Source organism: Gracilinanus agilis, chromosome 1, assembly GCF_016433145.1.
Source record: "Gracilinanus agilis isolate LMUSP501 chromosome 1, AgileGrace, whole genome shotgun sequence".
Lineage (NCBI taxonomy): Eukaryota > Metazoa > Chordata > Mammalia > Didelphimorphia > Didelphidae > Gracilinanus > Gracilinanus agilis.
In genome coordinates, this window is record NC_058130.1 from 150,053,589 (window position 1) to 150,186,089 (window position 132,501).

The 132,501-nt window shown below is 36.7% G+C and overlaps 2 protein-coding genes across 2 annotated transcripts; both read left to right on the forward strand.

Annotated features, from left to right (window-relative positions):
• The first annotated feature begins 28,279 nt into the window (after positions 1–28,279).
• LOC123231011 (olfactory receptor 13C7) lies at positions 28,280–29,239 on the forward strand. The gene has a single exon (XM_044657214.1). It carries the CDS (start codon positions 28,280–28,282, stop codon positions 29,237–29,239), a length of 960 nt encoding a protein of 319 aa, XP_044513149.1.
• Positions 29,240–44,466: 15,227 nt separating this feature from the next.
• TBC1D2 (TBC1 domain family member 2) lies at positions 44,467–110,133 on the forward strand. Its single transcript, XM_044657215.1, has 13 exons — positions 44,467–44,995; positions 46,977–47,124; positions 55,732–55,879; positions 68,328–68,461; positions 70,247–70,434; positions 78,702–79,088; positions 87,003–87,113; positions 88,932–89,119; positions 90,339–90,815; positions 101,179–101,299; positions 103,484–103,669; positions 105,471–105,592; positions 109,714–110,133. Exons 1-13 carry the CDS (start codon positions 44,516–44,518, stop codon positions 109,913–109,915), a joined length of 2,892 nt encoding a protein of 963 aa, XP_044513150.1. The 5' UTR covers positions 44,467–44,515; the 3' UTR covers positions 109,916–110,133.
• The last annotated feature ends 22,368 nt before the right edge of the window (positions 110,134–132,501 follow it).

Here is a 132,501-nt window from a genome sequence, read left to right on the forward strand (position 1 = left end):
ATGGTTCACAGTATCCTTTATATCCAAACTACAACTTTCCAGCAGCTTCCAGTCTACCTCAACCATGTTCAGAAGTTCTCGTGCCATACACCACCCCATATACCTCAACCCCACCCAGCTGAATTTGTTCCAGTTACTTCTTGTTTTGGTTTTAATAAGGACTGCTTATCACTCAGGCTATTTAATTCATGGAAAATCATTATTTTTTGACTCTGATGTATCTACAAATAAGGACAACATGTACAAAGGAAAATAACAAGAGCATAATGAAGAAGGAAGACCAAAGGACTTGAATTCAAGAGATCTGAGTTTAAACTAAGGCTCTCTCACTCTTTTGCTATGTGATCATGGGACAATAGGAGTCATAATATGGAGATAATTTAGGCAGTAACTATCATGGGGCTACTGTGATAGATCAGATGAGAAATTGATATGAAATCACTTTGAAACTATATTAATACATGTAAGTGGTTATTACTTTATTGAAATAAGCCCTAGTGGCCTCTTCTCTTGAATTCCTATAGCATATGATCTAGGCTTTAGGCTAAACTACCTTCATTTCAACTCTCTGGACCTCAATTGTTTCATTTACAATCTTGTTATACATAAATCACAAGATTATAGAAAAGAATGCCTTAATGTCCTCATGAATGTGTTAGCACAATGATTGTTATTATCTATACTATCTATACTATATGTTATATTTATTATATATAAAATACTTTCTATAAGTATTCATTGCTTGGGGCAGCTGGGTAGCTCAGTGGATTGAGTCAGACCTAGAGACAGGAAGGTCCTAGGTTCAAATCCAGCCTCAGACACTTCCCAGCTGTGTGACCCTGGGCAAGTCACTTGACCCCCATTGCCCACCCTTACCACTCTTCCACCAAGGAGCCAATACACAGAAGTTAAGGGTTAAAAAAAAAGAATGCACACATAAGTATTCATTGCTTGTCTCTTGAATTAGACAATAAAGTTGAGGGCAAGAACCATTTTTCTACCTTATTTATATCCCCAGCATTCAGCACATTGTTACATATATAATAGATTTGCTATACATGTGTTGATGATGCCCATATAAAAAATTCACATAGAAGAAAATTTTTATTTCATGACAATAATATTCCTAGTGTATTAGTGGTAAGCCTAATGCTAACACTCTTTTAGGTTAAGTTCAATGTTGGAACAAAATTGTTCTTGAGCATGTTCTTGAGCAATTAACAAAAAGACGACTTCTTTGCCCCAATATAAGGATGGAAACAAGCAATTATTAAGCATTTACTATGTGCCAATAACTACACTAAATGTTTTACAAAAACTATCTCATCTGAACCCCACAACAATCCTGTTAGGCAGAGGATATTTTTATTCCATTTTGACATTTAAAAAAACAGAAGAAGATAGAGGTAAAGGGATTTCCTAGGATCATACATCTAGTATTTGAAGCAAGATTTGAACTGAGGGCTTCCTGTCCTCAGGTCCAGAACTCTATCTACCAGGTCACCTACTCACATAGGGAACAAAGATATGAAACCAGGATACAATGGCACTTATTTTTTCTAGACATGGACCCTCTTTGTCTCTATATGGGGGCTTGTTTGGTTAGTAAGTCAGGGTAGGGTAAGTCCCATCGTCTTCAGAAATCTACCAAGTCAGAGGAGTCCCAACTCTATATGGATAGGTGTTTTATGCCTTTGGGTGACAAGGAAGCTACATCAAGGGTGGCAAGGACCAATCAAGTCCCAGAGGACTTTTCCTATTAGGGAAAACTCAGAAGCAAATGGAGAACCCCTGGTCCTATCAGAAAGTGAAAGTGTAGGTGATGTGTAAATTATCCATACTGGCCATCAACATTGTTTCACTTGATGTTTGCATTATGTTAAAGATAAAACTGTTTTGGGGTTGTGTGAAAGTCATGGTTTCACTTGTAAACAAGTTCACACAGATTCAGTGTATTTAGGTACATAAACAAAGTAGTAAGTCTACTTTGCATCAGTAACTGATTGATTTTCACTCCATAGAACATCATGCCAAACACCTAGTATCTTCTGCTATTCCTAGCCTTTTTAAGGTCTTTTTCTGTGTTTTTTCCCATTTATGGTTATAATCTTTTCAAGAGCAGGGGCTGTATTTTTTCCTTATTTGTATCCTCAGAGATTAGCAAAATACCTGGCATGTGGTACAAATTGAATTAAAATTGAGCATTAAAATTGTTGTCTGACTCAAATAATAAAATGCATATAAAATATTTTGCAAAAACCGAAGTTAGTAGTAGTAGTAGTAGTAGTAGTAGTAGTAGTAGTAGTAGTAGTAGTAGTAGTAGTAGTAGTAGTAGCAGCCTAGACTACTAGGCTTCCCATGAGGGGATAGTTTCATTTCTTGAGCCAACTACTACATTTCTGCTCAGCAGAAAATCTGTTTGTAAAGCCATACACAGATGTGATTTAGAGATGCTTAACAACCAGGCTCTCCAGGGAAAAAAAGTATGCATACACGTTTAAGTTTAAACTGCATTATTAATACTTTATTAAGTCTAGACTATCAACAAAATAATGAATTGAGCCCTGAGTTATAACATTTGTTGGTTTCAAAAGTATAAATTCTTACCCTGAAAATTTAACAAACAGCTCATATTTGGAGAGCTGGTTCCAGCATACCACTGGTGCACTTCCACCACAGAGCCAGAAGCAGGTATTACTTATCAAACCCAGACACCAAGCCTAGCTCGTATGACCTAACACAAAGAGGCAAGAGGAAGATTTAGAAGACTTGAACCCCACTCTCCTTACTCCTCTGTGGCACTCTCAGATCATCCATTCCTCGTCATCACTCATCAATCTATTCTCCAGAGTCCTTTAAGGTTCTATCTTTTCCAGATTCTTTTGGATGTCATCTCTATGATTCCATGTCATTCTGCCTTATTCCCAGTAAGTACAATACATGATTTACAATATTTTTCTATTCCAATTGTGCCTTCTGGCTCCTCAGTGTCCCCAACTCCCAGGACCCTTTTCTCCAATCTATCTCACTCATAACCAAGAGTTTTCATATTCCAAATTAAAATGGATCTCTGAGCCATGTTTTCTTAGAAAACTACAACTAATATTAACCGTATTATATTACCTTTATTTTTTTTAAAAAAGACATTTCTAATTAATCCTAATCTGTTTTGGCCACTCTCAGGAGTTTAGTTGTGGTGATCAAATGAGAAAATGGATGTGAAGGCACTTTGTAACTATCCTATATAAATGTGAGCTATTATTGTTTAATGCAATGAACTTCAATGATCCTTCTTCTTTTGAACTCCTACACCACTTATGTGGCCCTTACCCTACACTAACTTTACTTGGACTATATACTTATATATAAGTATATATATATATATATATATTCATAAAAGCTGATTATTATACTTTTAAAATGTAATGCAGGGTTCTAGGGATACGTATCTTATTGGACTACATAAACTGCTATTATCATGACTATTATAAGCATCATTACCATTGTCATTATTGGGTTAGTTCTTTTTCTAGGTGTGTTTGTTGTCTCTTAAACTAGACAATAAACTTCTTGAGGACAAGGACTATTTTGTCTACCTATTTACATCCCAATATGTCTTACATTTATTATATAGGCAAGAGATTCTCAATATATGATTGGTATAAAAGAAAACATATTTCATAAGAATATTACAATGTAATGGGGAAATGCCTAACACCAACACCCTATTAAGACAAGTTAGTCATATGAGTAGAGAAAAAAATCACATGTAACAGATGTTATGAAGGTTGAAAAAGTAAAATTGGGTAACTGATTGGATATGTTGAGTGGGAGAAAGAGAGGATTCAAGGTTAATATCAAGGCTATGAACCTGGGGGACCAGAAGAAAACAGAAATAGAGGAGTTTGAAAGATAAGTGGGTTTATGGAGGGAGATATTGAATTCTGTTTTGGATATGTTGAGTTTGAGATACATCTAGGACACACACTTTGAAATGTCTATTAAATAATTAACAGTGAAAGATTTAAGTTCAGAGAAAAGCCTGGGCCTGCCTGGATATGTAGATCTGGAAACCATCAGCATAGAGATGATAATTAAAGCTATTGAAGATCAGGAACTATTTGTTCATAAGGAACAGGCTAAGTAGGGCTTTAGGCATGGACTAAAGGGTGACAAGATTAAATGACCATTAGGTGTCTGGGACCATAAGCTCACTAAAAGAGTCTCATATGCTTGTCTGTTTGGGGAGTCCAGTCACAACTGAGTAGGTGATGCAAGGCCATTAGTCTGGATTATGTTCTGAGTGATTCAAGATGGTTTCTTAAATAATATGGGTAGGCGATAGTAGACTTCAACTTGTGGTCTTCTAGAACTCTCAAGTAGACTTCCAGGTTAAGATGACTACAGTGTAGAGGCAGGACTCTTCCTCTCCTCACCACTGACCAATTTAGAGTCCCTCAAAAGGACAAAAAACTAAGTTCAGATGAATGAAGAAGCTCCACAGTAGGGTGCAATATTAAAGGTAGGTGGGATTTGGGCATTGCCACACTATAAGGAAGTTAAATAGCTCCTACCAAAATGCAAGCTGATCATTCCCCACCCCCTCTACTCCTACAGCACCAGAGTCAGAGCCAGCACACCAGAATCAGAGTGAAAGTGGAGCAATCCAGAGGTTCTTTGGAGCTGGGGAAGAAAACCACAGACTTACCCCTGAGAGCAGCTAAACTAGGGACCCCAAGAGGCTAAGGAAGGTGGACTTTGGACAAAGAGATAAGAGCAGAGAGAGGCAGTCTTCAAGAGAGGCTTGAAAAATAGCCTCAGGAAAAAACTGCTCCATAGCTCTATGCAAAGAGAGCTTACCCTCTTCACTCATACCTGGCTAGGAAGGGAAGAAAAAACCAACATAGCAATGGCCAGCATCACACAAGAAATACAATCTTCAACCACCAAAAAGAACAAGAGAAAGACATTGACCCTGGATAATTTTTATGGAGAAAAAAAATCCAGACTACAAAGGAGACACCAGAGGACAACAAACAAGGAAACACATCAAAACCTTCCCAAAAAATGGAAATTGGTCACAAGCCCTTGAAGAGCTTAAAATTGAGATGATGAATCAAATGAGGAAGATAGAAGAATCTTGGCAAGAAAAGTCAGAAATAGTTCAAAAAGAAAATAACAGTTTAAAAGACTCCCACTTGGAAAAAGAAGTCCAGAAATCAAATGAAATGATAAGCAAATTGGAGATCAGAATTAAACAGCTGGAAGCCATGAAAAGCAGGATAGACCAAACTGAAAAGGAAAATCAAAAGATCATAGTGGAAACCAGTCTTTAAAGACCAGAATTGGGCAAGTAGAAGCTAAAGATCTCACAAGACAGCAAGAATTAATAAAGCAGAACTCTCAAGTATAAATGCCCTTCCCTTCATGAAAAGAAACTTCAGTTAAAAGCCTAAATCTCTAACCCTTCCATTATTTCATTATGCCACACTAGCTCTAGTTTACCAATGGTTCTGCTTGTCATGAAAAAGTCCAGGTAATTCAACTTTTGCAGCTTTAAATTTGCTTCATAGAACCTTGTGAAAACATCCTGAAGTCTTGGGGATCAGGGGTTAGGGCAGAGGTCCTAGAAAGTTTTCCTATTGAACTGAACTACAAACTAACATATAAACTGCACATGAGAGACCCTTGAGGGAGATGAAAAACAAAAAAAATATGATTTATATTCATCCTGGGCTGTAGATATGGGTTTTTCTGAGTGGTCTGGGATCTAAAAAGGACAGAATTAGATAATTAGGGATTCTCTATTTTGAAATCAGAACCCACAGAGGAATTGTATTAATGATATCTATCACCTGTAGTTAGTTGTGGGACTCATTAAGGCCCAGCAAAGGATTCATTCACCCTCTGCAGAATGTAATATAATTTTAATGGTCTCTGGAACAGTAGAGACTCAGGATTATCTATCATCATTCTGAAGATGGGGAATGTGATGCTATGACGTTGTGGAAGAAGAACCATATGATTCCCTTACAGGCCCTTCTATCAAAAATGTTCCTGGTATCAATCAATATATCTCCCCTTAAAGGATGTGTATGTTATGATACTATTTAGTTCTCAGACTACATCTGCTCAGCAAATTTATTATAATGACCCTTTTCCTCCAACACAGGGCAAGTGGTTTGCACTTATAGCAGTTTATATGTCTTCAGTATATGGGACTGAAATGAGCTAAGTCTGCTACTACAGTAGCCACCATCAAGACCTTTAAAGAGTGAATGAATGAGTGAGTGAATGAGTAAGTGAGTGATCAAGGTGTGGTTGAATGAGTGAAAAAGCATTTATTAGATCTTACTAACCTTTGACTAACTTCAAAATTTTGAGTGCCTGGCTGCCAAAGAAAATAGCAGTCCCTTAATAGATCTTTCTAAATGTCCTAGAATATGGTACCATCTTGCTAATGGAATTTTTAAGGAGGGAGATTTTGGTGAACTTAGAACAAAGAAATGTATAATGGTATGAGTCCCAATATCTTCTCAAGGACTGAGACAGATTGCTTCCAAAAGACCTATGATCTCTTAGCTATTTTAATTAATTTTCTTAAAATAATATTATATTATGTCAATATTGACTGATAATCAAAGTAAAATTTTCATCATTTTCACTTAAGCAAGGTTTCTTTTGTTTAGGTACTGTTTATCATGATTTACAATCATAATTACTAGAAAAAGGTTTGCTGGCTAAGTAGTTCTCCATGGTTCTGAAGTTCCACTAGGGTGAATAAACCATGTGCCTATAACATGGAGACTTAGAGAAACACAGGAACCAAGGAAGAACTCACAGTCGGAAATAGATAAGCCCAATAATCTTAATAAATATAGCATCTTCAAGTATTTAAATGAAATGTAGATTTTTCATATAAAGTCCTTCCTCTTCCCTTAATTCATTATAAAAGAGAGATAATTTTGGAAAAGTACAGACTAGAAAACAGAGGCCTGAGAAGTCTTACCAGCCTAGGTAAGTTAGAGGTTCAATACCAGAAAGTTGTCTGGGAGGAGAACATATAATGTTGATGTCCATATAAAGAATAAAAGGAGTGATCTGTGACTGCAGAAGAAATACCCACATTGATGAAATAATGGATATTTTAAATTTTTTTAAACACTTACTTTCCATCTTAGAATCAATATTGGGTATTGGTTCCAAGGCAGAAGAGTGTTAAGGTCTAGGCAATGGGAGTTAAGTGACTTTCCCAGGGTCACACAGCTAGGAAGTGTCTGAAGCCAGAGTTGAACCTAGAACCTCCCATCTCTAGACCTGACTCTCAATCCACTGAGCCACCCAGCTGCCCCCTTAAATATTTTTTAAAAAGCAGATTGTTTAAGCCATTTTTAACATCTTTTAACATTGGCTTAATTTGACCAAGAATGTTTTTAATCCCCCTAAAATAGTAATAACATCTTTATTTCTAAAATGCTTAATAGTTTCCAAGACCTTTATTCATTCAATATTTCATTTGACCCTCACCACAATCCTGTAAAGTAGAACAAGTAAATATCATTATTCTCACTTTAGAAATAAGGTACCAGAGTCAAAAAGATTGTGACTTGCCCAAGGTCATCCAGTTTGGTAATAGAGTTAGGATTAGAATTTTGGATTTCTGACTCCCAACTTAATGCCTTTTCCACTATACCAAACTGCCTAATGGAAAATGTTCCTACATAGGTCACTGACAAAAGATATGAAACAAGCCATTGATTATATCTTGAAGTATAGTTAAAGATTTTTCAAAATAAAGTGATTCGTCAAAAAAAAGTTATCTAAGAAAGTACAGTAGGTATAATGTGGGTAGAGCAAGAGAAGAAGTATGCATAAATAACCTGAGATCAAAGCAAAAGCATTGGTACAGGATATGACTGTTCCAGGAAATATCATGAGGTAATGTTCCTTGCAAAAGTTTAGTGTATTCTGAACATAGTCCAAAGCTTTTATTTAAAAAGAAAATCTGAAAGAAGTTCCTTAAAAGGCAGATCCGGCAAGCCTCTGTAAACTCATGCTTCATTACTTTCTTTGGAGTTCCGTACCCCGCAGGATCAGGCATAATTCATATATTTGTTACAATATTTAGAATTCCTGCATTACGTATTGTCCCATTACCTCATGATTTTCACATGACTTTGTACTCTGACTCTTCCGTAAATATGCACTGCCCTCTTTGCTGTGCAGCAGAGGAAGAAGCAGATAGAGAAGCAGTTGCTCTGAATATCACCGTGCTCCAGTCTCCCTCTCCTTTCAGTGCCCAGCACATGCTGAGCTGTTCCTCTTCAGCCACCCTGTTTTAAGCACTCCATGCCTATGCCAGCCATTGCATATAATATGAAAAACATAATGGAGAGATTATAATTAGAGAAGAAATAGAGGAAATCCAAAGTGAATAAAATGGTATTTTAATGATGCAGTAGGAATTAAATTTAAAAAGCATTCATTGATTGGTAACTTTGTATGAGGCATATTCTAGGCACTAAGGATACAAGGATGAAAAAGCCACTGATTTTTACATTTTTTATATTTATAGAGTTTACATTCCATTGGATATATGCATTCTTGAAGAATAGGTTCAAGAATTATGATGGTAGATGACACAGAAGGAAAGAAATTAGTTTTATTTAAATATCCTTAAGGAAGATTATCAGTGTCTGTGATTATAAATATTAAGGAGCTTAAGAAGTGTGAAGTAATGAACTTTTCACATTTAGTCTAGATAAGAGAAAACTAGAGATATATTGTCTTCAAGTATTTGAAGGGCTATTGTAGAAAAGAGGATTTGGTTTTTTTCTGCTTGGCCCAAATGGATAGATTAGAATAATGGTTAGAAACTACAGAGAAGTCAGTTTCAGGTCAGCATAATGAAAAATTTCCTAAAATTAGAGTTACTTTAAAATGAAATGGTCCACCTTGGGAAAGAAAATGAAGGCCAAAATGAGAAAGGAGCATTTTCAATACTAATCCAAAAATACCTCAATATTCCAAAAAGTTGGCAAAAAGTTAATGGAATTTGAATATGATAAATGCAAAATCTTACACTTAAGTTTTAAAGCTTCAAAAACCAAAGAGAGAGAGAGAGAGTATGACTACCTAGAAATTTATCTAAAAACAATTTGGAATTATAGTAGAATTCAAGCTTTATATTGGTCCACATTGGAATATGGAAACCAAAAAAGTTAATGCTACTTTCAGTTTATTTAAGAGAGCCATCACATCCAAGACTAGGAAAATAATAGTGCCAATATTGCCTTGCCTTGATCAGACAACATTAAGAGTAGAGTGTTCAGTCTAGGTGCTATATTTTAAGAAGATGTTAACAAACTGGAGGATGCTCAAATGAGGATGACAAAGATGATGAAACCCCCTAGGACATTTTTTAAATTTTCTTTTTTTTTGCAGTGATTTTATTTTTATTTAATTAATTAATTTAGAACATTTTTCCATGGTTACAAAATTCAGGTTCTTTCCCTCCCCTCCTCCAACTCCCCCCCCCCCTTAGCCAACATACAATTCCACTGGGTTTTACATGTATCATTGATCAAGATCCTTAGGTCATTTTGTATGAAAACTTGTTGAAGGAAGCTAAAGGTGTTTAGCTTAGAGAAATAAAGAATTGTGAGGGGAAAGGATAGTGGGAATAATAGCTATCAACATGCATTTGAGAACTATTATTACATGCAGGAAGATTAAATTTGTTATGTTTGTTAAAAAAGGGTAGAACTAGGAACAATATGTAAAAAATGAAGGAAAAGTGGGTTTTGATTGGCTGACAGAAAAAACTTCCTAATCAGTACTCCATCCAAAAATAAAATGGGTTATCTTGAGAGTCTGAGGAGATAGCCCTCATTGAAAGTCTTTTTAAAGGTATTTTATTGTAAATTTAATCAATACAAATATTCCAATTTTAAAAAAATTATAACTCTTACCTTCCGCCATAGAATTATATACATAGTATCGATTCTAAGACAGAAGAGTGGTAAGGGCTAAGCAAGACGGGTTAAGTAACTTTCCCAGGATCACACAGCTAGGAAGTGTCTTGAGTCCAGATTTGAACCTAGGACCTAAAAATTTCTAAAGTACAAGAAGTTCTTTATAAGTAACAGAATTTTTCATATATATTTTTTAAGATGGGCATATATCTCTACAATGTATAACATATATAAATATGTAACACATACTACATTTAATGTAACATAATTACAACACAATATAATAAAATAACAACATGAAAATTTATTTTATAAAAATATTGTGTGATATATTACACACATATATAATAAGGTAATAAAAAAAATCTATCTGTAATTTTTTGTTTCCTTCTATACCTCTTGAAAAATTTTATTGGACCATAACAACCTACATTTTGATAAACCTCAAGCTGGAAAAAACTGGAAAACAGTATGGCAAAAACTAGGTATAGACCAATATCTCACACCCTATACCAGGATTAGGTCAAAGTGGGTATATGATTTAAATATAAAAAGTGATATCATACATAAATTAGGGGAACACAGAATAGTGTTCCTATTCTGTGGAGAAGGGAAGAATTTCTGACCAAACAAGAGACAGAGAACATTAAAAGTTGTAAAATGAATAATTTTTATTACATTAACTTAAAAGACTTTTGTATTTTGTATTTTGAAGGAGAATATTGTACCCAGTAAAAGCAATCGTGTACAATAATCAACTGTGAAAACTTGACTCCTCTCAGCAATGCAATGATGACAGACAATTCTGAAAGACTTGTGATGGGGAATGCTATCCACCTCCAGAGAAAGAACTGTTAGAGTTGGATGGATGCAGTTTGAAGCATGCTATCTTTCACATCAGTGTATTTATGGTTTTATTTTGGGGTGTTCATTATGTATGAGTGTCCTCTTACAACAATGACTAATATGGAAGCATGTTTTGCATAATAATAAAATTAAAATTAAAAAATTTATTGGAGCTTTTATCTTTCATATCTGTCACTACTCACCAACCTAGAACTCCCATCACAATCTCCCCTAATTTGGAGGTTTTGATTCTGTATGAGTTTGCTCTTACAACAACGACCAATATGAAAGTGTTTTGCATGACAATAAAAATTAACAATTTAATTTTTAAAAATAAATAAAGATAAGAAAATGTCAGAAAGAGCTTGATAATAAAGAGAGTAAGAACTGTGTCATATTTATCTTTCTGTCTCCAGCACCTATCAATATGTATTACATGTAATATGTTCAACAATATTAAAAATGAATTAAGGATCATGAAAAGGGTATCAAGGAGTATGGGGGGATGGGAAACAGATAAAAATGGGCTTTCAGATTTGGTCATAAGTACACTTGGAGGTCTTATCAGAAATACTTAATCTAAGTAGAAGCTGAGCCTCTAATAATCAAAGATGAAGTTGATAATAAAGAAATGGATAGCTATCATGATTAGAATCAACAAACTCTAGAATTGCAAAGGACCTTAGTGTCCATCCAATCTAACTTAAAAGTTTTTTTAAGTACAAACTCACCAGAGCATATTCAATAAGTGGGACCTAATCTCTGTTCAAAAATTTGTAATAAGATAGAACTCACTACTTTCATGGCACTATTCCACTTTTGGATAGCTCTAATCATTAGGAAGCCTTTTCTTCCTTATTTCTAAGTTTGCCTCTTGGTTACTTCCATATATTGTTCCTGAGTCTTCTCTCTGGGGACAGATTCTATTGGAAAATAAATTTAATTCTTCTTCCATATGACAAACTTTCAAATACATGAATTTAAGATTGTGAGTTATCTCTTATCCAGGATAAACATCCCCAGTTCCTTCAATTGATCCTCATATGACATATTCTAAAAACACATAATATCCAAAATGGTGGAAAAGAAGTATATTTGTTTTCAGTAGGTAAAAAGCAAGAGGGACAAGCTGTCATGGTATCTTCATATATTATAAATCTGAGAGAGGAAAATACCCTGTCATGAGTGAGTACAAAATAAAATCATGAAATATCAATAAAAATCATGAAGTAAATCATAACTTTTTTTATTTTTTTAGCTTTTTGTTCCTAATTAGTATTCCTAATTACTCAATATCTAAACTTTACATTCCTTCTGGCCCCAGGTCTAAAACTCTTCTATATTCAAAATTATAGAATATACTTCAGTACTTAATACTTACTGAATGTTAATCTGAACAATTCTATGCATTGGCCAGCAACTGGCCAAAGGAGTGAAAGTTAACCTAGTCCAACTTTTATACCAAAATATTTTAAAGAGATTACTTAAAGAGCCATGTTTTAACATAAGTAAAATTTCAATGTCTTGACTTTAGTCAGGACATTTGATTGTTTATGAGGTGTTTTGATTATTCTGCAAAGTCATCTTTTCAATTATCTTTTTGCCTTGTTATTCAAAAAGGAAGGGGAATCCTATCTCTGTACAGTAAATATACATAGTTATTTAAAACATAATTAAACAAAATGATACTAAAAGAGCTGTTTATTACCTTTATTACTTTATATTCTTATAGGCGAAAGATAAGAATAAGTGGAAGGAATTTAATATAAATAAATGGAAGAAATGAATCAGACCATCTACTTATCTAGACATTCTCCTTGGACTTTCTGTCAATTAAAGGCTTGAGAAAATTGTCTGTACTAATTCTAGTATTACATTTGATAATGGGCAATAGTGTCTTTATCAAAGCCACTCCAACCTGCATATGCCCATTAACTTCCTTACTAATCTCTTCTTCCTAGAAATTTGTCATACAATCTCTTCTGTCCCTCTAATACAAAACAGCATCCTCACCCCAAAGAAAATTATTAATTTGATGTCTAGTACAAATGTCTTTCCTTTGTCATGAGAACAATTAAATGTGACCTATTGACTATCATAACATTTGACCACTATGTGTCCATATACAACCCGTTAAGATATCCCATCATAAACAAACCTACCTATTTGCCAATGGCAATGGGATCTTGGACAGTTGGTGTTGCACAGATATCTCTTACAAGGCAATTATATTTCTGTGGGGACAATGTAGCCAGTTGGGAAATCCAGTCCAATGTGATTAGCATAATGGTTGGAATTCTGACTTTTCTAGTCATTATAGGTCTGTTTATGTTTGTTTCCTATATTTTAATCATTTCTGTCACCTTGAGTATCCCTCCTGTGGAAGGAAAATGAAAAGCTCACTCCACTTTTTCTGCCCATCCGATTGTGGTTATTATAGTCTATGGAATTATGTTCTTTATGTATACAAGATCCAAGTCTAACGAATCTCTTGGAGGTGATAAATAAGAAGTAGCATATAAGCTCACCTCCTTGTTCTATATCATGGTGATTCCTATGTTTGATCTCTTGATCTGAGAAATCAGAATGTGAAGTCAATTGTAAAGAATATGTTAAATCAAAAACTATTTACTGAAGGAATATCATATGATCCTTATTTTGCCATAAAATGACCATTTAATTTTGCTGCACTTACATGATATGGAAATATAGTCATGGATTCATGAGTCTGCTTCTTAAAAAGTACCTCTATGGTTAGAAATAAAGTCATCCTATTTAATTAAATGTCCTTAGGAAATAAGCTTGTGCCTACAAATGTTGGCAACAAAGATTAAAAGAGTAATTTTTAAATCATTTTATATTCAGTATCTTTATAGTAAAGGGTTGATATTTCTTCAATTGTTGTTTGTGGTTTAAACTTTGATTTTTCTTCTCATGGCATAAAAAAGGATGATAGAAGGCAATCAATGAAAAAACAAAAAATGACTAATTCTTTACTAAGTCCAATGTAATTTAATTCAATTTCCCTGGAAATATAATGTATACCACCACTAAATAATTAGGCATGTAACATGAAGTTAAATTTTATAATCCTGAAATAAAAGAAATCTTATATTCTACCCCAAGATTTCCCTGCCTAGGATATAGATATATTTGATGATAGTAAGAACAAGAGCAGAGACCAACCTGCTTTTCACAAAATTATTTGCACATCATAAGTACTTAATAAATATATTTCCATTTCATTTCTTCATTTTCTTCATTTTAATCATAATAGGGAATATTTGAGAAATAACTATATTTTGCTATTGAAATTAATTTTATTTATTATGGACATATTCATGGTATTCCCCAGCATTATTTTCCATTCAGTATTGAATAGGGGAGTTGGGAAGATTTTTCTTATGTGCAAATGCATAGTATACTTTAGAATTTATTTCCTTCCATAATGAATTGGGAGTACAGAAAGGTTATGCTGAAAGTCAACAAGTTTCAAGACCAGTGGTTAATAATTCCTGTTCTTCACACCAGGGTCATCATACCATGCAAAAGCTTATCTTTAACTTTGATCATTCTGAGATGGCGCAAAATATTATGGGTTTTTTTAGAAAGGAATTGAGTGTATTTTCCATTATCTCTATATCAGGTTCCTTCAGTTTCTCTTTCCTTCGATCCCTCTTTCCTCACCAGAGGGTCAACTGTCATGTTCTGTTTATATGTACATATTTGTATGTAATATGTACATATATAGCACTTTGAAAACTAAAGTACTATACAAATGTTAGCTATTATTATTACTCTCTATGGTGCTTATATTAATACATACTCATAAGTGGTTTTTTTCTCTTCACCTTCCTTTTTAGTTTAAAACATATAGATTGTAAAACTCCAGTACATATATATTTTACCAATCCCTATTTCACATATTTCTTCATTGGCCAAAAGCCCAGGATTCCATTGTATAAAGGGAAAAAAGGAACCACAGTTATTTTGGGAAGTGTTTGGGAATGTAATGTGGAAATCCCCCAACCACCTAATGTTCTAATATTAGATAATTCCTAACATCTAAGCAAAGACACTATAAAGCAGATGGTCTCAATAACTTGTAGAGTATCTACTTGCTGAACTTCAATAAGAAACTTTAGTTTTTTTTCTTAAAAAATTAAAAGATTACTTTCCTAATTGTAAAATCCTCTTCCTTTTGTCTTCTGCCCTTGAACAGAGAACATTTTCTTGTGAAAATACAGTTCTACTTCTGTTCCAAATAACACCCTTTCTTCATTAACCAATTCCTTCCTTTCTCTATCTTTTCTTCCTCAATGAAATGATTTACTTTTCTAACCTGAGATGCTGATTGTCTATTCTCAGTGGGCCTAAAAGATTACAAAAATCTGATCTCTGCATCAATCATCTGATTTGCTATGAATGAATAGCATGCTAATATAATAAATCCCTTTAATTTTTCACCTAAGGTCATGGGATAGATGCCAGTTGACAATTCCCTGGCACCATGTTTTGCAAATACAGTCTTCTTAACAGACTTAATCACTTCCTAAATCTGTAGTTTTGGGTAGAAAATTGCCTAAGATTTAATGTAAGATTTGTTAATAGACCCAAAAAACAATAAATTAAATGGAATTGAGAATACAGAAATAGAGAAAAATGTATATGAGAGCAGTATTTGATAAACTTTAAATTATAAAACTTTGAAGAAAATAGATACCATTCAATAAAAAACCTTTTATACAATTTGGATATCATTTGACTCAAATAAATTTATACATACTTTACTGCATATACTGTAATAAATTCCAACTGGATCAATAATCTAAAGTATTTTTGTTGATCGTTTTGGCTGAAAGGGCATAATGTATTTTTCTTAATTATGAAAAAAAAAGAAAAGACTGTTGAAAGGAAAGAAATTATTAGAGAAACCTAAATCTGATTATATAAAAAAAATTTTACCCAAATGTAAATTAAATTAAAAAAGAGAAAAAAGATTAGAAAAATTTTTGAGGTAATTCCATCCTGATGCATACATTCTTTAAGGAAATGATATAAATTCATATGACTAAGACCTTTTCCTTCAGTGGATAAGTGATCAATAGTTCTGAATAGATAATTTTCAAAACAGATAACACAGATTACAGAGAAATGCTTTACTTATTAAGAGGGATGGGGGAGGGGAGAGAGAAACAGACAGATAGAGACACAGAGACAGAGAGAGAGATGGAGAGACAGACAGAGGGAGAGAGAGAGTGGGAGAAAGGGAGATAGAGAGACAGAGACAGAGAGAGACACAGAGAGATAGAGGCAGGGAGAGGGAGAGAGAGGGAAACAGAGATACAGAGAGCCAGAGAGAAGGGGGTGGGAAGGAGGAAGGAGAGGGAGAGAAGGAAAGCAGCAATGCCTTTTTAGCACCACTGGGATAGCAGCCTATGTTGGAAATAGATTCAAAGGAGCAAAATACATCACAAAAAGATGTAAGTAGCCCTGGCAACACAATACACATCTACTTCTCCCTCGGATAATGTTTGCATCTATGGGAAAGTGATATCCAGCCTGGGGTAGTGGGGGAAGGCAGTGAATAGTCTATTGCTACTTTTCTTACTACACTATTTTATTAAATTTTGCTTTTAGAAAAAGGTTTCCTCTAGTTCACTAGTAAAAGTAAAAAACTTTAGTGGAGGGTTATGACCTTGGATTTTGAGTGGATACAAAATTGATAAGGCATCAAGATTATGAAGTGGATAAAGCACTGGGCCTGGAGACAGGAAGCTCTAAGTTCAAATCAAACCTCAGACATTTCCTTGTGTGACACTGGGCAAGTAAATTAACTTCCCTGGGCCTTAGTTTCCTCCTTTGTAAAACGGTGATAATGATAGCATCTATTTCCCAAAGTCCATGTGAGGGTACGATGAGCTAATTTTTGTAAAGTGCTTTGCCATCTTGGAAGTACTGTATAAATGCTAGCAAACTGTTATTCTCATTACTCCTAAGGTTTAGAATTAGCTTGAATAAATTCTAAAAAGAAAGGAGAAAGAATCCTCTGGAGCTTCAGGTTTTTATACAATGACAGAGAGTCACAGAAACATGATCCATCCAACCTTAAATTCTCCCTCCATCATCTGAATTTAAAGTGTGGTATGGGAAATGGATAGTAAGATGCAGAGCTTGACTTTGTACAATTTATAGAGCAATTATTCATGTATTGTCTCATTATGGATTTTTTGTGTTCTGCTTAAACTATTTTCAGGGAACTTCATTGTTTGTAATTTTATGATTGTTATGTTAAAATGAAATATATCTATTAAAAATATGATCTCCATTTGTCAGATAGAAAAATGATAACTTATTGATAATCTGCTAGTAGAATTTCGAGGATTCTATGTATTTCCTAATATCATGTCCAACACACTTTGTACCAGCCTGTTCTCACTTGAGAGAACTCAACAAGTCATGTAATTCACTCCCTTTTCTTTCATGCCACAAGTTTGTCATACCTGAATTTGATTAAAGAGATACCAAGCCTTTCAAAAAATTCCTGCATAACTTTTTTTCCCACTTGTCAGATTGTTGCCAGGTCAACCACCATAAGAAGCCAGAGGTTCCTTGGCTAGAAAAAAAGGCATCTCCTTTTTATTTCCTTGTAGTAATCACTAAATCAACAAAACATCAAGATTTCTATCCTGATCAGAACACTGTGACAGTGCCTAGAGGAGGGGAGAAGATATAGAGTCTAGATAAAACATAATCCCCACTCTTTAAACATTTATTGTCTAGAACAAGATAATTAAAAGAATACAATGCAAAGCATAGCAGGAGCACCAAATAAGCAGAGGCAAGTGTCTCATCATAGATGGCAACTTGATTTTTGGCTGGATCCTCTAAGTCATGGTATTCTTTTCCCTTGTCTGTGATACTGACTGGTGTCTGATCCTTTATCTCATTCCATCTACAGCTCTGATTAACCACTTGATCTTCACATGTGATTTTGACATTCAGAACATCCTTTTCTGCTTCAATATATCCGGATCCCTGGCATTAGGTAAGAGCTATATCTTGGGCTCCCAGAATTACAATTTCCTCCCTGTTCCTGACTATCTGTCAACCATTACAGACAAATGCAAAGCCCACCTCAATATCTGACCCAAGTCTCTGGCATCACTGATTAACACTTTGTGGAATCCCACACCTTTGACTTACCACCCCCATCATCATGACAAATAAACCTCATTGCTATTTCTTCAACACCTATTTTTTTTTTATAAAACAAGACTGAATGCTTAGTAAGGTGTTTGGTACATAATAAATGCATGTGGACTTTTATGTATGTCTTAAAATATGTACAGTAAGATTCAGGTGTTATCTAAATTATACTTATACACAGAGACGGATACACTGTGGGATAATCCAATGTAATGGACTTCTCTACTAGCAGCAATGCGATAATACAGGACAATTCTGAGGGACTTGTGAGAAAGAACACTATCCACATCCAGAGAAAGAACTTTGGGAGTAGAAACAGAGAAGAAAAACAATTGCTTGATCACATGGATCGATGGGGATATGATTGGGGATGTAGAATCTAAACAATCACCCTAGTGCAAATATCAATAATATGGAATTAGGTCTTGATCAATGACACATGTAAAACCCAGTGGAATTACTCATTGGCTACAGGAGCTTGGAGGAAGGAGGGAAGGAAAGGAATATAAATTATGGAAACATGGAAAAATTATCTTGATTAATCAATTGAATAAAATTTTAAAAAATTATAGAATATTCCAAAATGAATATACCTCTATTCATTTCCAGTAATGTAAGTAAACAACTAGTAGATAACCGAGGGTTGCCAAGTAGGCCTAAATCTCAGACTTTTCAAATTAATAAATAAGGATTATTTGCTTTTACAATTAAATGAATACCATTAAACTGGTAGGAAAACACACTCTGTTAAATATGTTAATTACTTCTTTCCTCACCCCCAGGTTACACACACGCACAAAAAAAAAAAGATTCTTTCTTTCATAGACTACAAATAAATGTTACTGTTTTGGAATTCGTGATAAGAAATTTCCTGACATGCTCTTAACCTGTATATCAGAGTAAGCCTTAAACAAATTTAGCTACACTAACATAATCCTAATTGGATCTTTGGGACATCATCCCAGAAGCATAAAAAGTTTATAAACTTTCTACGATTCAATCTTGAAACTATAAATGACTTCAGGGACCAAAAATAGTCCCAAAAAGAAATGAAAGATATAAATTGGCTCTTGGATTCAGTGATCAATCCTTTGATGATTGCATCTAAAATACTCAATGAAATTAGTCATTGTGAAAAACTTCATCTGAAGCCTTAATAATTACATAGGATGATTCCTTATTAGAGCATTTGTAGATTCAATATTATTATTTCAGCCATGTAGCAGATTAACAAACATTAACCTCCCTCAAATTATCACTGATAAAGGTAAGTGGGGACTAAAAAACAATAGGAAATAGAAATTCCAAGTGTTGCACTCACATTTCTAGCATTCAATTCAGTATCTTATTGGCACAAATAACCCATGAAAAATATAAACAAGAAAAAGCCAATGAAATAGTAAGTCATGTCTGAAAGTCTGGTGGATGTACCCAGACATCCAGAGTGATGTGAAGGCATATTCTTGATTACAAAGAGAGAAATATATAATTCTTTGATCTATCCTCAGAAACAGGTTCCTTCTTTTTTCATCTATGATAGCCATCTAAAGTGTTGGGTATGATGTTTAAAATGCTTTGTTAAATCTATTAGAATGTACTGCACGACCAATTGTAGGTTCAGGTGATAGATAAGAGCTTAGGATGCTACATAAATGATAGTATTATCATTACTATAGTTATTTATTATATTACCCCTATAGAACTGTTCTTGGAGGACCAGTTCCATGCAGTCTCAGGCAGCGATGCAAACATGGAGAATCAAGAAAATTATAGCAGTCTTGGGTGCTCTAAACTGTTTTATCTCCATCAGTATATATATATATATATATATATATATATATATATATATATATAATTTTCTTTTTCTATGTTTTAAGGATCTAGGTTTTCATTAGTATGCATGTGACCTCCATCAGTGCAAATTACAAAGTCTCTGCAACTTAATAGAGTTTTTAGAATTGCTGAGCTAAATTCATCACTTGGCATTCGTTCTGAGGTTGAGTCCTCCACTACCCCAATACTTAATTAAGCAAGTTTACAAACAACAGTTTGTGACTTCACCTATGCTAAGAGCCTCTTAAGATGCTAAAGTTGGCCATATCTTGCCTTTACTCTACATAGACTTAAAGAACTAGGTCCCCCATGCCATAATGAAGTATATTAACAGAATTTTGGTGAGGAATTTCATTTAATAAAAATTAAAGCATAATAAATAATAAGAAAATTATTTCTTCCTAAAAGACTAATTCCATGATAATATACAAAAAAAAGAATTAAAGAATGATCCATATGGCTTCCTATGCTCCTCCATCTCTACTCCAAATCCTCTTCCACACAGCCACAAAAGTGATTTTCCTAAAGTGTGGGTCTAACTATATCACTGCCTTACTCAGTAAATTCCAGTAATTCCCTATTATCTCTGAGATGAAATATGAAATCCTCTATTTGGCATTTAAGTGTAAGAAATAAAATGAATATAAAAGGATAGCTAAGCCTGGAGTTAGGAAGACCTAAGTTCAAATATGACCACAGATACTTATTGGCTTTTTGATACTGAGCAAACCATTTAATTTGTTTATACCAATATATGTCTATCTTGTCACTACCATCAGAACTTAAGTTCCTTGAAGAAAGGAACTGTTTTATTTTTGTATTTCTATGCCCTGTGACTAATATAATGCCTGGAATGTATTAAGTGCTTCCCAAATGCATGATGATTTCTTGATATGGAATTTTAGCTATACTTAAAATAGTAGTGAATCTACCAAAGAATGTGAAACACACTGCCCAGAACAGCTGCTGGGCCAGATTAAAATGTAATTATGAAATATTTAACAAAATAAATACAAATACAATAAAACATTGACATTACATTTTAAAATTGTCATCATGCAGCCCCTAAGGATTCTTAGGTATAGATTAGTGACCCATGTTTCTATTTGAACTTGATAACACTGCTTTACTACACAACTGGTTTATTTTTATAAGAATATCAATCATTGCAAGAATATTTTTGTCTAAGCAAGGTGCCACAGACAAAATAATTTTAGCTAGTTAGGTGTGTGATCCTTCTTATTGGGGAAACTGAAGCTGGTGCTGATGAATCCTCAGCACCAGCTTCAGTTTTCTACTGTAAGAAGCATCATCAGAACCAGCTACAGTTTCCCAGGTAAAAAGGATCATAGGATTCAGGAGCTCTTAGTTGCAGTAAGCTATAACCATTCAGGTGACCACAATAATTCTGGCACCATTATGGAGTAAGGGACCAACTAAGAAGGCTACATGAGCAGAAATGAGCTAATCCAGGCCAGAAATGGAACATGCTGAAACTTTTATGCTAATCAGCAATGTGAATGTTGAGTGGCTGCTGCACTTCCAGCCTACATGACATAAGGAGACTAGGTCTCAAAAAATAAAAATAAATGTTAAAAAGAAAAATTTTCATCTAAAATATTTCAAATGAGTTTTCTTATGATTATATTACATTAAAATAAGTGACTGTCAAACTAAATTTTTTAATTTGTGGGGATAGATGTTTGTTTCTATTTTTTTTTTAGTTACAATGTACTTTTATCACATGTGAAAAATGGGTTTTCTTGTCAGGTACCTCTCCATGGTGCTAGAGTTGTGCTCTGATGGATAATAGTGTCTTCAAAAAGACATTATCAAGAAAGAAATTGAAAGCAAAAATAAGCACTCCTGATAATACTAATAAAAAAAAGCTACTTCTGAGAATTTTTAATGCCATATTGATTTATTCCTCTACTTATAGCTCCATATAGTCCTACCAACCTGGAACAGCTAAAGTTTATAACTATAGAAATGGGCTATTTGTCTCTTATCAATAGACCACCCTAGCTAAGGAAAATAATGGTTCAGCACCATAAAGCCTGTCACCTGGTAATAATACAAATATAATATATGTGGCATATATGGTATATGTTAGAGAAATAGACAGATTATCTTTTTGGCCCTTGCTACTTGCAAAGAGCATCTATTAAGGCATAGAAGGGTTATAATTTATTCCTAGGGAGGAATCCATGATGATAAAACCCTGGATAAAATCATGGATAAATATTCCATATTAATTAAGTGACAGCCTTGTAACTATATTTTGTTCAATATAATCAAGATGAAAATCTTGGAAATTTCCCACCTAGATTAATATCTATTCAGTGCTTTTAATTTCCCAAAGAACTTTACATACTCGTTACCCCACTTATTCTTTATAATAGTCCCCCAAGTTAGTTGAAGCATAAATTATTATCCTTACATTTCAACTATTGACACAGTTCTTTATGGACATGACCTAAGCAATAAAGAAGTTTTCTATCTTTCTAATACAAATGTCTAAGACATAATGGATAACATTCTACAATTTGTTTCATCTCATTACACACTTCTGCTGAATCACAAAAGCACAGTATCTCCAAAAGGAAATAAGAAAGCACCTATAAGGATTATAGAATGTATGACCCAGATCTCTCATCCCTAAACCCTCCAAAATTCTCTCTGTCCAAGCCCCCAGATAATCCATAGCATGTCCAGTATATTAAAATTTTTTCAGGGAAACATATAACACAGGAACAAAGACAACAGAGAAAGCCATTTAGGAACAATATATCTAGGGTTAAAAGGAAAGCATTAAGAAATTAATAAGCACTGAAGAAACAAGTACTTAGGGAACTGTAATATTTTAACTATTGATTGAAGGCAACATGTTCAAAGAAAGCAGCATACATATAAAGTGAACAATTTGCCAAAGGGATAATTCCAAGAACCAGTTTCAGATTTATGAGCCATAGTTGCAAATTCAGGAATGATGGGTTCTTGGTCAGGAATGGATTAACTTAACAATATCTACTCAAATTTTAAAGGGAAAATGAATGGGCAAGGAGAAAATTACCTGTATAAATCTACCAAAATAAAAATTAAATACAAGATTAGGAGAAGGAATTGTAATAAAAAAACAAAGAAATCCTTTATAGAAAAAAATGAGGAAAAGAATCTAATAAGGAAACCCATATCTATATGTATATGAAATAATGAGTTAACAAGATAGATGAATTAGGCATGCTAGTAGAAGAAAATAAATTCAAACCTTTGAGGATTTTTGTAACTTGGTAGGCCAGGACCCATGAACAGGAAAAGAATGATAGAAAAAGAAGGGAGAAACAAAAAGTAGCATTACATTTTTTAACAGTACATTTTAAGAGGGCGTACTCAAATGAGAAAATTCAGGAACCAGAGCAAGGTGGAATATGATAGTAAGAATTTGAATGAATATCAATAGAATAAAAACCAAAAGTGTTATTGTTATTATAGTATATTGCAGAATAACTGATTAGACAGAGAGAGGAAAGAGGTGGATTCAGAAAATAGATCACAAGCCTGATATAGAGACAGTAGTGCTGGAGAAGTTCAGTTATCAAGCATCTTTTGAAGCTCTCTTTTGCCTAAAGCAAAGAAACTCATAGTTTTGTGGCTTCCTTCAATGACAATTTCCTACTTCTAAAAGCAAAGGAAATAACTTAGAAACTTGTATTTTAGACCTATTTCTCATTAACAAAGAGAAGCAGTTTGCTAGAATAGAAATGGTCATTAAAGGACTTCTTAGAATTTCTGAAAGAGGAGAGAAAATCCTGGAATACTATGGAATGCATCCTTTATTCTTTTTTGTTGTTCAGTCATTTCATTTGTGTCTGACTCTTTGTGATCCCATTTGAGGTTTTCTTGGCAAAGATACTGGAGTGGTTTGCCATTTCTTCCTCCAGATCATTTTACAGATGAAGAATTAAGGCAATATGAGCCAAGGGACTTACACAGGGTCACACAGCTAGTAAGTGTCTGATGCCAGATTTGAAGATGATAAAGTAATGGCATCTATCCACTGTAGCACCTAGCCACCCACCCAACATTTGGGGAAGACTCAATTATTAGGGTTCAAAGAAAGTATACATAAGAACTCATGGTCTAAAATTTACTGGGAAGTCCATGCAGAAAGGAAAGAAGCTTTCAAGAATCATATTCTGTAGATGAAAAGACTCAATTTTGATTATAAGGAAAAAAAGAACAAGAAATGGAAGCTGTCAAAGAGGTAGGTTTCAAGTTTAAGTTAGGAAAAAGTCCAAATAATTAGAACTATTTAGGAGAGAAGAGATATCTGGAAAGCTAATGGGTTTCCCTCCATTGTAAATCTTCAAGAAAAGGCTATAAAGTATAATTTGTAGGGTATTCTGTAGCATGGAAGCTTGTTTGAGTTATACAAGATTCCTGTCCCAACTTCTGCTGTTTGGATCTTGCCACCCTACCTTAGATGCCTTCTCATCATGGAACTTTCCTTAACTCCTGTGTCATTCTCACCCTAAACCACATCCTTACCCCATAATACCTTATGCCACTGATGAGTTTCTCTCAGAACCTTGTTTACATAAGGACCTCAAGCCAACCATCCTTCATTCTTTTCACATTCTATTTCTGAATTTTAAGACTGTGTAGTGGAGGTGGTCTCTACAAGACTGGGTCACCACATCCCAAGTGAATGTGATACTTCCCTGGTTTTTAACATCCTTTTGTATGCAGTCATCCTCCATTATAATATAACCTTCTTGAGGACAGACACTATTTTTTAAATACTTACCTTCTGTCTTAGAATTAATACTCTGTATTGGTACCAAGGCAGAAGAGCAGTAAGGGTTCAGTAATGGGGGTTAGGTGATTTGCCCAGAGTCACACAGCTAGGGCATGTCTGAGGTCAGATTTGAACGCTGGAGATTCCATCTCTATGCCTGGTTCCTAATCACTAAGCCACCTAGCTTCTTTTAACTTGTATTTATAGCCTCACTGCTAAGAAAAGGGTAAATACTTGGCATATGATAAGTGCTTAAAATGTTTATTGTTGATAAGCAAATAACCTCTGGAGTTCCTTCCAAGTCTGAGATTCTGCGATTCTTAAATTAAAGGTAAAAATATTGTTGCTAGTAACTTACCTTAGTAGTCTTTGTCTCTCTGCATTATGTGTTGTTGAGGAAATTTTATGGCTTAGATAGGCTATGAATTATTTGAGATCTTGGATAGAAGGGACACCAGAGGATTTGGAGATAAAGAATTTGTGTCACAAGTTGATGACTATATGCTGCGTTGGCAACAGTATCAGATTTACTCCTTTTCTCTCAGGCATCCCAGTGTCAAGAGATCATAGGATTCTAGAAAGTAGATGTGACTCTCTGAAAGATTGTCTAATAATTTTGGTAGCTGTCATCAGAATAGACATGGGCAGATGTCATCAGTCCCTTTGCAACCAACACAATGAGACAGAGAAGAAACACATGTAAACATGCTTAGGAACCACTATAAAAGGACACTTCACAGCAAGAAAGAAAAATGGAGGTAAGACTTTTTTATCACTTTCTTTTGTTTGAACATGATAATTATTCCAGGTTATTTCTTCTGAAGACAGACCAGTATTTATTCTTTACCCAGAATAACTTTCCCATTTTCATTGCAGTTAATCTACCCAATCTATTCCTATCACATACAAGTATATATGCTTGGGAGTAGGAAAGAATGAGATGACTCTCCACTATACACTACTTTATTGTACAGTTGATAAAAAAAAGAAGAGCTTTCTTTCTGAAAATCATATTTGGAGTCACAGAATTTGCCAGCATAGCTACACCTATTAACTAACTTGTTCAGTTTTACTTGGTGAGTCAAGAATAGTTATGTCCTTGAGACCTAGTTACATGTAACTTAATGAGCATTTATCAGTCAGTTAACAACATTCAGTGAGTACCTATGGTGTAAAGAACCTGTGTCTAGCCACTAGGAGGAAAGCAAAATAAGCAGTAGATGTCACCCTTGCCTTCAAGGTGTTAATAATCACCTGCAATTATACAGTACAAACTCCAAAGATAACACCACCATAATATATATAACATATTTCTAAATATCTGTCATCTAATTTGATTTGGAGAAAATGACAAGGGACTTTTAGAATAGTTGAATGTAGGTGTAGTTAGACTGAGTCAGAGATAGGAAGGATAGGATAGAGGAATTAGTGAAGGACTTTTTAATGTGTACAATTAGAAATTGAGATATGATTCACATTAACGGAAGCTATTAAACCGAAGTAACAGAATCATTAATTAATACAAGGTGAACAGGCTTTGCCCTATCATGCTAGCATATGTAAGCCCAGGAAGAAAGGTTGCACATCTTCAATCCAGTTCAGCTGTCTCCTAATTTTCTTACCTAGTCCTGAGCCACTATCCCTCCCAAGAGATCTGTCACTTGCATGCACCTATCTAGGATTTTTTCTACTGGTATGCCACAATGACTCTACCCTAATAGCAAGGATGGTTTTTATTAGGCCACTAGGATGAAGAACCCATGCAAAATGGTTTATCCATAATCAACAGCATTATACACATATACTAACCTCCTCAGTAACAGCCTCAGAGTCTCTGTCTCTTCCTTTCCACCAAATAATTTTGCCCCAGAATTTCTAGTCATTGCTCTGACAACAGGAAACATCATGATAAAATCAATATTAGATAAAAAATATATTTGTGGCTACAAGACTGTTTTGGAATGGACAAAATTGAGATTGACTAGAAGACTGTTGTATCAGGGTAGGCATGAAGTAGTTAGAGGCTAAATTAGATGAAGAATTGAAAAAATTGTGGCTTGAAAGAATGAGAAGGTTATGTATGCTAATGAGAAGGTTTGAAGCAGTGAATGTCTAGTGGGGGGAGAGAAAAACATGCTTACCAACTCCACTTTAGGCATTCTTAATTTTAGATATTAGGAGCATGTTTAAGAAATATGGTACTTAAGGGAATGTCAGGGTCAGGTTTGGATAAGTAGACTTTTGGAATCATTAATAACAAGGAATAGTTTAATACTTCAGAAATAATGAGGTTCCCAAAGAATCAAAACTAGAGAGAAGAGGGGAGAGATTCCTGCCACAGTAAAGGTTATTAGATGAAAAAGAGTCAGAGAGAAACAAAAGTGGATAGTGTTACAGGAATCTCTCACATCTGACACTGTCGACCACTGTCTTCTTGATACTCTTTTCCCTTTGACTCTAACTCTTCTCTCTCCTGATCCTTCTCCTTCCTGACAACCTCTCCATTCCCATGACTGATTGGTTAATTTTCTTCTTTCTATATCAGGAATATAATTTCCCCTAAGGCCTTGTCCTAGGATTTATCTTCTCTCCATATATTCTTATCAACTCCCATAACTTCAATTACTATCTCTATACAGATGATTTCCAAATCTCTATACCTAACCCTGATCTCTCCTTAAGTTCCAAACATGTGATTCCAAGTGCCTTTTGAACTCCTGAATATCCTTCTAGTGCTTCAAAATCAAATGTCCAAAATTGGACTCTTCATCTTTCCCAAAAAATGTCTACCTTCCCATCTTCTCTATTTATAATGATTCATGCCACTCTTTGCTACCTAGACTCAAAACCTCAGAAATCTCCATAACTCTTCCACATCACTCATGCCCACAACCAGTCACCAAATCCAGTCAATTCTCCCTCCATAATATCTCTCACAACTGCTCCTTCTTCCCCACTTACCTTACCACCACCCTATTTTAATAGCCTCTTCATTTATCCTTCTGTACCCAGCATCTTCCATCTCTAATGTATTTGTCATATCTCCCCTGTTAGCCTTTTGTGGAAAAGGACTAGGTCATGAATTTCACGTCTAGAATTCATTTACTCATCATTTCTGTCTGATCAAATATCTTCCTACAAAGCTTCCCTCAAGTGCCACCATCCTACCCTGTTCCTCACATTGTTAGTGGCATCCCACCTCCCCAAAAAAAACATTGAATTAACTATATATATATGCATATATATATATGTAGTGAATATGTAGTGAATATGTGTCAATGTATATAGATGTGTATAAAATCTACTTTATCTGGGATTATGCTGTTTCCTTCCAATAGGATATATGCTCATTGATTGCAAGTAATGTTTAATCTTTGTTTTTGTATCCCTAGTACCTAGCACAGTGCATGGAATAAAGTAAGCACTTAATTAGTCCTAGTTGAATGAATGAATTGATTTTTCTCTTATTTGTTGGCTTCATACTTAAAAGGATTGAAGAAAACAATAAAACAGATTCAGAAATTTCAAACTTCATCCAATTATAAAGCAGTAGTGATCCTATAATACTTTTTTATATGATTGGTCCTCTGAACTCTTGCAGGTAACATACAGGAAATAAATGGAAGAAGTGAATCAGACCACCTCTGTTACCAGATTTGTTCTCCTGGGACTTTCTGCTCATCCAAAGCTTGAGAAAATTTTCTTCGTGCTAATCCTAGTGATGTACTTGGTAATTCTTCTGGGCAATGGAGTCCTCATCATCATAACTATCTATGATTCCCACCTGCATACACCCATGTACTTCTTCCTTGGTAACCTCTCCTTCCTGGATATTTGCTACACAACTTCTTCTGTTCCTCTAATTCTAGACAGCTTCCTCACCCCAAGGAAAACCATTTCCTTCTCTGGCTGTGCAGTACAAATGTTTCTGTCTTTTGCTATGGGAGCAACTGAGTGTGTCCTCCTGAGCATGATGGCATTTGACCGCTATGTGGCCATCTGCAACCCCCTAAGATATCCCATTATCATGAGCAAGTCTGCCTATGTGCCAATGGCAATGGGATCCTGGATAGCAGGAGCTGTCAACTCAGTTGTGCAGACATCTCTTGCAATGCAATTACCTTTTTGCGGAGACAATGTCATCAATCATTTCACTTGTGAAATTCTAGCTGTCCTCAAACTAGCCTGTGCAGATATCATAACCAATGTGATTAGCATGGTAGTAGCTAATATGATTTTTCTAGTCATGCCAGTGCTGTTCATTTTTATTTCCTATGTTTTCATCATTTCCACCATTCTCAGGATCCCTTCTGCAGAAGGAAAACGCAAAGCTTTCTCCACTTGCTCTGCTCATCTGACTGTGGTGATTATATTCTATGGGACTATCCTCTTCATGTATGCAAAACCTAAATCAAAAGACTCTCTTGGAGCAGATAAACAACAAATAGCAGACAAGTTAATCTCCTTGTTCTATGGTGTGGTGACTCCCATGCTCAATCCTTTGATCTATAGTCTGAGGAACAAGGATGTAAAAACAGCTGTGAAGAATATGTTAACTCAAAAACTCTTCACTCAGTAAATGTAATCAAATCACAGAACAAAAGAACTGGAAAGATTATTACAGGTCAGATAATCCAACACAGCCCCTCCACCACTTATTATTTTTTTCTATTGAAGAAATGAACCTGGTCTAGGGGTTTAGGACAAAGGCTTAAGCATCTTGCTCTGAATAACATAATTAATTTATAGAAGATTCTGAACTAGAATCTTAAAGATTTTTTAAGTGCCTTGCAAGTAGGAGTTGTTTCATTCATTGTATTTGTAATCTCAACACCTAGTAAGTACGGTTCTTGGCACACAGTAGATACTTAATAAATACATGCTAATTGATTGATTTATATCTGAGATTTCTAAAAGAAAGATTTTGATATGTTATATATTTATCAAAAAGGTTTCATTTTGCAGAACTTGAATGCAAAATAATACCATCCCTTCAGCATATTTGACCTTGCTCACAAGAATTGTAGTTATAGCTCATAGCAAGTAGTATTTGTATAAAATATTTAGCAGTATCTAAAGAGTCACATGCCATCTGAGTGCAAGTGTTTATTTTATTACTTTTAACTCCTATTTAAAGAATATCATTTTAAAAGATATTTCTCTAGACATTCTCTTATTGGTCACTGCCTTTTTCTAGAAATATTTGGGAAACTCTCACTAGTTTTTTCACTTACTACCTATTGATGTTTAACTACAAAATTTTTATCTCCTCTCACTCATTTACCCAACCTGCATCCCTAGATATGTTCAAAGGACTTTGGGAAATGAAAAAGCAAGGAGTAAAAAAAAAGAGAAAGAAACAAAAGTAAGAGTGAATGAAATACCTTTTGTATCTACTGATCTACCTCTCTAAACTGGACAGAGAAGCTCTGATGTAAAAACTAGAAAATAGGCAAGGGGGAAATGAAGACTAATCAACACAAAGTGTGCTCTTTCTTTTTAAAAAAAATGTATTTATATGTTTTGTATTGGTATTACAAACACTTGAAGATTATCTCTACTCCATGAGTAGAGAGTCTCTTGTAACAAACTAAAACAATTTAGCAAAATTAATTATAGTAAGTATGTGCAGGGGCAGCTGGGTAGCTCAGTGGAGTGAGAGTCAGGCCTAGAGACAGGAGGTCCTAGGTTCAAACCCAGCCTCAGCCACTTCCCAGCTGTGTGACCCTGGGCAAGTCACTTGACCCCCATTGCCCACCCTTACCACTCTTCCACCTATGAGACAATACACCGAAATACAAGGGTTTAAAAAAAAAAAGCAAAAAAAAAAAAGTATGTGCAAACTTACACATATGTTGTATCACAAGCACACTCACATCTTTATTTGAAAAACACTTATTTTGATTAATAAAATCTATTTTCTTTCCATCCCAGCCCTTTCTCACCCTATAGAAGAAAAAAGACTAGAAAAATAAATTCGTATAACAAATATGCAAAACCGAACAAAATAAATTCCTTCATCTCCTGTATACATGGAGAGTGGGAGGGAGAAGAGATTAGACTGCATACCAAACTGAAGATCTATAGAGCAGTTGCACTGATTTCATTGCTATATGCATACTTGTAAAACTTGGAGAGTTTATCAGTACCGTGCCAGAAACCTAAATATTTCCACTTGAATTGTCATGGGAAGATTTTGAAGATTATTTGGCAAATAAGGTACTGGACAGTGAGGTCCTCTCTCAAGCTGAAATGCCAAACATTCAAATTCTACTGTACAGAAAGTAAATCAAAAAGGTTGGCCACATTGCACAACTACCAAATAGATATTTATCCAAAAGATCATTTTGTGGAGAACTCAAAAGGAGTGGTACAAGGACATTCTTACAGCTTCTTTGAAAAACTTTGACATCAACTGTGAGACATGGGAGATGCTGGCATAGGATTGCCCATAATGCTGTGCCTCAAAGAGGGTACTGAACTCTATGAGCAAAGTAGAAAATCCTAGGAGCACAAGGGAAAAATTAATTGCACAAATCCAGAGCCTTCAACCCAAATGTTCAGACTACTTAGACCCAAACTGTAGTAGGGTCTTCTAAACTCATATGAGTGTTCAGTCATAACTAAACACACCTTGACCTTAATATTGTCATGTCATTGGTCTTCTTTGAAAAAAAGTACAGGCAACAACATATGTGTATGTTTATATGCATGTCTTTAGATTTATCTATCTCATCCTCCATCCTAAAACTATTACCTCATTGCCAAGGGGTAAAGTTTCCTCATCAAGCCCCTTTAATCATGAATAGTCATTGTATTAGCCACAGTTCTTACAACTTTCAAAAGTTTATTTGTTTTTACAGTGCTATCATTATTGTATAGTTTTCCTGGTTCCTCTGTTTCAATTCATACAAGTCTCTTTGAAATTATCTTTCTTTCTAAATTTCTAACAGCACAATAGTACTCCTTTCATATTCCTTTCACAATGTTGCATATTTGTATACCAGAACTTATTGAACCATTCCTAAGTTGATGGTCGCCCAATTTTAGTTTCCAATTTTTTTGCTACAAAAAGAGGCATGATAGATATTTCTATATGTCATGGCTGACATTTAACAAGAAGGTAAACTGAGGCAATTCTCCATGCAAGATAACATTAATAGTGGCATATTGCCTATCAACAAATGGGCCAAGACTTGCTTCTATTTATGCAACAGCCCCAAAGCAGATGGACAGTTCTCCTTTCACAGGTTTCAGGTAGTACAGAATAAAGAACAGAACAGGGACTGGGGACAACATTACTAGTTTCAAAGCTGAGGCACAGCGAAGAAAGAGCATGATTGGTTAGATGTCTGGTAATGGGTAACAATGACCACTGCCCTTCTATATAACTAAGACTTTCTCATTGTTCCTCTGAGTCCACCTGTGAGGTTACTGATAAAGATCCAGACTTTTGGAGAGTAAACCAGATAACCTTGAAGGAAATCTTGGTGGTGTAAAGATATTAGGCTTAACTCTCTTCTGTTCACCCACATTTCTCCAAGTTCAATTAAATTTCTTGAGGCAAGAATAGATAACAAGCGACCTGGATCTTTAAAATCAGGCCATCATCAACCAGCTGAACCTCTGAATTAAATTAAGAGACAAAGAACCATGCCTTAAGCAGTAACAGAACAAAATCAATTACTTGTAAATAGGATCAATAAGAAAATAATATAGGATAGATTTAATCTTCTCAGTATATTTAGGACCTCTTCCTATTTCTTTGTTTTCTTTTGAATATATGCTTAGTGGTGGGATAGTTGAATTAAAGGACGTGCACTATTTAGAAACTTCCTTATTATAATTCCAAATTGATTTCCAGAATTGTTCCACCCATTCATAGGCATCAGTGTCTTTTTCCACAGTCCCTGAAACATTTATTATTTTCTGTTTTTGTCACTTTTACCAAGCTGATAGTTGTAAGATAGACTCTCAGAATTGCTTTAATTTGCATTTCTCTAATTAATATTTATTTGGAGCACTTTTTCATAGGACTATAGATAGCCTGGGTTTCTTTCCTTGAGACCTGTCTGTTCATATTCTTAGATCATATATCAAGTAGAGATTCTTATTTTTATAGATTTGAATCAATTCTTTATGTTGGAATAAAACTTAATTAAAGAAACTGCAGGAATTCCGGGAGGCAAGATGATGGCTTAGAAGCAAAAGCTGAGTTCTCTACGAAAACCCTTCTACACCAATCAAAAACAAAGTGCTTCAAGGGGGACCCAAAAACAAATTCAATAACAGGACAAAGGCAGGGATCATCTTGCTCAACTCAACTTAAGAAGAATTCAGAGAAGTTTGAATTCATGGGTTTAAGGAAAAGAAGGAGGGTCCTAGTACCCCTCCCCAACCGTGTTCAGACTCTGGAGGTTGCTGGGGTCTCCCAGGTGAGGGCTCCAGCCTAAAGGGAGTGCTTTGCTGCTATGACCAGATGGGACTTAGTGGCTCAGTGCTCTGACAACAGTTGGAAGGGAGGCAGCTGGAGGAGAAGGGGAGAGGGGAGAGCAGCTTGGTTGCACAGGATTTAGCCACTGCTCCTCCATCTTGGACTTCTGCCTCTGGAGGCTTTGGCCTCAGGGCACATTCACCTCCTGTAGACCAGACTTAATCCAATCTAATAATAATGCAGATAAGAAGCTTTTAGAGGACAGGGAAAGCCAATATCCCACACCCCCATCTATTGCACTCAATCCAGCTGACTAGGATCCCAGGGTGAAGCCTGTAACTGAGACAGAGTATCTTAGTACCAGGTTCAGAAACTCAGGTCTCTGGCCAGGCAGCTGGCAGGGAGGTGGCTGGCAAAAAGGAAGAGAGGAGCACAAAAGTTCTTTTGGCCTCCACACCTTCACCTTCACCTTCAGCTTCTTTTGGCAGCTGGGGAAGCTCTGGCCTCAGGGCTCCTTAATAAAACAAGCGAGCTATATCAGCCTAATTCAGTTAGTCAGCTAAGCAGAGAAGAAGCCCCTTCAGAACAGAATAGCCCAAACCCACAGATCCAGCAAATAAACAGAGGAGCAAGAATACAGCCAATGATGGGGAGCAGGGGTGGGAAGGAGAAGGAAAAAATATGAGTAAACAACAGAAAAAGAAAAAAGAAATTACAATCAACATCTTCTATCCAGGTAATGAACAAATAGCAAATGGAACAGAGGAGGAACAAGGAACACTAAGCAAAAACACAGAAACTCAAGTGAATTGGACACAGACTTGGAAGGACTCAAAGCACAATTCAAAAAACAATTAAGAGAGGCTGAAGACAATTGGGAAAAGAACTTAAAAAGCAAAATAAGGCATCTGGAAACAAAGGCACATGAAACTAAAACAAGAAAGTAGTGTCTTGAAAGCCAGAATTAACCAGCTTGAAAATGTGGCAAAGAAAGTGAAAGATGACCTACAAAGAAAAACAGTCCAGAAGGAGAAGAATGATCAAAAAGCCAGGGGTGAAATTCAGTCTTTAAAAGTTAGAAATGAACAATTAGAAGCAAATGACTTCACAAGGCAGCAAGAGTCTATAAAACAAAATCAAAAGAATGAAAAAATTGATGAAAATATGAAACACATCATTGATAAAACAACAGACCTAGAAAATAAACCCAGGAGAAGCAAAAGAAAAAGCCTGGATATCATTCTACAGGAAATTATCTACAAAAACTGCTCTGATATTCTTGAACAAGAGGGTAAAGTAGAGATTGAAAGAATTTACAGATCACCTCCTATATTAAATCCCCAATTGACCATATCCAGGAATGTTATAGCCAAGTTCAAGAACTTCCAGATCAGTTGTCAAATTGTGAATCTTTATCCAGTAGCTGGGGTCATTGGGTTAATTTAAAAAACTGGTTTATTAGATATACATTCTGTATGTTGTATAGCTAATGAAATGATGATTTATGTGGATTATTCTATATCTTATGTTTGCTGAAATTATTGTTCCCATTAATTTTTAGTTAACTTTTTTATTTTGACTCATCCAAATTTGTTAGCTCTTTGAGAGCAAGGACTGTGTGCTTCTTTTCATATCCCCAACACAGCAGAGTATATGGCACATAGTAGGCACTTACTAATGTTTATTAATTCACTGGTTATGTATCAAGACCATAAATGTGTCATAGAAAGAATTTAGTAAGATCTTTTCTCTTACTATTTTTCTAATTTATGTAAAAGTGAAATGAATTGTTGTTTGATGGAATTCTTCTTGTCCTGAAGTTTTCTTCAAAGGAAATTCATTTTTAGCTTCTTCAATTTCTTCTTCTAAAATTGGGTAGTTTTAATGCTTGATTTATTTTTCTTTTTATTTGAGTATTTTGTATTTTGTAAATATTCATTATTTCATGTAAGTCATTGGGTTGCTTGGCATGTAATTAAGCAAAAATAGTTTCTAATAATATCCTTTATTTTTTTATCTGTTGTAAATTCTGTTTTTTAAAATAGTCATTTGATTTTCCTTTCTCCTTTTTAATCAAATTCACTAAATGGTTTATCAAAACTGAACTTTATTAATGCAACCATTTTTTGTTTTGAAGTTTGTTAATGCTGTTGACATTTCTAATTTAGTGTTCAACTGGAGTTTTTAAAATGTCTTTGCTTTCTAGTATGTTTAGTTACTTTCTCAATTCATTGATCTGTCCTTTCTTTTTTTCATTAATCAAAGCATTTAGAGAAATAAATTTTCTCCTAAGAATTATTTTGGCTGCATCCCAAAAATTCTGATATATAGCCTTAGTATTTTCATTATCTTTACAAAAATTATGTATAATTTCCATAATTTGTTCTTTGGTGCTCTGATTCTTCAGGATTGAATTATTTAGCCTCCAGGTGTTTTTAATACTTTTTTCCAGAGGCCTCTTATTTAATATGATTTTTGCTGAATTGTAGTTAGTAAAGGATATATATAATACTTCATGAGATTTTTATGTCCTAAGACATGATTAATTTTAGGTACCACGTACAGTGAAGAAAAATGTGCCTCCTTTCTCTTTTTATCCAGTAATCACCAGAGGTCTATCATATCTAATTTTTATAAAACTTCAATTCAGGTATTTAGTTTCCTTAATTTCCTACCTCATCATTTGGTGAATATGTGTTAAGTATTTAAATAAATTCATTGTCAATATTACCTTTCAGCAAAATATATTTCCTCTTTAATCTCTTTTAATTAAATCTATTTTGTTCCCTTGTCTAAAATCATAATTGTCATTTGTGTTAAACTGAGGCTTATATATTAAGTATTTTTGAAATCAATATGTTATTGGATTTTACTTTCTAACCTATTTGCTAGTCTCTCTGTTTTATGTGAGTTAATCTCGTTCATATTCACAGTTATGAAAGATAATTGTTTATTTCCCTCCATTGTACTCATATTTTTCTTCTCTATACTCCTGGCTCTGTTTATCACAAGTTGTTACCTTTTGATTTGTTTTTTTGTTTTTTTCACCTTCTCCTCACTATCTCCTCTCCAAGCTTATAGTTGTTGTGTTTTAAATTTGTGGCTAATTCTTCCTTGAATCTACCCAATTTCTTATTCTCCTTTTCCTTTCTTTTTGTCCTATCTATTGCCTTGTTTTGTTGAATGTAGTCATATACAAAACTGTGTAAGTATTCTGCCATCTTTTGAACAGTTTAGACAAAAGTGAAGTTCAAGCCTTGCCCATGCCCCCACTCTTTTCATATTTGGATATAGTTCAACTTGTACATCCTAATTAAGTATGTTAACAATTCCACCATTTTTCTTCCCATTTTCTTCTAATGTCTCCTCTTAGCAGTCTTCCTTTTCTTTCATTCTTCCATCTTCAAAACATAATAAACTTATTTGTGTAAGAGGGAATTTAGATATTTAATTAAGGTATGGTTGCCAGGAATCAATCAAATTAGCTTGATTCCATAATTAAAAATAGACCCAAGTCAGGATGGCTTTTATAGAAGTTTATTTACAATTAGCAAGGTTGAAGGTAGAGAATTAGAGAGAGAGAAACTCTGGCCTGGATTAGGGGTCCCACCGGATGAGGATTTAGAGGTTAATTAAACTAGACTACAAGCCACGAGGCCTTTGACAATTAGAGAGGCAAAGAAGCCTCCTTGAGGGTAGAATCTCTAGAAATGCCAAGGTAGGTGAAAGGGAGTCAGCCTAACTTACCCACGTGACAATTCAGAGGGAAGCTGTCTGAGGGCCCAGCAGAGGTCCTTCAATACCAAATTCAAAGCGTGAACTGCCTCCACAGGAAGTTACCATCATATTTAAAAGATAGCATCTTTCATCACTTCCTGGGGGTCCACCTCTAATTCAAGTGGACAAATGGCAGCCTCAACACTGTTTTGGACTGCCCAAAGGGCAGTCCCTTGTTCTTGATTCCTTACTTATTGTCACTAACTAATCTCCCCTCCCCACTCAGGGAAGTGGGATGACATTATCTCTGATGGCTAGAGTTTAACAATGAATGAGGATGAGCTAATTCCATTTACACATTTATAGGTCTTCTTTCTCAATTGACTATTTCTATGACTTCTGCCATTAGGATTCTGATAGTCTTTCCCCTTATTGGTGGAATTTATCCTTATGAGTCCCTTCTGATTCTCCATCAGTATTTACCTTTTAATTTCTCTCTTCACTAATATATTTTTATTCAAAAGTTCTTTTTAAGATCCAATTTCTTCATAAGGAATAATTGAAAATCCTCTATTTCACTTAAAATCCATTTTTTCCCTTATACTATTATATTCAATTTTGATAGGGAGGTTATTCTTATTGTAGGTTTTCAATATTTAACCTTTTAAAATATTTCATTTCATGTACTCCTCTCTTTTATAGTGACAGCTCCTAAAGTAGAAGCAGGAGATAGTGCATCTATATAGGCATGTGGTTACATCAACATAATATTGGGCTATTATACTGCAACCATTTTTGCTGAGATTAAATGCTCCTGCCAAAGAATTGTGGATTTAGAGTGAGATTGGGAAAAGAAAATGTTTTTACACAAAGAATGAGGTCCCTTCAGGATCCCAATAAGATATATTCTAAGATATTTATTTAAAAAATATTATGAAATAAAATTTTATTTAAATATATATATGCATATATATTAAGTAGAATGAATTTTATTAGAATGGAAGCTCGTTGAAAGAAGAAACCATTTAATTTTTTGTCTTTATATTTCCAGACCTTACAGGACAACCTGCCTTCATTCCCCTATCATGCCTTTTTCTGACCTTTTGGACCTCCAAATCAAGCCTCTACTGCTTTCCTATATTGGAACTTTTCTCAGTGCCTTGATTCTCCTCCCCCCTGGATCATCCTACCACCCCTGTTGCCTGCTCACCATAGAATATCCTTTGGTAAGGCGTGTTCCCCTTCTCCCACTCATGAGTTCTTCCTGAAGCTTCCATTTTGTGAAGAGATCCAAGCTGGTCTCTCTTCATTCATTTATTGCCCCTGTCCCCTTCTGGGTTGCAAAATAATGTTACTATACAGAGTGTCTCTCATTAAATATAAGCTCTTTGAGGGTAGAAAACTATCTTTCTTTTTACTTGTATCCCCAGTACTTTGTACAGACACTGACATATAAGTGCTTAATAAATGTTTGTTTCACCAAATTACCCTCCAAACAACTATGATCTAAAACCTCAAAATGAATTCTAAAGCAGCTTATTCCATAAAAAAGATGGGATAAAATAATTTTTCATTACAAAACAACTTATAATACTAGCACAAAAATCTATTGTACCAAGATGGAAGTGAAGCATAAAGCAGCACACCAAAGCAGACACCAGAATGGCAACAGGCTGTAGAGGTACCTGAATCAGCAGCAAAGGCTTCCAGAGCTCTCAGTCACAGATGATAAAGATTCTTTGGACAATTGCTCAGAAGGAAAATACAGGGGGATCCCTTCAATGGCTCTAGGTGAAAAATTCTTATCCCATTACGCATACCGAGATCCAGGTCACAGTCCTGAGTCCCAGTCTCAGGGTAAGGAGGACTAGTATACATCAGAGCTTGCAGCAAAAAGGGGGACTAAAAAGTAGTAGTGGGAGAACTCAAAAAATATATTTAAAATTAAATGAGAGAAAAAATGAGGAAAGAAATAAAAGATACAAAAAAATATTGAAAGAGTCAACATTTTGGTAAAAGAAGCACAAAAAATAGTAAAGAAAATAATACTTTAAAAAAGCAAAGTAGGCTAATTGGTAAAAGAAGCACAAAAATCCACTGAAGATAACTTTTTAAAAAATAGAACTGGCCAAATGGAAAAGGATGTACAAAAATGTACTGAAGAGAAGAACTTCCTAAAAAATAGAATTAACCATCTGGAAAAAGAGAAATAAAATTTACTGAGGAAAAGAACACTTCAAAAAGTAGAACTGGCCAATTAGAAAAAGAAGAACAAAAGTTGACTCAAGAAAATAAATTTAAGTTAATGAAAGTTAAAGACTGCATGAGAATTCAAGAAACAATCAAACAAAGTCAAAATAATGAAAAAAGTAGAAAAATGTGAAATATCTCATAGAAAAACAACTGACCTGGAAAATAAAAATAGGAAAGATAATCTAAAATGTGTTATACTACCTCCAAGTCATGATAAAAAAAAAAAGGGATAAGACATCATATTTCAAGAAATTGTCAAGGAAAACTGCCCTGATATTATAGAACCAGAGAATAAAATAGAAATTGTGTGAATCCACCAATCACCTCCTGAAAGAGACACCAAAAGCATAACTCCCAATAATATTATAGCCAATTCCATAACTCCCATTTCAAGGAGAAAATATTGCAAGCATCCAAAAATAATTCAAATATCACAGTCAGAATAACCCAAGATTTAGCAGCTTCTACATTAAAGATTGGAGGGCCTGAAATACGATCATTCAGAAGGCAAAGGAGCTAGGATGCAACTAAGAATAACTTACCCAGCAAAACTCATCATAATCCTTTAGGGGAAAAATAGCTACTCAATGAAATAAAGGACTCAACAATTCCTGAGGTAAAGACCAGAGCTAAATGAAAAATTTGACCCTCCAATACAAAACTCAAGCAAAGGATAAAAAAGTAAGCAGGAAAGAGAAATCAATAGACATTCAATAAGAATAAATTATTTATATAACTACATGGGAAGATGATTCTTATTTCTAAGAACTTTATCATTATTAGGTCAGTTAGACAAAGCATACATAGTCAGAGGGGAAAGATGTACATTGAATATGATAGGAAGATATCTAAAAAAAAATAAGAAAGAGGAATGCTTTGGGAGAAGGGGAAAGGAAGAAATGGAATGGGGTAAATTATTTCATATAAAAGAACCTTGAAAGAACTTTTACAGTAGAGGGAATTATGGGGGATATAGGGAGAGGAACATTTACACCTTACTCTTGTTAAAATTAGCTCAAAGTGGGAAGGACATACACATTCAATTGGATATAGAAATTTTATCTTACCCTATAGGAAAGTAGGATAGAAAAGGGATAAGAGAAGTGGAGAACAGGGTTGCTGACAGAAAATAGGGAAAATTGGGGGACATTATGGACAGAATTAAAGGAGAGAAAAAAGGATAAATGAGGGGGGGAGTAGGATGGAATGTAATAATAATGGTGAAAAAAATTTTTACAAGTCTAATAAAAGTCTCATTTCTCTAATTCACAAAGAAATGAATCAAATGTATAAGAATATGTCCATGTCATTCCCCAATTGATAAATGGCCAAAGAATATAAACAGGTAATTCTCAAAGTAATTAAAGCTCTCTATAGTCATGAGGAGAAATGCTCTAAACCACTATTAATTAGAGAAATGCAAATTAAAACAACTCTGAAGTACCACTCCACAACTATTAAATTGGCTATTATGACAGAAAAGGAAAATGACAAAATTTGGAGGAGATGTGGGAAAACTGAGATCCAAATGCAATGCTGGGGTAGTTGTGAAGTGATTCAACCATTCTGGAGGGAAATTTGGACCTCTGTCCAAAAGGCTATTAAACAGTACATGCCCTTTGACCCAGAAATACCATTACTAGGTTTGTACCCCAAAGAGATTTTTTTAAAAGAAGAGGATGGACTTATATGTACAATATTTAAAGCAGCTCTTATATTTGCAGGTACAAATAGTTGGAAAGTAAAGAGATACCCATAAAATAGGGAATGGCTGAGTAAGTTAAAATGTGATTATAATGGAATACTATTATGCCATAAGAAATGAGGACAAGAGAAGCTTAGAAAAACCTGAACAGACTTAGACAAACTGGAACAGAGTAAAGTAAGCAGAACCAGGAGAACATTGTACAAGCAATATTGTACAATGAACAATTTTTAATTACATAGCTATTCTCAGCAAAATAATCATCTAAAACAATCCCAAATGACTCATGATTAAAAAAAAATGTCATCTGCTTCCAGAAAAAGAACTGATGGAGTCTGAATCCAGACCAAAGCAAACTTTATTTTTTGTTTGAGTTCCCTTCCACAAAAGGATTAATATGAAAAATGTTTTCTATAATGCACATATAAAATCTATATCAGATTGCTTACCATCTCAGTGAAGGGATAAGGGAGGATTAGGGAGAGGCAGGAGAGAATTCAAGATTCAAAATTTCTTTTAAAATGTTGTAAATGGTTTTTACATGTAATTGCGAGGGGGAGAGGTAAAATAAAATGTAAAAAATAAGTGTTTGCTTCCTTCCTTTATTCTAAATGCCTGGCACACAGTAGAAGCTTAAGAAAGCTTGATTGATTGGATGAACAACCAATACACTTCTGGCTGTGTCCACAAGGTGACAACAAAAGATACTATAAAAATGCTTGTTTCAACTAAGTCATTGATTCAGTTATTCAAAAAAAATTTGTTTTGTTGTTAAACTATTATGCCTGACATTGGGGGATAAAGAAATATGAAACTGTATTTCTCTCCTTGAAGAAATTACAATTTGATTTCACAAAAAAGAAAAACTTAAAATATGTAAATGACTAATCTATCTATTTCTGTAATGATCAAATCAAGCATTTTTTTAATTTGGCCTTGTATCGGGTGCAAAATATTGTTCTGAGTGTCGTGGGGATACAAAGTATAAAAGAAATACTTACATTCAAGGAACATACTATCAAGTTGCAGGGTTAAGATACAGAAAAGAAGTTTTGGGAATTTAAATATAATTTTTAGAGCTAGAAGGAACCTTAAAGAGTAGAGCTTCCCCCACCCCCCAGCAGAAACAAAATCTGAAAAGGAAAATGACTAATCCTGTATCACACATAGTTAGTGGAAGAACAAGTACTAGACTCCAGGTCTGAGCATGTTCTGGAACTAAGGAAATAGTAACTATGCAACTTCGCTGGATTCTAGGGTAGGTAAAAAGTAGTACTGTGAAATATTATATGTTAATATTATTATAGGTCTAATCTTTCTATTAAATAGTAAATCCCCTAGAAAGCAGGGAACATGTCATTTTTCTTCTTTTTCATCTCTAAAACCTAGTATAGGACCCTACAGATAATCTATATCCCTGGTGGGTGCTGCAGCAATCCAGGAGGGTGGTGATGGCCACAGGTGCATTTATCTTTCCTATTAATTGCTATTAAAATTTTAAAAAATTAATTTCCAGGGGGCTAAGTAACATTTTTTTTTCTGGAAAGGGGGCAGCAGGCCAAAAAAGTTTGGGAACCATTGATCTATACTTTGAGTTGAAATGAAATGGGATAAAACTGGAAACATAGGTTGAAATCAGATTAATAAAGGCCTTGGAATTCCAGACTAAGAAGTTTAAACTTTATCCCTTAAGTACTGAGGAATCATTGAAAAATACTGAGCAGGGCAATGAGTGACATGGTCAGATCTATTAGGAAAATTAGTCTAAAAGCCGTGTGAATGATTTGGGATAGAAAGAGTCTGCTTGTAAATAGGAAGTTATTAAAGTCATCTAGAAAGGTAATGGTCACACAAAATGTTTGTGTAGGGGGTTAATGGACTGCAAAGACAATAAGAAAACTGTGACATTTCAATATTTGAAGATTCCTCCAACTAAAAGAACATTGCAAGAGTTGCTGTTATCAAAAAATTTAACACCAACAGTCAACTTGAATCTCAGGGGATATGAATATGAATCCAGGGAGATAATAATAGCAGCTATCATTTACAAAGTGCTTTAGCATATAAAGTACATGTTATTTTGTTTGAGTATCCTAAAAATCCATTGTTGAAATGTCACTCTCCATTAGGTAGGTGGGGACTCATTTTACAGAAAAGGAACCTAAGGTGGAGAGGGTAGGTGAACTGCATATAGTTAAATACACCACTAATGTCAGAAAAAGGATTTGAACCTAGATTTTCTTGATTCCAAAAGTTAAAAACTTTCTACTACTATAATCTTGAGAAAAAGCCTTCCAAATCTAAGTAGGCTGGTCCTCACACAAGATATAAGCCCTGTGGTTTTGTAAACAAAATGCCTTGACTGCTTTAAGAAGCAATGTCCAGAAGATGGGAGGTGATTGGCTATATCAAACTACATTTAGAGCACTGTTGTCAATTCTAGGGAGGTCCACATTTTAGCAAGAACATTGACAAGATAGAGCAAACACATCCTAAAGGGACAGAACTAGGATAATGAGGGGCTGGAAACTGTATCAGACAAAGAACCAAGAACCATTAACCCTGGGGAAAAGGTTGAATTAGCTTGAGAGCTTCCTTCAAATCATCGGGGAGAGGATTGTTTACCTATGCCACAGGGGGAAGAATTTGGAGCCAAGCCACTAAATTGCGAAGAAACAGATTTCAGGCTGATTTCATTTTTCTGCTCCCTATGATGTACTGTCTCCAAGCCAAAGCAAACTCCTTGAAGGCAAGGACTTTTTTTTTTTCATTCCTAACTTTAGCATTGTGCCAGATAGAGCAAAATGTTAAATGTTTTATCTGTGCAAAGAAAAACTTCATATCAGATCCATCCAAAAGCGAGAGGAGATCTTCTGGAAGGGGTGAATAGTCCACCCCTCGATGAGTTTTCAGAACCTGAATAACCCCTTGTCAGGGATGTTTTCTAGGTGATCCGTGGATGCAGGCTGAATTAATCCCTCTCCCCTTTTTCTGAAACCGCAAAATTTGGGAAATGGAACAGTGGTTTCTCAAAATCTGGGACTATGGCCAAGATTACGACACTTCCCTGACCAGGCAGGGCTCTCCTCTTCGAGAACCTGCCGCACCCGACCGGATTGAAAGTATCTCATTCCCCAGGTCAATCACAAGGGTAAGAGCCACAGGTGACCACGTGGGCTCCGGAATGTTCCCCACCCAGGAAGCTTTGGCCTTGGAGACGGGGCGGGGTATGGGACAATCTTCCTAATCTACATTTTACTCTCCGGTCAGCAAGATCTGGAGAATTTAATCCAGAGTGGGAGGGGAAATAGCATTGGTAATTACTGCCCCTAGAGGTGCTTGGAAGCTTTAATCTCATATCTCTATTTTGAGTCCGTTCCTGGTGAACCACTTGCCAGCTGCAAAGATGGCGTGTTGGCCGGGCGGAAGAAGGCGTGGCCAGGCGCACTTCAGGACTGGGAGGGGTGGGGCGGGGCTAGGCAGGTTAAAGGCGGAGCCTGCAGGGGGGAGGGTCGGTCGGTGAAGCACCTAGTGCCAGTGAGCTTCTGGTTATGATTGAGGTAGCTATTGGTCTTCTTGTTGGACCAGCGTGTCCGAGACGTCTCTCGCTTGCCCCGCTCCGCTCTGGGCCCAGTCGACTTCAGCTACAGCCCAGAACGGTGGGGTACACTCGGAGCACTTTGACCGCCCAGTATCGGAGGAAGCCCCGCGTGCACACCGCCACGCACCCCGGCGGCCGGCAGTGAATGAAGCCTGGCTCTCCCGGCGGCCCTCGGCTTCCCCCTGCCCCGGGAGCGGAGGCCGCGCCCCCTCCTGCATTAACTCTTGAGATGGAAACTCCAAGGGAGTCTGGGTGGCCAACCCCAGATGAGGCTCCCCTCGAGCCTGTGAGCGAGTATGACCCCTGTTCCGCGGCCGAGAAAGGTGCGGGGACTCTGGAGGACCCGGAGGCTGCGCTGTCTAAGTCTGGCAAAGAAGCCAAGGATGGGGCTACCAAGCTTTGCGGATATTTGCTTAAATTCGGAGGCAAGGGGCCCATCAAAGGCTGGAAATCACGCTGGTTTTTCTATGATGAGAGAAAGTGCCACTTGCATTACTCCAGGACAGCTCAGGATGTTAATCCCCTGGGGAGTATAGACCTTTCCTGTGTTACCTTTGATTGCAAAGTGGAAGCAGAGGAGGGGACTTTTGAGATCAAAACTCCTAGTCGAGTTATTACCCTAAAGGTAAATGTAATTACTATTGTTTGCCTTCAAGTCTAAAGTAAAATACCATCCCTACTTACTGAAAGCCCATCCTAAACTCCCTTAATTTTAGTGCCTTCCGCCTATTCTTTACTTATAGTATATCCTGTATATTGCTTGTTTGTACCTCAATCAGTAAACATGTATTAAGCACCTGCTGTGTACATGGTTGTTGCATGTTGTCTTCTTCTATTAGACTGAGCTCCTTGGGAACTGAGGCTATCTTTTACAATTTCCTTTGTATACCCAGCCTATATAGATTTGCTTTGGCCCTTAGTAGGCAATTAATAACCGTTTATTTACTGGTGACAAAAATCTTGCGTGTGGGTAAATCTTTACATTTTTAGAAGGTCTGTTCATTAGAGAGTGGGAAGTTCATTTCTCTTTCCTAATTAAAAATGAGACCTTGTGGAGTTAAGAGACAGAGGTTTTATCATCTTGCCAGTCTGAGATTGGTTCTTTTCTGTCTTCTTGCATTTTGTCTCATATAGAATAGGTACTTTCCTGCTAAAAAGCCTATGGGGCAAAGCAAAGCACAATTTAGTACATCCCAAAGCTGGAGCTCCATTGGCTTAACCTCTAGAATGCTGGTTGAAGTTTGCTGCTAATGTTTTTCTTATATTATCATCAACCTTCCCTATATATTTCTTGTTTGTGCATACTTTTTTTCATGATATATCCCAATTTAGACAGAGATCTCCTGTCTAGAACAGGGAATATCTTTTGTCATTTTTTTGTATCTCAAAAACCTTTAGTGATTTTCCATTGCCTATAGGATAAAATACAAAATCTTTAGCCTGGCATTTAAGGCCCTCCCCATTATGACTTATTTTCTTTTCCAGCCTTGTTTCATGCTATTTCCCTTCATAAATTCTTGTATTCCATTCAAACTGGCATAGTGGAAAGAGTACTATAACTAAAAATAGAGAACATGAGCTCAAGTCTTATCTCAGAAGTTTTCTCCTTGTATGACCTTGGACTCTTAATTTCTCTCAGCCTCAGTTTCTTCCTCTGTAAAATTTGCCCCCAAACTCCCAGCTCTAGACCAATGATCCTATCCTTCACCTCATTTGTTCACTAACATAAACCAGCCCCCATGCCCTCCGTCCTCATCTCTGCCTCTGAGGAGCATTATCTTCTTTCTAGGTTAAAGTTAGGTGCCATCTCTTCCGTGAAACCTTCACTAATTCCTCCCCATTCCCAACCTCCTCCCAAAGAAAATTATTAATGCTTTCTTCAGTTTTCATTATATGATAATTGTTTATGAAAATGTTGTCTCCTTCCAGTAGAATGTCATTTTCATTTTGTTCTTTCTACTACCAACAGTGTGTCTACCCTGCAGCGTGACTTATAATTGATCAGGATATAGGGGAGGGAATAAGCATTTATTATACTACCATTACATTGCTGGGATTTTGTCCCCTCCTTGTAACTCCTTCAGAGTATGTAACATTTCAGAACTACATATCTTAAACCAATAAAATAAAGCATCACTTAGCCACTAGATTTTATAAGAATTACCTGCCAAAAAAGATATGATATCAAAGTCATGTTTATGTCTGATTCTTAAATTGTGTCAAAGAGAAACTTTTCCATTCCTGCATATTCTGTGTATCTCCCTACCCTTTTAAAACATAAAATAATTAGTTTTGGAAATTCCTAAATCGACTGGAACCAAACTAAGCAGAAAGAAACACACCATTTCATACTTGTGTGATTTTGGACAAGTCACAACTTTCTGGGCCTCAGTTTCCTGTCTTTAAAAGAAAGGGATTGGATTAGCTGATCTTTGAGATCCCTTCCAATTCCAACAATGATTTTCTGTTGGAATTCAATTTATTCTAAGAAGAGGTAGTTACTATGTCTTCCTTTCTTACTCTCTCTTTTAAAGAATGTAGAAGTAACAAGAACTAACTTGCTCTACAGGAATCAAATGTTTAATCTAATTTTTGTGACTTCTTAGGCTGTCAACAAACAAACCATGATGTACTGGTTGCAGCAGCTTCAGTTGAAGCGTTGGGAGTTTTACAACAGTCAGCCTGGAATCCTGGTCTCAGGAGTCACCACCGAAACTTCACCTGGAAATGCCTCTCCCCTGCACATCACACTCGGTATCAAAAGATAATTTTCTTTCTCTTATGAGATATCTTCTACTACATTCTACAGTTAAGGCTGTACTCTTTATGTTGTCATTACCAAAATACTGGAAATTAAGAAAACTCTTAGCAACAGAAAATGCATCTACACTTTAAATTAAGTCAAGTCAACAAACATTCTTTAGATTCCTACTATATAAGCCAGGCTTTGTGCTAAGCACTGGGATTACAAAGAAAGGCAAAAAAAAGCCTCTGTCCTCAAGAAGCTTACTTTCTAATGGGAAAGGCAAATGCAAATAACTGTATAAATAAGATATATATAGGATAAATTGGAGATAATCTAAGAGGGAAGGCACTAGCTTTATGAGGGACCTTCTTGCAGAAGGTAGGATTTTTAGAAACGAGGCAGCAGAGATGAGGAAGGAAAGTGTATGATGTCCATAGCCCAATCAGAGGACTGAGAGGTGGTATTAATCAAGCCTTGAGTTAGCAGCATAGTGATAAGATTAGAAAAGATGAGCTTAATATGGAAAGGGCATCTTGAAACCTGGCAGGATAGCTGATACAGAGTAGAATTACTCATAATGTGTGAAAAAGTGTGTAAATTATAAGAAGACTAGAAAGATAGGCAGGGGGGTTAGGAAGGGTTTTAAAAGTCAAATAGGATTTATATTTGATCCTGGAGGTAATAGAGAGCCACTAAAATTTATTGAAATAAACGGGAGTGGCAGAGTCAGACCTACACTTCATAATCAGATGAAGTAGAGTGGGAGGAGGCTTGAGGCAGAGAACAGTCTAAAAGTTATTGCAATAGTCCAGCTGTGAGAGAATGGCCACTCATGTAGGTGGTCACAGTAGCATCAAAGGAGAGAAGAGACCTTATGTGAGAGATGCTACAAAAGGTAGAATCAGTGTGACTTACTACTGAAGACATCTTCTAGGCTTGTGAGAAGACATCACCCCAACTTGTAACCAGTTTATTAGATAGGGCAGGATCTTAACATACTCTTTGAGGAGTGTAGCATTGCAACAGAGCAAAGCCAACTTTTTTCACTCAAAAGTTTTGGATTAGAAAAAGGGGAAAAGAAAGAACAGTTATTAGCCATCATAAGTGACAAAATTGGAATTCCCTATGTCTACTGTCAGCTTCTAATGTCCTTGAGCTGCATACAGATTTTTATTTGTGTGCTTTTAATTGACTCAAGAATCTTCTTACATACATGCAATTTAACAGCATTTCACATTGTGCATCTCCTCTTTTCCTCAGTTAGATCACTTAGTTGTTATCCCTCAACCCCAAACTAGTGTGTGCTTCAGGCTACTTCTGACACTAATGGAAAGATGCCAAGATCCAGAAAGGACCAGTGAAGGCAGCTGGCTTTTGGCAGGACAGCGTGCTGGCCTACAAATTAAAATACTTGACAACTTTTCTGTTTTTAATAAATACTAAACACTAGTTGAGGCCTCCTGATTTCAAGTAGAAAGATAAAAGAAATCTACAAGAAAAGCATATCATCCTTTGTCTGAAACTAGTTTGAAACAGGTTAAAACCACATTCATAACTTTTATACAGCTACTGGAGCCATTTCCTTTTATGACTATGTCCAAAGTGAGAAAGAAAACTTTGAAGCTATGTAGTTGTTAGATTGGTATTTAGAACAAAAATTCATCTAATTTTTATGTTAAGAATCTCTTTTTTAAGGCCTTTATTAATAAAGATTCTTTTTACTAAGACATCTCCCTTTCCTCATTTACTTAACTGCCTCATTTCCTATATTTCCAATTCTGTTTTCATAGATGATTGCATAATGTGTTTGAGCAATTCCAGATGATTAGAATCAGACTGGTGACAAATAGAAAGCCTTGAGAAAACTGAATTCCTGTGTGACTTGTGCTAAAAACTGACTAACCAGAAGAATCTTTGTTTTCACACCCATTTTCTGACTTTTAATTTGTCCTCTTAGTTTTATGTGGCATTTTATTTAAAACACCCTCATATAGTGGATATTCTATTATACAGTATCTACACAGTATAAAGAGGGTGTATCCTCTGTGTTGCTTTGTCTCCTTAAGCCTTTTCTTCGTCACAAAAAAATATACTTAAGGCTTTAGGACATGTGTGCATCCCTTTTAATCTTACTATGCATATGATATCAAGGCATATTCTTTCCTTTGTCTCTGACTCCAAGTCATATTCTAATGTTTCACCCTAGTGGGGAAGTGAAACAAGGCTCTTGTCAACTATGCCAGCAGATCACAAATTTCTGTCAGATCCTAAAATTATACCAGCTTTGGATATAGATCTGGAGACAAATTAAGACAGCACATCTCACAATTAATATTTGAACCTGGTCTACCTACCTTTAAAATCTAATCTATTATCTAGGCTTCAATGCCCGGGTTCTCATTTGCTTCTTGAGGTTGCCTATTTCATTGTTGGAGAGTTCTGATTTTCCTTATTTCAAGTAAAAATCTTCATCTCTAACTGTGTACTAATTGTTCTAGTTCTGATCTCTGGAGCCAAACAAAATAATTCTAATCCCTTTTCCATATGACTGCCCTTCATATATTTAAAGGCCACTACTATGACTTACAAAAGTCTACTTAGGAATGGTCAGAATGTGATAAGTAGAAGAAACAAGGACCTAGAGGAGAGGAAAGTTTGTAACTTAGGTGATCTGGAAAGGCTTATGAAGAAAGTGGAATTTGAGTGGTTATGCAATTAAGGTGAATTAGTGAAAAGGTCAGCTCTTATAGATGTGATTCTATGAATCTCTTACACACACACACACCTTGTATACTTTTTTTTAAATTATTATTATAAAACCCTTATCTTCCATCTTGGAATCCATACTTTGTATTGGTTCCAAGGCAGAAAGAGTAGTAAGGGCTAGGCAATGGGGGTCAACTGACTTGCCCAGGGTCACACAGCTAGGAAGGGTCTGAGGCCAGATTTTAATCTAGGACTTCCCATCTCTAGGCCTGGCTTTCAATCCACTGAGCCTCCTAGCTACCCCCTATACCTTGGGTTCTTGTACTCAGTTCATATGCTTTCAAAAAACACTATTTCTTCCTATGTTATATCATCTTGAATACTTTCTTCTTGCTGTTATTTATTCCCCTTTGGATGGATCCTCAATCACTTACACTTAAATTGTGTGTACATAGTTCTGATCTAGAACTAGAAATTTATACTACTTACTCACTCTTCTACTTACCTGTCTCTGGGTAGAAAAGTCATTTCTTTATTTTTCTCCCCTCCTCTGTGTCTTGGTATACCTCTAAGATTTATGTTGAATTTCAAGTACCTCTATGTTGTGCATGCACAAGTATCCCACAGATAGCTGGAAATAAAGAGCTAGATCTTGAGAGTGAATTCACAGTTTAAAATAAAGTATGTGAATCATCTACATGAGTTGAATAATAATAATAATAGCTGAAGCCAATGGAATGGATGAGATTACTGAAAGAAAGTGTATAGAGAGACAAAAGAAAGTTAAGAATAAAACCTTGAGAGAAAATTTAGATAAGCTCCTTGAAGTCAGAAACACTAGACTTATTTATTTTTATGTCCCCTTCAGTATCTCACACAGTGACATAAGATATTAGGCATCTACTAATAGTTTTTTGAGTAAATGACTATTGAATATAGAATGTGCAAGAAGGAAAAACAGCCAGATGAACAGAAAGATCAATTATCAAAAATGTAAGGGGTTAAGGAGAGTGAGAGGAGAGAAACAAAAGGCCTGGAGGTGTTCCAGATTCTGGTAGTAGGTTTTTACTAGAATCAGGTTTTGAAGCCCATCTAGATGGTACTCTTAAATATTAAGTGTATTTTTAACAACAAAGAGTTCCTTTTCACTGACTATCATTTCATACCACAGGTTTCGGATTCCTAGAGTAGACAATTGGGGGGAGCATGAATGTAGATCCAAGCTAGATGCATCTACTGCACTGATTCAGTGTCAGTTAGAGAAGGCCAGATGGGAGCAAAGGTAAACCAGCCCCCATATGGTAAAATATTACATAGTTGTAAGGAAGCACTCCAATTTTTGAAAATACCATGATGAAAGTCAAGATGGTAAAGGGAGAAAGTATGAGATAAATTCCTCAGTTCTTGACAGCCTATAATGAGCCTCAAGAACTTTCCAGCTTTGCAGATGGTAGACAGTGCTAGAGATGAGCTAGCACAGTTCACATGGGCTATTTGGGGAGACTGTGGAAGAAAATGGATTTTATGTGATTAATGGGAGTGGGACCATGAGGTTAGCTTTCAAGGCACTAGAAACTTGAATGATCAGTGAAGACTCCATGGTAGATCATAGGATCATAGATCTATAGCTGGAAAGAACCTTAGAGATCTTCTAGTCTAGCCTCCTCATTTATAGATGAGGAAGCTGTGACCCAGAGAATTCAAGTGGCTTGCCCATGGTCACACACTTTTTGAGGAACAGAATCACGTTTTGAGCCAGGCCTTGAAGGATGGATAGTATTTCAAAAATCTTAAGTAGGTAAAGGACATCTCAAGCAAAGGATACAGGAGGAGCACAGAGAATATAGGTAGCGTCTGGATGTATATAAAATGGACAGCAAATATTACAGTTTTTCTGTAAGTCAGTGCATGTAGAGGACAGTCATAAGACTGGAAATGTAGAAAGACAGCCAAATGTTAAGAACTTTGATTGACAGCCTAAAGATTTTAGATTTTATTAGTATGAGAAACCATTGATGAGATTATTAGCTTGGTGTGATAGAATGGTCAAGGAAGGGTGTGGGTGTGGAGGGTGTTTTTAATTTGGGGAGGACTGAACATGTTTGTAATAAGATGAAAAGGAATCAGTAGAAAGGGAGAGATTCAAGATACACAAGAAAGAAAGAACAATTGATTGATAGTGTTAATTGAAATTTGGGAGATGCCATTTATAAGTATACGTATATTTTCTATGGACACATGGGAACCTTAAAACTACATTTCCCGTGGTCCAACAGGTTTCCTGTTTTGGATTATGTATTCAAGGTGAGGGACAGCTTTAAATAGGGGGAAGTGACTTTGAACTGGTCTCTTAGCTAGCAGACTCTCTGGTGATGGCTAAGGCAGAAGTTTTGAATTCTTAAAGGCGCATGGTCTAATGATTTTATCTCTATCAGCATGGCTTTAATTAAAATACTAATTTCTATATTTATACCAGTCTTTATTATTTTTAATCGTAACAATAGAGAACCAGAGGAAGCAGAAGAGGATAAACCCAGATGCATAAGTGAAGGAGTTGCCTTGGCAAGATGTAGGGCCATTTCTTTCTCTAAAACTAGAGAGAGGAAAGAGGAAAAAATGAAAGTACTAAGGAGTTTTAAAGTGTGAGAAATCAAAGGATATCACAAAAGATGACCTCGATCTCAGTAAGGAGAAATGATCTCAGTGTTAAAGCATAGAGAGAAATTGTAGGCTTGAAAAGAGGCTGAAAAAGATTTAGACCAATTGTGAGAATTTAGATTGTGAAATGATAAGAACAAAATAAAAGGATTTCTGAGTAGCACTGAGTTCCACTTAAGATCAAGGTGTCCAAAACAGAATTCAGTATCTTTTCCAAAAAATCCTTCCCCCCTTCCAGACTTCCCTATTTTTATCAAGAGCACCACTATCTTCCCACTCTCAGAACTAGGCTTCATCCTAGGCTTCTCACTCAGACTTATCAGATACATCCAGTCTATTAACAAGCCTTATTGTTTCTCCCATCAGAATAAATCATATACATTCCCTTCTTTCTCCTCACAGAGCCATCATCCTGGTACATATAGGTCTTCATCACCCCACACCCATGCCTGGACCACTGCAATAGCTGCTGCTTGGTCTCCCTACATCAAGTCTCTTCCCATTCCAGTCCAGCCCTTCTCAACTGCCAAGTGATCTTCCTAAAGCATATCTGACCACATTCCCCAATTACTTAATAAAATCCAGTGGCTCCCTATTATTTCTAGCATCAAATATGAAATCGTCCTTTTGGCTATTAAAACTTTTAACAAATTGATCCCTTAGGGGACAAGCTAGGTAGTTCAGTGGATAGAGAACCAGGCCTAGAGCAAGAGGTCTTAAGTTCAAATCTGGTTTCATATACTTCCTAGATGTGTGACCCTGGACAACTCACTTAACCTCAGCTGCCTAGTCTTTACAAGGCTCTTCTGCCTTGGAACTAATACTTGTATCAGTTCTAAGACAGAAGATAAGAGTTTTTTTAAAAGCTAGTCTCTTTTCCAGTCTTCTTATAGTTTACCCTACCCCCACCCCCACTACCCCTCACTTATTCTACCATCCAATTATATTGTCCTTGCTCTTCCTTGATTATGACACTCCTCCCAACTCAGCACCTTTTTCTGGTTGTCTCTCATGCTTGGAATGCTCTCCCCACTTGTCTCCACTTCCCCCAGCTTCCCTAGCTTCTCAAGATTGCTAAATCCCAACTTCTACAAAAGGCCTTTCTTGTTCCCCTTCATCTCTCATGCCCCCTTTCACAGGTCAGTCATGCCTTCTCTCTGAGATTACCTCCCATTTAGGCTGTATGTATTTGGTGGGTAAATAGTGTGTTTATATGTTTCTCACCCAGGATAATGTGAGCATCTTGTATTTGTCCCTTTTTTGTTGTTGAATCCCCTGTTCTTAATACAGTCCTTGGCCCCCAAAGTAAGTATTTAACAAATAGTTGTTGACTGACTTTTGTAATAAATTTATTTTATGTTATATATTATTTTATAATAAATTTATAACAAATGAAGTTGGATCAATTTTGAGATGCTATCTATTGACACTCAGCAGCAAGATCCAAGGAATCTAATGAAAAGAGTAAACCAGAGTTGAGGATTAGCCAAATGGGAACCAAAGAAGATCAAAGGGACAGTGTAGTCTAAATTTGTGGCTAGAGAATTTTCAGAGTAGCTGGTCATTAGGTTAAGACTAAGGGAGGGAATAAGTGAAGCCAGAGTTAGGTGAAGGGAGGGAATTGAAAGGAGAGGATAGTCTGGAAGAAGTTGAAGGAATAGAGGTAATAAGGAGGGCAAGAAGAGGGTGTAGTGTAACGGAGTTGGAATGGTAGAAAGATAAGAAGATATTTTTGTCCTGAGAGGGAGAGAAGGGAAGGTAGATAGGAGGAAGGATGGATGGGAGAAAGGAGAGAGGAAGGTAGAGGAAGGGAAAGGAAGGTAGTGGTCCCCAGCCCTGGCAGGGGAAAATTGACTAGAGCCCTTTGGGGCTCAAAGAAAAGATCAAATAGCAACTTAGGGTTTAGAATAGCTAGGTTTTATTTAAATTAGAAAGGGGAAAAGGTTAGGTAGGGGAAAAGGGTCTCCAGGGTAAAGAGAGTCCAGGATCAGAGAGAGTCAGCCAGCCTACAGGCTCGAGAGAGCAGAGCCCAAAAAGGTGCCAAACTTTATCTTTTATACTTTCTCTGACACCTCCCTCAAAGGAAGTGGGAGGTGTCGGGGGAAGTTGTAGCCAAGAGTCCTGGGAGATGTAGTCTCCCAGGGCTTACAATAATTTTAAATGCCACATTCCCCCCTGTGATCCTTTGGGAGACCAGTCTCCCCAATGGATTATAACAAACATAAATAAATTTACAATTACAATAAAATAAAGGGTATATACATCAATATAAGGGGAGAATGGTGACAGAATTTTTAGCAAGACAAATGAATTAAAAACCCCCCAATGTTCAAAATTTTGCACATCTGGTTGTTCTCTTAGGCTCCTGGATCAGCATGCATTCTCTATGTGGTCTTCACAGGCATCTCCATTTGGATTCTACGAGGCAGTAAATTTCTTTTCCTAAAATAATTTAAACTCTCCATATGAAATAAAAACATTCCCCCCCTGAGGAGGATAGAAAGAAACATTGAAATCACAGAGGGATATATGGCTGAGGCAGGAGGCATATGAATCACTGCCAATCAAATTCATCAGAAAAAGATAGCACAAAAAAACCAAATGACTATTGGATGAAAAATTCTAAACATCCACTTCTAAATTTTATATGAAAAAAATTCTAAATAATAAAAATATAGAAAATCACACTAGGTCTTTGAATAATGTCCAATTAAAGTAATCCATGTCCAATATCATATACTTACCCACTTAGCAGCCAGAACCACAGTCCTTAAGATTTTTGAATTTAGGACTTTGGAGCTCATAGTACCTCATAACAGTCAGGTATAAATAGTGGCCCTGCTGGTGTAGAATGGAGATAGAGCTCTTCAAAAGAAGTCAGCTACTTAGAAGTGTAATTCCCATGAATATTGAAGTATGAGAAAATGATAGCCAGGCTAGAGAGAAGAGGAGAACTGTGAACCAGGTGCTAAAGTCATTGAGAAAAGTCAGGAAAGAAGCTGCAACTTTAAGGATTCAGGGGATGTGATCTGATTACATAAACTCTGAAGAGGGATGTATTGACATTTGGAGTATTACCAGGGAGCAGATACCTACTTCTGGCCTTTTGAATCAGGAGAAGTAGGTGGAAGGACAGCTTCTCAAAGGAAAGCCAGACAAATAAAAATAATATTCAACATTAATCTAAACACGAATTTTTTAAAGCACTATAACATTAGATCCATTTGTTTCACTTTTCTTTTGTTCCCTAAATCTAGACAATGCAGAAACTGATGAATTTTTCTGCCCTGTGAAAACTCCAACTGGACTAGTAGGCATAGCAGCTGCTTCTCAACCTATTCCAGAGATGCCCTCTACCCTCCAGAATATTTCCCTCAAACATCTAGGAACTGAAATACAGTAAGTGTTTTCACCTTCTGATACTGCTAAAAACGGTATTATATGTATACATTAAATGTTGCAACACCCAGTTGCAGTGAGGTGGTGCAGTGAATAAGGCACCAGTCTTGGAATCAAGAAGATCTGAATTCAGATCTTACTAGCTGTGTGAAATTGGACAAGTTACCTCTGTTTGCCTCAGTTTCCTCATCCATAAAAAATGGGAAAAATAATAGCAGCTACCACACAGAGTTGTTACAATTAAATGAGATAATAGTTGTAAAGTACTTAGTAAAGTGCCTAGCACATAGTACATGCCATATAATTATGACTTTCATTTGCTATAATCATAGCTTTTATAATTATTAGTAGAAAAACTATCAAGACTGCTAAGCAGCAAAATCAAGCATTAGAAAATTTAAAATCAACACAATTTAAGACTTGGAGGGAGAAGGCAAAATAATGTAATGGATAATGCACTGGGCTTAGAATTAGAAGATTTGAGTTCAAATTTTCCTTCACACCAGCTATGTGACCATGAAGAAATCACTTAACCTAAATATTCTTAACCTTTTTTTGTCATTATTCTGAGAATAATATTTTTACTTACATGAAATAAAATACATATAAAGGACACTGATTACTGAAATACAGTTATCAAAATATCAAAAAACAAGTTCATGGACTCCAGGTTAAGAACCCCTGACTCGATTCCTATTTCGTCTTTAAAGTGGGGATGATAATTCTTTTGCTACCTAACTTAGAGAGTAATTATGAGAACACTTTGAAAATCTTGTAACTGTATAAATTAAGAGTTATTATTTTTCTCTGAATAATTACTATTCTTTCAATACTTCCATTTGTACCTCTGGAATATTTCAGTATTAATCCCTTTTTTTCCCATTTCTACTGCCACCAGCTCAGTTTGGGGCTTCATCATCTTTTTCTTAATTCTTACCCTAACATTCTAAGTGTCTTCTTGCTTTCAGTCATTTTCTCTGCCACTTCATCCAGGCTATCCACAGTAATCTTCCTAATGCACCTCTCTTATCATTTGAAATACTCCTCCTACATCTCTCTCCTCCAATAATACCCTCTTGCCTACTGAATGAAACATAAACTCCTTAATCAGACATTTTTGTTCTACCACAATTTGGCTCTAACCTGTTCTTTTAGCCTTATATCACACTAATTCCCTTTTACTCATCCAGCAGTACTAACTACCATAGTAACTAGCTCATGATTCTTTAATAAATGGTTGTTGACTGCCATTCTTTAAACATATCATTCAGTCTCCCACTTCCTTGTCTTTGCTCCCAAGATTCCCTTCTCTTGGAACTATTGTTTCCCAAATCCCAGTTCTCTTATAAGGATCTTATTCAATACCATTCTCACCACAATGCTTTCACTTAGCCTCTTCTAACCAGAAGTAACTTCTGCTAAAATACCAGAATACTTTCTGTCTCTGTTACTTCATTCGAACATTCTACCTAATTATTTGTATTTATTTTTACTTGTTTTACCTCTGTTGCTAGATTAGAATGTCTTTTTTTGTATCTCCCATAGCACCAAGCATGTGATAAATACTTAATAAATGTTTATTTGAATGAACAAATTTATATCTTCTTAGTGTAATGAAAAGGCTTCTAGACTTGGAATCTGGAAGATCTGGTTTAACTATAACAACAGAACTGACTAGCAAAAGGAACATGTACAAAACATTTAATCTCTTGAGATTTCTCAGTTTCTTCATCTGTAGAATGGAAATAATAACCAAAAGTACCCACTTTGCAGGGTGTAAAATTTAAATTAATGTTCAAAACTCCAAGTATTATTTTTTAAGTTTACTAATAATCACTTGAAGTCAAAGGAATAAAAACCTAATTATCTAACAAAAATAAGACCACATGAGTAAATTCTCCTGCCACATCCCTCATACCACCTCCACAAAACACAATTGGGGGAAGAGAGAGACAGAGGCAGGGCTACATAAAACTTATATCCTCCCTATGACAGCATGTAACATGAGGAGGAAAATGGAATGCTGGGAATTGAAGTCCAAAGGAGCAGGTTCTAATTACACAGTCCTTCCTATGATTCTCATGGGAAACGAGCATGTAGAAATCTCCCAGATTTACATGCCTAGTTTCCCCATGGAATCAGTACACATAACCAACTTATATGTCTAAAGATCTTTAACTAGAGGTACATACAATATTGCACTTTCTAAGGGAAAATTACAATAATTTGGGGTTAAGAGGGAAATAAAAAAGAAAACAGAACCAATGGGTTGCTAGGTGCATTGACAAAAAAACATTTAGGGAGCAGTCCCCTTTTGGCATAAGAGTATACATTCAAATAAATGTGTTCAACCCTCCACAGTTCAATTTCACTACATCCCAAAGTTCATTCTGGATCCTTTGGTGCAGTGTGAGGTTTCTGCAGGCATCTTCATGGCACCTTCTCCAAACAGTTCCCTTTCATGATTCGTGGAAGTATCAAGCTTCTTGTCCTAGACTTACTCTCAAACAAGAAAAATTTTTGTAAATATAGAATTTTATGACAATTATACAATCCCCCCTAAGGAAGGTGTCGACACACACATGGGTCACCCTGAGATACATGGTCAAGTTATGAGGTATGTGAATCAGTTGTTAAAAGGAAGTCAAAAGGGTGGCAGCTGGGTAGCTCAGTGGATTGAGAGCCATGCCTAGAGACGGGAGGTCCTAGGTTCAAATCTGGCCTCAGACACTTCCCAGCTGTGTGACCCTGGGCAAGTCACTTGATCCCCATTGCCCACCCTTACCACTCTTCCACCTATAAGTCAATACACAGAAGTTAAGGTTTGAAATAAAAAAAAAGGAAGTCAAAAACATAAAAAAATATATAGAAGAAAAGAAAAAGTCAAAATTAAATAGTATATAAAAATTCTGAGTAAGCAAGAATAAGCCCATAACAGGTCCTAGAATCAGGGCCCAATAAAGTGATTTATGTCCCACAAGCCTGTAGGACCATTGTAGCAATATGCACTTACCCAATCAACAGCCAGGACTACAGAAAATTGCTATGAAAGACAGAAAAGGGACTAGATTTTAGCAGCAAATGGAAAATATCATTCCCTGGTCTGATTTTACCTTTGCTCTCAGGTATAGGGGAACCAAGATGGCAGCTAGACTGAGGTACTTTGTCTGAATCTGGCACAGGGAAATCCTCTGTGTCTGACATTGTCAAACAGCCACTTCCTCAAAGCCCAAAACAAGTCCTCTGCCTCTGATGATTCTCATCAATCCCGCTGGGATCGGTTGGTCTCCTTGACTGTGTGCTCCTTGGCACTGTACAATGGCTCTTTTGTGATCCCTTCTCCTGTAATCAGACACAATTATTAATCAAAGTCCCATAATATTTAATAATCAATGGCATTAATATTAGGGCTAATGGATATTGTAAACTTACGTTAGTGCAAAATCAAAACAAAAACCATTAATACTGGTAACATGTACTACAAGTACAAAAAATGAAAAAAAAGAGAAAACTCAGATACTCTATTAAACATACAAAAAATAATAATAGATTTTTTTAATCTAAATAGTTCACAATCAGTGACACACTGTGTTATCTAAGGAGATGCAGAATACAAATGTTTCTCACCCAAAAATGAGATCCATTTCCTTTTTAACTTGGCCATGATCTGCAGTGTAAGTACAAATGATTTTCACCAGTAATAGCTTTATAAACAGTAGTATAACAGGTAATGCATATTCAAAGAAGTATCAAAATCCCCCAAATCACAAGAACCCAGTTAATGACAATAGCAAACAAGCCTGCTATCATTAGGATTCACATGAGTTGCTTTGTGACATTTAATTTTGAGGATCAAATAAGATGGTTGCCTAAAGCATATGACAAAACTTAAAACATCATGTGATAGCTAGGAATATTTTATAAAATTGAAAAATAATTATAGCATACTGTATAGTGTTGGTGAGTCAAAAGGCCTATGTTCTAATCCTAGCCCTGCTACTAACTAACTGCGCATACAAAACTATGCCAATTATGCACACTACACAATTATGCTGCATGCACTTTTGTAATCAGTTTGCTGTCCCAACTCTCCACAATGGCTATTTCATTCTTGTCTCTCCTCAAGCTTCCCACAGTATAATATCTCTCCCCATACCCCCCATCCATCTTAAGGACCTTGGCTCATATTTCACCATAAACATCAAGTCCATTTACTGAGAGCTTCCTCTTCTCTTCTCCTTGTCTCACATTATGCAGACATATTCCCCCACAATTTCCTCTTTAACCCATCTCATATGAAGAGGTCAGCCTTTTTTGCCAAAACAGACCTCTCTATGTACATCCATTTGTCATCTTCTCCAGCAGATTATACTGTCATCTCCACTCTTTCTCTGGTCTTCAAACTTTTCCCTATGTACCAGCTCCTTTCCTGCTACCTACAAATACACCCCTATCTTTTCCATCCTTACTTGAGCCTAGTGTCCCAGCTAGCTATAGCTCTCCTCCTCTGCAAAATTCCTTGAAAAAGCCACTATACAAGGTGCCTCCATTTCCTCTCATTCTCTTAGCAGTCTGTCTTCTAACTTCATCATTCAAATGAAACTGCTCTTTCAAAAGTTACTGATGATCTTACTGCCAAATCTAATGGCCTTTTTTTTTTTAAACTCTTAACTTCTGTGTATTGTCTCCTAGATGGAAGAGTGGTAAGGGTGGGCAATGGGGGTCAAGTGACTTGCCCAGGGTCACACAGCTAGGAAGTGTCTGAGGCCAGATTTGAACCTAGGACCTCCCGTCTCTAGGCCTGACTCTCAATCCACTGAGCTACCCAGCTGCCCCCTCTAATGGCCTGTTCTTGATCCTTAGTACTTAGTAAGTATTCTAGATCCTTAGTAAGACAAAACTTACAAGGTATCTCTCATCTGCTTATCATTCTTAAATGTAACAACAGAATTAATTATCAGTGACCCTCTGACAATAAACATCAAGCAGGACAAAGAACAAGGAAATCCATGGTCACCAAAATTATTCACTGTGATGGAAGAGATCCAGGTCAAAGAGGAATTCCCTGTGAAAAATGAGGTCTTCCTGATGCTTCTGTTTGTAAATGGCATTATATTGTTTGCATTGAGCCCAGAGTCACTATAAAAGCTCCAAGAGGAGATCTGTAATTATTCAAAGGAGTCTGGCTTCCCCATGCAAACTGGAAAGACTGAAAAACATCTCCCAAATTTCAACATGCATGTGAATGGACACCCTACAGAGCTTGTCCAACAGTATCTATATCTGAAAATATAAATGAACAATGAATTGGGCTTAGAGTTGGACTATTTGTGGAAGAGTGAAAAGTATTTTTACTGACTAAGCTTCCCAAAAAAACAATGATCTTTCCAATATAAACATTTTACTGGTGCTGCTATATGGCACTGCTTCCAAAGAACTGAACAATGATGAAGAAGGAAAGGGCAAAGAAAGAGGATGACACACAGTGAATTTGGACTAGTCACATGGTGAGAGAGAGTGGCCAGAGTACTCCTGGTATCTTCTTCATGTTTGAGAGAAATCAAAGAACAACTTGAACATATTGGATGGATTCCGATAATGAACATTTGAGAGGATTCACATAGTGAGAGTTGTGATTTGTGTCATTAAAGAGAACTCTCAAATGAAAGATATTGCAGATTGGTTTGAATCTGAGATTAATTCCACTATAATACTTTGCACAGTACTATACAGTACATTAATTATAGTTTACAAGAATTTGTAATTTGGGTTAATGTTTTACTGTGGCTAGAAATTCCATTAGTCTTGTGTTTATATTTTTCATAAAATCAGCTTAATAATTCTTCTTTCCAATAAAACGATTATATTAATCCTCTAGTAAAATGCTTCATTGTGGTATGAAAGTGAGCTTGTATTCTCAAAATCTGCAGACCAGCAGAATTCCTACCAAGATGGCAAGGCTTTTAGTAGAGGCCTATCAATGAAATAATAGCTAATGATGATGGTGATGATGATGATGATAGCATTTATATAGCACTTTAAAGTTTGTAGAGTACTTTACAAATATTATCTCATTTAATCATCACTGGAAGGTAAATGCTGTTATTGTCCCCATTTTTGAGATGAGGAAACAGAAATAAACAGGTTAAGTGACTTGTCCAGAATCATACTGCTTCTAAACTGAACCTGTATTTGAACTCTCATCTTCCTGACTCCTAGTCTAGAGAGTTCTTTCTACTGTGCAACTGGCCTAACTAACTTGATCACTAAAGTGTTGGATACCACATGATTTTTTTTGGCCACATCATTAATTAAACCACCTACTAAGTTGTGATGAGATTGTGAGCTTCATCAGTAGAAGGACTGTCTACAAAGATGAAATGGTGAATTGCCAAAGTAGTAAAATGTACATACTTCTTGCTTCCCTTTTCCCCTTGGTGCTGTCCTTTGAGGAGTCTACCATCTCTTGGCTGGCAACAAGCCTGCACTCAGATCACTTGCAAAGCCCAAAATTAATCAAATAAGCAAAAGTCCTTTGGACACCAGCCAGATCCATATGTCGAGATCAACAGGAACATCAGTAAACCAAGAGTCAGGGAGTGTGAAATTAATTAAAGGATCGCATCTCAATGTTAATAAGAGAACAAAACATATGCCACCCAGCTATTTGGGAAACTGTCTTTTGATCAAAGGAATACTGAAGAGCTAAAAATACTTCTAATGTGCATTAAATCTTACTGTGAGATTGTTCAGTGTTTGTTCTAAAGTCATTATGGAGAGAACACCTAAGTGAACCATCAAAATCAGCAATCCCACAATAAAGAAAAGGAATGATCTGTTTAATATATTTTGTTTGTGTTTAAAAAAGCTTCAAAAATAACAATATCTTCCATTTTAAATTAGACAGTATTTTCAGTAAACATCCCTTTTTTAATTATATAGCTGTCATCAAAGCAGCTCTGTTTTGAACTTGTGGACCTCCAGAGGGAGCTATCCAGGAAGTAGTTGGCTATTTAAGAACAGAGCTCAAAAGAGCCTCTCATCATGCTATGGTCATATGGGTTATAGCAGAGACAAAACTGGAACCTTTATAAATCCTTATCTTGTTCTTTATTACATCATTCTAAAATTTTGTCTTATTTTTCATTTAAATTGATAACTTTTTATAATGTTGATGTTTCTATGAATTGTTAATTAGCCTGACCTTTTCTGTGGCGTAATGATTTATTTATGTTTTCTTAGCTACATGTGAAATGATGTCTCATTTAATGCTAACAAGTCTTGTTAAAGAAAATCCAACTAGTGTCAGTAAGACAATTTAAAAGTGGAACTGGCCAAAGAAAAATGTAGATCAGGAAAAGGAAGGAAATCTTTGGAGATAAGATAGTCACTTCCTCTTAAGTCATTTATAATTAGCCACAGGAAATTTGGGGCAAGAATGCAAAGGCTAAAGTGCTCAGGCTTGCCCAGAAACAATAGCATTTGTGCCCTTGCCCATTTCTCCAGAGTGTGTAACTTAAGCAAGAACCTATTCATTGATAAGTTTCAGCAATCTTACTATACACATATACACAGAGACACTTCCAGGCAGATATTCATTTATTTATGAATTCACTACTTATATACACAGTGTTCATAGGTACCAAAGACTATGATGTTCCAGAAGCTATAAAACAAAAAGAAAACAATGGAATTGTTCCAAATAAACTAGGAAATAGTAAGAGATCACCTAGGTCAGTGATGGTGAACCTTTTAGAGACTGAGTTCCCAGACCACAACCCTCTCCCCACATGTGAGCCCCCTGCCTTACTCCAGACAGGGAAGGAGGAAGCACTCCTATTGGCTGCTGGGCAGAGGGGTGGGTGATGAGAGAAATGTCCCCAGGGGTGTGTGGAGAGGGGGAAGGGAGCAGCCCCCTCCAGCACGTGTGGCATAGGTTCTCCAACATAGACCTAGGTACTCTCAATGTGTCACATCACCAGACCTTAGATCAGTGGTGGGCAACCTTTTGAGCTTGGTGTGTCAAAATTCACCAAAAAAAAAAACAAGCATAGCTCAGGTGGTGTGTTACTTCAAGAAAAAAAAACATAATTTTGCAATATTTGTAGTTTAAATAACAAAAATGTATAATTGTAATATATAATTGTATTTAATAAACCAAAATAGGTAAATTAATATAGGTAGAATTGTCATCTATAGTGCAGAGTATCTACACTCTACTACAGCAAATGTTACATCCTCGGCATGCAGCCCCATGCTTCTCCACTATGTGTCATTGAAAATGGCTACGCATGTCAGTGCTGACACATGTGTCATAGGTTATCACTGCCTTAGATAAACTATCTCAGGATGCTGAAAGAACTTGAAAATGTGATTTCTGACTCATTGTTGATGAAAGGGGAGGGGGAAAAGTTAATAAGCATTTTTATAGCTCCAACTCAGTTCTAGCCATTGTGCTAAGCACTTTACAAATATTATCTCCTTTGATCTTCACAACAACCCTACAGTGTAGGTGCTATCATTATCCCCATTTTACAGTCAAGGAAATTGGAGCAAACACGTAAAATAACTTGCTCAGAGTTACAGACCTAGGAAGTGAAGCTGGATTTGAACTCAGGTCTCCCTGACTCCAGGCCTAGTATTCTATTTCCTCTAACACCTGGCTTCCATATAGCATACATTCTTATAGGAAGATGTGATAAGGTCATAGATTTCAAACTGGCAGAGATATCAAAAGCCACAATGTAGTCCAACCCCTCATTCTGCAGATCAGGAAACAGCACCAGAGAGATAGATTGCAACTTGTTCAGGTTCACAGAGGTAGGATTTGAATAGAAAAGGAAATAGCAACACAACTACAATCCAGTACAGTTTCATGAAGAACCAGTTCATCAAGGAAAGACATTGATAAGCTGGACAGAGCCCAGGAGAAAGCAGATTAGGGAAGGTCTCAACTTCATACCATACGAGGATCAAGTGCAAGCTATGGTTGTTTAGCTTGAAGTAGCGGGGTCAGGGGAGGTAGTAGGAAGAAAATATAATGATATCATGTGCAAGAGGGATTTAATTTACTTTGCTGTGCTTTAGCGGTCTGAACTAGAGACTTGAAACTAGATATTTCTTATTCCAAGGCTGGTTCTCTAGGTCTTGCACTTAGCTACTTTAAAATTAGAACTGTCCAAAAGTAAAATGACCTACCTAGAAGTAGCCAGTTTTCATCAGGTCTTTAGGCATAGGCAGGCTTATGGTTTGTCAGGAATGTTTTTTTAATGTTTAATCTTTATTTTATTTTAATAACAAAGTTCCACATAAGTTTTCCAAAGTTATATGATTCGTGTTGTCTTCCTCCCTTTTTCCCTCCCCCCCTCCCAGAGTTGTCAGGAGATGTTTTAAAGGATATTATCTTCAGTTATAGGTTGAGCTAGGTAACTGCTAAAGACTCTTCCAACTCAGAAATGCTATGATTACACCAGAGATGTGCTCACATAGATTGCCAAACCCTGATGATATCATGATGAAGTGAATAAATTGCAGAATATTCAACAGTTTCTGTTATATATTGGAATTTTCCAAAATCAACATGTTAGCCATGTCTGAAAACATATGCCTCTTTCCATACCTGTAGTCCACTGCCTCTCTGATAAGATATCACCATCAGTCCTTTGATTGGTCCCTGCAAATTGTTCTCCTAGTTCTTTAAGCCTTAAGTTTTCTTCATAGTGTTCATTTCTTCTGGTGCAATAATATCCATTATACTTTTTTACTACACTTGGTTCAGTCATGCCCCAGTTAATGAGCACCCATTTCCTTATACTTTTCACCTACGACAAAAAGTGCTGCTATAAATATTCTTTTAACATGTGGGCCTTTCTTTAGCCTTTGACCTCCTTGATCTTATAATGATATCAGTAGAGAAAGGATATACATAGTTTAGTGACTTTCTTAAGTCTAATTGGAGTTTTTCAAACAAATTTCATGCCAGCTAACAAATATTAGTACAGCCATGCTTGTCCTACATTTCTTCTTACTTCAGTGGGATTGGACCGCAATTTGCTCCTAAATTACTTATTGCATCAACATAAATTTGGATAACTGAAATGGTTTATTTATGTTGAAATATTCTTTTAACATGGAATGATAATGGCAGGCATTTATATAGTGCTTTATCTCACAATAACACCACAAGATGTTATTACCCCAATGTTACTCAAGAAGAAACTACAGCTCACAGAAGTTAAATGACCTGCCTTGGATCATGTAACTAATGAGCATTAGAAATAAAATTCAAATGCAGTCTCATCTAATTCAAAATCCATTACTTATTGATTCATTAATGTATTGTTGCTTTCATTTTTACTGTTCCATTATTACTAAAATGATTAAGCTGTTTCTCAATAAGTCATTAATAGAAAAGTACAGAAAACAACTTTTTTAATGAGAATTCAGGTCTGTGGTTGCATCAATATACAGAAAAATCTTTCCACCAATGATGCAGTTTGGCCTTTCATCTCTAACTTAAAGTATTAGTTGCCTCAGACACTAAGAGGTTAAGTGATTTGGCCATGTTCAGGCAGAAGCAGGATTTGGGACTTCTTTACTCCAAGACTAGTTCTCTATCCAGCTATATCAGGTTGCTACTCAACAACCCTTGTGCCTTTGTTTATATCTTTTTTTCTGGTACTTATATTTTACTTATGTCATAGCTACGTCTGTACATCTTTCTAACTGGCACAGTGCCTCATACATAATAGGCATTTAGTAAATGTTTTTGGATTAATAGATTGCAAGCTTCTTGAAAATAGAGACGCTGATCTATTTATATTTTTATTTCTCATTGAATCTTCCACATAGCAAAATCTCATTAGATATCATTGATTGAATGGAAGTAAACTGTCAGCATAGCCTACAAAATTCTAGAAATACAATTCAGTGACTAAAGGATTAGATCCAAGTCAGGAAATTTGAATTCTGTATTTTTATCATTTAAAAGATACAAATATTTTGTTACTACAAGGACTAAGCACTTGTCAAAGATAAGTTAAGTAAGCTAGTCTTTATGAGAAAAATCATAGACATTCCAATTACCAGCTTATAAAATTAGGAACAGCAAATATAAAGCGGTGTTACAATAAGCATAGAAAAAATATTTGCAATTTAAGGGAGTGGAGAACATGCAGAGGATAGGAGTTGAGAGAAGAGCAGGATAGGAGTGAGAGACTCAGAAATAGAAAATTAAAATGTTTGCTGAATTGAATAGAGAGAAATAGTGACACAGAAGTAAAGATGTGCATAGTAGAAGACAAAAATAATATTAAAGATTAGGTATTGAAAACAGGGAAATGTGGAGAAAAAGCAATTTTAGTTTATATGGTAGCATATAATATGCAATATGTCCAAAACCATTTTCCTTCCAAATCCTCTTCTCTACTGAATGAAATTTCCTTTTACTATCATGGATATTAGCATCTTTCCCAGTCACCCGGGTTTATAACCTCAGGGACATCCTTGACTCTTCACTATCATTCATCCTTATTTATCTGATCTGTTGCCAGATCTCATTTCTGCTTGTTAAAGCATCTCTTTTATTTGTCCCCTTTTCTCCACTTCCCCAGCCAGTGTCCTAGTACAAACTCTCATCACCTTTCTCCTGGATTATTGTAGTAGCCTCCACCTCAGATCTTTCCCATTCCAGTCCACTCTCCATTCATCTACTATCCTGAAATATTTGTCAGACCTGACTTGATTTTTCAACCCTTATTTGATGAGTTCCAGTGAATTCCTCTTCTTTCAAGGATCAAATATAAAGTCCTGTTTGGCATTTAAAGCTTTTCGTATCTTGACCCCTTCTTACCTTTACCTTTCAGTCATTTACCCTTTCCTTTAAATCACCATTAGTCACTTTACTCTGTGTACTCTGTGATCCACCTATGTGGCCTCCTTGTTGTACCTTTATTTTAGCTGCACCTGATGCTTAGAATGCTCTTACTCCTTATCTCCACCTCATACATTCCTTGACTTCAAGACTTAGTTCAAATGTCACCTTCTACAAAGGAGGCCTTTTCCAGGACCCTCAGCTACAATATCTTTTCCTTCTGAAAATATCTTTTATCTATTCTGCATATATCCCAAATATACCTATTTATGTACATGCTGTCTCCCCCACTCGAATATAAGCTCTTTGAAAGCAAAGGACTATTTTTTGCCTTTTTTGTATCCCTAGTGCTTAACTCAGTCCTTTGTACTTAGTAAATGCTTATTGACTGACTAAATGTGATGTTTTCCCTAGGCCATTGGCCTTTGATAGGGGAGGGGGAAAAAAGTCTGCCATTTACTTCATACTGCCTTTTTCATTCATATATTTTTTAATATCTATGTGTTGCTGTGCTCAAGGATCTTGGTTAAATTTGAGTCTCATTTCACTTCCCTTTTGTTATTGTTTTGTTTTCAGGAATACAATGCATATCATCTGTAGCAACAGGCAGTCCAGAGGAAATGGCCATGTTTCCCAAGGGGATGAATCCCAGAAATTGGAGGAGAATCAGAATGAGGAACATCACCTACAAGCAGATCCAGGACTCACTGGTGTTCATCTCTATGGCTTTGTTTTACATGTCTATTTCTTACCTATTTTGGTTGCAAACAATACAACTCCTTTTATTTGATAGTGGGTCCAAGGGAACTCTCAATCAATCCATCAACAAGCAATTATGAAGTTGTCACTATATACTAGGCACTATACTAAGTGCTAGGAACACAAAAACATGAGCTGTCATGCACTTTTCAACGAACTCCCAATTTTCTTTGGTGGTTATGAGTGAAGAAACAGCTCTGGGATTTTTCTATCATAGTCTCCCAGGTTACTTTTAACCCTGTCCAAAAGTTTTTGGTGGTTTTAGTGATTATGAAGATTAATTAAATTCCTTTTTTTTTTGGATATTGTTAAGAAAAGGGTCAGTAGTACTCTCATGGGTGGGGTGGGGGGAAGGGGATATCTTTTTTAAAGATAAAGAGATGGACTAAATGGTTTTATGTATCTATTCCAGTCCAAGTATTTAATGACATATTAGTAAGAATGTGGATTCCTGAGACTCTTTAGTAGAGGTATGAGGGTTTGTTTTATTTTATTCATTCATTATTTATTTCTCATGAGGTTAGGTCTACCTATTTCTCCCAGACTGGAAGTGCAGCAGTCACTTTTGGTCCCCAACATTCTACTGAGGTGAGAAGCTTTGCCTCTGTTTCTGCCTTGAGTTTATTTACCCCTCTACATAGGGGTAAATATTGGTGTTCAGACTTAATGTGGACACCTGACTGGCTTTAGCCCTACTATAGCTCAAAACACCTAAGCACAAGCAATCCACCAGTCTCAGACTCACTGGTAGCAGGGATTAGAGGTGCGCACCACTGTGCCCAACAGGTTAGCTTCCTCGTATAACAAATTTAAGCCTCAAGTAAAGCTGAATCATCAGGGTAGGAGGGTGGGGTAGAAGGGAAATAAGGACTATGGAGGTTATTTAAGACCCTAGACCTCACAGAAAAAAACTCTGGATTCATTGCCTACATTATGGAAAAATCTCAACTCTTCCAGGATCTTAACAGTGTCTTTATAAAGCATTGATTCATTCGTTATCCTACTATCCAAGAGGAATTAGATTCATTTCTTTCTCAATCAAATCACTAGTATCCTTTTAGATATGTTCTCCCCAAATTGTGATGATTATGATTAGATAAATAACATTCATAATTATTATTAAAAGGAAGTCATTCATCATATACAGCTTTCTTACTCACTTGGCCTGAAAAGAGTTCTTCAGAGTGGTTGGCACATATAGTAGATTCTTAATAAATACTTGTGGATTGATCACCTAATTGATCATATACTTTTCCATTCCAAGAGATGTCAACAGCTGAAGTAGTGAAAGAACAGGAAGAATTCCTGCCAACTTACATGAAAGTGCTTGTCCTTGTGGCCAGAGAGCAGTTTAGGACTATGTTCTATTAAGATTGTGAAAGGAAGAAAGAATTTTCTAAGCAGTGTGTTCCCAGAATATCACTTTCTAGAAGAGAAAGAAGATTTCTTGGGCAATGCTATTTTGGGGAATAGCCTCAACAAGGAGCTTCCCTTTTAAGAAAAAAAGTTAAGCAAAACCAACCGAAAAATGATACTGTTTGACAAAGAATTCAACACTCTACATCCATAGTCTCTTAGTTGTCTAAGAAAGGAGGGAAGTACTTGTCCTCAGTTTCTTCTAAGTCCAAGATGGCCCCAATATTCTGTTGCCTTTTTGTTACCCCATAAAGTATTTTCTGCTTTGTAGTGTTACACTAAATAATATTACTAACTTCTAAATTTTCCCTCTTCAACAGGGAAAGAGACAGAGGAGTATTCAAAACAGAAGTCAGGTCTGACAGCAAATTTTATTCAAAAAGCCAAAAAGCAGAACAGTACCTTCCCTATCTTTGCTGAAGGTCTACGTGAAAAAAGTTTTCAGGATAAAATTGGGGTCCTTGAGCAACAGGTTCTGACACTTACAGAGGAATTAAAGTCTCAGAAGGTAAGTTGGCTCCATAAATGTCTTGGTATATTTGTAACCTTTTAGCTTTGTTACCAACAAACAGGTCCATTTCAACTATTTGGGGAGAAAAATCAATTCTTTTCCCTTGTATCTTTCTCCTTATAAAATTCTGTCCCTTCTCCTTATGTTGTTTAGACTTTTTCAGTTATGTCCAACTCTTTGTGACCCCACTAAAGATACTAGAGTAATTTATGATTTCCTTCTCCAAGGGAAGCAGGGTTAAGTGATTTGTCTGAGGTCAGATTTGAATTCAGATCTTCCTCACTCCAGGCCCAGCACACTATCCATAATAGCACCACCTAGCTGTCCCTATGCCTATTGAATTTCTACCCAACCTTTAAAACCTAACTCCAATGCAATCACTTCCATTAAGACATCCTTTTTTTCCCCCAGTTTATTCTGACCTTACTACTTGGACCCCACACAACTTTATTTTGTACCTTTATAATGTACTCATCTCTTGGAATGTTATAATAGTGCCATGTAGAATATTGTATAATAATGGTATCTCTGTTTTATGCCTGGAGGCTAGACATTAAGTTCCCAAAGGATAGTTACTGTTTTACTTCTGCTGCAAGATATCTTCTTTATCACATAGCAGAATGCTCTGTACAATGGGGACACTTAACAATGTGTGAATTAGTGAATGAAGGGGTATGTCATTCTAAATAAATTTCAAAATCTGAATTCTTGGATATTTGAAAAATAATGTATCATTAAAAATCTCAGGAATGTGTAATTAATCACTCAACAAGTGTTTATTAAGCACCAACTCTGGGCCAGGAACCGAGAGAAATGCTGAAAATACAAATGCATTGAACAAAACAATCCCTACTTGAAAAGAGATTAAATTCTAATGAAGGAGAACTTAATTTGAACAAGATTTAAAAATGCGTTGTCAAGGAGAGGTTCTTTTCAGGAACTGCTTTAATTAATAGCTTTATAACCTTATAGAAACCCTTGGTGCACCAGTATTTGGGATATTGCTTACAGCTCTGATCACCAAACTAAAAGAAAAGCATAACAGATCCAGGAAAGTTAAATTAAAATGGTCAGAGGAATCCTTATTATATTGGGATATTTTCATTATGAAAAAAGGGAAAGTAGAGTTATAATTGAAGCACATAAAATCACAAAGGTACAGGGAAGGATTTCTTCTACAAATCTTGGCATTTGAGAACTGAGGGCAGCTCCTTGAAAACTGAAAGAAGTAAATTTAAGACCAAAGAAATTTCTAAAAGGGGGATCAACAAATGATGTTTTTTTTCTAATTTTTGTAAATTTTACTTCTTAATGTTCCCATTACTACATATTCTCATTGTTAAATTTGAATATGTAATACTCATAGTGTCTACAAAATAATGGCGACCTCAGTTTACCTCAGATTTCTTCTTCCTGTCAGAGCCTTTCCTTAGAGCCTCAGTGTAGACTGAAGGTTCTCACAGCATCTGACAGTGGAACAATACTGATCTTTTCATTATAAAGCTAGCCTCAGTTGATTTTATATGTATCTGAAACAAAATATTTTGAACATGTGTTTATATTCAGTTTTTTTCTCACTACTTTTCACCTGCTACAGAGCAGGTAATAGATATATGGAAATTGTCTTCGAGAGAATGTATGGACTGAAGATAAAAATAGATCCACAGAGATCTTAGGTAAATTAATGGTGATTGTTTTATAGCATGTTAGGAAAGGAAAATTATATTCCCAACTTTGGGAATCTGACATTGTGGAAAACAACACAAATTTCATGCATATGCTAGACCAAATTCTGAGTAGTCAATGAGGCCCAACTCAACTTCACATTTGTGCTTGTATGTAAAAATTATTTGTAATTAGCATAGCATCCTTTTAGCGTAAATAGGTGCTTGTAAAATCCCTGAAATTTTTTCTCTTAACTAGGTAATAAGCATTCTCTCTGAAATCTCACTTCTATTATTTTTCTTAAATTCCTTTTTCATAGTTTATTCAAAAATTCGCCTCAATGCTAGCCCTGTCCAAATTGTCATTGTAGATTCCAACAATAATAGGGGCTCCAGCTTCGCCTGAGGGAAATCTGTCTGTCCCTCCAAAAGTATTCAGAGAGATCACTAATATAATAAGGAGTCACCTGCTTTCTATCCTGTACATAAGCAAGTAAATGCAAAGTGATTGGAGGGAGAATGGAATCACTAGCAATTGGGAAGAATGAGAAAAGCTGCTTTTAGGAGATGCCTGGCCCTTGTGAGCCTTGTGTAAGCAGGAATTCCAAAGGAGGAGAGGACTCCAAGAATAGGGAATGAGGGACAAAGACCCAGAGGCAAGAGATAAAATACTGAATAAGAAGAACAACAAGTAGACCATTTGGGTAGAACATAGAATACATGAGGGACAGTTAAATAAGACAAAAGACATGGTGCAAATCATAACCCCTTCTATATGTTTCTCTTTAAAAAATACTATTTGTTATATGAGATGACTCTGAGAAAAGGAGAGGGAGGCATACCAGGCAAAACTGGTGATTTAAAAAACAAAAAACTTATTTTTAAAGGTCCTATTTGTCAGGTGAGAATTAAGACTGAAGTGAAGAAAGCAGATGGGTGAAACAATGGATAGAGCACTGGGCCTAGAGTCAGTAAAGATCTGAGTTCTGATTCTACTTTAAACACTACTACTAGTTCTGTGAACCTGAGCAAGTCACAGCCCCTGCCTCAGTTTCCTTATATGTAAAATGAGGATATTATACCTACCTCCCAAGGTTGTTGTGAGGATAAAATGAGTTATTTGTAAAGTGCTTTGCAAACCTTTAGCATTATTGTTGCTATTATTATTATTGCTAGCATTGTCATCACCATGAAACTCTTTTTCTACCATTTCATGGGAAAGGAATACATAAATTAAGACCATTCTCTTAATGGTTTTTTTGTTTATGAAATATAAAATGGCTATGGTATCCAAACTAGTTTGGGAAGGAATTTGTAGTTTAGGAAACCAGTTAGTAGTGCTAGCAATAATTAGGTCAGAGGTAACAAAGACCTAACAGTCCTTGCCTGATTAAAATCTATCCCAAATTCAAATCTGCCAGACTTAGTACTTAATGTTGAATTAATCAGACAATTCACTAATCCATTAGTTACTATAGATATTTTTACTGGTAATGATGAAGAGGAACAGACTCATCTGCAGTCCATTGGGTACAAAGTTATTTTTTAATATGAATACTCAAGCCATCAAGAGAATAGAAATCATACCTGTTCCTGCCTTCCATCTGTCTAGGCATATGGAGAGCTATTGTGCCTTTGTTGGACATATGTTGATGGAAGGAAATAATTAAACCTCCCATGTACCCTGCCTAGAGAAAAACATGAATTAACATAAGGTTCAGGATATGGATCATTCAATAATAATGTAGCATCTGTTTAGGAAATATGATACAGTCTATCTTTTTCTTAGTTCCTTAGAACATTGACATAGTACTTTCAAAATCATGATTCAATTGCATACTCCTTCCACATATAGACAAATGAATCTCAGAATTTCTGGGAATGTATGTTACAGGAACTCTTTATATAGTATTTGCATCAGAAATGTTTGTTAGTGAATTTGTCATTTAATGTGGCGCTGGATATCCTGAATTCTATTATACAACTAATCTTTGTTCCTTTTTCCTTTTAATTTTAGTCTTTCTAATCAAGTAACTTGAAATGGTGTCAGTTGTTATCATACATAGAGATCTACATATCTGTATGATTTTATTTATATGATATTAGTTGGAGACAGCTAGGTGGTGTAGTGTATAGAACACAAGGGCTGGAGTCAGAATTTATCAGCAACATAGGCTATTTCTCCCAAGAGAAGATTCCTTCTGTGGCATCAGATATTACCTGCTTATTGTGTTTAGAGCAGGGGCTGTAAAAGTAATCAATTTCTGCCCATTCTTGCCACCAGGAACCCACAGATTTGCCTCTGCTAGTCTTATCCCATTTCTAGACATTACTAAAGGATCAAATATCTCTTCTGAAGAACTTCTTTTCCTCCCATATGATCTGGTTAGCAGTACTATTTTAGGATCTGCTGGAATTTTAATCACTGTCAGCATGCCAATGAAAAGAGTAATCCAGACAAACAGGTCCTTACAAAGCGTAATACCAGACATTCTTGGCCTGATTTTTTTGAGTTCAGAAGATTTTGAAGCTCTAGGGAAACTGTAGCTTAATCAGATTGCTTCAGTAACTAGGAAACTGTTTTCAGAATCAACACGTTACTGAGCCATACAAGATTAGAAAGCTGCCCTTCCCAGTTCCTGAATAATAATAGGTTCTCCAGAATTATACTTAAAGTATGAAACTTGACATTTTTGTTTGGTATAATTACTCTGATGTTAAGAAAAGAATGATGCTCCTAACTCTTAGAACCCTATATTCTTTTAGTCAAAGCTGTGTGGAAAATAATAACAATAAGTAAATTTATTTTTGCAGACTTGAGTTTTTAAAATACCTTCCAGGAATTATTTCATTTATTCCTCATATAACCATGGTAAGCAGTGCTACAAATAGCATTATCTTCATTACTCTTTGAAGACACTTGAGGCTCTTGAAGTGATGTTTTCTTCTCCCCTTTTAGAATGTTAACACTATAATAAGGACATAGTATGCAAAGTATTATAATTAAAAAATAAACTGGCAGAAATATACTTCCTTAGAGATTTTTATGATCAAAGAATCTTTAAGGTTGATTTGAGTCTTACACATTACCATGTTGGGACTGGAATGTTTCTGTGTTAATGTTAAGTAAAGGAGAGAATGCTGGAGTGTAAATCAAGAAAGACCACAGTTCAAATTCTGCCTGTGAAGCTAAATGTGTCACTGGGCTAGTCAATTAATCTTTCTGAGCCTTAGTTTCTTTGCTTTGAAAATGAGGATAATGCTATTTGTAGTATCTTCTTCCCGTGGTTACGAGAGGAATAAATGAAATAATGCCTGGAAAGGATTTTGAAAACTTAAGCTGAAGGAATTAAAAGGGTGCTTTTTTTTCTTTGTCATGGTTTTGAATGGGGAATAGGGGTGAGAAGGCTACAGTAATGATACCCAGAAAAAGAGCAGCATTGAAACATTTTTTAATGCCTAAGAAGAGAACAGAATGAAGTTCATAAGGAAGCACAAGCAAGAACAGTTTTGAAAGTAATTTGTTAATTATTCAGTCATTTTTCAGTTGTGTCTGACACTTCATGACTCTTTTGGGGATTTTCTTTGAAAAGAATGATTTGCCATTTTCTTCTCCATTTGAAAAGAATACATAGAACTTACATACTTTTTTTTTTAACCTTCATCTTCTGTCTTAGAACCAATACCGTGTAAGGGCTGGGCAGTGGGAGTTGAGTGGCTTGCCTAGGGTCACACAGCTAGAAAGTATCTAGGGCCAGATTTGAACCTAGGGACCTCCCATCTATAGACTTGACACTCAATCCACTGAGCCATTGACCTTTATATACTTCTTTTATAAAGCAATCATGAAGTGAAAATTCACAGTACCATATAGAAACTTGTAATTATGGCCATATGAAAATTCTCCTTTTTTGATAAGTTCAGGATTTTAAAGTTTTTAAAAGATATAACCTATTTTTAAATTAATATGGTAAAATTTAAATTAAATTAAGTAACTGGTTAGAAATTCTTCCAGGACTATACAGTTTTAGAGATTTAATGGCCTAGACCTAGAAAAGTTTATTTGGTATATTCAATGGTTAGGCTTCATAGTGAGAGCTGGGGGGAAATTACCTTTACCTGAACAAACTAGAAATCCTACCTGGCTAGAAAATAAAAGGAAGGAAGCAGATATATCTAACCTGACAATTTTTAATGAAACTTTGATTAGATTGGTTAACTTTCATTTAAACTAAATTAATTTAACTTTACAAGATGTTTAAAGATATGTACACTATCTTCAGGAACTTATATTCTAATTGGAGAAATAAGGATAGGGACAAGTTAGAGTAGACCAATGACTTCATTCATAAAGGGAACTCTCAGATGAGGAAACTCCCACACCTTTTCTTCACTTTGTTTTTAGTCTAAGAAAGTTGCCTATAACACCAAGAGATAGGCCTTAAAACCCTTAAAGACAATATGTGTCAAAGTTGGCCCTTAAATCCTTATATACACTTGTCTTAATCCAGCTCTCTCCACTCTACCACAGCCAAAAAAAATAATAAAAAGTAGCATATGCTAAATGCCAAATAAATAGTACAGAAATTCATGCTTTAGAAATTCAGAAGAAGTTACTATTACTGTGGACTGGGGTACTTAAGAGAGGGCTTCATGCAGGAGGTAAAGCTTAATCTGGAACCTAAAGATGAATGAGTTTTGGACAGCATGACAGTGGGCATTCCAATCAAGAGAAACATGAGAAAAAACATGAATTTTTATGTTTGGGAATGGAAAGAGGCATGAATAACCCTTCTGAACCCTTTGTTGTTCACTGAGACACTCAAGAATTTGGTACTCTTTTTAATGTAAATTTGTATATTTTTACTTATGAATGTTCATATATAGGGGCATCTAGGTGGCACAGTGGATATAGAGTGCTGAGCCTGGAATCAGAAAGATTCATGTTCCTGAGCTCAAATCTGGTCTCAGATACTTACCAACTATGTGACTCTGGGAAGTCATTTAACCTTGTTTGCCTCTGTTTCCTCATCTGTCAAATGATCTGGAGAAGGAAATAGCAAACAACTCCAGTATCCTTGCCAAGAAAACCCCAAATAGGGTCACAAAGAGTCCAGCAAGACTAAAACAACTGAACAACAACAAATATTTTGTTTGTATTGTGTGTGTAGTCAATAATACTATCTCTATTTTTCCTGCCATTTCATCATTGTTAACTAGTTCAGTTAGTTATTTCTCTTTCACTAACTAACTACCTATTCAGTCCTGAGTGAGCCACATTATTTTCGATGGACTGTTTAATTTGTAAAATGCAGGGGTCGAACTAAGTGATCTCTGTAGTCCCATCTAGCTCTGAAATCCTACGACTATGACTTGAGTAGTCATCTAGCTCATTTCCTTCACTAGATATGGATTCAAACTAACTGCAAATGATATTAAAGAAACAGGAGAAATATTCACTGATCAGAAAGTACTAGCAAGAAAGTGGAGGGAAAGTGGAACTTTAGTAGGAAAAACTGAATCCTCCAATTACACTGTAAAGTCCTTGAGAACAGAGACTGTTTTTCTTTTTCCATGTACCCAGCACTCATTGTAAGGTACTTAATATAGGATTGTTGACTTATTTTTTAAAAACATATTAGCTGCTGGCTAGATATCTCTATTTTTTATTTTTAATTATGAGTGAGATTCCTCATGAAATGACTAACTGCTGATTGAAATTAGACATTTCAGAAATGGACTTGAGCAAAGGGGAGAAAAAATAAGGACTTGGTTAAGTAGGATTGCAGAACAAGGTGGGAACTGGATTAACAAGACAAGACAAGAGTCTGGTTACTATATGAGGTTCAGATTCTGAGCAAAACTAGAATTAAGACAGACTAGATACCGATCTCCTGAGCAACTGGTTTAGAACACCTTATGGTCCCTGTGCAGCTCCAATTTAAAAAAAAAATTATTTGTTACATTAAAATATCCAGTTAATTTGATTCTTCCTCTCCTCCCATTAGAAAAAGCATCACATGACCAAAAGATATATGAATACATAAATCTATTTCTTACTTAATTCTGTTTATCAGTTCTTTCTCTGGAGGAGGACATACTCAAGTCATTCTTCAAACTATATTTCTGTTGCTGTATATAATGTTCTCTTTGTTCTGCTCATTTCACTCTTTGTAAATTCATGTAGATCTTTCCAGATTTTTCCAAAATTAACCTGTTCATTATTTCTTACCATGTAGTGCAATTCCTTCACAATCATATGCCACAACTTGTGTGGCCATTCCCCAATTGTTAGGCATCCCTTCATTTTCTAGGTCTTTGAATCATAAAGAGAGTTGTTATAAACATTTTAGAATATATAGGTTCTTTTCCTTTTCCTCAGGTCACCTTAAGAAATAAACCTAATAGTGGCATTGCTGGATCAAAAAGTCTATACAGTTTTGTAACTCTGAGAATAATTCTAGGATTTCTCTAATTTTGTTTTGATACTCCCCACCAGGCAAGCATACCATGTCTGGATTTTGTGTATATAGTTATAATGGGAGGGGATTGATAAGATAAGATTTGATTTGGTTTGTTTTCTTTTACCTCCCCCCCCAGGAACTTGTGAAGATTCTCCATAAAGCCCTTGAAGCAGCCCAACAGGAAAAGCGGACATGTAGCACCTACCTCACAGCCACTGAAGATAAAGATCGCCTAGAGCTAATTCGACACAAGGTGAGACAAATTGCTGAACTTGGAAAGCGTATAGAAAGCCTCCAACAAGACAAAAAGACCCTTGAGCAGACTCTGGGCCTGAGAGAGGAGCACATTAAGGAACTAGAACAGCATGTGCAACTGTTAATGGACAAGAACCACGCCAAGCAGCAGGTCATCTTCAAGCTCACAGAGAAAGTTACCAAGGATTTCATAGACCCACCAAAGGCAGCAGATGAACTTGACTCTGGCACCTTTCTGAATCCCTATGAAAAGATTGAGCATTTGAAGGTATGTAGAACTCTATTGCCTTATATAACCCAGCTATAAGTGTCTGCAGTGTCTCCCAACCTGAAATTTCTATTTACCTCATTTGTTTGTTCACTGACCAAAGACACAATATTTTTGGATTTTCTTGGACTATAAATTAAATACAATAAAACCTCAACTATTTCTATTTCTTAGAGATTGAGTTATTCTAAATATCTGGGCTTTTCAAGTGGTTAAGGACCTTTTCTTTAAATGTAGAAACTTTCTTATTAACTTTTTAAAAACTCTTTCTCAATCTACTATTTCCCTGCCTTCTTAGCATATACATGGAACTTATAGAATATACTGTACAGATTTTAAATATTTTTCCTTAACGATATGACAATTGTGAACCTCAATTATCATAACATGTGATAAAGATGGCCTTAATATTATCTTTTCCTTGTGTATAGGGTGTCCCAAAAGTTCTAGGGCAGTTTTAAAAGACTTAATAACTCAGAACTGCCTTAGGACTTTATGGATACCCCTTTATAATGAATGTTTTCCCAGGCTGCTAAATTCTCTTGGGTGGTAATAGTCATGTTGAATTGATGCACTTTGGGGCTCACTTTTTACCCTTGAATGGAAAGAGTTTGAGAGAAGGAAGGTTAATATGAAAGGAAGTTTATTAATATTAGAAATGGATCCCACAAGACAAAATGACAAGAGAAGACAGAGCAGCATTGGAGGGGAAGAGCTGAGGTGGATGATGATGAGAAAGCAGAAAGTGGTAACAGCTAGGAAAGGGGAGTTTTTGCCTAGGAAGATGATGATTGAATCACATGGATAAGGTAGAAGGAAGTGTGGGTTACTAGCAGAGTATCATTTGACTGGAACTCCCACCCTTCAGGGTCTCATGATACTAGTGTGTAGCATCATTCTCTCAAACTCTTAAGGAAGAAGGGAAATTAGATTAGATTTCTAAATTGGCAAATACTGGGTGATTGGGTGTATAGGGACCTGAGTACACTCAGCATCAGTTCCTCAGTCACTGCAGTAACACCCTCCCAGAGTCTGCACAAGATCCAAGAACTTTCTACCTCCTGAATTCAGTGAAGAGCCTAGGGAGTAGATGCTAGGTCAAGAGACTTACTTTCCGAAGATACCCCTGCCTGCTTGGATGCTTGCTGGTAATAGAGGATGTTGTAAGAATGAATGAGGTCCAGTAGGTATAGTTTCTAGACCCATGACAGTATATTCCATGAGGAAGAAGACTTCATACTAATCCCCAACCAAGCAAAAACAACATAATAGTTCCCAGAACTTGGGAAAAGAACAGCGTGATGTGGGGGAAGGTACAACTGACCTCGGAATTATGGGACCTGAATTCAAATTTTACCTCTATATCCCTGCCACAAGATTACCCATATGCAGGGTTGTTGTTGTTTAGTCATTTTGAATCATGTCTGACTTTATGGCCCCATTTGGAGTTTTGTTGGCAAAGATATTAGAGTAGTTTGCCATTTCCGTCTCTAGCTCATTTCACAAATGAGGAAACTAACTTGCCCAGGGTCACACAGCTGAATCCAGGTTTGAACTTGGACCCTCCTGGCTCTAGTGCTGGTACTCTATCCATTGTACTACCTAGCTACCCCATCCCCAACTCCACTCTGCCCCACCATATGTAGGAATGTACTTGTAGATGTTTACAACTGACCTAGGGAGGAGAAGAGGACTATACACAACACACTTTAAATTTAATCTGGATTTTTAACATTTTCTCCATCACTTTCAAGTCTAAGCTATGAACCAAACAATAAACAAGTGCTGGTTTGTAGTGAGGAATTTATTTCCAAGGCATAAATGCGCACACTGAAAGTTTAGCAATTGACTCTTGTAAGCTGTTCCTAGCTTATTCCAGCACACTCCTACCTTAACGGCCTTAGGAAAGTCACCCAGCCTTCCTGGCCTTACTTTCCTAGTCTATAAAATGAGGAAGTTGAATGAGATGAACCTGGAGCTTTGATCTTTTCAGCTTTCAAGCAATGGCTACTTGTTGGGCTTGTTCAAGAGTGAGGTTAGATTATTGTCTGATTATCCCTTTCTACTCAGATTCTATAAGCTGTGGTTTCTGGTTCCCACCTGTGGTTATGCTAGTTACCATTATATATGATTATCATCATGTTATCACTCCAGTGCTGATCTCTTCCCTCTGTTTTTCTTCTTTCTTATCCTTTCTGTTTCCTGTCACTTCTCCTGTGCTTCTCAGCTGTCATGTAAGAAGTCTGGCTTTTTATAGACATCAGCAGCCAATCAGAATACTCCTTTCCTTCTGCACAGAAAACCAGCCAGTCACAAATGCATCAGGTATAATAATTTAGGTCTTCAAGTCTCTGTTAAGTTTTCTTCAAAATTCTCTAGAATTGCCTCTTAGCTACTTAACAAGATTTTTTCTTTGGTGGGGAGGGTTGTTAGGGAAAGGAGGGAGGGAGGGGAAACTAGTATAGAAAGCCAAGAATTCCAAGGATGTTGATCTTTAATTATTCAAAATTTTGCTACTCTGAATAAAACAATGCAGGTAAAGAAGAATCCAATAGCTGCTATTGTGGGAAATGAGGTGAGACAGTATAAAGCTTTTTCTTTTTTCTTTTTTTTTAATTTTAAACCCTTAACTTCTGTGTATTGACTTATAGGTGGAAGAGTGGTAAGGGTGGGCAATGGGGTCAAGTGACTTGCCCAGGGTCACACAGCTGGGAAGTGTCTGAGGCCGGATTTGAACCTAGGACCTCCCGTCTCTAAGCCTGGCTCTCAATCCACTGAGCTACCCAGCTGCCCCCAGTATAAAGCTTTTTAAAAAACAGAGACCTCAGGAAGAGAGAGGAAAACATCTGGGGAAGCACATGGGATGGGGTAGAAGAGAGAAAGGCATGAAGATGATCCTAGGAGACTTCTAGGGAGCCTAACCTGATTATGAAGTAGACCGTTTAATAATTAGGTAAGGCATTGCAAATTAGGGCTTAAAGTTAGGGTTAGAAAATATGCCATTTTTCAGACTTTTAATCCTTTATTGTAGCATATAGCCATGAAAGGGCTCCAGATGTCTGAACTTAGTTAAGTATCCACCTCTGCTTTGAGTGAGGACACCTAGTTTGGCAAAATCCTCTCTTCCTTTGGCTGTTGGAGTTGGCATTTTGAAAGTAACCAACTAACCTGCTCAAGCTCCACCTCCGGGATCTGTGGAAAATAATTGAAGGAAATTTGTATAGGAAGGCTTTGTATAGGATCTAGAATACTTCTCTCTCTCTGCACCCCCTCCCATTTATTCATTTATTCATCCACTAAACAAACATTTGTTAAACACTTAGTATATGCAGAATAATGTGGGCATCTCAGTTTTCTGTCCTGCTGGGCCTTGCTTGTAGCTTTGTCTGATTCCTAGGTCTGTCTCTTCCCTCCCCACGTTTCTCACCATGAAGAATACTAATGGTAGGGGGGAGTAGTCAAAGTGGCAAGTTTCTCATGAGCCTCACCTTCACTCTAATCCCTTCACTATCTTACATCCTTATTTCCCCAAAATTATGTTTCTACTCCTTCAGGTTGTATAGTCTACTAGAGCAAGAAAAACATTATTATTTATGCTGCATATAATGAAAACAGTTAGCAAACTAGTTCTGGTTAATGAGATACCAACACCATGACACTTCAGTTCATGGCTACTAGTGCTGATTGTTGTTATTGTGTCTTGAATTGCCATTTAAAGACCTAGAATCAAAGATCCTATACAAATATTATCCAAGCTCCAGGCTTACTTAGCCTTGTAAAAACCTGACACGATCATAGTGTGTTGTACTTGTATAGTAAATGTACTTTATTGTAGTTTGGTGCCTCAAACAAATCTGTTGGTTAGCATCAGGATGGAGTTTCAGTAGACATCAGCATTTGGAGAGCTCAGTATTTTTTAGCCATTTCAGATTCTTAAACTCTTTGAAATTATACTCATCAGAAAATTTGAAGTGAAACCTTTTTCCAGTAGTGAAACTTGTGGTAGAACCTTTCTAACAACATAGGTTTTCATAACTTAAAGTGACTTAAAATAGATTTTAAGTTCAGAAGTAAAGCCTGATATATTAGAATATATTAGAAGTAAATAGAAGTAAAACATAAAATATATTATAGAGTATGAAAAATTTCTCTTAGTCTTCCATATACTTGAAGCTAAAATACAGTATCTATTTTATTTCATTATCATTTTTATCTATCCTGTTACATTATTTACTAAGCATATGTTTCATTTTATTCCAGCAACCTCAAATTTTATGTTAAGAATAGGCTGAACTGTCTCCTTGCCCAGGGTCACAAAGCTAAGAAGTGTCTAAGGCCAGATTTGAACCCAGGACCTCTGGCTCAATCCACTGAGCCACTCAGCTGCCCCCGTCCCACTATTTTCAAAAGTCTTAGTATGGGTATTCTCTTACTTCTAGAGACATTCTCTTTGACAGTAGGCAATAACCATATGTCACTGCTTCTCCTGAGATACTATATAGGTAAAGACATCCTTATAGGAAAGTGAGGACTACATTGTGATCTGATTTCAGGATACTGAGAAAACCTCCCAAAAAAATTATCCCCCACCTACAATTGATGGCTGAAATCTCACTGCTCAGAGCTTCATTTTTTACATTAAGCTTTTGATTCCTTTTAAAAAGCAAATAACTTCTGATAGGTGTAATATTTGCCATCATTTGATTATGTAAGTCTAACTTCTCAGACTCTTTTTTTCCTCTTAAGCACCATACCTACAGCCTTAATATGATAAAAAAGAGAACATTTTAAAAGAATTACCCTGGGTCCTGTCCTTGGCCCTGGACAGTTGAACATATCAGTGGCTTGGGTGACAGAGATGGCAAGCTTATCAGTTTTACAATTAACACAAAGGTGGTAAAGAGAGCTAACAGGTTGGATGGTAGTCAAGATCTAGAAGGATCACAACAGCCTACAAGTATGAAATCCTACAGTTAAAAAAAAACATTGCCTGAGTACAGGTTGTATCTCTCAATAATAATTCAGGTGAAAAAGATCTAGAGCAGTGATTCCCAAAGTGGGCGCTACCACCCCCTGGTGGGTGCTGCAGCAATCGAGGGTAGCAGTGATGGCCACACTTTTTTTGTATTACATTCTATTCTGAGTTCAATAAATAGTTTCACAATTTCTAGGGGGCTCTAAGTAATATTTTTTCTGGAAAGGGGGCGGTAGGCCAAAAAAGTGTGGGATCCATGATCTACATGCTACATTCCTCCACTACCCTGGTCAGAACTTATCTGAAATACTGTGTTTTGGGAAATATGGTTAATTTGTGAAAAGGACAAACTAGGGTATACTTAGAAATCAGTGATCAAACTGATGAAGGGGGTGGAAACATTAATAAATCAGTCAGAAAGTTTTGGGGTTTTCTTAAGTATTTACTTCATGGCAGACACTGTGCAACAAGGGATATGAGTACAAAGAATAAGTCAATTCTCTACTCACAAGGAGGTTATATTTTAAAAGGAGAAACAAGCACACATAGAAATACATACAGGCTAAGTACAAAGTGACTAAATACAAATATATACAAAGTAGTTAGATAGAAAGTATTTAGGGAGGGAGGGCACAAGTTGGAAGGATCATGGAAGGTTTCTTGTAGAAGGAAGGGACTTGAGCTTTTAGAAGATTTACAGGTTATATAGGACCAAAATCACTAGATAGATATTTTTTTATTTTTATTTTGAATATTTTCCCATAGTTACATATTTCATTTCTTTCCCTCTCCCCAAAGCCCCACTTTGCCCCACCTTAGCCTATACACAATTCCACTGGGTTTTACATTTATCATTTATCAAGACCTAATTCCATATTACTGATAGTTGGACTAGAGTTATCATTTAGTGTCTACATCCCCTATAATATCCCCATCAGCCCATGTGTTCAAGCAGTTGTTTTTCTTCTGTGTTTCTCCTCCCTCTGAATGTTGCTAGTGTTCTTTCTCATAAGTCCCTCAGCCTTGCTCTGGATCCTTGCATTGCTGCTAGTAAAGAAGTTCGTTATATTCGATTGTACCACATTATATCAGTCTCTGTGTACAATGTTCTTTTGGCTCTGCTCCTTTCACTCTGCATCAATTCCTGGAGGTCATTCCAGTTCACAGGGAATTCCTCCAGTTCTTTATTCCTTTGAGCACAATAGTATTCCATCACCAACAGATACCACAGTTTGTTTAGCCATTGCCCAGTTGAAAGGCATACTCTCATTTTCCAATTTTTTGCCATCACAAAGAGCACAGCTGTAAATACTTTTGTACAAATATTTTTCCTTATTATCTCTTTGAGGTATTATCCAAGCTTACTGGATAAATATTGCAGAAAGAGAGATATAGGTTTAATTTTTAATAAAGCTTCCCAACTAGAAGATGGGTGGGCCAGCTCCAGAGATAATGAATTCCCTGACACTGCAGTTCTTTTGTTTAGTTTTTTTAATTGCTTTTTTTTACTCTTAATAAGCATAAAATAAAATGAGTATTCCATATTCAAAGTGAAACAGAAAAATGCATTTCTTTCTTTTCTTTTTTTTTTTGGCAACCTTATCATTAGCACTACTCTCTTCCACCCAATTGGAAAAACAAAAACAAAAGTTTTGTAATAAATAGACTTAGTCAATCAAAACAAATGACCACATTGGTTGTGTTTTAAAAAAAACCCTATGTCTTATTCTGCACCTGGAGTCCATCATTTCACTGTCAAGAGGAAGATAGCCTGCTTCATCATTAGCATTCAAGAATCATGGTTACTCATCCATCAGAATTTATTCTTTCAAATTTGTTTGTCTTTATAGTAATGTTGTTATTGTACTAATTGTTTCCCCGGTTCTGTTTATTTCATATTGTATCAGTTCATGTAAGTCTTTCTAGGTTTCTCTCCACCCATCCCATTCATCATTTCTTAGAGCATTCATATGTCATAATTTGTTCAGCCATTACCCATTTGATGGGTACTCCCTTAGTTTCTAGTTCTTTGCCACAATAAACAGAACTACTCTGCATGTTTTTTGAACACATGAATCATTTCCTTCTTTTAGGGATACTCTTTGAGGTATAGACACAGATGTAGAAGAGATTCCTCTTCTAAATAGCTTGGACTAAATTACTTCAAAGCTCCCTTCCAGCTCTGGGATTCAGATTTGTGATTTGAATAGTCCAGCTTACTAGACTTTCCTCAGGTGTGGGAAACTGAATTAAAGTAGGAATAATAGCATACAATCCAGTAAATTGATGGGTCTTTTCTGTGAAAACATAAGAAGAAGGTAGTATGTCAATCAGTTAACTAGCATTTATTGTATCTACTGCATGCCAGGCACTATGTAAACTCTAGAAATACAAAGAAAGGCAAAAAAGAGACCTTGCTTTCAAGAAACTTGCAGTTTCTTGAATAGGAGTAGAAAAGTAGTAGAAAATGTAGTAGAACGAATTTTGTCAGAGAATCTGAATTCAAATTGGTTTTGTCACAGTCTATAATATAATTTTGAACAATTCACTAATCTCTTTAGTCTTCAGTTTCCTTTTTTATGAAATTAGGGGATTGAATTAAATGACAGCTATAGTCTCTTCTAACACTAATTCAGTGAGTAAGTTATTCCACACTTTAGAACAATATTTATAGAAATACATCAGAGAAAGGTGGGGGCTAAAAGGCAGAGGAAAACAATTATCTCATAATTGGGGGCAGCAAAAAATCTAGGGCCTAGAATAGTGGTGAAAATGTTTGGGGCCTCATCTACATAAAAAATAATGCTGAACTAGGGAAGTAGGAATTTATTTTAAAGGCAACAAACCTTTAAAAAGTTGGGATATGGGATCAGAGTTTGATTGCCCTTGTGCTTGGTAGATATTTACAGTATTAAATAGCCAAACACTTTTCCTTTCAGGATGACATAGAAGCCTATAGAACCCAGAACCGATTCCTAAACTCTGAAATACACCAGGTCACAAAGATTTGGAGAAATGCTGCCGAGAAAGAAAAAGTCCTTTTGATGAAGGTAAGAATAGCATAATCCTACAGGCATTTCTGGTTATCCTTTTAGCCTAAGAATGTATCTCTGTTCCCTCTGTAATAACCTTTCCTTCTTCCTTGCTTTCCAAACCACCTTGCACAGTTTGCTTTCATTCTCTGTTCCATTGCTACAGCTTTCTCTTTAAGTTCTTGTATTGTCGGTCACTCCTTCCAAACACTTATTCAGCATCTGCTATGTGCCAGACTGTGCTGGGCACTGGAGATACAATCACTACTATTGAGGAGCTTACCTTCTATCAGGGAAACAATCATGTACACCCATAAATAGATAACAGGAAAAAAATGCAAAGCCAAAAATACAAGATAGCCAGAAAGATGGACACTAGAAAGATTGGAGGAATGGAGTATAGAAATGAATTTGTTAATTACAGAATCAAGATTGGGAAACAAGGAAAGTGAATTCAGAGGAGTGGCAGTAGCCTGAGAACATTCTGGGGAATTGAAGGATAAAACATTGCATTTAGGGGGAAATAGATTTAGGAGGATTTCGGTATAGAAAAATATTTCATTACTATTAGTAATGTATGATCAGATGGAGGAATGTCAGTTTGGTTTTTTTTTTTTAATTAAGGAAGTGGATCACTTATGGGTAATGTTGAAATCCAGGATGTGACTATTCCTATGCATGATTGAAATGGAGTGGAGAAGTAAGTCATAAGATTTGAGGAAATTGAGGAACTGAGAGGTGAGGATGAATGGAAGCAACAACATGAATGTAAAAATCTCCTAGGTGAGGTCAGGAGTTGAGCTAAAAAGATAGTGAGCCAAGAGCTAAAGTCCTTGAAAAAGGAGGGAAAATCACTTGGATGCCATGATCTATATAGAATGAAAAAAATTTTAATAGTTTTTTACAGATATCTTTTGTTTTTACATCACCTTGATATAAATTTTAATGACATTTTTAATTAAAAATTTAATTGTCAGAACAGGGCTTCAGTGATAGCAGTTGAAGGCAGTCCAGGAAATGTGAAGTCCAGGAATTAAACTGCAGAGGGCCACTATTGCCTCCATGGTCAAATATAAAAATCTTCTGTTTGGCTTTTAAAACCCTCTCACCTTTCCAGACTTCTTATACTTTACTCTGCAATCTATTGATATTAGCCTCCTTGCTGTTCCTTTCATATGGTACTCCCCTTCATTCTGAGCATTTTCATTAGCTTCTCCCCTTGCCTGGAATTCTTTCCTTTTTCATCTCTACCTCCTGGCTTCCTTGGCTCCCTTCAAGACTCGGTTCAAATTCCACCTTCTGCAAAAAGCCTTTCCCAGTCTCCCTTAATGCTTCCTTCTGTGATTATCTCCTACTTACATCATATATATTTGCCTTGTTTGTAAATAATTGTTTGCCTCTTGTTTCTCCATTAGATTTTGAGGTCCTTCAGGGCAAGGACTGCTTCTTTCTTTTTATAAGCACTTTGTGCTTTTTTATTTAACTTTAGTGAAGGTAATCAAGATATAACAATATTTAAATGTGTGTTATGGCTTTGTAAGTTGTCATCCAAATGAGTAATTTAAAGAAATTAATTTTTTGTGAATGGGAAATTCATAGAGTTTGTTAGACTCTGCCTAACAAATCCAGAGAAAACTAGAAATATAGTTGATGAGAAATTGTCAGATGATTAGTTTAGAAAGTTGATAACTCGGACTACTATTAGAACACATGTTTAACATGATACTGGAGTAGCGAGTTAGTAAGAAAACTGCTCGAGATTTGCAGTTACCTATTTCAAGTACAATACCCCTGACCTTCATAGTGCACAATATCCTTTGTCACATTCTCCTCCAGTGTGCTTATCTTCAAGCAAAGAATTGCCAAATTGAAAGCAAATACCTCACTGTGTTGCGAAAACTACAAGACACGTTGCCCACTGAGGACAGCGAATATGGGGAGATGTTAAAAAAACTGATTCATGAAGCTCTACAATGGGATGTAAAGGAGGGAGCATCAGACTCCATGAAATTAAATCCTGTCAGGTGAGAAGGTCTTCCTTCAAGGAATATATACTCTTCTACTGCCTGTCTTCATATCTCAGAAATACCTTTGGTCCTTTACTGACTAATTCTACACAACAGATCAGGCAAATTTCCCACCCCATGACCCAAGATAGACTTTGACAAAGGCAGTATTTTTAGTGGATGAATCTAGGAAGTTGGTTCTTTTATATGAGAGAGCTCCTTAGCTTCTGTCTAGGAAATTAAACTGGAAGAAATGGAAGTAGAAGAGCCAGAGGAGTTATTGTTAAGAGATGGATTAAGGATAGAACTTGACAAAGAGCTGATATTAGCCACTGTCCTTCCTTGCCTCAAGCCTCAAGCAGACTGACACTAGAATTGTAATTAATATGACCAGAAGTATGATCAATGGTTAGCTGACTCAGGGCTAAAATAAATTCAAGAATTTCCCTGCAAATCATTTTTGGTTTCCCAGGGATGAACAAAAATTTATTGGACATAGCTAGTAGATATTCACATTGTAGAGTACATGTTCATTGTTAAAGACAGGCCTGGTCTCCGATTTAAATGTTAGCCAGGATCAGGATCCTGGTCTTTTCCGTAAGCCCTGATCTGGCAATGATCTGGCAACACCGCATGTAGGGAGCCAGTGAGGTGTAGTGGAAAGGACCCCGGCTTTGGACTGTGAGCTCCATCCTGATGCTTCCTTCCGCTCCTTGACTCTGAGTTTTCTCATCTGTAAAATGAAAAGGTTGGACTCTAGGGTATAGGCAGTAAAAGAGCTATACATAGACTATGATCGTAGTAGGTTGAGATAGGATCACATGTAAACCCAAAGAACTGTAGACCTAAAAGCAACCTTAGAATGCAGAATGCTGAGTATTAAAGATGGAAGGGACTATAGAATGTCACAACTGGAGAGATCTTTCAAGATCATCTCATCCAACCCATTCATTTTAAAGAGGAAAAAATTAAAGCTGCATAACCTTTAGAGATTAATACCATAGGCATAGGCAATTAATAAATGCATTGTTCTTTCAGTCCAACCTTCAAAATAAGCTTGGATATGGAAGTAGAACTGGTTGCCAAAAGCTGTAAAAAATGAGTTAAAGGTCTTTATTCTTAGTCTTTTGAATATGTGAATACAGCCTTACGTGTGTATATGTTTGTGTGTCTGTATATATACACACATGTATATATACAGACACAATACACTGTTAACTTTCTATCTTCTCAACAGTGAATATGATGACTACGGATTCATGACTGTCCCTGATTATGAAGTTGAGGACTTAAAACTTCTGGCAAAAATCCAAGCCCTAGAAATAAGATCTAATAATCTCTTGAATCATGAGGCAGTAGAGAAACCACTCCGTGAGAAATGGAATAGTATTGGGGAACTTGTGCCTTCTGCAGACCTGAAGCATCTGATCCGGAGTGGCATCCCCGCTGAGCACCGCCAGAGGGTCTGGAAGTGGATGATAAGCCTCCGAGTCAAACCTATCCAAGCACCCAATCATTATGACTCACTGCTCAGAAAGTGTGAAACCATGGAGCACCCAGCCTTTCGGCAGATTGAGCTAGACTTAAATCGAACCTTAACTAACAATAAGCACTTTACAAACCCCACTTCTAAATTTATCTCCAAACTCCGAAGAGTACTACTTGCATTCTCCTGGCAGAACCCTACCATTGGCTATTGTCAAGGGCTGAACAGGTAAGCCTATTTGCCCATAAACATTGGTAAGCCCCAAAACACACAGCTGTGTTGAGTTATACTACTTAGTGCCTTGGGTCATAAGAATGTGAAAAATCAATCTTCATCTTCCATCTTAGAATCAATGCTGTGCATTAGTTCTAAAGCAGAAGAGCAGTCAGGTCTAGGCAATGAGGGTTAAGTGACTTGTTCAGGGTCACACAGCTAGGAAGTGTTTGGGGTCAAATTTGAATCCAGGACTTTCCATCTCCAAGCCTGGCTCTTTATCCTCTCTGCCACTTAGCTGGCCCCTAAAAATTAACAAATATCTTTAATAGGAACTCTGAATTGATAGTTATTTGAGGACCCTCTCTGTCTCTAGTTCTTGGTATCTTTTGTATGACTCAGGACTACCTCTGATTATCTCAAGGAAATCTGTGAAATTTTTCTCCAAACAGAATTAGCTTAAAATCACTCATTTTAAAATTTAGTATACCATCCAAGAATTTTCAGAAGAAAGATGCCATCATGCAGTCAAACAAGAAATAAAAGGATAATATCATTCCCAAAGTTCATCACTATACTAGATATTTGAGTAATTTTTTTCATGGTATATGCTTCAAGGAAGCAAAGTACAATGATGAGTGATCTTTGTTTTATAACCTAAGAAAACAGTTACCTAAGGGTTCAGGAAGACATGCTAAGCTAAAGAATTTCAGCAGTGAGATCACAAGATAAAATGGAATACCTTTGGCATTACAGAGTTGGTAGAGTGTTGGACTTGGAATCAGGAAGGCCTAGCCTGGAATACCGTCTCCACCTCTTAATAGCTGTGTAGTCATGGGCAAGTCATTTCACTATCACCTCCATTTTCTCACGTTTGAAATCAGGATATTAATATCTAAAGGATATATTTCATAGGGTGGTTGTAAGGCTTAATGTAGAAAGTGCTTTGTGAAACTTAAAGCAATATACAGTTATCAGTCACAAGTCTCAGTTGGATTAAGTTTGATCACTTTGGGTTTTTTTTTTTCATATTTCTGATCTTACAGCTGAGACATCATGCTTCATGGGGATAAAAATATCCTAACCAGTTTTTCCTTCTCACCTACTTTGATATTCTAAAGTAAAACTAATTGTATGGCTCTATTTTTTAGACAAACTGTAAAGGAATTTAGAAATCTTAAACCCTAACTTTATTATATAGACAAGGAAAATGAGGTCCTGAGTAACAAGGAAACTTACCTAGTTCAGCAGTCCAATTAAAATAAATCAACAAGTATTGTTAAAGATCAACCGCATGACCAGCACTGTTAAGTGCTTTGAAGTGCTGCACAAGAAGCATATGATACAGTCCTTACCCCCAGGAACATATAATAGCATTGGGGGGAAAAGATTGAGATATGTGAAACAATTAGAGTATTATGAGAGAGGAGATAATGCTATTAATTTAATCAGGTTCCAAAATGGTCACAGATTTAGAGCTGACCTTCTATACAACCTTCTAATTTTACAAATGAGGGAACTGTAAGCCATAGAGGAAGTGATTTACCTAGAGGAGCTCAAGTACATCTGAGCCTGAACCCCCTAGTTCAGCACTGAATACACTGTCAGTGGTGGGCAAACTATTTGTCGAGGGCCAGATCCAGGCTTTAGTTTGCTCATCACGGCCTTAAGCAATTCCCTAATCACTATGCCCCACATCCAGATGTAGTGATTAGGAAATTGCTTAAGGCAGTGATGGACAAACTACAGTCTTCATCTGGCCCTGGCCTGCAGAGAATAGTTCGCCCATCACTGCATGACATCATGCAGCAAGTTTTGTAAATGGTCTGCTGGTGAGAGGAAGGATCAGGGGTGGGCTCTCTATCATCTAGGTAGTACATAGAGGTCTCAACTTGGAGTCAGAAAGACCTGTCTCTGATACTTACCAACTGTTGACCCTGGGAAAGTAACTTAATTTCTCCCAGCCTCAGTTTCCTCATCTGTAAAAGTGGGAATAATAATAGTAGCTTCCTCTTATTGTAAGAATCCAATGATGGAATATATAAAGCACTATATTATTATCACAATTATTGGATAAGGCTTTGTGGTTGAGGTGGGATTCAAGATAGATCTTTTCAGATCAATTGGATTGGGGGCAGCTGGGTGACTCAGTGGATTGAGAGTCAGGCCTAGAGATGGGAGGTCAAAATCCTGGCCTCAGACACTTCCTAGCTATGTGACCCTGGGTAAGTCACTTGACCCCCATAGCCTACCCTTATCACTCTTCTGCCTTGGAGCCAATACACAGTGTTGATTCTAAGAGAGAAGGTAAGGGTTTTAAAAAATAAAACCAATTGGATTGGCAGAAAATGAGGAAGGACATTCTATAAAAGAAAAACAACATGAACTAAGCTATAGAAATCAAGAAATAAACATAGAAAAATAGGGACAGTGAAGGCATTAGAGCAGCAGAGGTTGTATTTTGAAGAGTGATGGGAAATAAGATTCACTAGAAAAGAGAGGGTCATATGATAAGAGCCTTGAGTGCCAGACTAAAGCATATAGCTTTGATCCAAGGGTTATTCATTGTAGCCATTTGAACAATTCCATAACAGCAAAGAAAACACTGCTCTATGGAATAATTTAGAGGGAAAAGGAAGACTTGAGATTATGAGTCCAATAAAAAGCTATTGTAGTAGTCCAGACATAAATTGATGAAGACCTAAATGAGATAGGGTATAACAGTAGCTATGGAGAATAAGAGGCAAATTGGCAGGCCACAGGACTTGTGACCAGAACTTTAAAATTAAAGAGAGAGAGAGAGACTGTGAAGGTACCTCCCAAGTTTTTGAGCCTTTGTGATATCAGTGACAGAAATAAGAAAATTGAAAAGGAAGTCAGGCCTAGTATGATTCTCTTTTGTGGAAAGTAAAAAAGGATTGTTACTCTTTTGCCAGAGATTTGAATTCATTAATCCTCATAAGGGCTCTTTTTATTGGCTTCCTTTGGCAAGAATTGTTTTGTTTATTACTGTTACTAGGTTTAAAGTTACTCAATTTGGCTTCCTTACCCAGTAAGTTCAAGTTAGTAATTTAGTTGGCACGACCAGGAAGGATCTGAGGAGATGACTCATGTTTGCTATCTTAACATTTTCCATTATAGTCTACCATCTGGTACCAGAAATAATAAAGATTTAGGATAGATTTTTTTTTTCTTTTCCTCAGGCATTCAGCAAGTATTTATTGTATGCCCACAATGTTTCTCTTTCTTCACTAAAGAAGTCAAGACAACAGCAGGGCAAGGATTAATTTTTTTTGTAAATAGCAAATAAAAGCAGGAATAATGGGAAGTAAAACTTAACCTTATAATTTAGGTTTTATACTTTCTACGTTTTTTCAAATTATATTTTCACATTAATTTTCTATACAAATGTAGACAATTTTAAGCATTTATCGCTGTACTTTACTAAATAAGCATTTTTTAAAATAGGGAAAAATTTTTAAATATGGTCTCGTTTGGAAACCTGTTATTTATCCTGGAGATATCAGTTATTTGTAACTAGAATAAAGCTGCTAGTTGGGTGGACAGTAACCTAACTGGCACCACCTAGTGGCAGCTACCAGAATCATTGACTTAGTGTTTCAAAGCTCACTTCATTGGGCTTTTGAAGATGGTGGTGTGGGTAGGGAGTAGTAGCTAATTTCCATCATCATTGGTCCTCTTTGAGTACAAAAAAACAACCAAACAATCATCATCATTAAAATAGCTAACATGTAGCTCCCCTTTGTACCAGGCACTGTGTAAGACGTTTTACATATATATTTTCCTGTTTGATATTCCCAATTTATAGATGAGGAAATGGAGACAAACAGAGCTTAAATGGCTTATCACACCCATACTCTAGCCACTTTGCCACCTCACGGGCAAGTTTCAATTGTCCTGTGGTGCCAGTTAGGTTACTATATCTATCAAAGAGTCATTAATAACTGATGTCTCCCAGATAATTAACATGTTCCCCATACTTGAATATGTTTTTTTCTATTTAAAAAAATATTATTTATTTTTTTAAAAGTTATGAATACTTAAATAATTTCTACATTTGTACAGAAAATTTAAGAGAAAATATATAGCACCTTTTTTCTTTTTCAGTTTTGGATCACCTAACAATCACTGCTGAGTGGACTTGACTTCCATCTGTAATGCAAGATATCTTGCATTTGCAATATTATCCTGGGCAATCCTGTCAATTAGCAGAATGGAACTCTGGCCTAGCAGGTGCCACCTGCATGCCAGCTGACAGTTGCTCTGTGACTATTTAAGCCCCTGCAAACCCATCCTTCGGGTTCTGATTTCCTTGACCTCACCCAGACACCCAGTTACCCCTGACTTCCCGTTGGGGCCCCCGGAAGGGATTGAAGGGAGGTGATTTGTGGAATGTGGGCAGGATTTTAGCTTAGAGTAGCCTAGGATGGGGACACCCCTAAACCAACTCAACAACTACATCTGTTTAGCTGGTGGATCAAACAACATCAGGACAGTGTCAGATTAGCTCTGTCTGAGGGCTGGTTCCCTCAGCCTGACCTTACCTTCTAGGTCCTTTGCCAATACTTGCCAGTCGCCCCTAGCAACAGCTTCTCAAGACCCTGAACCCTCTTACCTCAGTTTTCCCTTCCCAGTTTTAAATAAATCCCTTAGCCTGAATCAGTGAGTTCCTATAATTCCTATATCATCCCCAAGGCTAAAGAGACTGAGGAGAGGACTGAATATCAATTAGTTGAGTTTGCTGTGGAGTGAAACCAAAGCCTTCATTGTAACCAGGAAGTTGAGCCTCACTTCCTGCTGGGTTCTGCTCTCACCCAATAGGAAGGCAGTTACTCCAACAGAGAGGGGCCGCTCATTCAACATGTTAAAGGAGCCTACAGCTGCAGTAGAGATTGACTGGGAATCACAGCTGAGGCTGTTCAACACTGATAGCTCCAAATCTTCTGCTGCTCTAGTTACTGGCTCCCAGGCTCCTGGTGACTCACTTTTACTACCAGCATCTTAATATCCATCACATTATATCCATTATGCCTTCTATCAGTCTCCTAGTGCTGTACACAGCTAATCCCTTGACCAGAACTCCTCTGCCGAGAAAGTACCTTTGTTATCAGTTCTGAGACAGTTGCTGAGTAGTGACAGTTTGATCTTTTCTTCTTCCTACTTTGTCTGTTCCCCTATCTCTGTTAGAAAACTCTCCCTATAAATCTCAAAACTTCTAGCCATTTGTAAAAGAAGTACCAGTCTTCTGCCTTTGAACCAACATATAGTACCAATTCTAAGAAGAAGGGTTTTTTGGGTTTTTTTTTAATTTATATTTTATTTTGAATATTTCCCATATTTACATATTTCATGTTCTTTCCCTCTCCCCCAAAATCCCCCACCTCCTGTAAGAGGGGAGACTAGATATTTAAGGTATGGTCGCCAGAAATCGTTTAATTCGATTTCAAAATAAAATATACCCAAGTCAGGATGACTTTTATGGTGTTTTATTTACAATTAGGAAGGTTGAAGGTAGGGAAATTGAGAGAGAGAAAAACTCTGGCCCGACCAGAGGCCCCAGCAGAGGGCACAGAGGTTAATTAAACAAAGCTTCTAGCCATAAGGCCTCCCCAAATAAGAGAGGCCTCCTTAAGGCTAGAGCCTCCAGGAATGCCAAAGGAAGAGAAAGAGAGTCAGCCTAACTTACCTACGTGACAATTCAAAGGGAAGCAATCTGAGGTCTCACCAGAGATCCTTCAATACCAAGTTCAAAGTGCCAACCTCCTCCACAGGAAGTTACCATCATATTTAAAAGATAGCATCTTTTGTCACTTCCTGCATCCACCTCCAATTTCAAGTGGACAAATGGCAGCCTCAACACTGTTTTGGACTGCCCAAAAGGCAGTTCCTTGTTTTTGATTTGTTACTTACTATCATGTGTGGGTAACTGACCTTCCCCTCCCCCCTTAATTCTAAGTTGGGGAGGTTGACATTATTCCTTGAGGCTAGGGTCTGAACAAATGAATGAGGGTGGGCTAATTCCATTCACATACTCTCTGTAGCCTACGCAAAATTCCACGGGGTTTTACATGTATCATTGATTAAGACCTAATTCCATATTATTGATAGTTGGACTAGAGTTATCGTTTAGTGTCTACCTCCCCAATAATATCCCCATCTGCCCATATGTTCAAGCAGTTGTTTTTCTTCTGTTTTTACCCCCCACAGTTCTTCCTCTGAATGTTGCTAGTGTTCTTTCTCATAAGTCCCTCAGCCTTGCTCTTAATCCTTGCATTGCTGCTAGTAGAGAAGTCTGTTATGTTCCATTGTACCAGTGTATCAGTCTCTGTGCACAATGTTCTCCTGGTTCTGCTCCTTTCGCTCTGTATCAGTTCCTAGAGGTCTTTCCAGTTCACATGGAATTCCTCCAGTTCTTTATTCCTTTGAGCACAATAGTATTCCATCACCAACAGATACCACAATTTGTTCAGCCATTCCCCAATCGAAGGACATTCCCTCATTTTCCATTTTTTTGCCACCACAAAGAGCGCAGCTATAAATATTTTTGTACAAGTCTTTTTCCTCATTATCTCTTTGGGGTATAAACCAAGCAGTGCCATGGCTGGATCAAAAAGCAAATTATTAGTATGAAAGATGAAAAGGGAGACCTCACCTCTAATGATGAGGAAATTAAGACAAGCTTCTAGTCTTATTTATTAATTCAATAGTTCTTTTACTTTCAATTTTATTAATTTCTCCTTTAATTTTTATAATCTCTAATTTAGTTTTTAACTGGGGATTTTTAATTTGTTCCCTTTCTAGTTTTTTTAATTTGCATGCCCACTTCATTATCTTTGCCCTCCCTAATTTGTTAATATATGCACTCAAGGATATAAATTTCCCCCTGAGCACTGCTTTAGCTGATTCCCACAGATTTTGGTAGGATGTCTTATCATTGTCATTCTCTTCAATGAAATTATTAATTGTTTCTGTGATTTGTTCTTTCAGTAACTGATTTTGGAGAATCATATTATTTAATTTCTAATTAATTTTTTATTTGCCTGTCCATTTGCCTTTACTAATTATTATTTTTATTGCATTATGATCTGAAAAGTTTACATTTATTATTCCTGCTCTTTTGCATTTTTGCCATGTTTCTATGCCCTAGTACATGGTTAATCTTTTGTGAATGTACCATGTGCAGCTGAAAAGAAGGTGTATTCCTTTTTGTCCCTATTTATTTTTCTCCATATATCTATTAACTCTAATTTTTTTAGGATTTCATTCACCTCTTTTACCTCTTTCTTATTTTTTTTTGTTTTGATTTATCTAGATTTGATTGTGGGAGGTTCAAGTCTCCCACTAGAATAGTTTGCTGTCTATTTCCTTCTTAAGCTCTGCCAGTTTCTCCTTTAGAAATTTGGATGCTATACCACCTGGTGCATACATGTTGATTTCCTCATTGTCTATGCTGCCTTTTATCAGGATGTAGTTACCTTCCCTATCTCTTTTAATCAGATCTATTTTTACTTAATGGCTATTCCTCCCTCCATTTTCTCAGTTGAAGCCTTTTGCTCCAGCCTTTGACCTTAACCCTATGTAGGTCTACCTGCCTCATGTGTGTTTCTTGTAGACAACATATGATGGGATTTTGTTTTCTAATCCGCTCTGCTATTTGCTTCTGTTTTATGGGCAATTTCATCCCATTCACATTCAGAGTTATAATTATTAGCTATGTGTTCCCCAACATTTTGATATCCTCTCCTAATTCTGTCCCTTCTTCTTAGGCTATTCTCTTTTAAACCAGTGGTTTGTTTTAAATCAGTCCCCCTTACCCCCTCCCTTAGTTTATTTCCCTTTCCACCCCATCCCTTTTTGTTCCCCTCTTTTTATTTCTTAAGACCTAATTAATTCCCTTCCCCCTCTCTTTCCTTCCCTTTTTTGAACTCCCCACCGCCCCTGGACCCTTTGGTTTATCCCTTCTGACTTTCTTCGTAGGGTTAGATAGAATTCTATATCCCAATGGATATAGCTACTCTTCCCTCTCAGGATTAATTCTGCTGAGAGTAAGGTGTAAGTGTTACCTATTAATGCTCTCTTCCTCTCCTTCTTATAATAGTATTCATCCCCTCCCCTTCCTATGCCCTCTTTGTGTGGTATAGATCATCCTTTTTTCTCATTCATTCAAGTTTCTCTTGGTGCCATTCACCTCCCTCTTCCCCCCTGCCCCCGCCCGTATCATCTTAGACCCTTTAGTACTTCAACCTCTCCCTATGAATAATCCTTCTAATTACTATAATAGTGAATACAATTTTTGAAAATTACACATAACATTTCTCCATATAGGAATACAAATAATTTGATCGTATTGAAGCCCTTAAAGAAGCAAATTTACAAATAAAGAGTTTTCTTTCTTTCCCCTCTGTTTCTTATTTACCTTTTCATGTTTCTCTTGATTTTTGTGGTTGGATATCAAACTTTCCATTTAATTCTGGTCTCTTATTTACAAGTATCTGGAAATCTTCTCTCTTGTTGAATGCCCATACTTTCCCCTGGAAGTATATAGTCAGTTTTGATGGGTAGGTGATCCTTGGTGGTAGACCCAATTCTCTTGCCTTTCTGAATATCATATTACAAGCCTTGTGGTCTTTTAGTGTGGAGGAGTGCCAGATCCTGTGTAATCCTGATTGATGCTCCTTGATATCTAAATTGTCTCTTTCTGGCTTCTTGTAATATTTTTTTACTTAACTTGGAAACTCTTGAATTTTGAAATTATATTCCTGGGGGTTGACTTTTGAGGGTTTAGTGTAGAGGGTGATCTATGGATCCTTTCAATGTCTATTTTGCCCTCTTGTTGAACAACATCGGGGCAGTTTTCTTGGATAATTTCTTGTACTATGGAGTCCAAATTTCTATTAATTTCTGATTTTTCAGGAAGACCAATGATTCTCAAATTGTCTCTTCTAGGCCTGTTTTCTTGATCTGTCATCCTGTCATTGAGATATTTCATGTTTCCTTCTTTTTCGTCATTCTTTTGATAAAGATTTTTTAAAAAAGAAAATGCATTAGAAGTTAAACTCAGTCCAGTATTGACCCTATGTGGCCTCAGTTTCATATCCGTAAAAAGGAGAGGTTAGGTTAGATTATCTCTAAAGAAAAAAGATAAAATTGGAGAATCAGTATGGTACAGTGCAAAGCATGCTGTTTTTGAAGTCAGAGGCCTAGGGTTCCAATTAAAGGTCTACCACTTGATATAGTGTGACCTTTAATCTCGCTAGGCCTCATCTTCCTCTGTAAAATGAAGGGATTGGAATAAATGGTTTCTAAGGTACCTTTTATAGCACCAAATCTATAATTCTTTGATCTTACTTTTCAGTTCCAAAATTATCAAAGTCTAGAGGCTGACAATGACATTCTTCTGATATATTAATCATAGAATTATAGATTAAACCTGAAATAGAAGTCATCTAACCCCCTACAGACTTGAAGTAATTTCAAGCATCCATGTTGCACTCTCATTATTTCTTCACCAGCACTGGGCCTCAGTTCCCTTTTTATGTTTTTTTTTTTTAATCTGGAAACCATTCTTCTCTACTGAACAAGATAGAAACAGAATAAAGTTTTAAGTAGTTTGACTTTCTCCCTCTCATCTGTTATCATTACACTAACTTCATCTAAGAAGTTTGGCCGCCCTTTTCTACCTCCTCCTGATGAATCCAAATGTAGTTATACATCCTTTTTTTCTGTTCTAAGCCTTAGCTCACTTTAGATTTTCATCTCCCTGACCCTGTTTTCACAGATTCTTACTACTGTATTATATTCATCCTAGGTTATAAACAAGGGAAGTTACAACTTCCCTTGAATAGCATATTTTAAAAGACAAAAATTGTCAGTAGAAGAATTAAGAATTGTCTCATTTCCCCAAAAACTAAACATTCTAGCCAAGTTTACATAGACAGAAATCTGTAGATATCCTTGTAGTCCAATTTGCAACTTTACCAGGTAATTCAGACCAAAAGAACTGTTGTTATTGACTTAAGTTGTCTGTATAAACGTTTGTGTATATGACTAGATAGATAGATAGTTAGATAGATATGAACTTTTTATTTGACTTTGGCTACATATCTCTGGTGTCCAAAATAGAGTTGTCACAAACCTATAGTGTACAAACACTGAACAAGAAATAAAGTGTCCATATCATTGGTCAAAGACTAGCTTAAGAGTGTTAACCATGATGGTACTGCAAAACCAGGGGATAACCAACTTATTTTCCCTTTCTTGCCCAAAGGAAAGTCACCTGTCTTGTTCTAGACTGCATCCTGGGAACTATTTCTCTTTTACTTTTAACATATAATATTTGTGTTTCTTCATGATATAGACTGGCAGCCATTGCCCTATTGATCCTAGAAGAGGAAGAAAGTGCTTTCTGGTGCCTAGTTTGTATTGTTGAGACCATAATGCCAGCAGATTACTACAGTAAAACTTTAATTGCATCTCAGGTGAGTTCAGAGATCTTAATGGTGCATATTCAACCCAAACTAATCATGTGAATTCTTCTACCTTTCTTGTTTGGAGCATTCAGGGACCTTTTAGTCCCCTTCAGGGTTCTTGGCTTTAGAAACGGTGTCCTTGTGAATCAGACTCCTCGTATTATTCTATATTCTTTGGCCCAGACTTCCTAGAACTCTTACCATCCCTCTCAAACAAAAGATAGTAGCTATTAGGATTTGGTATAAAAGTTATGAAATTTTGGAAAAAGGGGTAAAGATTGATCTATATCCAAAAAGTATCACAAATTCAATGTTAAATTAAGGTAATGTTTAAAAAAATTTTTTTAATCTCACTAAAAGTCATTTATTAACTGAAATGGACATCCTTTGTAGGGGTAGACATATTGATACAGAAAATCTAATTGCCCTCTCTTAGTGCACACTAAGAGACTTCTATTTAGAAATTTTTAAATAGTAAGAAAAAAATGGCTGAATTCCAAGACTTTTGGGTGCTCCTATCACCATTTTTTCACCCTACAGATGTGGATTTTCCTTCATTTCTAAAAATTAGTACTGGTATAGGGTGGAGAGAGAGACCAAAACAAATAATTTTTGCCTAGAGGCTTTGATTTTATGATAGAAATTTCATGAAGCTCATAAATCAAATACCCAACATAACACCCATGGCTCCCAAATGTTTGTTTAAAAAAAAAGAGTAGTCCCTGCCATTACCTTTCAAATGATTTTAGTCTATTAGATTATTTCATGTGATCCTGATAACTCTTTGAAGTAGTTAGTATAGGTGTTATATTCCCCAGTTTTACAGATGAAAAAACTGAGACTTGGAAAGCTTAAATGATTTCTCCAAAATTATGCAGATAGAAGAAAGTGGTCAAGGCAATCCTGAAACCCCATCTTTTGACTATAAGAACAGTGCTCCTTCTACCACTGCCCAGCTTTGTGGTACTCTCTTACCTCCTTCTCTATGTTTCTCTCTATACCTTTCCTTTGCTCCACTTCATCTTCTTTTATCCAATAGCCTTTTATTTTCCCCTCCTGCAATTTAAATAGCAAATAAGTTTAATGTTTTATAGTTTTCTCTTTTTTGAAATTTGTCAGGAATAAACATGGAGTCCTATCCTTAAATTCAAATAATAATATAACTGTATAAACTGGAGGAGGTATGGCTAGATTACAGTTAGAGACGAAAAAAATACCTTGGGATTTTAGTGGGCCACATTCTCCATGTGAGACCTTTAGGAAACTAACCTTCTAGCCTCCCTATATTAGCTAGGTTGGTCCTTGAGTGACAATGCACTTTCCACTGACCAGATTCAGATCATTTTCAGACTTGGTAGGACCTTCTAGAACTTGCATCCCAGGGGAATGGCCTTCAAGACCTTCTACACTAAAGAAATATCACAGAAGAATATTAGTGGAGAAAGAAGGATCTAGTAGTTATATATGCTATATAGATCATGCAAGCTTATCACCACTAGAAATCTACAAACATCACCCTACCCATTCATTTGACCTAGACTGCATGTCCTAACTGACTACCAATTAAGGCTAACCCTTAGATCCTAGCACTTAAGTTAGTTGCCTGCTCTCTGACATCTGATTTGTCTTGCAAACAGCCAACGACTGGATTACCTCACCACTGCAGCTAACCAGAACCTTCCTGTTTTCAGAAGCCTCCCTTTCACAACACAAACAGCCAACTATGTTAAAAAAAAAAGGGGGCAGCTGGGTAGCTCAGTGGAGTGAGAGCCAGGCCTAGAGACAGGAGGTCCTAGGTTCAAAACCCGGCCTCAGCCACTTCCCAGCTGTGTGACCCTGGGCAAGTCACTTGACCCCCATTGCCCACCCTTACCACTCTTCCACCTATGCAACAATATACCGAAATTAAGGGTAAAAAAAAAAAAAAAAAAAAAAAAAAAAAACTTTACTGCTTTATCAGTCCATTCACTCAGTAGGCAAGTATTGCACATCAGTTACGCATAAGGGGGAATTTGTGCTTTGGGAAAATGTTATCCCCTCTGAAGAGCCTTCCAGCTCTGAGATAATGTGATTCTTTGAAAAGCCTTCACCCCTACTGTGAATTCTGAACACTATCAAAGGAGCAGTTCAGATAGCAGGGCCTTCCTGGGGTTATGACAGATGGGTAACATTTAGCTTTTTGGTTCACTCCAGGTAGATCAACGGGTTCTCCAAGACTTTTTATCAGAGAAACTTCCCAGGTTGATGGCCCACTTGGGGCAACATAAAATCGACTTGTCACTGATCACCTTCAACTGGTTCCTTGTGATTTTTGTGGATAACCTTATCAGTGACATATTGCTCAGAGTCTGGGATGCCTTCCTGTATGAAGGAATTAAGGTAGGAGCTGCTCTCCTTTATTAGCTCTGCCTTTTAAGGGTTTACTCAATCCAATGAACAATAATAAAAGAATGCTTGGGTCACCTGCTGGGTCTAATGCTTGCTCACTTCATCCTGCACTTGTTTTGTCTAGGAACTATTTCTAAGTATTTTATGTAGCAGTTTGTATTCCATAGTCAGGAAAGCAACTGAATTGGCCTTTTCCCTGTTCTGTGTTCTACTGCTTTAGCAAGAGAGAGCTATTCCACTATTCCCTAGCAGACAGATATATTTATATTTACTTTATCCTGAATTGACCAGGTGAAAGTATGAAAATTGAATGACTAGCATGCTTCCTTGCCTATTTGGGTCTTCAAGGGTCCCTTTAAAATGACGGATGAAACAAGACAGTGTTCTCCATAGGGTCAGTGCCCTGAATAGACTGAACAAGCAGTCATGTTCATGTTAAGAAATGATGGATTTTCCATTGCCCTAGAATGCTCTCTCTTTTTGCTTGTTACAGTATTGCTCTGTTTCTACTTAGCCTCTAATTCCCACCCTTACACTTTCTTGTTTGAATTAGGCTCCCAAAGGAGGGAACACTATCCACTGTGACTGACCTGGTAGAAAAGAAAAGGGAAGCTCCTTGAAGAAAGCAGTATCTCTAGATCCTTCTTTCATTAGCATATATTAGTTTCTTTTTTCTTTTTTTTCATATGTAGTTTCTTAGTGTTATTAATTGCCAACTTTTTTAATCTGGAGAGTCTAACCCCTCAAAATGAGATAGACCCAGGACAAGTAAGGGTACGTACCTCTGCAGTCAGGAGGTCTGAAAGAGTGGAGCTGTGGAGGGAAGGTTCTAACCAGATAACAGACCCAGATGTTGTGACTCTTAAGTCGTTACCTATGGCCATGGAGGCCAGCATGAGAGCATTGAACCAGGAAGGTCTAACTGGCCAGTGGGGTGTCCTAAAGAATGCTCAGTGGGAGGCAAAAGGGGGAAATGTCTCCCTTTTTTCTCTATTTTCTCCTCTGTAAAAGTGCTAAGGTCACCTACTTAAAACAAATAGGATTTTGTCCCTTAATGTCACATTTCTCTGGCATTGCCTAATAATAATTACACAAGTAGTAGTTCACTTTTGTATAATAGCATTTATATGGCATTTTAAGGTTTTCAAAGCTCTTTACAAATATTTCATTTCATCCAGCATTTCAAGTACAGATTTCACAGTTTACTAAGCATTTTCTTCACTTTCCACAGCACTCTTATAAAGTATGTGGTACAAGAATTATTTTCCACATTTTGTAGATGAGAAAACGAAGACTTAGAAGATAAGTAATTTGCCTTTGGTTACCCAACTAGTGGATGTCAGAGCTGGAACTTAAACCTAAATCTTAAAAGTACTTCTGGTGCTTTTTTTCCCTACCAGACAGTGGTCCTAAGGTTAATATAAAAGGACTGAAAAATGAATCAGAGGAAAGAGTTCATTTTAGAGATGATTTATGATCTTTGATTTAAAAAGGTTATAAAATAGACTATTTTCAGGTCATCTCTTTGGCTTCTTTAACCCAAAGAAATGATAGTGTTGGAATGTAGGCTTTTTGGAAAAGGAGATTTAAAGCCAAGGGACCGCCTTTTGAGATATTTGTGTCATTCCCCTCAGGCAGTTTTCTTTTCTCTATCTATTAGGCATCTATTACTTCTACCTATTAGATAGAACTTGACTACAAAGTCATCAGGTCCTTACAATAATTCTATTAAGTATTTCACTATACTTGTTTGTCACTGATATTTCCTAAAACACATTTGAACCTATTTCAGGTGATATTCCGATATGCCCTTGCTATATTTAAGTACAATGAAGAAGCAATACTAAGGATTCATGACAGTCTTGAGATCTACCAGTACCTTCGATTCTTCACCAAAACAATATGCAATGGCCGGTAAGGGCTTTAATGTTAACATTCAGTAGATAAGTATTTACCAGACACCTGCTCTGAGCCTAGCACTGTGCTAGATGTTATAGACAGCCACAAACATAGTTCCTACCTCTAAAGAATTTCTGTTGCAGTGGGGAACACAAAACTTAAAAAAAAAAACATGAAACAAGAAATATAAAGTCATGTGTACATACTAAAATGTAATAGCATTGCTTATGAATGCTATAGTACTTCAAAGAAGCTTAGAACCAGATCTTGGAGGGCCAAAAAGTCATAAACTGATGCTCAGCCTCAACCAATGTGCCTGGCTAAAATTAGTTTAGATCTGATGTCATAGCAAAGTGGGAGCCATTAGAAGTTCTTGAGCAATCAAATGGTATGTGAAATGAAAGTGATATGCAATATTAATTGGCAGGGTTAGAGACAAGAGTCAACTATCCAGTCCTTGCATGAATCAGCCCAACCAACTGGTGTGTACCTTCTGCTGGAATCAATAGTAAAATGACCATGAGAACCTCCAAGACTAGAAAAAGAATGATACTATGAGCCTACAGTCAGATTCTGCCCACCAAAGGCAACAGCTATTTTTAAAAACAAGTACTCTAAGAATGGCGTGGCTTCTTCATATCCCAAAACGTTCTATTCTAGTATTTATAACCTCCCTTACAATGCCCAAAGGCCCAAGGAATAGCTTGTGATGTATGGGCCTTCAGAATTTATAAAGGCAGGTCACAGGGAAAAAGAAATTTGAAGGGGAGTCTATTAGACATACTGACACGTTGCTGTGGGTAGAGCTGTGAATTGCTTCAACCACTCTGGAAAGAAATTTAGAATTATGTTTAAAAAGTGACTAAAATGTCCTTACTCTGTGACCCAGAATAAGCACATACCTCAGGACAATCAAAGATAGAAAGGTCCAATATATGCTAAAATATTTATAACAGCACTAGCAAAGTACTGAAAACAAAGTAAATGCCCATCAGTTGGAGAATGGCTAATTTTGATACATATATGTGATGAAATATTCCTGCAACCCAAGAAGCTATGAATATGAATGAAGAGTAAAAGGGAAGCAATTAATGCAAAGTAAAACAGAACAAGGAAGGCAGTAAACAGAATGATCACAATGTTAACATAAAGTACAACAAAAAAATCCAAACTGAACACTGTGCAATTAATAATGACCAAGCCTGACTTCCAAGATGAGAAAAGGGAACACACCTGTTCCTTTGCAGGAGAAGATTTGGGGAGTGGGGGAAAGATACTGTGGATATGTACATTGTATAGACACCTGACTTGGATATATTAGTTTTCCTGAACTCCTTTCCCTCCTTTGTTTTAAAGGATGGCTAGAGGAGGGAGGAAGGAGGATTTGTTGGGAAATAAAATGAAAGTGATGTTCTACATACAGAGCATTCATCCTCCATCTCTAGGCTTTTTGCATAGGCCTCTTCCTGCCCCATACTTGAGCTCTCCTTTCTCTTCTCTGTGAATTTCCTGTAGAAGCTCAGCTTAAGTGCTTTCTCCCATATGAGACCACTTCAGATATCCATCTATACCCCTCTTAGCTATCAGCATCTACCCTTAAAAAAAATTCTTCTTGATTCTCCCCCCCACTCCACACTATTAGTGCATATCCTGAAAAGTCTACTTTGTATTTATTTGCCTTTTATAAAAAGGGAGGCAGCATAGTGTAGTGGATAGAATACTAGCCTCAAAGACAGGAAGATGTGTTTTCCAGCCCCATTTTGGCTCCATGCTGGCTGTGTGAGCCCTGGTAAATCCCAAAACCTCTCAGCATTATAAGCAAATGTAAAAATGTAAGTTGCAGAAGAGGTGTCAGCCTGCACTGGGATAGGACATTTCCTTACCTGCAAGTTTTCTCTATGCCAATGAAGTCACAGGCCCTCCAGACCTTATCCCCAGGTTTTGTAGTCACCTGTATAAACAAACTGATAGAATGTAAGCTGCTTGAGGTCAATGACTATTTCACTTTTGCCTTTGTATTTCCTGGACCTAACTTTTTTTTTTTTTAAATTTTGATTCAGCATTTCCTTTATTTGTACAAAATAGTGAATAATCATACACTGGCTGAGGAAAAGTGGTGCTTCAGGGTTTAAACAAGTCCTTCTCCTGAAGCATCTATTTTGAAGGCTTGGGACAAGAAGCTTTAGCCCCAGCATCTTTTGTTTTGGCGCCCTTCGAGTCAGTGGACTTGGCAGGCTTAGCAGCCTTGGCATCATCGCTGGGCTTTGTAACCTTAGAATCAGACTTGGTGGCCTTGGCTACTTTGGGGTCGGACTTGGCGACCTTGGTGTCAGGCTTGGTAGCCTTAGTGACCTTGGTATCAGATGCAGCCTTGCATGTTGCAGGTGCTTAGTAAAATACTCATGGATTGATCTTGCCCCTGGGGTTTTTCCATGTGTGCTACGGTTGCCAAAAAGGCTAATGTGAGGCTTTGGCCTACAGTTTCTTAGCTATAGTTTTATAGTTCATTAAACATTTCTCTAGCCCCAACCTCTCTCTGGACCTAGTCTTGCATCCCCAACTGCCAGTATCCCATAGACATCTTAAATGTACTGTGTCCAAAATTGAACTCTATCTCTCCCCAAAAGCACTCCTCTCTTCCCAGATTCTATAATTGTCAAGGACACCACCATTCCTCTGGTCACCCAGGCTCACCATTTAAGTATTATCCTCAACTCTTTTCTCTCTCCCACCCCCATATCTAAACTTGCCAAGTCCTAACAAATGTCCATTTGTGATATCTCTCACATATGTCTCCCTTCTCTCCTCGGACGCTGCCGTCACCCTAGTTAAAGTCCTCGTCACCCCATACTGTAACAATTGCATAGTCTGCTGATTAGTGTTCCCCCCTCGCCCCTGAGCAACTCCCTGCAGCCTTATCCAGTGCATCATCTTCTCAGCTACCAAAGTTGTCTTCCTAAAGTACAAATCTGGGGGGTATCTGGGTAGCTCAGTGGATTGAGAGCCAGGCCTAGAGACGGGAGGTCCTAGGTTCAAATCTGGCCTCAGACACTTCCCAGCTGTGTGACCCTGGGCAAGTCACTTGACCCCCATTGCCTAGCCCTTACCACTCTTATGCCTTGGAGCCAACACACAGTATTGATTCCAAGACAGAAGGTAAGGGTCTTAAAAAAATAAACAAATAAATAAATAAATGATTTTTAAAAATAAAGTACAAATCTGGCCATATCGGCCCCCCACCTCCCTCACTAGGACTGTCTTCTTACAATTTATACACTTCCTCTACTATGATCCAGTGATACTGGGAGTGTTACTGATCCTCTTACCCGGATTCTGGGAATCTGGATGGCCCCATGTTTAGAGTGTTCTTCCTCCTTTTCTCTTCCTCCTGGGTTCAGTCTTAGCTGAAATCCCACCTTCTGCAAGAAATATTTCTCAGTCCTCCTTATTTTTAGTATTCCCTTCTAAGACTGTCCCAAGTTTTTTCTGTATTTTATCTTGTTTATACTTAGTAATTTGCTTGTTGTCTTCTGTCTTCCTTGAATGTAAACTCCTTGAGGGCAGAGCCTATTTTTGTCTTTCTTTGAATCCTTAGCACTTACCCAATATTTGACACGTGATAATCACTTAAATGCTTATTGACTGACTGGAGCAGCTTTCCAGAAAGCTCTTTAATTTTTATTTCGTGATACAAAAACTATAAGCTTTAGACTAATAGTCAATCACAAAGCTTTGCTGAAAAAGACTATCTCTGTTCCTTATATTTGTTCCAGGCTGGTTTGCCATTCCATGATTAAGCCTTAGGACTTGTACTTCAGGGAACCCTTCAATCTGTTTCTTTAGCCTTACAAGGAGAAATGTCTACACCTGTGCTCACAACACAACCCCAAAAAAATCTACATACAGTAAGAAGGGTTTGATATGTAATGACTGGGCTTTGATGAAGGTATCCATCCTGTCACTAGCTTCATAAAGAGTATTCTCATTTTACTAATTTGTTAGTATAAGCTTAAGAGATTTCCTTTTATCATCATCATTGATGTATGAAAAATGTTAAGACTCTGTCCTGCCTTTTCAAATCGGCTGACTAAAATGGCTGACTTTGGGTCTTACCTCTCCCTCTCTCTCTTTCACAGTAAACTGATGAATATTGCCTTCAATGATATGAACCCCTTTCCTATGAAGCAACTGAGAAACCGCCGGGCCGTGCACAGGGAGAAGCTCGAGACTGAACTTGGAGAGCTAGAGCACATCAAAGCAGAATTCCTGAAAGAGAGAGCCAGGCAGGAAAGCAAGTTACTAGAAGGTTGCATGAGTGAGGACGAAGAAGAGACTTAACAGAACTCATCCGCTGCCTAGGTAGTTTGGGTTTTGTCAACTTGTTTTGGGTTAACCAGCTTGCCTCAGCATCACACAAGGCATAAGCAACAAATGTGAAATTTGACTCCAAATCCAGTGCTTTTTCCATTGAGTTCAGATCCAACACTGACACTTTTATGTATCTCTGAGCAAGTCACTCAGTCTCCCTTTGCCTCAGTTTCTTCAATCGTAAAATAAGGATGATAATAATAGCATCTACCTTCCAAGGTTGTGAGGACCAAATGAAATATTTGTTAAGCACTTTACAAGCCTTATAGTAGTATATAAATAAATGCTAGACCGTCGTGCCTTGCTCTGGGCTTTAGTGCGTAATTGTTGTTTTAAACTAATAGACCTGCTTTTGTCATCCAGTTAAGCATGTTTCCCGGCCCCATCTCCCTATCTACTCCCTACTCAGAACGCAGAGCAGAGATCCAAGGCAGTGCCACCTTATTGAAGCCCTACCCTCTGTTCCAGGCCCACTTCTTGCAAGTGATTCCGGCCTTAAAGGACACAATGGGTTCTATGCCAAGTAAAGCAATCCCATGTCATCCCAGCCCTGCTTCAGCCGTGAGGTTACATATAATGTTACACAAAAGGATTTTGTACATTTATCCTTGTGCAAAGCTGGTCACAGATAAAGCATTTATAAAGTACTCACTATGTGTCAAGTACCTACATGTTCCCTATGGGTTATCTGTTTTGATTTCTCCAATTTAAAAGCTTCAACTAATATTTTAATGATCCCTTGCCTTTTTAAAAACTGACTCCTCTTTGGAGAGGAGAAGCATGAGCAAATTTGTAGTCTCATGTGTAACAGAGAGGTACACCTCTTACACACACAGCTCACCAGGATGATTCCAGGTAAAAAAAATGCTCTTGAAGATGTTCTACTTCAGTTTTCCTTTTTCTTTGCCCAGGATAGGTCACTGTGAAACTGTTGGCTAGCATGTTTTTGGCTCCCTTCAAGTTGTATCAGAATCAAAATCGTTTATTCACACTGATGATCTGGATTTAGAATCGTGTGGCCAAAATCTATTCATCTAATCCAGTGGTTCCCAAACATTTTTGGCCTACTGACCCCTTTCCAAAAAAAATTACTTAGCCCCCTGGAAATTAATTTTTTTTAAGTTTTAATAGCAATAGGAAAGATAAATGCACCTGTGGCCATCACCGCTCCACTGGATCGCTGCAGCACCCACCAGGGGGCGGTAGCTCCCACTTTGGGAATCACTGATCTAGTCCATACTCTTCCTCTTAGTCTTTAAGGCATTGTTACAGTGCATTCTAGCCATGAAGCTAAGCCATTGACCCTAGGAGCCAGGGAAATTGTCTTCTTTGTTAAGTATTTTCTTAGATTGGAAGGGAAATAGGATATAGTGTTGAGGGAGACGAGGGATTACCACCACATTGTCAGAACCAAGAAAGTGTTGTTTTCTGTAGTCTTCCTTTCCAGGCTGGCTTCTCACTCCTGGCTGTTCTTCACAGAGTGCCCCTGAGCATCTTCTGTTGCCTAGGAGCTTCTAGGCAGAGTTAAACTCTTCACAAACTGGGAATAATGATTCATTAAGAAAGCCCCTCCTCTGTCTTCGCTGGCCTGTTGCTCTCATGATACTTGAGAGCATCCTGGGGCATGGAGTGTCTGCTTTAGAAGTCATAGCAGAATATGATCAGACACATTTGTGGGTAACGTGCTACAATGGAAAAGCTTACTGGACTAGGCAAGAGACCTTGAGGAGATCCCTTCACCTCAGAGCCTCAGTTTTTGTTAAATGTTCTCATCATTGGGTTTAATAATGCTGTCCTGTCTGCCTTATAGGATTATTGTGAGGAACAGATAGGATGACAGAGGTGAATTCTAATTGTGTGTTTATTATGTAGCCAAGGGCCTGGCTAGTTCAGTAATGATTTTGCTGCTATTTTGCCATTCTCAACATGTCCATTTCCAAAACAAAAATTCAAGAAACTCGACCTTTCTTATCTCACAAGAGGTGAGCCTGAATTCTCTATTTGTTGAATTGACTGTGCCTATAGAATCTCATAGAATCATTGATAAATTTGCCACGGGAATTCACAATGCACTTTGTAATCATTAGCTGAAAATCTCAATAACGACATCAAATACCCAGGGTATGATATAACCACTAGAAATGCTCACAAATTGCTGGCAGAAAATTTGTGAGATAGCAGTGGAATTTTTTTTTTATATAAATCACTCAAGTCTGGAGACTTCTGGTATTGTATTTTCTGTGGAATAGACTTCGAGATAGTCAGTAAATGGGTCATACTTAGATCATTTGTTACCCAAAAAAAAATGCTTTTCGCAGAATTTAGAAGCAACATAAGCTATTCAATGTGACCTTATATATGCTATAAAATTATAGGCCTAAAAAGGTTTGGTAAAGCTTCTCTTGCTTTTTTATCCATAAAGACTGCACAGAAATTATCTCTGATAAAATATCATCTATTTTTTCTGAAAAATTAAGAAGATATTTTACTCTGGTTTAAAATAATACTCACATAATAATGATTATTAATTTATTCATCAATCACTTAAGTATCTACTCTGTGGAACATTGTACTTCATTCTAGGGGGAAGTGTAAATATAATTAAAATGCCATTATATGAAAATGTTAATGATAAAATGCATCCTTTCTCCTGGTTAAACTATAAGTGCCATAGGGTTGAGAACTATGTCTTATTTAATCTTTTCATCTTCACCAGCACCTAGAACATAGTAGAAACGTAATAATGATTTGTTAAAATCAAAGATACAGCTCCTACCCTCATGGAGCTCATATTCTAGCTGGGTAAGTCATAGGTTTACAAATATGTAATAACCATATAATAACTAACCAATAGGTACAAATGCAAAAGAAAATATATACATTTATGGCTTCAAAAGTTCTGTAATTTTTTATTATGGGCACTCCAGTATCAAAGAAAAGTCATCACTTGATGACCAGCCTTTGGGAGATGTCCCTCTGTACTTAGTGAGCCTTGTCTAAGCACATTAATCCCTCACCAAATCCATTTATATTCAACTTTTCTAGCTTGGTAGGTGCTGCCAAGCTCAGCCTACTGGTAGAGAATATCTTTTTCATCAGCTCTATTTTTGTATTTAGCAGACTTAAGAAAACCCATTCACAATATGTTCATTATTTTTCAAACTGATTTGTATACAGCTCTTTACACCAAATGTTTACATTACACATTAGAGTTTAAAAGGAGGGTGTACAGTATTTATGTTACAAAATAAAGCATAGCCTTTGTTTTCATGATCCCTTGTATTTGTTTTCACAAAAAATAATGACAATGTACTTTGTAAAATAAAATGCATTAGATATTTTGTGACAATTCTACCACTAAAAATGGTTTTTCAATCTATTTTATTTTGTGAGGTAAACTACTCTTTTTTTTATACTGTTATGTATTCTGGTATGTGCCCAGTGGTATGTTATAACCATGTCTCTCCTGACTTTTGGAGATCCTCAGCAGTAATGAAGAAAAAGGAGATTGATCACTCCTCAGCCATGCTTTTGGAAAATATAGCTATGTAGTTAATGTATGTGCTTGGATGCATCCTTTTCAAGGCACCATATTTGTAGAATTGCTCAAAACCATACTAGATAGAGAAGGTTCTGTCTCTACTCAGGTAGAATCTGAATGTCTCCCTTCAAGGTATTTGGAGGGCAAATTTCTGTCAATCAGTACTACCCTCACAGCAAAACTTGGGAATGCTGGAGTCATATGAGTGGAGGAACACAGAAGTCAGTTCCAATTACAACCAAGGGGCACACTGAGGGCTAAGACCTCTGATGTGTTTCTTGTTTTTAGCTGTAGACATTCTAGCTAAATTGTTGACCTCATAATTTGATTGGTGGTTTATGATATTTTTCCATTGGTGACCTGTTGTATTCAAGGGTCCACATAATCCTTATCTGTTGTTTAATACACCATACCATATAAGTGTTTAAAAAACAACTTACTCAAAACAATTGTTAAAAAATGGAGGCTTAAAAGAAAATGGAGTTATTTATGCTAAGTGCACCTCCTCACCTTTAAAAAATTCCTTCCCTGGGGGCAGCTGGGTAGCTCAGTGGATTGAGAGCCAGGCCTAGAGATGGGAGGTCCTAGGTTCAAATCCGGCCTCAAACACTTCCCAGCTGTGTGACCCTGGGCAACTCACTTGACCCCCATTGCCTACCCTTGCCAATCTTCCACCTATAAGTCAATACACAGAAGTTAAGGGTTTAAAATTAAAAAAAAAAATCCTTCCCCAACTCATTATAGGAGTAGCTGGTAAGAATAAGTGATTGTTTGAAATTCTGCAAGGAAACATTTGGTGAAATAACAGAGTACATCTTGTGTCTAGTATAAGGGATAGTTGGAAGCCACCTATGTATTGAGAGCCCCAGAGCATAGATGAAGAAGTAGATTTTTTTGGTTTAACCCTCATTTTTAAATTTTTTTAATTTTAATAACAAATTTCCACATGTGTTTTCTAAAGTTATATGATCCAAATTGTCTCCCTCCCTTCTTCCCTCCCCCTCCCAGAGCTGACAAGCAATTCAGTCTGAGTTATACATATATTATCACACAAAATGTTTCCATATTATTCATTTTTGTAAGTGAATAATCTTATAAAGCCAAAACTCTAAAAACATATGCCCAAATAAATAAGTGATTTATCATATTTCTATCTATACTTCTACTTCAACAGCTCTTTCTCTGGAGGTGGATAACATTCTTTCTCATAAGTCCCTCAGAATTGTCCTGGATCATTATATTGCTGTTAGTAGCGAAGTCTATTACATTTGATCATTCCACAATATTACTGGTATTGTATACAGTATTTTCCTAGTTCTGCTTATTTTACTCTGCATCAGTTGGGGAAGTAGAATTTGATCAAATGAGAAAATCTTTGTAGATATTTGAAATTACTCCTTGAAATAATTTTAGCACAGTACCTGATACATGGTAGATCCTACATAAATACGTTTCTTTTAAAAGTGTAATGAATATGTTTCAACACAAGATCAAAGAAAAGCAGGAAACAGGAGACCCCCACCACCACCACCACCACCAGTCTTCTCTCCATTCATATGGCCACAACCCTAGTTCAAGACCTCATAGAATTTCCTGGACTCCAGGCTCCCCTCTACAAACCACCCTCCACATAGTTGCCAAGTGATATTCCTTTTTTTTTTTAATACAGCTTTTTTTATTATTTTATTTTCTTCCAGATTACATATGGGTACAATTTTAATAATTGCTTTCTGTCATTTTGAGATCCATGCTCTCTCCCACCCCTCCCTAAGACAGTAGATGGTATGATACAGGTTGTACTTGTGTTATCATGCAGTACATTTTCCATGTTAATCATGTGAGAAAAGACACATCACTCATAATAGAGAAAAATTCATGAAGGAAATAAAATGAAGAATGCCTTAAGCTGCATCCAGATTCCATTAGTTCCTTCTATGACGGTGGATAGCCTTGAGTCCCTTGAGTTGTCTTGGATCCTTGCCAAATGATATTCCTAAAATAAAGTCCAGACAAGTCACTTCACTGCTCAGGAAACTCAAAGGTCTTCCCCTTACCTCCTGAACAAAAACCAAAGCCCCCATTTAGCTTTTTTTTATTTTTTCTCCTTTTTCAATGAATTTAATAAGCAATAAGCAAACATATCCATATACAAATAAAAGGAATTATAGATGAAATTGAATTATTATGCAGCTTTTTTCCAAATAAATATCAGATATATTTAAGTGTATCAGGAGAACCTGGGATGCCTAAAATTGAGAGATAAGGTCATAGTCAGTGGTCAATATAGATCTTTCTTTGGCCCAGAGACTTCATTGCTTGAAGAAACAAATGTAATTCCTATATTGATCTCTGTTCCCTATTCTCCAAATTGCTGTGGCTGCTTTCAGGCCACTGTAGCCTTACCTTAACCCTGATCCTAAAGTTTAATGACTGGTCAGTGGTCACTTACCAGATCTCAAGATAATCAACCGTCCCAACCAGTCTCGTGTTTGCAGGTCAGTTTCTGAAACCTGTTTCTCCAGTTCAATTAACCATGTATGTGTCTCGCAACTTGATGATGGCTTAAGCTAGTAACAGATCCTACTTTCCTTACTGAATACACAGCAAAGGGTTGCTATAAATTCCGAAGAGCCTTGACTACCCTGGGCACATACAAACGCTCTACTGCTTTTTTTTAAAAGTAAATTTTATGAGTAGCTTTTGTTTTCTTATCAGTCATTTTCCCAAAATAATCTCCTAGGCATTCCTCTCCCCCATTAAAAAAAAATTAAACATAAACTCTCAACAAGAAAACTATATCTCACAATGTACAACATTCAGACCTGGTAATTCCCCACTTCTCTGCTATGAGAGACAAGAGAGGTTTCATTGTCTATTCTCCAGGATAACTTGGTTTTCCAATTGCTCAGTCAAGACTAGTATGTCTGGTGATGAACTTGTCAAGCCCTTTCCAGGGCTGTTCATCCACCTTTGGTGTCTACCTTTCACCTCATTCTTACCTGTGACTCCCAAGAAGCTGTAGCATATGCATCAGCCATACTGCAGTCAGACCATCTCAGCAAATGGGTTAAACCAGATTGAAAGTAACTGACAGGTTACAAACCCATTGGTGAGTTAGAGAAATGTCTGCCCCATGTATGTGAAGACATCCCCTGGTGGAAAGGGGAGATGAGAACCATTTGTTCCAAGGTCATGAAAGTGGCTGAAGGAGGCTCTGTGGAGCAGACCTTGGTCAGACCTGGAAGATGTCAAGGTCATCCCCTGCATCCTGAACCACACTAAGTCAACCTGGCTTGTGTCTTCTCACTGGATTTCAAAGACTCAAGAAGAGAGAGTGAGGCTGATAAGTTTGTGCAGTTCTGCTTCACTTAAATCCAATTCATGATCAAGTCAAGACATCGTCATTGTTGGTCCTCTTCCAAACAACAACTTAGAATCATCTTCCTGTAGTGATCTTTTTCATTTTGATAGTTGTGGTCCTTGTGTATACTACTTTCAGTTCTACTTCTTTTATTTTGAATTTACTAGTTCATGCAAATCTGCCCATGTATTTTCTCAGTTCCTCCTATTTGGCATTTCTTACTACACAATTCCATTCCATTCCGCATTATGCTCTATTAGAAACTACATTTATACAGCCATTTTCCAGTTGATGGGAACCCACTTAGTTTCAAGCTTTTTTTAATTACCACAAAAATGCTGCTGAATATTTCAGCATATATCTCTGACATTTTGGGAAGTATGTGCCTAGTAATGATATCATTGAGCCAAATAGTAATGAACAGGCTGGTTACTTTTCTTGCATAATTCCAAATAAAAATCTAAAACAGGGCAGCTAGATGACTGGGTGGATAGAAAGCCAAGCCTAGAGATGGGAGATCCCAAGTTCAAATATGTCCTCAGACACTTCCTACCTGTATGACCCTGGGCTAGGCACTTAACCACCATTGTCTAGCCCTTACTGCTCTTCTGCTTTAGAGCTGATTTATGGTATTGATACTAAGATGGAAAAAAACCTAAAACAGACCAATTCACAGCTCCAATATTTATATGTCTTCCTAGCACCCGGTAGTAGCTACTCTCCTTTTTTTAAGGTCATCTTTGCCAGTTTTTTGAATATGCAAGTATAATTTCAAGAATTTTTTATTTTGCACTTCTCTTATTTAGGATTGGGAGTGGTTTCACAGAATTGTTTAGAGTTTGCAATTCTTTTGAAATTTACTTACAGTACAGTATTGGTGGAACTGTGGATTGGTCCAGTCATTCTGGAAAGCAGTTTGGAACTATCCTCAGAAAGTTACCAAAAGGCATGCCATTTGACCTGCCTATACCATTATTAGACCTATACTCCAAAGAAATTAAAGAGGAAAAGGATACATATGTAAAAACATGTTTGTAGCAACTCTGTGATTCTGAAATATACACATTTTTAAATATTTTTGTTTTTCTTCCTGCATGTGCGATTCAGTTTTTTGTATTTGAAGCACATGTCACTAGTATTAAAAGCACATTGAATTCCTGAATTTTATTTTACTATTGCCTTTTATTTTTCTAATAGAACATTTGATTTTTCCCTTTATTTCTTATACTTAAAATACATATAATCAATATTAATTTTTGATTCTGCAGTAATATGTTTAAAATATATTTGCTATAATATTAATGCATACCCACAAAGCCCTAGACTATGGTAATCTGTCATTCATTGTTAAATATTATAAGACTGTGATTAATGATTCTGTCTGATTCCAGAAGAAGGGAACAACAGAGCCACCATACAGTGCAAGAAGCTCAAGGTCATGGAGACCAACCAGTCCCACTGGGATTGATGAGAAACTGCACAGTGCCATGGAGCACAAGGTCCATAAAAGTCCATAAAAAAGACCATACCAATCCAAGTAGGATTGTTGAACTTTTATGCCAATACTAAAGGACTTGAACCTAGTGTGAGACTCAAAGTTGCGACACTTGACATATGTTAAGTCTTAGAACACTTCATATCACACTGCCAGCCAAGTACCAAAGGTTGGCCATCATTGTGGCTCCCCTATCCCTGAGAATGAAGGTAAATCATACCTGGGAATGACACTTCCCTTTTACATAAAAATCTAGTCCTTTTCTCTCTTATGATATGGCAACTTCCTGTAGTCTTGGCTGCCAATGGGTAAGTGCAATATTATTGCATTTTGTCCTACAGATTTATGGGACAGAATTTAATTTAATTGGACCCTAATACAAGGGCCTGTTATGAATTTATTCTTGTTTAATCAGAAAACCTTATATACATAGATTTTTTTATATTTTGATCCAGATTCTGAAATTTTTTCTGTCTCCCAAACATAAATTTTTCTTCTATTTGTTTTTCTTTTTATGCTTTTGGTTTTCCTTTTGATAACTGACTCATATACCCAATAACTCAATGATGTATTCTGAGCTGATCTGGGTGTTGGTCAACATCCTCTTCAAGGGGGATTGTATTTTGTAAAAATCCAATTTTTAAAATTTTGTTCGAGAAAATTTTCAGGAAAAGAAGTCTGCTAATGCTTTGAAACCAGAAAATGAACTATTTTTCTGCAGAAACCTATACTGAATCAAGATGATCCAGAAAAGATGCCTGCAGAAATCTACACTGAATCAAGACGATCCAAAATGAATTTTGGGGGTACAATTAATTGAACTTAAGGGGACTGAACACAATTATTTTGAATTATAAACTCTTATGCCAAAGGGGATTGCCCCCTAATTGGCTTTTTGTCAATGTGTCTAGCAAAACATTGGTTTTGCTCTTTCTATCTCTTCTACTTGCCTCTCATCTCTAACTATTGTAATTGGAATTTTAGGGGTATAAGATGACTATGTCAAATGATCAGTTGGGGAGACCAGTTTCCCAAATGATCACAGGGGGGATTGTGATGATTAGATTAAATCTACACTGACTATCTTTAGATTTAATCACCCAAGGTGAAAACATCTCCGTTGGTCTGTAACCCACATGTGCTAGAGTAACAAATCAGAATTTACTAACTGCCTCGGGCAGTCCTAAAAAAAATGTCTCTTGTGATTGGACACGTAAACTAAGAGGAGGCCATAGGAAGTGACGCAAAAGAGATCCCTTTAAAAAGAGACCTCAGTCAGCTGGGCTGGGTCTTCTGGTTTGTGAACAGGACCTGAAGAAGCTCTGCTGGTTCATGACTGGGGCATTCCAAGTGGTGAGTTTAAGACTGAATCTTCCTGAACTTCTCTTAAGGAACTTCCCTTTTAATAGAGACTTTGCTTCATTCACCTCTAGGGCCCCCTGGCCCTCCTGGCCTCTGGCCCTCTGAGTTTCCAGCCTTGGGTTAATTAGCTCTACCTGGATTAAACTAGGGAATCCGAGCAAATTACCTACTGTGTTAGATTACTTATCCTATCTTATCCTCTCTCTTATTTCCTTATTTCTTCTTCCTCTTCTCAATTGTAAATAAATTTCCATAAAAGTCATTTTAACTTGAGATTATTCCTCACTTGGGGATTGATAAATCACCTGGAGACCAATCTTTTAATATATTTACCCCCAAACCCCTTTTATCCCTGATAACTGGTAGTAAGTATCTAAGGCCAGATTTAAACTCAGGTCTTTCTGACTCCCCTAGCCTAGTGTTCTGTCTATTGTACCACATAGCTTCCCACCTACTTCCTAAGGTTGTGCTGGGTATTCACTGTTATTATCATCACTTATCAGAAAGGAGAGCTGTGTAAAGATTCTGCACCTAGCTCCTTCCCCACTTAGCTATGTGACTTTTGACAAGTAACTTTCCTTTTTAAAGTTACAGTTTCCTCATCTATTAAATGAAGGAATTGTTCATTCTTTTTAATTGAGGACTTACTATGTGCAAGGAACACAATAAACGGAGCACTAGGAGCCATGAAGGATAAAAAGATGATTTATTTTCTTTCCTCATTGTATCTTCCCTACTGGGACTTCTGTCCCAGTAGGGAAGATATAAGTAAGGACCAGATATGGCATGTGGTATGATGGTCAATATTTAACAACTGGCTCTCCCCCCCCCCAAAAAATGTGTACCCAACACTTTTTTAAGGTTTTTATCTACATTAACATTTTCTCTATCATTTTCTGATGACTTGCTGATTCCCAACATACAAATATTCACAGTGAAAATTTAATAATTGCTTTTATAAACCTATTCAAGCTGATTCCAACATACTCCTGCCAGTACACAAATAATATTATACAAGGTTTATATATTTGGTATACCAAATGCAGCAGCCAGGTGGCATCAGACATCAGTTAGCTGCGTGGCCCTGGGCAAGTCGCTTAACTCTTTGCCTCAGTTTGCTCATTTGTAAAATGAGCTAGAAAAGGAAATGGCAAACCACTCCATTGTCTTTGCCAAGAAATCTCCAAATGGGGATGAGGAGTCAGGCATGACTAAAATGACTAAACAACAAACAACAGGTACTTAGATTGTTGTTTGGCTTAAATATAACTCTTATAAGGTAATTCAAGATTCTCGGAAGAAATAGTAAAGATCTGTACCTTATTTAATTTATCAGCCTTCCGTAATGACTTTTAAGGGGAAAGGATGACCTCTGCGGAAATAGCTCTAGTATTACATCACTTATCAATATATTAGCATGCGTGGGCCAGTCCTTGCCCATCCTCCCTTACAAAATAACATCCCCTAAAGCTATAAGTCAATACAGTGGAATTAAATTTTCTGAGCATAGAAAAAATTAGCAACTATTCCTTAAGTATCCATCTATGGGAAAGTACAGGTTTGAATCAGGGAATATGGAAATTAGATCTTTGTTCAATCATGTCCAACTCTGCATGACTCTGTGGACTTGGCAAAGATATAGGAGTGGTTTTTAATTTCCTTTTCCAATGTGTTCCCATTTTATGGATGAGGAACTAAAGCAAATAGGGGTATAGTGACTTGCTCAAGGTCACACAGCTAGAAGTATCTGAGGTCAGATTTAAACTCTGATCTTCCTGGCTCCAGGGCCAATGCTCAATCCATTGTACCACCTAACTGCACTTCTAGCCTGGGCAAGATAAAGAGATCCAGTCTTTTAAAAAAAATTAATGACAAATGGAAGTTTCCCATAGAAACAAAAGATATAGAAGTCCCTTTTGAAGTAGCAAAGAAATGAAAGAAAAGCCACTGTCTGTAGACTGAATAAAAAAATTACAGTATGTGAGTGCTTTGGAATATTTTTGCACTGGAACAAATTATAAATATGAAGAATTCAGAGAAACCTAAGAAAATCATCATGAATTAATGTGGGGAAAAATAACAATAAAAGGAAAACAATTTGTGTGACAACAATGTGAAAGAAAACAATATAGAATGGTTCATAAGGAAAGAAACAGGCATGTGGCTGTTCCCTTCCTTGTTAAAGTTAACATATACTTAAAAAAAAATTAAATGTAACAGAAGTTCATGGTTTCATATATGATCTTCCTTTTTTGTTGATCTTTGTATATTGGAATATGTGTGCTTGTTGGTAACTGTTAAGTTCATAATAAAAAAAAATTAGGGGATCAAAAGGTTTCAGAATTCTAATCAATGCAGAGACTAAAAGAAGACTCAGAGTGATGCTGGCCCCCCAGTTCTCACCAGAATGGTGGACTATGGATGCAGGATACATTGCTAGACATGGCCAATGAGTTAGATTTATTTTGCTTATTCATCTTTGTTACAGGGAAAGGTTGTATTGGAGAAAAGGATATTCTCAGAAAATGATTGCACCATTTAAAGAAAAAACCATCAATGAAACACTTTTAAAAATATTTCACAAATATCATTACAACACTCGGGCAGCCTATCTTTCATCTCCCCACTTTCAATACTTAATTTCATGTTCCAGTTATACATTAACTTTTTTTATATCTTTTGCACTAATTCTTGCATGTTTCCCCACAAAAAAATACATTAACTATAAAAACTGCATATAAATGCATGTAAAAAATATGTCTAAATATGTATCTTTCCTGCTTTTTATGACTGTATAATTTTAAGGATAAAGAGGGTGCCTTACACATAACATATTCTTCACTAATGTTGACTGAGACTTTTATAAAGCAAGTTATCAATACTGATAGGCCACGGATACTACATAACTATTTTTAAAAATTGGTTAAACACAAACTTCAAAAACTCAGCAATCTTTGGATTTAAATAAATATTTTGTTGAATGAGTGTAGGAGTGGTGAGTCATATAAATGAAAGTCAGCCCAAGACTCCAATAAACTCAGTTGGAGGAAGGCCCAAAGAAAACCAGATGGCATTTCACTCATGATAATAAAAATGGAAAATGAGATAGGGCAGCATTGGCACTGAACATTTTTGGCCATTACCAAGCTCTTCTCTCCAGTCTTTTAATACTGATGGGACTGGGCTCCCTGAAGGAACTGCCCTGGACACAGATGCTCTGTAAGACTTATCTAGGCTGAGCCCACATCTCCACATTTTGTGCTTTTATGCTTTACTGGCTAGTGGCAGCTGAACAAACTTAGCTCCACAAGTACATAGTTTAAAGAATCTTCCTTAGAAGGTGAGCTTCTAGAGGGCAGAGACAGCTTCATTTCCTTTTGTAGCTCTTAGTCCAATGTCTTATGTATAGCATAAATATGTTTGTTAAATTGAACTGAATCTCATATGAACCTGACATTCTACAAAGTACTTTACAAATATCACCCCTTTTTTCCCCTTACGAAAATCCTGGGAAATAGGTGTCCCCGTTTCACACATGAGAAAACTGAGACAGACAGAGGTTTAAATAACTTGCTCAGAGTCTGAGGCTGAATTTGAGCTCGAGTCTTCCTGACTCCTGGTCCAGTGCTTTATCCCCAGGACCACCTAGCTGCCAAATGAGAAACATCTCATGAGGGAGTAAAGCCTTTTAGTGACCTTTTCTTCTACCCCATAAAAAAATTTTTTTAAGTAATCAAAAACACCAAACAAAGTAAAATCCTGTTCTCTACACCTTCCAGTCAACCATGTAACTAAAAGGTACTAAAAGAAAATATTGTTTCCACTAAACTGAGGTCCTGGGAGAAGTAACACAACCTCAATAACTGGGTCCAACATATATATATATATACATATATATATATACACACATATATATACACGTGTGTGTGTATGTAATATAATCTTATTTTTGGCTCTCATTGCTGTAAGACAATGCTCTTACTGGCATCTAGGTGGTGCAGTAGATAGAACATCAGCCTAGAGTGACTTCGTATCCAACCTCAGATACTTACTAGCTCTGTGACCCTGAGAAAGTCACTTAACCCCATTTGCCACAGTTCCTCATCTATAAAATGGGGACACACTGGAGAAGGAAATGACAAACCATTCCAGAATCTTTGCCAAGAAAATCCCTTAGACAAACAATGACAACAACCATGACCAACCATTCCAGTGTCCTTACCAAGAAAACCCCTGGACTAGCATGCTATGGTCCATGAGGCTGCGAAGCATCAAACATAACTAAATGAACAACATTAACAACAACATATAGAGAAGTTGAGTCATGTAGGAGAAAGAGTGATCATCTGGATTTAAATCTTGGTTCTGCTACTCAGTTGCCTGACTTTGAATAGGATACTTCATTTTGGATTTCATTTTCTCCATCTATACCATGAGAACCCTGGGGTAATAACAGTGCCTACCTTGGCTACCTTACACAGAGGGTGGGGGATCACAATTGGTAATATAAATAAAAGTCTTTTGTAAATATAAAGGGATTTTGTTATTAGATAATTAGGTATTGTCTTTAATGAGGCTACACAAAAGGTTTGAGGTCCTGTCTGACAGTCCCTTCTTTTGGAGGAGGTATGGGGCAGAAAGTTCCAAAAAAACTTTGGTCTTAGCTTATCTGGCTCAGCTAAATGTAATGTGGAAGAGGGATGTTAGATGTTACAATGTTACAGTGAAACACAAAAAACCTGGACTTATGGAAATAAAGTTTATTTTTAAAAGGGAATAAAGAAACTGATAGGTAGGACCCTAGCACTATTCAAACTAACTCCACCCAACTTCTGAGTCTCCTGCTTAAGGAGAGCCTTTAGTTTCTTCTCGGGACCCTATTTACAACTCCCAGTTCTATCTAAGAAACCCTCCTCCCAATGCTATCTTATTCTATTCTAATCTTCCCACTAGTGATTACCAAAAGAAAGGGAATAGCCTGGGTTTGGCTGCACTAAGTAACCCAAAGTCCAGATGAAAAATCTTTGCATTACCTTAGCCCAAGAAGAATTCTGGCAGACAGACCACTGGCAAATGATCTTTGGACTCAGGGGAAATTGGTTTCCTCCAAGCAAATCCTCTACCTGGTTGCCAAGGACTTCTCCACAAAATCTTGACCTTCTAGGGAGAATCTCTCAGAGGAAAAGCCCTGCTTCAGCTTGATGGGAATTGTAGGCAGAGAGATAAAAAAAACCCGCCAGCTTGATCAAAAGCCAAGAAGGAAGTGAAGTTCAGTTATTTTCAGTTGTAGACCCACAATTCCTTTCTTACCCAGAATCCTTATCTCAAGGATCTTACCCAGGGCTTATCTCAAAATTCCCTTCTTTCAACCAGGTCATCCCTAACTATATTCCTACACATGGTCCAGAGTCTCTTGTTTCCTAATCCAACATCCCAGATAAGGAGCCATCCAAAAAGGGAACCCACTGGATCTTCCCAGCCCTTCTGCTTTGAGATATATGAAGGAAAGGGGGAGCTTTGGCAACAGAAGACAAGAAGAGGTCAAAGGCTTATTGAATCTTAGAATCATTGTCAGGACAGCCAGAGAACCACAAATGTCTTGGTGGCTGGGAGCAGTTTATCCTACACCAAGCCAGAAGTTCCATCTTAAACAGATATCAGAATAAAGCTAAAAGGTACAAAGTAATAGGAACTTGGGCAGAGACCAGAATTAAAGAGCAGGGATGAGAGAACTCAATCAAGTAAGCCTTCAGCACTGGACTTTTTTAAATTTTTTTTTCATTTTTATTTTGAATATTTCCCCTATTTGCATATTTCATGTTCTTTCCCTCTCCCCCAAAACCCCCTAAACCTCTTTAGCTGATGCACAATTCCACTGTGTTTTACATGTATCATTGATCAAGACCTAATTCTATATTATTGATAGTTGGACTAGAGTTATTGTTTAGTGTCTACATCCCCAATAATATCCCCATCAGCCCATGTGTCAAGCAGTTGTTTTTCTTCTGTGTTTCTCCTTCCACGGTTCTTTTTCTGAATGTGGCTAGTTTTCTTATAAGTCCCTCAGCATTGCTCTGGATCCTTGCATAGCTAGTAGAGAAGTCCATTATGTTCAATTGTACCACAGTGTATCAGTCTCTGTGTACAATGTTCTCCTGGTTCTGCTCCTTTCACTCTGCATCAATTCCTGGAGGTCATTCCAATTCACATGGAATTCCTCCAGTTCTTTATTCCTTTGAGCACAATAGTATTCCATCACCAACAGATACCACAATTTGTTCAGCCATTCTCCAATCAAAGGACATTCTCTCATTTTCCAATTTTTTGCCACCACAAAGAGCGCAGCTATAAAGATTTTTGTACAAGTCTTTTTCCTTATTATCTCTTTGGGGTATAATCCAAGCAAGCACTGGACTTCTCATTTACCTACACAAAGGCTCACAAGCTGGTGGGTACTAGGCCAGACTTATCTCTCCAGCCCATTCCTGTGAATGACAGCTATTACTGGAAAAAGAGGTGCACACTTTGTTTCCCAAAGAGGACAATACCAGAAAGTGGTCAGACCTGTATTGAAGTGAACATGCATTTATGAAGCATCTACTCTGTGCAAGTCAAAGTGCCAAGCACTGAGGAAACAGAGAAAGGTAAACAGTGTCTAATGGGGGAGATAGCATGCAAACCACTATGTAAAAACACGATATTTATAGCAAAAATTGGAGATGATCTTGAGGGAAAGCACTAGCAGTCTGGAGTATTAAAAGAATTTTCTTGTTCTATCAAACTGGAAAAATTGCTCAAACCAGAGCCTGTACCCTACTGATAATGGGTGCAGATTATCATGACACTACATCATTATGAACCCCAAATCCCTGAAACTCAGGACAAACTTCTCTCTAGGACTCAGTTTCCTCAACTACAAAATGAGGGAGTTCAATTCAGTGGTCTTTAAGGTCTGTTCCAGTTTTTATGATCTATAACTATGAGGGTACATTGGGTCCTAAAAATAATAATGTAATGCTTGGTTTTCTCAAGATATTTTACATTTATGTTGTTTCTTCACTAGCCCTTTACAGGTCTGGATTTGCAAGACTGGCATTTGTAAGGCTATTTCCCCCAGGCACAAGCCTGCAATTAGGATAAACTTCCACTAAGTGAACAGTGGTGCCTGAGTCACCATCATATGGCCTAAAGGGTTGTTTCCCAAAAATATGATTGAGTCTAATATTCTATAGCACATTTCTCCCAATTATGCTTTTTTCAGTTGGGAGAAAAAGATAACCCTTTACTGAAATGAATTGCTAATATTACCTACTCACTAATTATTAATATTATCATTCATCAAAATATTCATAATTACATTCATGTGAGCACCCTGCCACCTCTGATCCAACTCTCAAGTGTCCAGGTTATTTTGATATTAGGGACCCTTCTGGAAGTCTGATAAAGTCTCTGAACCCCTTCCCAGAATAATGTTTTTAAATGTACCAAAAAAATTTATAGGATTCCAAAAGAAATCAATTATAGTGAAATAAAACTATCAAAATATATTTTTCCTAACATTCACAGACCCCAGATGAAGAACCTCTGATTTAGAGAGTATTTTTTTAATTTTCAAAGATATTTTATTTTCCCAATTACAAGTAATAACAATTTTCAAGATACATTTTCTGAAATTATAAGATCCAAATTGTTTCCCTCCCTCCTTTCCTTCCCCTCTCTCAGAGATGGTAAACAATTTGATCTGTGTTATACATATACTGTCATAGAGAAATAGTACACTTTGATCAGCATCCGACTCCAACAGTTTTTTCTCTGGAGGTGGATAGCATTCTTTCTCACAATTCCTTCAGAATTGTCCTGCATCATTGTTTTGCTGAGAGTAGCTAAACCTTTCACAGTTTTATCATCATACAACATTGCTATTACTATGTATAATGTTCTCCCAAATCAGCTTATTTTGCTCTGCATCAGTTCATGTAGATCTTCCTAGCTTTTTCTGAAACCATCCTACTAATCATTTCTTATAGTAAATAGTATTCCATCACCAACATATACCACAGTTTGTTCAGACATTCCGCAATTGATGGACATCTTCTCAACCTCTAATTCTTTGCTGCCACAAAAAGAGCTGCTATGAATATTTTTGTACAAGTAGGTCCTTTCCCCTTTTTTATGATCTCTTTGGTATACAGACCCAATGATGGTATTATAGGATCAAAGGGAACACACCATTTTATAGCTCTTTGGGTATAGTTCCAAATTGCCTTAGAGAGTATTTTTAAGGGCCACCATGGGCATGTCTATCCTTCAAAGCCAAGTTAGCTTAATTCCATTAAACTTTATGGAAAACCTCTTTAGACCTGGTACATTTTTAGTCCTGTCCGCTAATTCCAGACCTTGAAATTTTATATTCAAATTCAAATTCTGTCACTTATCATCTCTGTAGTTTTGAGTAAATTGATTCACCTCTAGACCTCTTTAAATAAGACTAGCCTCTCCTTGGCCCACCCCAACTCCTCAAAGCTGGAGATTTTAGGCTATGTCAACAAAGACATAGACAGTGCTCAGAATGAAAGAAATATGACTACATGCCCAGATTAGAACGCCAGGATTGCTGTATTAACTGAGAACCACATTTTAGAAGGATATTGACAAACTAGGGCACATCCAGAAGAGGGTAATAAGGATATCTTAGAGATCCAAGACCAAACTCCATGAGCATAAGCTAAAAGAATATTTTACCTGGAGAAGAAGAGGCTCAGAAGCAGAGTTGTGCTACCGTTGGACAACCAGTTCACTGAAAATGCATGACACCCTTTTAAATTTAAACTGCATTCTTATCATTTTGTCCATCACTTTCTTACATAAAAACAAAGTTGCAGTTCAACAATTTCAACAAAACAACAAATGAAGCTCTGATTTCTAGCAGTGGCAGACTTCCATCTTGAAAATGCTCATGTGGAAATTTTAACATTCCTCTCTCTGAGTGCCAGTGTGAGCTAGCTCGAACACATTCTTCGCTAAAAAGGAACATGGCGACTAACTTCAAAAATGTGAAAGATTCTAATACCTGGAATATGTGTGACTCTTAGACTCTTAGAACCTATCTCTTCATCAGTAAAATGAAAAGTTGTGTTCAACTAATCTCATCGGGTGCTTTTAAGCTCCTGAATTTTAGGGTTATGAGTTTTGCCCCACTTATCCATCATGGCTGTTGTCAGGCTCAAATTAAATGAGATTCAAATTAAATTCATACATGTGAAAGTCCTTTGAAAGTACTTCATAATGCCTGATACAAAGTTAAAATATTATAACTAACTTAATTACAACTAATAATAATATTAAAAATAATAACAACCACAACACACAAGCTTCTTTGCAGTTTTATAGTCTGACTTGTGACAGAGAATACCAACAGTCTTATTTCTTTCTTAAAGGATCAAAAATCTTTTTTCCTTCATTTAAAAGCCCAACTCAATCAGGACACACACACACACACACACACACACACACACACACACACATATATAATTCAGCCATATTAATGCTACTTTTTTCATACAGTTTTATGTGCAGAGGGGTAGAAAGAGGCAGAAACTAAAGCTAGAGTCAGAAAAGAGAATGAGGGAGTTCATGTTGATGTTGCCCCCAAACCCACAGGCAAAATGTCTAGATTGGACCCCACTTTTTTACCCTTCCTTTAACAACTCTGTACAATAGAAGAAAGAGAAAGACTGCTTAAGCAATTGGGTCCTGGGAGCAAAGTGGAGATGGGCAGGAAGGAGGGGATGGAGAGGATATTAGTTTATTCTATAATTGACAGAAGTTAGAATCTTTTATTTTTTTTCCTTTGGGTCCCAGGAAAGCCATTTTCTAAAACAGGTAGTGCTTTAATACTTTCACATAAAAGCAATTGGTGTGAACTGCTATTTATTGTTAGTATTATTATTACTATTATTATTATTATAAACATCACAGATTCATGGATCTCTCAATCTTTTTTTCTAAACTCATATTTGCTGTTATTTTGTGGGAGAAAGGGAGGATAAATGGGGGGAAATTTTTTTTATTTTGAATTGATTTATTTTTAAGCTACCTCACAAGTCAAATGATTACAAAAATACCTCACCTCCAGGTGTATAATGCAAAATGCATCTTGACCTCCTTGAATACAAATGCTGATTTTTATTTGTTCCACTGATGAAAGGAATTGACGGAGGCAAGGATATAAGAGAGACAATTGGTAACAAGGTCAAAGCAAGGAGAATAAGTATCCAAATGTGTGGAGATAGGTATTCCTCTTAACTTTAGCTCACTTTTAATCTTCAAATTGAAACATACAAGGCACCCATAAATGCTTTTTTGATTTTTTGATGCTTTCTGATATCCCCTGGCCATTTGCTAGTAAGACATTGATTAGCATTATTATTTAATCCTATTTTCCTAGAAATGAAAGACAATAGAAGATGTGCTTCTAGGAGGGACTATGTCTGAGTAGGAGGAAATAAGAGGCTTTCCCTCTCATACATAGTCTCTTTTTTTATCACCATCTAATCACTTCAATACAGGGTAACATAAATTGGCAGCGAGGGTACTGTAAGTATGAGTTAATTTCTCTACAAAGAATTGATGGTTTGGGATGGGGCGAAATAAAGGAAGACTTTCTCTGACTCATATTTAGAACTTTAAAATATTAACATAGTATTCAAAGATCCTTCCATTGCCCTGGAATGAGCATACCATATTTCAGAATTCCATTCAATTCTACATTGACAGCAGGTGGTGCTGGAGAGCTAAGCTGCTAGTCATTCATTTATGATCCATTAAAAAGATTGAACAGTCCTTGAAAAATTCATTCCTTTCCCAGTTTTTATGGGTGGAGCTTCCCAATAGCTCACTCTCTTTCAGAAGCCTGGATTCCCTTTGCAAGTAACTCACCTGCAGAGGTACATAGTTTTGCAAAACCCAACAGAATGACTTATTGTCAGAAAAAACAAACAAACAAATAAATACACACAATATATATATATATGTATATATATTTATACATATATATCAAAAAGATAATTTTGATTTTGCTCCCTGGAAGCCTGCTACTTTTATCAGTCTGCAATATTTCTAGGAATTTTTAAATCCTGAATGTAAATGCCCAGCTTCTACAGTCTAATCCCATTCTTCCCATTCTCCCACTTTGTCTGAACTCCCAGATCAGCTCCTGTTGGTCAAATATTTTTTCTCACTAGAATAAATAATTTGTTTTCTGTGTGTCTCTCTCTTTCTTCCTCCTTCCTCTTTCCTTCCCTCTATTTCTCTACATCTCTGCTTTTCCCACCCTCCTCTCTCTCTTTGTCTCTGTCTGTCTGTCTGTCTCCTCTCTCCTGCTCTCCCTCCCTCCAATTTGTCTGTGTTTCTGTCTCTCCTTTTTCCCTCCCTCCATCTTCTCTGTCTCTTTCTCCCTCTCCTCTCTCTGTCTCACTTTTGTATCTGTGTGTCACTTTAATATTTAAAATGTGGGGGAAGCTGGGTAGCTCAGCAGATTGAGAGCCAGGTGTAGAGATGAGAGTTCCTGGGTTCAAATTTGGCCCCAGACACTTCCTAGCTGTGTGACCCTGGGCAAGTTACTTAACCCCCATTGCCTAGCCCTTACCACTTTTCTGCCTTGGAACCAATACACAATATTGATTTTAAGACAGAAAACAAGGTTTTAAAAAAAAAAAGACTTAAAATGTACACACTGATGAGCATTTCTGATGGTCAATGGGTTTCATAGCAGATATATTAAACCTAAATTGAAAACAATAAATAAGGAACAAAAGAAATGTTTGCCTACCTAGCTAACCAGAAAAGCAACGGGGACTTTATGAGAAAGAGGAAGAGGATCAGCCTAATCTCTTTGGCCAGCTGATGGTTATGATGAAGACAAAGAGTAGGGTTTAGTGTGACTAAGGGAGGAGTTGAGCTGAAACAGCCCTCAGAAGTTATATGCAGGTTATATGTTATATGGAGCTCATCTCCATTTTGCAGATGTAGAAACTGAGAGTCTATTAAATGATTTGCTCGAAGTCATATAGGTAGCGAGAGAGTAAGAATTCGAACCCATGTCTTCTGACTAAATCCAGCATTCTTTCTTTTTATCTTTTTTTTAAACCCTTATCTTCTGACTCAGAATCAATACTGTGTATTGGTTCCAAGGCAGAAGAATAGTAAGGGATGGACAATCGGGGTTAAGTGACTTGCCCAGGGTCACCCAGCTAGGAAGTGTGTGAAGTCAGATTTGAACCTAGGTGCTGAGTCACCTAGCTGCCCCCTCCAGCATTCTATCCATTACCTCAAACCAGAAAGCCTAGGATCTTCCAGGTGATGCAATTTCAAAAGGAGAGGTGTGAAAATGCCCATGTGTGTAGTTAAAGTAAGGGAGAGTAAGAGCCTATTAGATTTGAAAAGGGTGGGAATCAGGAGATGGAGGTGTCAAAGGGATTATCAGTATGATGGTTGAAGTGCTCAACAATACTGGCAAGAGATGAAGTAGAGAAAAAGGCCATGAATCTAGTGCTCAGTCACTGAGAAAATTGGGTAAATGATGAAGATCAGCAGATAACAGGAATGAAAATGAGTGTCATGAATGCATGAAATGGACTTTGAAGAAAGAAAGGTTATTTAAGGATGTTTGTAGAGGAATGTCAACAATGTCAATGACTTGCAGCTATGTGCTGGACATTGTGCTAAATGCTGGGAATACAAATACAAGTAGAACAAAGGACAGTCCTTACCCTCAAGGAGCTTAAGAGTAAAAAAAA

Bases quoted from the DNA above. Each gene is read 5' to 3' on its own strand.
- LOC123231011 (XM_044657214.1), top strand. From the start codon at position 28,280: ATGGAAGAAGTGAATCAGACCACCTCTGTTACCAGATTTGTTCTCCTG.
- TBC1D2 (XM_044657215.1), top strand. From the start codon at position 44,516: ATGAAGCCTGGCTCTCCCGGCGGCCCTCGGCTTCCCCCTGCCCCGGGA. The intron at 87,114-88,931 runs GTAAGAATAGCA...ATTCTCCTCCAG, and splicing joins AAAAAGTCCTTTTGATGAAG to TGTGCTTATCTTCAAGCAAA. The intron at 90,816-101,178 runs GTAAGCCTATTT...TTCATGATATAG, and splicing joins TATTGTCAAGGGCTGAACAG to ACTGGCAGCCATTGCCCTAT.